We start from the raw sequence: 144,179 nt of genomic DNA on the forward strand, positions 1-144,179 counted from the left end.
TTATAACAAAATGTACTAAATTTCATGCTCTATCGAATGCCGTAATTTCAAATAAGAAAATTACGATCGAATTTACTCGATATTGAATGCGGTAATTCGGCCCTTGTTTGAATGAAATATTTGCTGTTTTTTAAACTCATAACAATAGTTTTGTTTAAAATTAATTAAATTAGCTTATTTAAAATAAATAAATAATTTTATTTTAGTTACAAGCAACTCTTTTAAAAAAAATCTATTGTATTCGTTTCAGAATTTTATAGAATTGCTTGGATTGCTTTAAAAGCACAGTTAAACGAAATAAATGCTGGAAAGTAAGTTCGAATTTTCGACTTAACAAAATTAATTAAAATTTACGAAAAATCTTAGTAAACTTTATAAAATCAAAATAAAATCTAATTTTTTTTTTTGAAAATAAAAAAATTCGAAATTTCAAACTTCACTGAAATTTAAAAAAAAAACACAAAAATATTGCAACAAAAATGTTGACGTTGGCAAAGAAAAAATACTTGAGAAAATTAAAAAATCTCAAAATCAATATTTCAAAATTAAATTTCAAAATTTTGTCCAAAATTTACAGTAAATTTTTATTAACAAAAATATTTGGTTTTTGCCAAACTTCTAAAGAAATGGCTTTTATGTATATTACTAGAGGGATTGAAAGTGGATTGAAATTTTCGCTGAAAATTATGATTTTTTTACTAAAATTCCAAGTTTTCCATATAAAGATAAAAAGTCACTTTGAAGTATTAAAATTTTAATGCCTTTTACCCCAAGTCTAATATCATAAAAACATTTTGCTACTAAAATGCCATAGATTTTGAATTTTACAAAAATTTACATAAAATAAACAAATTTCGCTGTAACAACCGAATTTGAATGATTTTGTATTCAACTCCGCTAATATACATAATAGTTGAAGTGCAATTTAAGTAAATTGTTTTATTTATTGAAATATGTATTTTATTTTTCAAAATAATGAAATCTTTTGTTTCTTTTAAAGAAATTTTAATAAAATGTTGGCGTTCTAAACACTTTTATTAAATCGTATTAAAATTGTTTAATAGCACAAAAATTTAAATCAATTTTAATATAGAATTGGAAATATATAAAGAAGGTTTTAAAAACACAAATTTCATTTCAATTCATTAATATTTTGGAGGTACAAAAGTTTTTATAATGAAAAAATTTGCTCACAGAAACAGTTTCTTATCAAAATTGTTGTTAATCAAATTATACAAACTTAAATATCAAATTTGCCAGAATTGAATGAAATATTTTTAGACAGACTCATAAAAATGTGTTAGTTGTAGAAGTAATTAATAGTTATCAAGCGAGTTTTTGTTGCAAGAACCAAAAATAGTTATGTGTATTCGAATCTTTTATTTGGCAACAAACGAAAATAACACCCAGAGAAAAATCAACTTAAAATCAATAAAAAATCATATTGAATAAATAAAAAAAATGATCGAAAGTCTAGTAATGTTGAAATTTTTTATTTAAATACGAAACAATATTAATTTAAAGTTGAAAATTATTGATTTAACGCATTTGAGATTTTTTCAGTTAAATTGAAGTTTTTCTTTTCTAGACATCACAAAGATAACATTTAAAGATCTGTTTGGTCTTTAATCAACAGAGTTATTTTAGTTTCAACGATATTTAATATGGAATTTAAATAAAATTTAAACAAAATTCACACAAAATCAAGAATGTTTTCCAAAACGCACAAGTCGTTAATAATATTTTTTAGCTTTAAACTAATTAACCCATTAACTCAAACATTAAGGTACTTTTTACCCAAAAATGGTCCAATTTCAATTTCAATCCCATCTACTTTCTGCTTCTTTAATAAGAAAAAAGAAAATTAGAAACATGTTCCATGTTATTCTAATACTTAAGTTATTTAGTTCACAATATAAATCAACTAATTCCTAAACTAAAAACTAGAAGTTTCAAAAAAGTTTTCCCCTCCCAAATAAAGTGTAATGCTTTTTTAAAGCTTAAAAGTAACGCACTATCATCGTCTTTCTTCATATTTATTATGCTCAGTGTAAACAATAATTAATTTTAATTTTACGTGTTTGTTCAGACACTCAAAAAACCAACAGAGCCAATCAAAAAGCGTAAGACCGGTAGCCCATATGGCCATAACCACTTTAATACGTACATAAGATCCCATACAATACACAACGCAACGCAACACACTTCCCCATCTCATACCACAAAACGAGTACAACATTTCGTGCAATACAGAGAGAGAAAAAAGTATTGAAAGAATGAAACACGGCATCGAAAAGAAAGAAAATAATGTACAGTAGCCAAGCATGGATGAATGAATGAATGACTAAATGAATGGTTGGTTGGTTGGTTTGTACGGTACGAGTGTATATGAGGAGAGTGTTGAGGCGCCAACTTGTATGAACTAAATGAAAACATGGCTACTGTTGACGCAAGAGCATAAACTATGTACTACATGCAAGTGCAAGTACTATTTAGTAAGAAAAGAATCACCACTCACTCACTGTTCTTTATGGGGGCTTTCATTTCCTTTTAAAAAAAGATCTATGTAAAGCTTTTCCAAATATTCGTAACATATTTTTGAATGCTGTGAATTAGTTAAATTTTTTATAAATAACCTCCAAAAGGTTCTAGGAACCATTGAAAATGAAAATTCAATATTCATGTTCTTTCGTTTAATGATCTTAATTTATTACAACTTTTCTATTTGAATTTATGGTGAAATAGCCATTTTTTAGAAACGATATTGATATCAATCGAAATCACAGTATTTTTTAAGATCTTACATTACTTAGTAATAGAGTTAGCTGCTGTTTATTTTCTCTTTAGAAAAAAAATGAACTTTACTTTGTTAGTAAAACAGCAGCAAGAAAGAAAGAAAAAAACCCAGAAGTAGGAGGTGCTTAACTCCAGTAGCCGAAGTTAAACTAAAACACGAACACCAGCAGGATTGTGTTGAAACTTTGACCAGTAGTATTCAAGTTACCAAGGAATTCCCCAAGATTAAACTTTTTTTTTGTAAGAAATTCTCAAGATTCTTTATACCTACTTATATAAACTTTATAAAAAATGAACTTACCTTATTTTTTTTATAAGATGTGTTTAAATAATTAAAATGTTTTAAACATTTAATTGCAGCTCTGCTTAGGAATTGTTGTAATGATTTTATGAAAACTCGCGTTTAATTGTTAAATTTTGTTTGGTTTCTTTATATTTATTATAAAGCAATTGTATTTCTTTTTATAATTTTAAAAATTATTTATAATTTTTTTTCTTCAAGTTCTTTTTTTTTAATTTAATATTTAATTTATTATTATTATTTTTTTTGGGGAATTTTACTTTTGTAATAATAACTACGCGTGTTACTACTTGTTGGTGCGTGATTGCTAACAAACTAAATAAGCCAAGCTTCTTTTGGTAGTAAGCAAGTCAAGTCGCGTCGAGTCAAGTTAAGACAAGCAAAGACAAGTAATAATACTGCTGCTGCTTGCTGTTGGTGCTGGTGTTGCTGTAGTAGTTTTTTTTTTTCATATATAGGTATATTTTTTTGTGGTTTAGTTTTTGATTTGTTTGCTGGTTGGTTGGTTTTGTTGGTGGAGACGTTAATATTATTAATAAAATATATTCCACTTCCGAACGCTTCCGTGCGCGACAGTCAACTGCAAAGTTACGATCGAAATTTCAGCTTAACGGCTGCCTGTGTTGAGCTCGCGAGTGGCTTCTGCTTGTGCTGTTGTTATATGGTTGGAGGTAGAGTAGCAGAGTGTTATGTTTAGGTTCAGTTAGCGATCGTACGAAACTCGTCGGTCGTTTAAACGAACAAAGATCACAGTGAAAAGAAAACGGTCTGTCTTCTGGCTGTTCGAATGTATGGATGGATGAATGAATGAATAAATGGATGGGTTGGTTGGTTTTGTATGTTTGTATTATTATTATTATATTTGTTAAATGTTTCTCTGTTTTGCCGTGCTACACGTTCACACAACGACTTACTTGTGTCTTGTCTTTTTTGTCTTGATCACCGATCACTACTTTAACTTTTTCTGTTTCTTGCTTCTCCTGCTTCTTCTTCCACCAGCACTTAGGTTTGAGTTTCAATTTTGGTGTCTTATTGCCTTGTGTAAGTGGTGGTGCTATTGTTGTATCTGTGAGATTGTGTGCCTCACAGTCCGTCCGTCCGTAATGTTTGAGTCTTCTGCACTGCTCTTTTCAACTACTGCTCTAATCTTTGGTTGGTTGGTTGGCTGGTTGAATTGGATGGATGGATAGATGGCTGGATGTTTTGTTGTTTAGGGCGCTATTCTTTGTTTTAAACTGGGAATGTGGGTTTTGTTGTTGTTTTTTTTTTATTTGCTGAAGAGTAGTTATGAGCGTGTGTGTGGCGTTAAAACGTGGTTGTTGTTATACTCAAAATAAAAATGAAGACAAAATATGTATCATCATCATCACCACCACCACCACCTTTGCCGGTTCAATATTCACCTCACTGTTGTTTAATACACACTCACTCTTTTACACTTTCATTCATACATTCTCATACTCATTCACCTTTCCTTGGCAAACACCCAAGGTAGGAAGAATTTACGGCTCTAACAATTACCATCATGTTTCCATCTCTTTCTTGCTTATGCCACAAAAAGCCTTTAACGATCTTTTTTGAGTTTTGAGCTCAGCCTTCATTCATTAAAACCCAAAAAAAAAGAGTGTACATTTTCATTAAAAGAGAGTTTAAACGGAATAAAGTGACTCATACGCAGAGCATAAAGGGCTACCATTCAAAAATTTATTGAGTGTTTAAGCCTTCAATTCCCCTGTATTCCTCTGTATTTCTATATAAAAAAGAGTTTGTCTCTTTAACTTTTGAGGTTTAAGGTAAAAAAAAACATCAAAATTTTAAAGCAAAAAGGGGGCGTCTACCTACGCCACATTTTCGCTCAGAGGAGTATTGGTAATTATGTCCAAATAAAAGGCTACTGGTGGAAGAAGTATGTGGTAGTAGCTGCAGAAGAAGAGCCACAAGTCGTATATGTGTAACCCAACTCAACATGTACATATTAATTAGTCTCTTTGGGGTTTTTTGTTTCCTCTTCCTTTTCTTCTCTTCTTTTTAAACTATAGACGAGTAGCAATTGTTGTTGTCTTTTGTTAAAACAACTCCAACTTCATTTTGTTTGTGTGAGCCCCCCAAAAAAATTGTGTACAGAAAAAGAAAAAACAACTTAGAACAGTTGCCTACAACTTGTTTGAACAGCTTTTTTGCCTTCTCTTTCCTGGCTACTGATTTTAAGTTGCTCGATAAGCTCAGCTACTGTGTGTGCTGCAAAGGAGATCAATACCACGACGAAAAACTAAACACCACCACTACTAACAACATTTTTATAATACTCACATACAAAAAATGGTCCTATTAATTCACAAAATAATATCAAACTCACATGTACACATATTTTATTCGGTTTTACAAACACATTCACACTCATCGTTTAAAAGCTTTTCTTGGTGTAGTAGACTCTAAGGCGTTTCTTATGCCAATCAACCAATGGCGGTTAAACAAACCAGTATTCAATTCAACAGATTTCCGTTAATTGATAGAACTCCAATTTTATTTAAAAAAAACACACAAAATCTTATTTTACATATTCAAGATGTTGTCTGTGATATTGAGAAGAATACCTATAAAAATAAATACCTATTACTCGAAACATCTAAATATTTCTTTATTTTGCTATGTACCTATGTCTTATGTTGTGATAAAAATATTTATTTTATTTAATAATGAATGATTTTATTATTTTCATTCATAAGAAATGTTAAGAAAAACGTTTGGAATTTTTCAAGGATTTATTATATAAATAAATCACATTTGTTAAGTTATTAAAAAATGGGCTTAATGAAGTGTGAAAACAGAATAAATTTTTTTTTGTTGTTTTGTGTTTAGTTTTTATGTTTTGACTATCTTCAGAAGAATGTCTTGAAGGGTCTTCCACGGTGACAAAAATGTGCCAAATTATAAATATTTTCATGCCACCAAGTTTGGCTGCAATCGGAAATAGTTTTCTGCCCCCGGTTTCAGTTGAATTTTTCAAAAATTTTATTAAAATTGACAATAGAGCATCATAAGCAAGTTTATTCTAGGTAACTGTATTTTATTTGTAAAAATAGAAATCAAAAAGGTATTTAAAGACCACAATACTGAGTATTAACACTTTTCAAATTTAAAATATTATTGAAGTCATTCGGTATTTCAAGAAATATTTTATTTCTTTGTTGATTGATATTTTTCAGCAAACTTTATTTTTATATGTTGTATATAGGGTTTTTATCCCGAGAATTATCGGTACAAATTTCCCGGTACAAATTTTTCCATTTTTTCACTACCCCATTCCCGGGATTTTTAGTCGGGAATCCCGGGAATTAAAAACTGACGAAAATACATAGAAAACAAGTTAGAACTCTATTTTTTCACCAAAAACAGTGAAAGGTTTTTTACAGTTTTTTGCTTATATTTCTGCAATAATAGACCGTTTATTATTATTATTTATTTGGGGTTTTTCGTATGAAAATTTAAAAAGTGAATTCATTATTTATAGAATTTATTTCTTATTGAATCATTCTAATTTCTTTAAATTTCTTCTTCAAATTCATAACAAAATAGCTTCAAAAATTTATTAAATGATAAAATTTTTCTTTAATTCAAATCCAGTACTTAAGGGTAACAAATTTACCCTTTCTAAAAATTCAATCGCGATCCGGAGGCAGTAAAGCTTAAAATAATTCAATAAAATTTTAGATACATAGAGTAAGTTCGGGTAATGTGGTATACCTATTTTTTATTTGACTATAATTTTTAGAATCTTAATTCGATTGGAACAGTTTCCAGCTGGTGTTTTACTACAAGTGTTAGGTTTACATCCATGAAAGTAAAAAATCTTTTAAGTTCAAGTTTCAGAGAAATTTGGGAAAAAGAGAAAACACCCATAAACAAGCAGTTGAAAAAATTGGCGGGTAATGTGGTACACCATGTTCTTTTAATATTGTATACCAAACCGCATAACCGATACATAGTATTTTAATTTGTAAATGAGTTGCGTTGTATTTAAATCATCTTTAATGGATGCGGTTAAAGTTGGCGGCTGACCAAGCTTACCAGAAGCTCCTCAATACATTCTTCGCTTCGTAGGAGACATTGAATGACTGATGCGAAACAAATTTTCATTTGTTGTTTCTAATAGCTCAGATAGCGTTTTTAAAATCTTCCGCTGCCCATTTTCATACTTCACATTTCTTTGGCATATTATTTGCTTGAAATTCTTCAGCTATACCACATTAGCCGACCACGTGGTTTATTATAAATTAAACATATACACTAAATATACTATATTGTTACATATGTTCTTCAATAGCAAAATATTCCCATTTGACTTTAAAATTAAATTAATAATGTTTAAAACACGTGATTGTAGAAAAAAATTAATTTTTAACAGACCACAAAAAAAGTCTATCATAAGATAATGCTGATTTTTTACAACTGACTATTAACATGACCTGCAAAAATGAAGTACACTCACCCAATGTGAATTTTCTGAGATCATAAAACTCTTAAGCTTGGTACCGCTACTCCTATGCTCTTAGTTTTAGAGAAAAGCAGCTATACCACATTACCCGCCTGTACCACATTACCCGAACTTACTCTATTAGCTACACCATTTTTATCGCTGAGCATTTAAAAAATTAATGCTGAACATGAATTTTACATTTTTAATCATTTACAAAATAGCGAAAGCCGATTCTGAATTGAATTTCAGAACATATTTTACCTTTTTGGAAAATATAATGTCCATATCATAGAAATAAATGGTTAAAGTTTCTACTTTTAAAGTGTCATCATCATGGTTGTGGATACCAAAACTGCAAACATTATTTATCTAAAGCTCTATCCAATTTTGCTGCGGAAAATAATAAAGTTGTTGAACATTATTCTTTTCTATAAACCTTCTACTAAAAACTATTTCTGGATCTAAGTTCAGAAACTTTGAATGGATTGCTTACTTTCAGCCAGATCCCTATATAGCGTCTGAGCAGCTTCAGTATCACATTAATGATTTGGAAAAATGGCTTCACAAATGGAAAATAAAAGTTAATGCAGTTGCCCTTCAATACAGATTAACAATTCAAATCAAATCTATTCAAATACACTGGCTCCTTGGTCCTCGGTTAGCCCTAGACTTGGACTACAAGGTAGTCATGTATAAGGCGATTATAAAACTTTTATCATCGAAAAGATTTAAAGAAGACTGAAATTTTTGTTTTCCACATAAATACCTATAACTTTGGTGATGAGATTTACAAAATTAGGGCCTAATTCTCGAAAATCTCAAAAATTAAATCACAGGCACGGAAAAACTATGTATACTTTTTTCACATTTTTATTTCCTATTAAATTCTAATAAATCCCAATGTGATGATCAAAAAATTTTGAAATTAGTGTAACAAAATTTTTAAACATTTTGAAAATGGAGTTTTGATACTGTCCTTAAACTTTTTTTGTCATAACTGCGGAAGGAAATTCAGTGCAACTTTTGTTTTTTAGTTTATTTTTAGTGAAAGCTAATTTCTTGCTTTTATTGTTAAGAAATTAATTTTTTTATGTACCTATGTGAAAATTAAAGCAAAAAATCTAATTTCTAAAACTAATATTTCGTTGTGTTACAAACAAACTAACATACTAAATATACCACCCATCTTGTTGGTAGTGGCTACAATAAGAAAATAAAGCTTTTCCTACTTGACATCTTTCATTTTACATTTTTATTTATTGTTTGTTTTGGATTTAAAGGGGAGCACAAATTCAGTTGTATGTGTGTGTGTGTAAACTGTGTGCCAGCCAATGGAAACGCGTAAAACCGGTAGCCGGTTAGTGTATGTGCAAAGTGCATTTAATTTTGTTTGTTTTATTTTTGTACTACAACAAAACAACAACAACAACATGGCTACTGTTCACGCACACAAGACGATATAAAGCAGGGCTGGAAAATTCAGTAGTATTTTACTTTTTTTTAGTAGTTTTTAGATTGAACCATATTGAAGTAGGTTTTTTGAATTAAAAAAAAATTAAAAACTGCTCAATAAGCCAGGATCGAATCCAGATCAGCCATTTGGGGGAAATAAATTAAAATTAATTTTACATTTTTCTTTTTCTGTATTAAATCTTTTTGGTAATTTCATTTTTTCACTCCCTGGATCCGCACTAAGCTATCAATATTTTTCTTTATTTCATTCTGAATTTCTTCTAATATTTCTATATTTTAATCAGATTCTTTGTTTCAAAACGAGGTTTATTGATACATATATCCGAAGTATGTTCGGTAAATTTTTAAGATGCGGAAAAAAATAGACAAATCGTCCAAATATTTTTTTGCTTGTACAGAATTCAACACGTATTTAATCATTATCTTTTGGCTAGAATTAAGTTCAATTTCAAAATATATATTTTCCACGTCTGGCCTAAATACACATTACGCACACTCAGCAAACATAAAGTTAATCATTTCAATTATGAAGATTTTATAAAATCTTACCTTAAATATTAAAAAATTAAGAAAAAAACGGTATTTTTTATGAACAATCTCTTCTCATAACATTGTCAAACCTTAAATGTTTTTAAAAGGATTTGATTTCATATCGTTGTCAATTGGAGACCATACCGAAGTGTTTGCAGGGCTATGCATGTATTTTAAATACAAAATTTAGGAGCAGAACATCATTTATTTCAAAAAGCAGTTAAGCAACAAATGATTTGGAGTAAATCGAAGAAAACTTCCTAGCAACCTAAAATTACTTTCACAAAATTGATATTTTCTCCTATGAGTTATCCATTTGTGTGACTGTTTGATAAACATAAAACTTTGCAGAAAAAGTAAATTTACTTCTTTCTACACTGAACACGGATTTCTCGGCTTTGCTTCGCCATGATAGGGGGCAGTATTTAATTTGTTTGCATTAAACGATGCATTTACCTTTACAAAACAGATATCGCTCAATAACTCAATTTTATATTTTTTTGTTACTTGACCGGTTTTTGAAATAAACGATTCAATTATTCTTATTGAAAAAACCGAAAAGTTTTCATATAAAAAGAAGAAAAATGTAGAACAAATTTTGAGGAGTAACCCCCACATGGTTGACCGCGCCTGGCCTAGTTTTACATAGGCAGAAACCAGTCAAGCGCTGTCATTTTACTTCTTTCTGCACTAAACAAGGATTTCTCGGCTTTGCTTCACCATAATATAGGGGCAGCATTTAATTTTTTATGCCTTAAACAATGCATTTATTTAATAACTCAATTTTAGATTTTTTGTTACTTGACTGGTTTTTGAAATAAACGATTTAAATGTACTTGCCAATTAAGAATTTTGAATCCTGGGCTTTTTATTCAACTGGCAATCTGCAGAGCAGTTTTTAATGCGCCATTGGTTAATAAACAGGACTGAAAATATTATATAAATACGTTAGAGACTACAATCTAATTCATAATGAATTTTGTAAATTTATAATTTTTCATATTTTGTAACAAAAAAAACACGGATTTTGAAATGCATATATGAGCATATGTCTTTATTTAAAATTGCATATATTCTTGTTTTTAATGCATATTTCATTTTAAATCCATATTTTTACAGCTCATTGTTCATTTTATTAGGCAAGTGAATAGTTTTGTTGTCTTTATTACTGCCTGAAAGTCTCAGCGCTGCTTATAAACATAACTGAATCCATTAAAGTTAATTTGTTAAAACTGATTCTAACAGAAACAAATAAATGTCCAAATTTTTAACGCTTGTCTTTATTAATACTCATTTTTGAAATATATAGAGATGTACAAAATATTTCTTAGTGAATTTATTAAAATTTTTTATTCGAAAATAAAATGTTTTACAATTTATAAATCCTACACATTTTCTAAATTAAATTGTAATTCCCCCTATCCCCCCATAAGCCGTATAAACATTTTAATCGATTATTGATTTATATTATTTATTTAAAGACAAAAAAAGTAAAAAATTTAAAATAAAATAAAACTACATCTAATAAATATCAAACAAATCAATTTCACAGTTATAATCCTCCTACTTGTATCTACTGCTACACAAAATTCAACAACCACACACTGAGTGAGTGACTGACTGGGTTCAGTTTAATTCGCCTTTAACGATTTAAAGACTTTAAAAAATTTGAATATCCATTAAGACGCTAAATAACTAATAAATATTTCAAATTTTATAGCAGCCAGAAAAACAAAAAATAATAATAAATTAATGCAAATCCCATTAAAAGTAGCCATAAAAACAAAACTTCCCAATTAGTCATTTCATTAAATATGCATTTGTTAAGAAACACCAAAAAATAAACTCCAAATTCAAATGACCAACAAAATTTATTTAAAAAAAACACAAATTACGATGTAGTGTGATCACAACGACGACTACTAATTTAAACTAAAAAATAAAAAAACGCCAAAAAGTTAAAAACTAAAATTAAATTTACGAGTTGGATTTAAAGAAGACGTTTTTCATTTTCATAAATATCTACATACCAACAACAAATATACACAAAAATTATGAATGCTGCCATTAAAATTAATTAAAAATATGAGCTTGATCACACATTGTATTTTAATCGCAGCTACATTTGTTGTTACTGATCTTTCTGTTTCGTTTTATTTAATTATAAACAATGATTTAATTTCATCAATGATGTTGCTGTCTGTCGATGATGATAATGATGATGCTGGTGACCAAATTTGTAAGTGCGTGTGTGATTTGATCAGCAACAAATTTTGTTGATTTTGCTCTCTACAAAAACAAGTTTACGTTTTTAACAACAATAATAACAGAAAAAGTTATCTAAAACCATAAAAGCAACAACAGCAAACAAAACAAAATTGGTTCGTAAATTATGGCTTTCTGGAGCTGGTAACATAAATTATGGCCATTTATGCCTTCTGCTTTAAGTTTCTGTTTTGTCTGTCTGTCTGTCTGCCGGCCTGTCAAATTTATGTTTTATATTTGGATGAGCTGCTGCTTTTGATTCGATGTGGGGGGACAATGTTTTATTTTAGAAACTAAACAAATTTTTTTTTATTTAAATTTTAAATAACACATCTGAAATCATAATACTTAAATTATGATAAGATGTATAAAGAAACCTTTTAGACTATTCATAAACTACATACATAATTGCTGTCTGATTGATTTATAACCGAGTGGTAATCTATTCTGAATTGATCAGAAATGTGAATTATCACAGAAATTCAAAATTTTAATATTTTGAATTTTTCATACAAATAATCATTAATTGATCTGAAGTATGAGTGATCACAGATTGATTAAACGATCGATAAGTCAATATTTAGGAAATTGTGTCTTCTTTAAAAAGTTTATAAAATTTTTAAGAATTAAAAAATTCATAAAAATTTTTTGCCCAAATAAAGAATAAAAATTTTAGCTGGATATTTTTTTGAAATTTTCTTTTATTTTGAAACATTTGTACATTTGTACAATATACATAAATTTATTGAAATTTATGAACTTTTCAAGCCAATATCGGATACTCTGTTCCAAATAGAAGCGTATCCCAGAGAGAGCGTTCTGCATCGATCGGAACAAATAGTTTTCTGACGGAGCACGGTCTGGACTATAAGGTGGGTGAGGCAAAACTTCCGAACCACTTCATTCTTAATACTGTTTAACATTCAAGCATCGTTTCGGACTTCAATTCGTATGGTTTTGCGGCTTTTGTATGAATCCTGCTTTAGTAGCTCCCAATGATTTTTCAAGCTCTTGTGGAGTTTTACAACAATCTTCATGAAGTAAGGCCTCAAATTCTTGGTCTTCAAACTTTTTTGGCTGGCCTGGGCGATCTATGTCTTCCATGTAAAAATCAGCAATTCTGAACCGCATAAACCATATCTCGCACGTTGAAACCGATGGAACACATTCATCATAAGCTTTGGTGAGCAATCGGTGTGCTTTAGCGGTACTTTTTTTTGCTAATTATAGAAGTAAAACAAAACTTCCCGCATATGACGCTTTGTTGGTACAAAATTCGAAATTTTGTAAGCAAAAAAAAACTTTGTTTTTTACACTATAATGTTCAACAACTAATTGAGAATAAATGACAGATATGTACCCTTCAAAATGACATATAAGTTATTAAAAACAAATAATTACGCTGTCCTGTGTAGCCATTTTGACGCTTTTCGGGTATTTTATGACGCTTTTTTGGTCTCGTTACCCTTTTATTTTTTCCGAATACCCTTTTTTAAAAAAGGGTATTTTTTTACGCTTTTTCCATATTTTGTGGCGCTTTTGGTGCTTTTTGTTAAAACCATGTGATTTTGTAACAAATCAAACTTATAAAATATCTGAGGGCTAATTACCGCAGTTCGTTTTTTAATTTTTGGTATTCTCTTATTTGATATCGAATTATTTCGATTACGAGTGGGACAATTTGCGCCCTGAGTATTTCATTAAAATCGTTTTGATGATGATTATTAAAAAGATGTATTTGAAAATGAAATTGTTTTTCTATAAAAAGTTATCCTAATTTTGATTTTTAATGAATAATTATTTTATTTTAAGATTTTGTTTACTTTGTTTAATAATAAAATAAACAATTTAATTAAAAATTTAAACCTGCTTTTTATATTTAAAGTTTTTTGCTTTTTATCCTTTTTTTGAGTGCCAATTTTATTACCCTTTTTACCCGTTTTTAATGAGTTAATTCAAAGCGAAAAAATACATTTTCAAATTTTTTTTGTTAAAATTATACTTTTTTCTCTTTGCGCTTTTTACTCTTTTTTCGTAATTTTTTTACCATTTTTACCCGTTTTTAATCCATGATGAATGATTTAAAGGAATTGTTAAGAGAATATATTTAATTTGATTTTGAAAATTTATTTAAGAATTAATTCTTTCGAACATTTGTTAAATGGTATGTAATATCTGTAATTTAAATGAAATGATTATCTAATGAAAGAAATAATAATCTATGTTCCTTTTACGAATTAAAAAATACTTTGACATCAAAATTCTAAAAATTTTCAATCAACAATAATTTGTTGTTATCTTTGGTGGCCCCCACTAAAATTTCCCGGCAAAAATGTTCGTAGAATACTGTATCGTAAGAGTTTTTACGAATATTGGACTGATTATTTTGGAATAAAAACCTTTTAAAAAAACCAATGAGAAAAAATATAAAATTGGTGTGTTTACTTTGTCTTTGATGAACAAGTGAAGTTTATTTATTTCAAAATGAAAACAATTTTTTTTGGGTGTATAACAGTTTAAATAAAATTACCCAAGCCTTATAAAAGGTCAAGGGTGCAAAAAACTACTATTTTTTAGAAAAACTATATAATTAGAGGGTTATAAATTCATTTTTTTTTTCTTAATTATATTGTTATTAAAATTCAATTAAATTCATTTATGTTGCTTCTATTTAATGGCCAAACAAATACTTTAATTCTTAAATGTCCTTTTTGAATTTCTCGAAAAAAAGGGTCAAATTGACAACTAAAGAGAGGAGTTAGAGAGTTAAGATATTCAACAAAAATTATCCCCATAAAATTTCACAATATAAATCTGACAATAAGAATTCTCTAAGACATTAACTTACACCATTTTGTTCAGTTAGTATAATGCTTCTTTCGATCAAAAAAAAAAAAAACTTTGACCCATTGGAAAAAAAACTCAGACCAGCTGGACTATAAGTTTATTCTACAAAAATGATCTACTCAATACGACCTTTTAGAATTATAGGGTCGCTATTCTGTTTCAATCAAAAAGTCTCAAGTTGTTGGATAGTGTTATTAGATATGTTTTGGTTTTAAATACATTTTATTAAATTATTCGAATAATATATGTTACTCATTATTCGTTTGAATAATCGAGGAAATATATAAAATTAATCGATCACTAGAATGATAAACAAAATGGTTAACTTTTATTCGATCAAAATTAAACTCGAATAATATACAAGAAGAATAAGAATCTTTCCAAATTCAAAACTTAAAGTCAAAATTTTGAACTATACTTATCCAAAATAACTGTTTTATTCCACTTTTTTTAATAACCCCACTGTGCAACATAAAATAATGGCGTAATGAAAAAATGATTACCAAAAATTTAGTTTTTTTTGCATCTATGCCAAAATTATGAGTGTTGCTGAACAAATTTCTTCTTGGCTTTTATTAGCGTAATAAATATATGTATGTGGAAAGAAAAGGCTTCAGATAATTATGTAATAGTCGAAAGTTAAAGTAAATTTTTCCAAGCACCTAACAGTCAGTATAAATATAATTGGGTGACTTTTTGAATGACCCAAGTCTGTGATAAAAAAGTATGAATGTAATTTTGTAATATGTATGAGGCATAGATAAATACACATAGATCGGAAACTCTACTGACAAAAACCTAACTCAGTTGTCAAAAACATAAGTGCTGCAAATGTATTAGAAACAAAAACAACACTCGTATGTGTGATTATTTAGGGTAATTTTTTTTTGTTTGAGTTTTTATCTAGTTTCCACTCTATGAATATTTCTCTATGGTATAAGACGTTCACACTTCCATGTGTATGTTTGTTTTGACATTTTGCGGGGGTGTCTAAAATACTACTGAAACCCTTCCTCTTCCTACTTTTTCACCCGCATAAAACTAAAACAAGTTGAATGGGTTTCGAAATGAGTTTCCGAATGCTGTTTTAGAGTCGTATAAGTTTCAAATTGAACAAAAAAACAAATTTTTCTTTTATTTCTGTTCTTTTTTTTTGTGTGTGTAAATTTATTATAATTTGTTGTTGTAGATTTTTGAATTTTATAGCAATTAATGAAATTTAATACTTTTATGTACAATAAAAACAAGTTAAGAAAAACCAAATCCAACGGATTTTTCGTTGTTGAGACGAATGAATATTGTGTGGTTGGTGGTGGTGTTTGGTTTGAACAAAACCAAGCTTGTAGCTTTTTTTGTCTGGTCTGGTCTGATAAAATATTGTTGTTCATTCATTGAATAAAAATGTTTATTACATTTATTTGCATTTAAATCGTTGAGTTCCGCACAATAGTAGGGGGTCTTAATGCCAAAGTGATGATGATCACGATGATCATCATCATGCTTCTACTGCGGCTAATATTAAATAATAAAGTCAAGAGTGAAAAAAATAAAAAAATCAAAAATATATTAACAAAAAATAAATTTAAATAAAAGATGTGGCTGCTGTTGATTATAATGATATCTGTCTGTCCGTCCGTTCGTCCGTCTGTCTGTCGGTAGTGGTTGTGTTGTTGATTCCATTTCTGATGAAGATGATGTGGCTGCTGTATGTTTGTGTACTCGGTATCTGTGTCTATATAATCTTACGATTATTAGTATTGATATTATATGAATTACGTCTAAAAACCCAGTGTTTTGTGTTGTGAGTTATTAAAAAAAAAAAAAAACTTTTTTTTTTTTTGTTTTGTTATTTTTAGTTTAATAAATTAAACCATAAATTATGCAAAAGCCATTATATGATATTTTTTCGGTAGATATACATATTTTAAATGACAAAACATTGAAGTGGTAGAATCTTGAGCAAACAAAAGCCAGCACACAATGACTCTATGTAAAGGTATTCAAATGTAGATTTTTTTTCTTTCATTCTGTAGTTTTTTTTTGTTTTGAACTGATGAGATACTGAGATTTTAAAACAATAAAGCAGAATATTAAAAAAATAAACGACAATAACAGCAACAACAACGACAACAATCAACTTGCAAGCTAAATCTAGTTAAAAGATTCATTCATTCAACTAGCCAAAGGGGCTTTCAGAAAATCTTAAAACATTCTTTAATCACTGTTACTAATTTGGCGATTTTTCTTGTTACAAAATTAACGATTTTAGAAAATGGTATTATTATTACAGAGGCTACATGCAGCCGCGATCTAAATGATCTTCACTTCACTAGGCCCAGACTTCTGCACGACCCTAATATAGGGCAATCATGAGGTTACGAATTTCGCTTATTTATTTTCACTTAGTTATTGAACATTTTTTGCTTTACTTCATTAATTTACAAAAGGTGCCGATTGCTCATCAAAGCAAGAGATGGTTTGTTCGCCAAGGTCAGCCAAACAAGTTTGAAGACCAAGAATTGCTGACATTACTCCATGAATATTGTTGTCAAACTCAACAAGAGCTTGCAAAATCATTGGGAGCTACTCAAGCAACAATTTCAAAATGTTTGCGAGCAGCAGGATTCATCCAAAGGCAAGGAAATTGGGTACAATACGCATTGAAGCCGAGAGACCTTGAAAGATGATTTTGTAATTCCGAAGTGATGCTTGAACGCTATAAAAGAAAATAATTTTTGCCGCGAATCATTACTTGCCATGAAAAATGGATTCATTACGATAACCCGTAGTGTAAGAGATCGTACGTGAAGCCCGACCAACCAGCCGACACCAAAGCTAAATATCCATGGCACTAAGGTAATGATCTGTATTTGGTGGGAGCAAAAGGGTCCTATCTATTATGAGCTGCTGAAATCTGGCCAGATCATCACAGAGAACCTGTACCGAATGCAACTGATTCGTTTGAAGCGAGCATTGCCCGAAAAATGCCAGACATGAAACCGTAATAATCCATCATGACAACGCTCGATCACATGTTGCAATACCTGTTAACAAGTATTTAGAGTGAAGTGGATTGGAAGTTTTGCCTCACCCGCTTTATAGTCCAGGCAGTGCCTCGTCCGTCTACTATTTTTTTTGATCGAATCAGAACTTTCTCTCTGGGATACACTTCGCTTTGCCTCAAAATATGAGCAGTTCTTTTGGCTCGGAATTCATATGTTGCCAGAAAAAATTGGAAAAGGTCTTAGCTAATAATGGCCAATACTTTGAATAAATTTATATTGTACAAATGTTTCAAAATATTCGGTTTTGGGCTTGATATTATAGACACAAGAATTATTTCATAATATAACAAGTAAGAGTGTTATGGACTGATACTCACCGAAAAGTTGATCGAAAGTTTTAGGTTCATATAAAAGTTGTTTATGTCCAATTTAGGGTTCATACGCGGGAAAAATTTATCGGGAATTCCCGTGAATATTTTTTGGTTAATTTTTGTCGGGAATTTTCGGGAATTTCTTCATAAATTTTCTTCTAAAAGTTACTATATTCAGATACGTTTCGATGGCCAAATTTGTTGCTAATTGAATTATTCTATTATATCCATAGATTTTTTCGGTTCTAACAACAGATAGTCAGTTAGCAAAGAAATATTACTATTGAAATAACCGAATTTTTTAACTCAACTCAAGCCACAGCAGAAAAATTTAGTTATTAAGAATGAATCAAATTTAAAGTTTATGCTCTTAAACGAATTATTATCATTACATCTTTTAGGGATATTCAATGATCATTATTCATATTTAGATAAAATAATAACAATAATAGTGGTTCAAATTTGTTTATATACAATCAGATTTGAAAAATTTCTCTAACTACGCATGTTTTGTAAATTTAACATGGTCGATATTCTTAAGTTTTTTAATTAAACAATGAATTTATTGATTTCATACTGATTAAAACTACGACTGTGACAATACCGATGAAATGCCACTATTAATTCAGAAACCCTTATAAAGGCCAACCAAATACAGTTATTTTATACTTGTTTTAAAACCCTGGTAAAATTATAAGTCAATTTATTCGAAAAAAATTTCTGGTTTTTGGTTTAATTTAGTGTTAAAAAATTCCCGGGAATACCCGGGAATGAAACGATTTTTTAATTTCCTCCCGGGAAAGAAAAAAGTCCGGGAAATTAGGAACCCTAGTTCAATTTCATCACGATATTAAGTATTATAAGACAATTATGAATGTTCAAGTCATTTTGTGAGGGGGGGGACCTTGCCCGATTTTCGTCATATTTTACAGTAATTTTTAGAGTACTTAGAACTAATTTGTGCAACATTTTATCAGGATTACCGCATCATATCAGTTGATCTGTCATATTTATAGTATTCCGTGGGGATTTTTGTATGGTGGCTAGGTGTAATCATGGACCCATATTACCCGTTTTCAATACCAAACAAACCTTATCAATGGAGAGTACTTTCATTTGGGCCCCATCGTGTTTTCAACAGACAGACAGACAGACGAACATAGCTAGACACAAAACTAGTCAAGTGATAGTTTTAATACTTTATATTTGAGGGACCTTTTTGTAGTACATGATTTTTGAGCAAAATTATTCAAAATTTGTTGTAAATAAAACGATTTAAGCTACGTTTCCGCATATACCGTAATCGGCACCGAAAACGAAATTCCATACATTTGCTCCGAAAAAATCTTCTGAAACGAACTTTTTTTCGGTGCAAATGTATGGAATTTCGTTTTCGGTGCCGATTACGGTATATGCGGAAACGTAGCTTTACTAATATAGCTGATATTTAAAAACGATTTGTTATTTTTCTTAAACCATGAATAGTAGACAACACTTGTTTTGATAACCACAAAAAGATGCTTTGAACACCCGCTGTGCTAATACGCGGGCGCTCTTATTAAATAATTTTTAAAATAAATTTTCTAAAAATTGGAAATATATAATAAATAAATACATACAAACATGCATACATATGTACATATGAATAACAATACATAAAAGCCTTCATAGAGGTTTTTTTAATACAAACATGTCTACATATGTTTAAGCAAGCCTTTATCTTTCTTTTGTCTTCCCAAACCACCTAAGTAGAGAATGTATATTAATACTTTTCAAATAGTTTCTTCATAAAACTAATTCATAATAATATTTTGGCTGTTGATTTCTTTTTTTCTTCCTCTTCCTCTTTAGATTTCTTTACTAAACTTTAAATCTTTCCATGAAGCCTCAGTTCAGTTATTTTTTCGCTTGACATCTGCTTTTTGTTTAAGTGTACATTTGGTTGGGACTAGCATATTTCCCATATTAAACAGGCAGCAGAAGTTTCTGGGATTTCTACTACAAAAAGAAAACAAAAATAAAAAATAAGATATAAGAAACTATTCATCCAATCATATGTCTTGTCTACCCGCCTGGTTGACGATGACTGTAAACTAAAGCTAAACAATTTATATTGTTATTCGTGAAGGGGCCTGGAGGCAAAACAAAAAATGTTTATTCACTTGCTAGTATTCATTCACCCAACAGGGTGTATGTGGTATGTTCACTAAACAGAAGATGAAAATGAAAAACACAACAGAACAGACAACAAAAAAAAAGAACTGTAGAATTGTACAAATTAACCAACCAACCAGCTACTACTGTACTACATTCTAAATAATAATGCAAGGTGACCAGGTTTTTAATAAAACAGAAATACTTCATCCTATTTACTTTACTGCTTCCAGTTAATAAGCTTGCGTCCATATTAAAACCTTATGAAACCCCTGATATCCTCATACTTTGGTTAATATTACAGTTGGACCTTTTCTGTATCTTGTTCTGGATTATATCGAAAAGTTATTTTCCTAAATGTCGCAGCTGATTAACTACTATGGATTGAAATCGACTTTCATCCTGCTGACATTTAGCCTAAAGTATGAGAAAGTAAAATATTACTGTTAAATCTATATAAAGTTACGATCCCTCTCAATTTGGCTTTCTTATTTGAAAAGGAGGAGAACATATTGAAAATAGTGAGATCTTACATAATAAGAGAGAAAGTTAAACATAATAGAAGCATAGGTCATGTTAGCTATGACCTTTTCCCATCTTTCTGGCAACATATGGATTCCGAGCCAAAAGAACTGATCATCTTTTGAGACCAAGAACGAATCGAACCAAGTTCGGAAACTGTGTTCCAAAGTGAAGCGTATCACAGCCTTCTGCATCGATCGAAATGGTTCAAGGTCTGGACTATAAGCTGGGTGAGGCAAACTTCCCAACCACTTCATTCTAAATACTTTTTAACAGGTATTGCAACATGTGGCCGAGCGTTATTCTGGGCGTTTTTTGGCCAATGCTCGCTTTAAACGATTCAGTTGCATTCGGTACAGGTTCCAAGTGATGGTCTGGCCAGATTTCAACAGCTCATAATAAATATCGTCAGCGATCCATTTTTATTGCAACTAATGATTCGATGCAAAATTATTGTATTTTATAGCATTCAAACATAACAACGGACATTCAAATAGTATTTCAAGGTCTTTCGGCTTCAATTCGTATGATATATAATTTCCCTGCTTTTGTATGAATCCTGCTGCTCGCAATCGTTTTGAAATTGCTGCTTGAGTAGCTTCCAATGCTTTTGAAAGCTCTTTTTTGAGTTTTACAACAATATTCATGAAGTAATGCCTCCAATTCTTGGTCTTCAAACTTTTTTGACTGGCTGGAAATTGTGTTATTCCGACTGGACCAGTACACTTAGGATATGACCTCTACTCAGTCAGTACATTGTCTTGGAATTAGGAAAATATGATATGGGAGAGAAGATTGTATTTGTATTCATTCCTTTTGAGCTTTCCTACAATGAAAGTTTGAGAACATTTACAGGAAGTTTATTCCTCATACAGACAGGACAACACGGGTAAATAACGAATGTCAATCGACCACAAGCGAGTGCTTGTAGATAAGCGCAAGTTTGTAAAATTCTGAGGGTATCGGGAACAAGTTCTGTAATATCAGCAGAAGACAGTCCATTCTAGTAGCGATAGAACAATGAAACACAGACGATGCTACGATAAGCAAACATTGAAGCAACTGCCAATACATGGAAGTTGTATTCCATTTTTGATATAGGTTGTGTAAACAGTAAGATCAGATGGAGTGAAGCATTTCCTTCAAGTATTAGACCAGCGGACATCATGTCATATCTTATTACTCTATATTTACACCAACCATTTGTGTGCCAAAATACTTCATTGAGTTTTGCTTATATTGAATCAATCCCATTCAGAGATTATCACAAGATCCTGATTAATTTTTTTTCCACATTGCCACAATCTTCGACTAGCTTGGCTTATGACTGAATGAATACACCCTGTAACAATATTAATATTTTTTTTTAAACACGCGTGAACAATTCAATAAATAAAATGGACTTAAAAATTGTGTTTTATGTGTTCAAATATTGATGTCATCTGCAAAGGAATAGATTTGTTTCAAAGTTAGACGTAGAAGGTCATTTAGAAAAATAAGGAATAGAGTGGGAGAAAGAACGGAGCCTTGCGTTGCCCCTGAATTATTCTTGTACTCAATTGATAAGATCCCATCTGCTACAACTCCTATAGTGCGATCTCTGAGAAAGCTCTATATATATTGAGAGAAGTTATTAACGACACCAAAAGCCATTGGTTTCAAAAAAAAAATGCACCATGTCAAATCCAATCCAGCATCTTGAAAATATCTAGATCCACCACTTTACTTTCTTCAAAATAGTGAATGAAACTAACCATCTTTCTGATAGGTTCCTTAAGAAAGCCATACTGGTGGTCGCTAAGGAAATTGTTGGTCTATAAATATGGAACGACACTATCTTTTCGATAGAAAGGATAGCAAGTCTCACGTAGAGCATGCTCAACTAAAACCAAAATATTTAACATGATAGTTGTACAAATTGCGGACCAAATTGCCGTTGGTCGATTAGCTAATGGACGATCTAGCTTCAAGGAGCACCGATTGAATTCCAGTACTGACATACCTCATGGCCCAGGAGACTTATTTATGTTGAGATCTGCTATCTGGTCACTTTGATCGAAAAATTACAATAAAAAGAATTCCAACTCCACCATGGCAATACCAATGCAAACAACGACAGCAAAAAGTACATACATATTTACATACTACATATATAAAAAAAGATCTCTTACGACACCGCCTCCCCACTTGCTATTATTACTCGTAATATTGAACGTGGAGTTCTTACGAGTACACACGAACAAAAAGCAACAACCATGCTTAACAGCAATAGTGTTGTTATTGTTTTTGTTTGAAACCTCTTTCGAGTTTTCCAATGTTCTCTCATACCACACCACATCATTCCATTCCAAACCAACCTCTTCTCCACTGTAGTAGGTACTACTACGATCTTATTATTCGTTTATGCCCAACTAACAACTGGTAAAGACTTTCAAACACACAGTATATGGATAAATGTATAGTAGATTCTTCGTACACCACACCACACTGCACTGCTCGACTCGACTCTAACCTGACACACCGTGGGAAATGAACAGTAGTTGTAAAGTGAATGAAGGAATGGAGATGGAGCACAACACTACAATTTAGTTTCTTTTTCTGTTTCTTTGTTAATTTTCGTTGTTGTTATTTTTTGTTATTGTTGTTGTTGTATGTTTGTTTGAGAAAAGTGATGATGTAGTTTAGTATGGGACGTATTTATGTACGTAAAGGGCAATAGTATGGGTAAATATAGCCTGAAACTATATTATCAGCAATATTACACTCAAAAAAAAATCGAAATACTAATAATTTGTAATGTTCATATAAATAAAAAAATATATTTTTAATCGAATCCAATAAGTAATGCTGACAGAAAAGTCAACCAAGCCGAAAAATTAAAAGTTTACAAAAATGTACATTTGACTTGCATTATTATAGATTAGCATACAGTATACATTGATATGCCATCAGTAAAATCGAGTTCGGTATCAAACTAATGTTAAAATAATTCTTTTTATGCTTAATCACTCATATTTCAAACCAAAAATCAGTATTTTGTATCTAAAATATCTAAAATCGCAATATGAAATATGAGTGATTACAGATCGAGCTGTAATAAAATCGCTAATAACTTGGCAAATAAGCGTTTAATCGAGAAAAGAAGCTCCATTTCTGATCACTCATATTTCAGACCAAAAACATGATTTTTTATATAAAAACTCAAAATATCTAAAATCGTTAATAACTTGGCAAATAAGCGTTTAATCGGGAAAAGGGGCTCCATCTGTGATCACTCATATTTCAGACCAAAAACATGATTTTTTATATAAAAACTCAAAATATTTAAAATCGCAAATATCTTGGCAAATAAGCGTTTAATCGGTAAAACAAGCTCCATCTGTGATCACTCATATTTCAGACCAAAAACATGATTTTTTGTATAAAAACTCAAAATATCTAAAATCGTTGATAACTTGGCAAATAAGCGTTTAATCGAGAAAACAAGCTCCATCTGTGATCACTCACATTTCATCTGTGATCACTCATATTTCAGACCAAAAACATGATTTTTTGTATAAAAACTCAAAATATCTAAAATCGTTAATAACTTGGCAAATAAGCGAAAACTAGCTCCATCTGTGATCACTCATATTTCGGACCAAAAACATGATTTTTTATATAAAAACTCAAAATATCTAAAATCGTTGATAACTTGGCAAATAAGCGTTTAATCGAGAAAACAAGCTCCATCTGTGATCACTCATATTTCAGACCAAAAACATGATTTTTTGTATAAAAACTCAAAATATCTAAAATCGTTAATAACTTGGCAAATAAGCGTTTAATCGAGAAAACAAGCTCCATCTGTGATCACTCATATTTCAGACCAAAAACATGATTTTTTATATAAAAACTCAAAATATCTAAAATCGTGATAACTTGGCAAATAAGCGTTTAATCGAGAAAAGAAGCTCCATCTGTGATCACTCCTATTTCAGACCAAAAACATGATTTTTTATATAAAAACTCAAAATATCTAAAATCGTTGATAACTTGGCAAATAAGCGTTTAATCGAGAAAACAAGCTCCATCTATGATCACTCATATTTCGGACCAAAAACATGATTTTTTTATATAAAAAAATCGTTAATAACTTGCCAAATAAGCGTTTAATCGAGAAAAGAAGCTCCATCTGTGATCACTCATATTTCAGACCAAAAACATGATTTTTTATATAAAAACTCAAAAATCTAAAATCGTTAATAACTTGGCAAATAAGCGTTTAATCGAGAAAACAAGCTCCATCTGTGATCACTCCTATTTCAGACCAAAAACATGATTTTTTATATAAAAACTCAAAATATCTAAAATCGTTGATAACTTGGCAAATAAGCGTTTAATCGAGAAAAGAAGCTCCATCTGTGATCACTCATATTTCGGACCAAAAACATGATTTTTTATATAAAAACTCAAAATATCTAAAATCGTTGATAACTTGGCAAATAAGCGTTTAATCGAGAGAAGTAGCTCCATCTGTGATCACTTATATTTCAGACCAAAAACATGATTTTTTATATAAAAACTCAAAAATCTAAAATCGTTAATAACTTGGCAAATAAGCGTTTAATCGAGAAAACAAGCTCCATCTGTGATTACTCATATTTCGGACCAAAAACATGATTTTTTTATATAAAAAAATCGTTAATAACTTGCCAAATAAGCGTTTAATCGAGAAAAGAAGCTCCATCTGTGATCACTCATATTTCAGACCAAAAACATGATTTTTTATATAAAAACTCAAAAATCTAAAATCGTTAATAACTTGGCAAATAAGCGTTTAATCGAGAAAACAAGCTCCATCTGTGATCACTCCTATTTCAGACCAAAAACATGATTTTTTATATAAAAACTCAAAATATTTAAAATCGTTGATAACTTGGCAAATAAGCGTTTAATCGAGAAAAGAAGCTCCATCTGTGATCACTCATATTTCAGACCAAAAACATGATTTTTTATATAAAAACTCAAAAATCTAAAATCGTTAATAACTTGGCAAATAAGCGTTTAATCGAGAAAACAAGCTCCATCTGTGATCACTCATATTTCAGACCAAAAACATGATTTTTTATATAAAAACTCAAAATATCTAAAATCGTTAATAACTTGGCAAATAAGCGTTTAATCGAGAAAACAAGCTCCATCTGTGATCACTCATATTTCAGACCAAAAACATGATTTTTTATATAAAAACTCAAAATATCTAAAATCGTTGATAACTTGGCAAATAAGCGTTTAATCGATTAAAGAAGCTCCATCTGTGATCACTCATATTTCAGACCAAAAACATGATTTTTATATATAAAAACTCAAAATATCTAAAATCGTTGATAACTTGGCAAATAAGCGTTTAATCAGGAAAACAAGCTCCATCTGTGATCACTCATATTTCAGACCAAAAACATGATTTTTTATATAAAAACTCAAAATATCTAAAATCGTTGATAACTTGGCAAATAAGCGTTTAATCGGGAAAACAAGCTCCATCAGTGATCACTCATATTTCAGACCAAAAACATGATTTTTTATATAAAAACTCAAAATATCTAAAATCGTTGATAACTTGGCAAATAAGCGTTTAATCGAGAGAAGTAGCTCCATCTGTGATCACTTATATTTCAGACCAAAAACATGATTTTTTATATAAAAACTCAAAAATCTAAAATCGTTAATAACTTGGCAAATAAGCGTTTAATCGAGAAAACAAGCTCCATCTGTGATCACTCATATTTCGGACCAAAAACATGATTTTTTATATAAAAACTCAAAATATCTAAAATCGTTGATAATCTGTGATCACTCATATTTCAGACCAAAAACATGATTTTTTATATAAAAACTCAAAATATCTAAAATCGTTAATAACTTGGCAAATAAGCGTTTAATCGAGAAAACAAGCTCCATCTGTGATTACTCATATTTCGGACCAAAAACATGATTTTTTTATATAAAAAAATCGTTAATAACTTGCCAAATAAGCGTTTAATCGATTAAAGAAGCTCCATCTGTGATCACTCATATTTCAGACCAAAAACATGATTTTTATATATAAAAACTCAAAATATCTAAAATCGTTGATAACTTGGCAAATAAGCGTTTAATCAGGAAAACAAGCTCCATCTGTGATCACTCATATTTCAGACCAAAAACATGATTTTTTATATAAAAACTCAAAATATCTAAAATCGTTGATAACTTGGCAAATAAGCGTTTAATCGATTAAAGAAGCTCCATCTGTGATCACTCATATTTCAGACCATAAACATGATTTTTTATATAAAAACTCAAAATATCTAAAATCGTTGATAACTTGGCAAATAAGCGTTTAATCGGGAAAACAAGCTCCATCTGTGATCACTCATATTTCAGACCAAAAACATGATTTTTTATATAAAAACTCAAAATATCTAAAATCGTTGATAACTTGGCAAATAAGCGTTTAATCGGGAAAACAAGCTCCATCTGTGATCACTCATATTTCAGACCAAAAACATGATTTTTTATATAAAAACTCAAAATATCTAAAATCGTTGATAACTTGGCAAATAAGCGTTTAATCGAGAAAAGAAGCTCCATCTGTGATCACTCATATTTCAGACCAAAAACATGATTTTTTATATAAAAACTCAAAAATCTAAAATCGTTAATAACTTTGCAAATGAGCGTTTATTCATGAAATGGAGCTCGATCTATGATCACTCATATTTCAGACCAAAATTCGATTTTTTATAAAAAAACTCAAAATATCTAAAATCGTTAATAACTTGGCAAATAAGCGTTTAATCGGGAAAAGGGGCTCCATCTGTGATCACTCATATTTCAGACCAAAAACATGATTTTTTATATAAAAACTCAAAATATCTAAAATCGTTAATAACTTGGCAAATAAGCGTTTAATCGAGAAAACAAGCTCCATCTGTGATCACTCACATTTCAGACCAAAAACATGATTTTTTTTATATAAAAACTCAAAATATCTAAAATCGTTGATAACTTGGCAAATAAGCGTTTAATCGAGAAAACAAGCTTCATCTGTGATCACTCATATTTCAGACCAAAAACATGATTTTTTATATAAAAACTCAAAATATCTAAAATCGTTGATAACTTGGCAAATAAGCGTTTAATCGGGAAAACAAGCTCCATCTGTGATCACTCATATTTCAGACCAAAAACATGATTTTTTATATAAAAACTCAAAATATCTAAAATCGTTGATAACTTGGCAAATAAGCGTTTAATCGAGAAAACAAGCTCCATCTGTGATCACTCATATTTCAGACCAAAAACATGATTTTTTATATAAAAACTCAAAATATCTAAAATCGTTGATAACTTGGCAAATAAGCGTTTAATCGAGAAAACAAGCTCCATCTGTGATCACTCGTATTTCAGAACAAAAACATGATTTTTTATATAAAAACTCAAAAATCTAAAATCGTTTATAACTTGGCAAATAAGCGTTTAATCGAGAAAAGGAGCTCCATCTGTGATCACTCGTATTTCAGACCAAAAACATGATTTTTTATATAAAAACTCAAAATATCTAAAATCGTTGATAACTTGGCAAATAAGCGTTTAATCGAGAAAACAAGCTCCATCTGTGATCACTCATATTTCAGACCAAAAACATGATTTTTTATATAAAAACTCAAAATATCTAAAATCGTTGATAACTTGGCAAATAAGCGTTTAATCGAGAAAACAAGCTCCATCTGTGATCACTCGTATTTCAGACCAAAAACATGATTTTTTATATAAAAACTCAAAAATCTAAAATCGTTTATAACTTGGCAAATAAGCGTTTAATCGAGAAAAGGAGCTCCATCTGTGATCACTCGTATTTCAGACCAAAAACATAATTTTTTATATAAAAACTCAAAATATCTAAAATCGTTAATAACTTGGCAAATAAGCGTTTAATCGAGAAAACAAGCTCCATCTGTGATCACTCGTATTTCAGACCAAAAACATGATTTTTTATATAAAAACTCAAAAATCTAAAATCGTTAATAACTTGGCAAATAAGCTTTTAATCGAGAGAAGTAGCTCCATCTGTGATCACTCATATTTCAGACCAAAAACATGATTTTTTATATAAAAACTCAAAATATCTAAAATCGTTAATAACTTGGCAAATAAGCGTTTAATCGAGAAAACAAGCTCCATCTGTGATCACTCGTATTTCAGACCAAAAACATGATTTTTTATATAAAAACTCAAAAATCTAAAATCGTTAATAACTTGGCAAATAAGCGTTTAATCGAGAAAACAAGCTCCATCTGTGATCACTCGTATTTCAGAACAAAAACATGATTTTTTATATAAAAACTCAAAATATCTAAAATCGTTGATAACTTGGCAAATAAGCGTTTAATCGAGAAAACAAGCTCCATCTGTGATCACTCATATTTCAGACCAAAAAGATAATTTTTTATATAAAAACTCAAAATATCTAAAATCGTTAATAACTTGGCAAATAAGCGTTTAATCGAGAAAACAAGCTCCATCTGTGATCACTCGTATTTCAGACCAAAAACATGATTTTTTATATAAAAACTCAAAAATCTAAAATCGTTAATAACTTGGCAAATAAGCGTTTAATAGAGAAAAGAAGCTCCATCTGTGATCACTCATATTTCAGACCAAAAACATGATTTTTTATATAAAAACTCAAAATATCTAAAATCGTTAATAACTTGGCAAATAAGCGTTTAATCGAGAAAACAAGCTCCATCTGTGATCACTCATATTTCAGACCAAAAACATGATTTTTTATATAAAAACTCAAAATATCTAAAATCGTTAATAACTTGGCAAATAAGCGTTTAATCGAGAAAAGGAGCTTCATCTGTGATCACTCATATTTCAGACCAAAAACATTTAAAATCGCAAATATCTTGGCAAATAAGCGTTTAATCGAGAAAAGGAGCTTCATTTGTGATCACTAATTTTTCAGACCAAAAATATCAAAATGTTTAAAATCGCAAATATCTTGGCAAATAAGCGTTTAATCGAGAAAAGTAGCTCCATCTGTGATCACCAGGGAAACCAAAATATGCAAATGCATGTTTTTTCTGGTGAGTCTAATGAACACATGGATAAGATATTTACACGTTTCAGAATTATTTAAGAATTTTGGCATCGATTTGTTAGTGCATATTTTTGCATATTTTACCCTTAAATACACATTTTTGCATATATTTGTTTTAAGAGCATATTTATGTCATATTTTGTGTTTTTAGAGCATATTTTACTGTTTAATAGCATATTTTGAGTTTATCAAAAACAAATTTTTTTTGTCTTACTTATTTTTCGCTGTTGTGTACAGGTTTTTACTTCCTTTGTTTAAAATTCAAAATTGAAAAATAGATGGCTTTTCACCAAAAAAAAAAAAAATAAAAAACAGAAATTTTTTTATCCAAAAAATGAAAAAAACTGAAAAAAAATTTTTGTTCACCTAAAAATATTTAAATTTTTATTTTGAAGTATATAAGATTCGGCACAGCCGAATATAGCTCTAATACCTGTTTTAATATAAAATAAGCACTATTTTAATAATAGCTCCATCTAAATATCAAATTTTAGTTCTAATTCAAACTTAACCGTTCTAAGTGTTAAAGAAATATTGTCTTTTAAATTTGCTACTGTAACATCAGTTGATGTCGAAAGAACATTTTCTATGTTTAAAAATGTTTTCAGATCCAATAGACAACGATTTTTATTTGAAAATTTAAGTAAATTTTTTTTGATTCAAAATTATGTAAAAGTTTGTTTTTTTAAGAGCATATTTTTTAAATTTTAAGAGCATAATTTAAAGTTTTTACTGCATATTTAAAGCGCCTAAAACGCTTTTTTTAGAGCATATTTCCGGTTTCCCTGGTGATCACTCATATTTCGGACCAAAAAAATGATTTTTTATATATAAACAAAAAATGTTTTAAATTGCTAATAACGAAAAGGAGCTCGATCCTTCTTCTGCCCTATTACCCGGATATAGTTCCAAGTGACTGAATCTCGGTGGAAAGAGATATGTTTTGATGACCTAAACAGTTCTTATTTTTTTGAAGGGATAAAAGATTGGAGAAACGTTCGACAAAGACATCTCCATTTTTAAAATCACCTGCTCATCATTTATAAAACCCAAACAATTGTACAAAGTTTCGATATGATTTTCTTATCAATTCAGTTTTGGCCACAAAACTGTGATCGTTGAGACCATAGTGTTAATGTATGTAAACAAAAAAATGCACGAATATTTTCCTTACACTCTATTAATCTATTTAAAAACAAATAAAATTTTCATAATTTCGTATTATTGTATGAAAACTCACAAACAAATAATAAAAAACAGCATCCAAATACATAAATTAAAGGATAAGAGACAATTGATTAGGAAATGAGATAGATGAAAGAAGGATAACTATATAAACAAATCCATAACAAACACAATGTGAGAATGAATATTTTTCAAAAAAAAAAAATAAAATAAAACAACAACTCAACCACACGGCAATAAAGTACCTGTTACCACACATTGTTCAATAGTTTAACCCAATTGTGGCCTTTTAGAAAAAAACAAACAGATAACATTCAATAGTTTCTTGGTATAGATAAATAAATTGTTGGTATAGACAGACTAACAAAACACTTTTAAAGTTTGAAAGGAAAAAAACGTGGAAAAATCGAATAATTATAAAATTAGTGCCCTAAAAAACAAATTTAAATTTGAAATAATGAAATGTATGATCGAATCAATGAGAAAATTAGTTAAATAAAAATCATCAATGTATTTGAATGGGCAGTTGAAATTTATGAATGGTATTGATCTTGACTTCAAAAATGAGTTAAATATACAGCATTTCCCGGAAACACAATAACCGTTTAAGACATCTGGTCCATTTAGTGTTAATGACAATTAAGTGGACAAACAAATCATATAGTTTGCATTGAGAAAGTAAAGATAAGAAACAATTAGAAAAACCATTATCACCGCCACATAATAAACAAATAAAGAAATAAATCCGCTGGGTCGTTCCACACGATCAAATCAAATTTCCACACCAGCACAAAGTGTATTTATGCACATGTCCTGGGACAAAACAAAAAAAAAACCAATTGAAGAAGATCCCTGCTTGACATGTGTAAAGAATTTTACAAAAAATATATACAAACAAGTGCCATTAGTATTTAATGAAACGAGTATGTAAATATTTCTGTTTGTCTATTTTTACCGTCTATGATTCAATGAAAATATTTACATCGTACGTGAGCATGATTTTGATTGCATTTGCAGTATTTTCCAATGTTGTGTTGTTTCCTAAGTGCAGCATCGATAAGGATTTCACAATCTTGTGGCAAATCCTTGTTATTTGCTGTGGCTTCCTTGTTATCTATATTGAGAAGATTTGTTTTGTTATTTGTCAAAATCTAAAATTTGTTTGGTAATTTATTTGCTTTTTAAGGTTATTAAACAATCGCGTACGCATGCGTACAACCACAACTATCACCGGCATAAAAATTTCCAACCAACCAAATAAACAATTATCAATAAATAACACTAGCATTTTCGTTGAGATCTTCTAATTTGTTTGTAATAAATACACGCACTTAATTTGATTGCACATAAACACACTTTCCAAATTTTATTTTCGTCATGTAAACAATAAATGAATATTTTCTGACTGACTAGCTGTCTGTCTATCTGTCCTCAGTCTGTCCATTTTATTTTTGTGTGTGTTTTTTTGTAAGGGTTCTAAAACTCTTAAATGATGATGGTTTGGATGGTGCTAATGCTGGAAGAAGTGTTTAAAAATTATATTTAAATAGTTTATATTTACACTGTGGCACAGATAACAAAGAGGTGCTAATTACCTATTGGCTTAGTAACAAATTACAATAATAATTAATAATTAAATAAATTGTGAATGTAGGAAACTACATATGTATGTATATGTTCTCTAGACTGCTCAATAGATTTTTGTTGATCATAAATTCCATTTTTAATTAGAATGATCGTGTAGATCGTAAGTTATTAACCTTAAAGTGCATAGGAAACAATTCAGTTTTCTCGAATCCTTTTGTTTTTATACCACCTACTATTGAAAAAATTTCAAATTCAAATTTATTCGATTTTTAAATAATTTTTTTTTTTAGAATTTTAAAAGATTTTAAAATTTTAGATGTTTTTTTAAAGCTTTTTTACCGTTTTGAAATTAAACCTAGTTTGCGTCACTGATATAATCGTTATAGTTAGTTTTTTACAAAATCAAATTCTTAATATGGATCCAGATACGGAAAGAGCATTAAAAATTCATCGAGGACTGACTGATCTATTTTCCGGATATCAAGAGAGGCATAAGAAAATTTTACAAGAAAAGAAATAATTCAGGTCCAAAAAAATCTTTGATCTAAGGGACGAGATCACGATTCACAAGCTAAATTCTAGAGATGAATAAGATATTTTACCAAATGATGACAATATGATTATATCATCTAGTGAAGAAAGTGACGTTGAACCAATTCCAAAACGATGCAGACAGAATTTCCTTAAAAAATGTTTTAGCTTATTTTTTGGATAATTTTCAGTTTTTTCTGAAACCCTACCCAAGTAAAATTAAAAAAATATGAATGATTTCTGATACAAACTAACTACGTACAATGGTACGAACATAACACATGCAAAATATAACTAACTAATTTGGTATGGGAGATACCACTCCACTGTTCTGATCCCACCCATTCTTAAATCTTTTGTGTAAAAAAATAACTCATATCAAGCTTTACTTTAACTTTCCCTTACTTTTCCTACTACGCCGATCGATGATACGATGATTCGTACAGGGATCAGGAATAAATTCGTTTTTAGCTAACCTCCGTAGAATGGTAATAAATTGATTGATATAGAGTTTAAATATTTTTAGAATTATAGTTCTCGAGATATTCAAAATTAATTATTTACATTGTGCCACGACAATTCCCCCCCAATCTCTGTAAAATGGTAAGAGAGCTATGCGGACAAAGTTTGAATAACCTTGCAATTATTACTTTGTATGGAAGGTGACTCACCTCCTTTTCCGACCCCTCCCATTTTGGTTTCCCAGATATTTGATTTTTTAATTAAATTTTGAATTTATGCGGTTTTTCACAATTTTGGAACGAGTCATTAGTTTTTATATGAATATATATTATTATGCGATTTTTTTTGGAACGCATCTATCGCATAAAACGAGACCTGAGTGTATATATATTCTGTACCCTCATAAGATTCTAAGACGATCTAGCTATGTCCGTCCGTGTGGCTGTCTGTTGAAAACTCTGAAATTTTCTACTAATACAGGGTGGCTGGTGAAAGCCGCTACCAAAAGAAAACTTGATAACATTTTCTATCTAATTAATCTGGATTTTTTATACCCTTCACCATGAGTGCAAAGGGTATATCATCACCTAAAGAGGCCTAAAGGGCCTATCATCACTCTTTAAAATTTTACAGGAGAGGCAAAAAACTTAATATAATGAAAAGTATTGTGGTTACAAGTATGAATTTATGAATGAATATTAAAGAAAGCTTTAATAAAGTCGTTATTTTTAAAATTATAAAGCGAAAACTTTGTGAAGACGTGTACCTTGATGCGCTGTACCGATATCCATTAAAAACTCAATTTTGAATGTCACGCCCTTTTGCATTTCAGGTGAATACATATTAGAGTTTCCAAAAAAACCGGCAAATTTGAAAAACCGGTTTCCGGTTTAACCGAAAAGTGTGTTTTTGAAAAAACGGTTAAACGGTTTATATTTATTATATATTTGTTGACGCTAATAGGAAATGTGTTAAGAATTGTGTCTTCGGAAATTTATCATATTTGACTTCTTAAGGCTCTATCTTTATGCAATTATTTTATATCTTTTACGAAATAAAAAATGGTATCAAAGTGTTTCATAAATATATTTGGATGAGCTTTAGAAAATATATTTCATTAAAACAGGTTAACCGTCTTACAAAAACCGGTTTGTCAAAAAATCGAAAAGTTAAAAAAACCGAAACCGGTGGAGTTTACAAAGATGAAAAAACCAGTTGACCGGTTTTCGGTTTTTTATACTCTAATACATATACATATATGTAAGTTTGTCATTCTGTTTGTAATTTCTACATTTTTCATTTACGACCACACAAAGTATATATTTTCTGGATCGTTATAGATAGCGGAGTCGATATAGCCACGTCCTTCTGTCCGTCTGTATGTTGAAATCAACTTTCTGTAGCCCCCAAATAACATACAGTAGCCCAATAAAGTCTACATACACGAATTCTAATTAAATTTCTTTCATTGAAAGCTGTATTTGTTAAAAAAAATGTTAAAAAATAAATTCATACTAAAAAAAATTAAAATAACGTCACTTAAGTCGGGTTTAGCAACATTTCCTATAGAGTCCAAAATTTGACAGTTATTAGAATTATTGATTCTGATCAAAATACATGATTATCTGGATTACAAAGTCATTAATACATACAATATGGATATCTAACTATAGATATTTGAAAGACTTTTGCAACGACGTATATAGTACGTCGGACGTCGGATTTTTTGGTTTTGTAGACTGATTTAATAAAAAATGGTGCAATTTTTACGCAGAAAATTTCCTAACAGGCTCATTTCATAAAACAAACTCTGGCCCCCAGGTCGCCTGACCTAACTACACCGGACTTTTTCTTGTTGGGTTATTGTAAACAGGAAGTGTTACAAATCGCAACAGACAAATAAAATAACCGATGAATAAAACAATCAATTCGAGCGACAATAGCTGCAATTCCATCCTCAACTTTGCTGACAGTAATGTTCAAATTTTTGATAAGATGACACACCTGCACCAACGAACAGGGCATACATTTAAATTCAATTATCTTTAAGACCAATTAAACATTTTTAATACAATTCTTTGATAAAATTTTGCACAAATTAGTTCTAAGTACTCTGAAATTATATTCACCTTTATCGTGGTTGGCGTATTTGTTTTACGCCTACGACAGTTTCGTACTAGATTAAAGAAAGGTTACATTTTGTCTTTAATCTAGTACGAAACTGTCGTAGGCGTAAAACACATACGCCAACCACGATAAAGGTGAATATAATTTCAGAGTACTTAGAACTAATTTGTGCAAAATTTTGATTGGTGATTGTAAAGTATGGCGAAAATCGGGCAACATTTGTTCTTAGTCATTGAACATTCATAATTGTCTTATAATAATTAATATCGTGATGAAATTGAACATAAACAAGTTTTATGTGATCCTAAATCTTTCTACCAATGGAGCAGTCCATAATTGACCCTACCAACATATAACCCCTATATGTATTAGAAAAATATTTTATTGTAACATATTGATGGCACAGCCGAATATAAAATGGATTAGAATATAGTGTTTAAGCTTAATATTTTCCTGAGTACGGTTCGCGGCCCCCTAAAATATTTATTTCGACCCCCAATTGAGAACCATTGCCTAGTATAATAAAAATTCATCCGATCGGCTGACAACTACTCAGGCATGGATCCATGGGGGAAGGGACCGGACAAATGTCAGCAAAATAAATTCGGCAGGTTGTATTGAAGTATTGAAATACCATGTTGTTATAAAACTGTAAGTTGTTCAATACTATAAGACAACCAGCAGAATTTGTCAAAGTTCAATAATCAACAGCAGGGACCTTTCTTTACCCACTGGCTTTGTATTAAACCTTTACTAAACATAGTTAAGTGGTGTTAAATACAATCTTGATATAACAATTATGTACAAAATATGCCCTTCGTAATCTCGGTCAACCAATCATCAGTAACTATTTATTTACATCTCTGTCCCTGTGAGTATAATAATACGTGTGTGGTATTGGATGCATCTGCCTCTACTTTGTTTATACTACTCGTAATTTATCGTTTCCATTTTTTTTAATGGCCCAATATTGTCGTCATTTTTGTCTCTCTATTAAATGGCAGACAAATAAAAATAATAAAAAAAAAATAATTTTATATTTGTTTACATTCATCAAGTAACAACTCCATTAGTAAATGATTGTGCCGACAACACAACAACACATTTCATTCATTGTATGTTGTGGCTGTTTCCCCTGTTTTGTTGTTGCTACATTTGGTCACTTTTTTTCGAATTCTATTGGAGCGATAACATTATATGTATAATTTGTGGTCTTGACGTTGTGTGGTTTTTGTTTCTGTTCTTGATTGGAGGATCAACAAAGAAATTTAATTGTTTTGATATTTTTTTAATACTTGGAAATTGATAAAAAAAAAGTACCACAGATCGCGCTTTATGATGCGTGGGAAAATGTGAAATTGAAATTTAAACATTTAATAAAAGGACACATATTTAACACTAACGTAAACACTTAATACATCCGAAATACTATCTACACATCACTTTTATAGGCAGCAATACAAAAATAATTTTCTTGTTAACTTATAAAAAAATTACATACAATGGAAACATTTCCAAATAATTAACTAATAGGTCAAAATCCAAAAAAAATTGAATTTGAAAATATTCTTTGGTCGATTTATCGATAATTTTCAATCTATTTTGATGATATTTTTTAGAAAAAAGTTGGCAAAAGTATCTTCCGAAAAGAAAAAAAATTCTTTGGCGAACTATATACGAGTAGTGCGTTTTTTTTACGAATTAGAGGTTTTTTTCGCTGGGCTACAGCAACTAGCTTCCAGGTGTAATTTTTGAGAATTTCTTAAAAACTCTTGTTTTGCTTTTACATGTAATTTCGAAACTGCTGATTTATTAATTGAATATTTTTCACAGATGCCAATGCTAGAAAGTTTAACTTTACTAAATTTTAATTGAAAACCTAGTAAATTTGAATTTATTTTTTCCATTTGGTAAAAGATCATGTTTTTGAAAACATAAATTAAGGTATACAGTTTTCCAAAAAAGTTTTCATTGTATTGTCTGCTATAAGGATACCCCACAAGTGGGTTCGTGGATATGTTAATTTATAAAAAATAAAGCAATTAATTTTCGTTTTAAATAAACTTTTCCATATTCATGCCTATCTTTATACCACTTTCATAAAATTCTTTATAAAATTGAATTTTCTGTTTTATATGAACTTTTCCATTTCAATGCCCGGACCAGTTCTTTTTAAAATATCACGATCAATGCCATTTATTAATAAAGCCACCTCTAAATTCAAATGAGCCACATCATCTTTAATTTTAGACACCGCCTTTTTAATCTGCAACACAAAACCTGCAACAAAAAATTAAATTTCAAAAAATTTTAAATTTTCAGATATTCCTATTAATTTTCTTACTGCTATCGGACATCATTTGACCTCTCCTTTCCATTTCAGCCTTTTTACTTTCATTTTCAGCAATAACCGACTTTAGTTGATCCATAGAACGTTCGGTTTCCTCCAGCACCTGAGTATGGGCATATTGTACATTTGACAATTCAATGGATACATCTTTGTATTGCATAATTAGATTGTGTAATTCATTGTTCAAATGTTTTTCACGACTCTCGATCTTGTCCAAACTGAAAGTGAATTCGCTGTGCAGTTTTTTTAACTCAATTTGTGTGTCTTCTGTAAACTATTTAGAAGGAAATCGTTATGAATTAAATAGCTTTGTTAAGATTGAATACACAAACCTCAGTTATATTATCTTTCAGGCTATTCATTTGATTTAAATGGGCCCGCCAATCTCTTACATCACTTCTTACATAAACCTTTAGTTGAGGCATCACTTCTTCAAATTCCAAACGCCATGTTTGTTGATCCGTCAGCTTGTCAGTCACTTGTAAACTGTTTCCACCCACACTAGTATTTTCATGTTCTGGCAAGTGATGCTGCCTTTTTAGACCCCACTGCCTTAAGGAATTTTGATTTAAATCCATTTCACTATTGTCATCACTCAGAGCATCGTTCTGTTCATCTTCTATTTTTTCGAGTATAATTTCGGCATTATCTTCCAGATAATCATTGGCAATTTCATCTTCTTGGGCTATATGCAGTTTCTGACATGATAATCTCATGATCTTTAAGGCCTGCGTAGCCAATGTGTCCAGTACAAAGATACAATTTTGACCAGCACCACGTATAAGTTTATTTGAGGTAAAATCTATAGTAACATCCTGATGTGGAGAAAAATTAGTTTCATTATTCACAAATAAATATATACAATTTTAGATGTTTCTTTTAGTGTACTGTGGTTGACAATACAATGGAAACTTTTTCAAATACTCAATTAACCCTATCATGTTTAAAAAGTTTAATAGTTTCCATTGTTTTGCCAATGTATTTTTGTTAAACTTAAATGCATTTTTCTATAGCTTTTTTAAATTTACTAATTTTTTTTGAAAACTGAAATTACAATAAAAAGTGTCCATTGTTTTGTCGCTCACTGTAAGTATACTATCCAATTATAGAGTCCTTTAACTAGCCTCTTACCATTTGTTCTAGAATTGCAATAATTTTCGAAATAACATCATTTGGATCATCGTATTCCTGTGGACGTTCCATGTTTTTACCCAACTTTTGACAAAGCCACCAGCAAGTCAACGTAAACATGTAAAATTGTTCACCTGGATTTGTAGATTTCACAAAGTAGAAACGTGACAATGGTTTCATTTTCAAATCACTCAATAATGTTTTCTCATAATTTAAAAGTTTTAACTTTTCGATTAAGTCATCTGATTGAAAATTGACCACTGGCAAAACATTAGCTAAAGAATTATTTTGCAAGTCTTCCATTGTTTTATTTTATTTATTTTTTCTTATCAGCAAATTTTATTGGTGACACTTTAACATATTTAGTAATTTCTTTGCATTTTTTTTAATTTACAATTGCTATGGTAACAACGCATGTGCAATTAAAAATGTTTAATTTAACGGCTTCTTTGTTTAATAACATATGGCTACACTATTTAATATACAATATATAAGAAATTGTTTAAAATATAATAATTACGACAAATAACAGCATATTCTTTTATTCCCTATATCATTTTTTACTTAATTAAAATATGTATTTAGATAATTTTAAATATAACGTTTATTTATATAGCTTTTGTAGTGTGGCATCATTATAATACAATAACTTTGTTCTTTTAAAATACAACACTGCTTTTTCGTAATGATACTATTTACTACAACTCTGCCTATGACAACTCTGTGTTGATAAGTAACCGTTTGTAGTAACTACTCGATAACGAGCTTTTTATTATTATATCAATGCGCGAACAAATTTAAAAAGAATTGTAATAGGAAAATTTTGTAAAATGGTTGACTATCCCGATATTATAAATTTTTCCCGAGACGAACTACTCGAGGAGTATTGCAAATTATTTGATAGATTTCAAGAATTACGTGAATCAAATGAGGTAGACACACAAAAAATTCATGAGTTAAGGCGTTCACTAGAAACAGCCACAGCCGCCCAGGCTTACCTCTCGCAGGAACTCGAGCAGTACACCAATTCTGATAGCAATGACTTGGAAAATGATTTGCACAAAACTCAAGCAGATTTGGTTGAAATGAAAAAGAAATATGGTAAACTGGAAGTGTCTTTCACTGCTCTGCAGCAGGACTACAATACGTTGTTGGAAGAGAACACCAAAATTGCACAAAATCTGGAAGAGTCTCTTAAGCGCAGAGAACAACAGCCCAAGGAAGTTGATACACAAATATCCGATGAGTATTTACAACGTATACAAATGCTGGAAAATGAAAATATGGACTTGTTGCAAAAAATTGAGGATTTTGAGGAACGTTCAGTGCGTTACACTCTAACCATAGCAGAGTGTGAGGTATAATATTTATTTGTTTTATATTTTTTCTGTTTTTAATAAATTATTTTATATGTAAGAAAAATATGGAGATATTACGTGATCAGATTATGTGTTTGGAAGAAAATCTACAATCCAAGCGTATTGATTTGGAGGAAAAATTACAAATTCTTGAAAGTACCCAGGAACAACTGGCCGAAGCTAATTCAAAAATAGCAATGCTTTCTGCTGCTCCGGAAAATAATGGTAAGTGTTTGAAGAATTTAATGAATTAGTGTCTCAAACTTATTTTTTAGGGTAAAGGAACAGGGACTTTTAAGCATTTTCCTTAACAGCTAATTAATGAAATAACCTAAAATGCTTAATCACGCAATAAGTTTTTTTTTAAGTATTTAGTAAACATAGTCATGATTTGCGAAAATTAAAAACTAAAATTATAAACGCTTTTAATGCTTGATTATCTGTGATAAATATTCAATTAATAAATCTGCAGTCTTAAAAATTAAAAAGCAAATTCATGAGACAGTTATAAACAAGTTGTGATAAATCGTAATAGTTTTTTGTTATTGTTAGTAAAAACTTTGTGTATTGGTTTCAAAAATAGTTCTTATTATAATTTTATATTTATTCCATTTGAAGGTATTTTTTTTAATTCAAAAATCCTGCTTTTAAATCTTTTAGATCGCAAAGGAAATTCACTATTCGCTGAAGTAGATGATCAACGTCAGGCAATGAGGAATCTGCTAACAGCACAAAAGAAAAGTTATGTCCAAATGAAAAAAATCTACAACGATAGTGAACATGAAATTCGGCGCTTAAAACGTGAAAATATTTCCATGCATACAGAGCTGGAGACGTGTAGTTCTATATTTTGTAATGCAGATAAAATATATCAAGGTACTGTAACAACAAAACCAACCAATTTTAATAAATTACTTGTATATACAGATTTACAAAAATAATAAATACTTTCATTTAACAGAAAAACTCAACGAACGAGTCCGCCATTTGCTGAACCAAAATGAGGAGCTCGAACGTAAACTGCAATGGACTCAAGACCGGCTCAAGGAAGTAGCCAACGATAAAGGCGTATTATTTCTTGATTCCATGCTTAGTTTCTGCAAGTATGAGCTAAAAAAACGCGTTGCAACATGTGTAGAGTATATAGGAAACTTTATCCAAAAGTCGAGCTTTATTACCCTACCATTCGTGCGCTTTTTACTTTAAACTATAATTATTTTCCTATTACAAGCATGTTTTATATCCCCCCCTAAAAATAGTCAGAATTACATTTAAAAATGTATTTCCTTTAACTTTTTATATAAAGTTCCTTTTATCATGATCTAACTTTTCATAAAAACCTAAACAAAACCTATTTAAGAATCACATATCATCAAATATGTATAAATGCATGTAGTATAGTTGTAATTAGTAAAAATTATGTACTTTAAAGCTGTTTTACTGTCACGATAACAAATTGTGTGTATCTTTGTGTGTAGAAAAGAAACGGATGATCTCAAGAGTCAGTTGCATAGTGTACGCATACAAAAGGCCAGTTTGGAGGAACAGCTACGAAATGCTTTGCAAGATATGGCCAGGTAAATTCAAACACAATTTGTAACGTCTAATACCAATTTTTTATTCCATTTTCTATCTTTAGATGGCGCTTCGAGTCCCTAAAGTCACGGTGTATTCTTATGGATCGTGAACATCTTTTAATTGAAAATAAAATAAGCTTTAAACCCATACAAGCTATTGAATACAACATTACAGAGAAAGAGCAAGAAGCGGCTAAGCCGCGTATAGTCAGCAATCGTAGAAGTAGTACATTTGAAAAAATTGTTGAGCGTAGATCAATGACACCTTCAAAAGTGCCAATAAAACAAGAATTTTCAAGTCCGCTACAACACTCCATTAAAGACAATTCAATAACAAAAACTCCCACAATTAAAACTGAAGACAAGCTAAACAATAACAATAATATTGAAACAATTACTAGCATTGCAACTGAAAATGAAGTGAAAACATCTGTGGAAGACTCACTGTGTAAAGAAATAAAACAAATTTCAGTTAAAGAGGAAACCCTTACAATTGTTAGCAAAATTGAGGAAAATAAATGTTTGAAAACATCAATGAAACCAAATCATAATAATAATAATAATGATAATGAGGATAAAGAAAACAACAATACCATTAACAGTTTAGCTGACAGCCCATTATTAAATAATTTTTCTAAATTAACAGCTAAACCTCCCTCGCCTATGCGTCCCTCACAAAGATCATTGAACAAACCCACAACAAAATCAACTGCCCCACCAGCACGTTCCATTTTAAGCAAACAGAATGATTTGCTTTTTAAGGATTCTGGGAAAAATGTAAAATTTTCCTCGAATGCAGATATTGTACACAATTTAAGTCCTGACACACCATCACCCTCTAATCCTACTGCAATAAATTTGAAAAATGATGCCAAATCTACCACTAGTAAAGTAAACAGCAAAAGTACTACTGTCAAGCAATCTCGTACTAAGTCTAACATTGTTGTGCGTCGTGTTGTCGTAAGTTCTAAGCATGATTAATTGTATATTTTTATTATCTTAACAATTTGTATGTTTTTTTTAATTATATGTATTAGAAATTTATGTCGACGTTTTTTTAATGATTTGTTTAACTTTTTTTTATTATTACATCAACTTAAACTAAATTAATTTTTTTATCAAATATAATAAATTCAATAACATAAAAAGAGGAAATTTCTTATTCAATAGTACTGAAATATCCTGACAAATATTTTTCACTAATGGTGTATTTTTTAAAAAAGTAGTTTTTCTTTTAAAATCATTTTAAACCTAATTTCTAAACAATTATATTTGATATTCCATAGAAATTCCGATTTTGTTCATTAAAAATCAAAATCCGTTTTATTTAAATATGGTTTATTGTGATTTCTTCTGAGCAATGTTCACTCCCAATCTTATTCATGCAATTATAATAAATCTTTTGAAAATGTTTGTAGTAAATGAAAATTAAATGTTTGTAATAAGATGGCCGGGTGCTGATCTTAATATTTTAGTTTTCATAGTTTTATCGGAAGTTGTGTAATAACTACATATTAATGGAATTTTATTTGAAATATTTAATTTACAATTAAAATAAAACAATCTAAAATATAAAAATAAACTACATTTTTACGTGATAAAGAAGTAGAAATATAATTTCAATATAGTGGTTTGTATATTGGAACGATTTTACACAATCGTTATCAAACTGAAATTTAACTATGATTTGATCTGTTTCTTAAAAGTGATTTGGGACAAATTCGTCTAATTTATTTTGGAAAAATGCATATCAAATAGTTAACATTAAGATGAGCAAACTTTGTTGCATGATTCAAGGCGCATTTTAATTACACACAGGTCTCGTTTTATGCGATAGATACGTTCCAAAAAAAATCGCATAAATTGAATTCGCATAAAACGATACTCTAGCTTCATATAAAAACCAATGATTCGTTCCAAAATTTTGAAAAACCGCATAAATTCAAAATTTAATTAAAAAATCAAAACAAATTCGCATAAAAAAAATCAACAAAAATATATTTATTTAATTTACTTAAACATAAAAACAAAATGCGTTAAAAAAATAAACAAAAATATTTATAATTACAGAAAATTTGAAAATGATCCAAAAAAATGAGTAACACATTTTTTAAGGAAATTCTGTAAATATGCATGATTAATCTGAATCACTGAATAATTGTCTGCATCGGTTTGGAATTGGTTCAACGTCACTTTCATCACTAGATGATATAATCATATTGTCGTCATATGGTAAAATATAATTTTCATCACTAGAATTAATCTAGTGAATAGGGGACGAAATCGAAGAATTTTTAGGAGCTTCAATTGCTTCTTTTCTTGCTATATAATTTGTCATTAAACTTTGCGATTTTGAATTTTTAAGTTGCTTATTCAACTCTTGATATCCGGAAAACAGATCAGTCAGTCCTCGGTGAATCTTTAATTCTCTTTCCGTATCTGAATCTATATTAAGAATTTGATTTTGTAAAAAACAAACTATAACCATTATATCAGAGATGCAAAATTGGTTTAATTTTAAAATGGTAAAAAGGTAAGGCCCTTAAGGGCTCGGTTATGTAAATGAAGAATTAATAAAAAAAGCTTTAAAAACCATCTAAAATTTCAAAATCTTTAAAATTCTAAAAAAAAATTAATTTAAAAATCGCATAAATTTGAATCCGCAAAAAAAATTAACCAGCCCAATTATGAATAAAAATTCCGCGGGAGTTTTTTCCCTTTTCTCATTTTTCCTATTCAATTTCAATGAGAAAAAACTCCCGGGGAACAAACTCCCGCGGAATTTTTTATTCATAATTGGGCTGAACATCTTTAAAGTTTCTGTATACATACATACAGTGGTGGCCAGGAATTTAAGACAAAAATTGTTTGCTAAATTCCATGTAATTGTCAATTATTTTTACAAATATTTCCACAAATATGTATGCATGAGGACTGTTTTAACACACAAGTGTGTTTTATTCGACTGTGCCAATTCATACATATTCACCATGAACACATAAAATTTTTCTACAACTTGACCAAAAAAATTTTTTTTTAAATAAACACATTTTCTCACATTTATATCATTATATTTTTATTATTATAAAATATTCGGACCAAATTTCGTATTTTTAGTTCCATTAGTTTCGGTCATATCATGTTAATAACAGCGGATGTTCGCTGAGGTGGGTCAACGTATTTCCACATATCTTTGTCCATATATTTTTTACCGATTTTTCCAAACATTTTTCAGAAACTAGAAACATTAATAATAAATTTCATACCCTTAGAGATCCTTTTATTTTGGCTCTATCGCACTTAAAATTCAGTTGATGAAAAAAATTCAAGTATTTGTCTTAAATTGGTGGCCACTACTGTATGTAGTTCAAATTAAGATAAGAAAAACTGTTGCATGCTTCTTGGCGCATTTTAATTACAGTGGCTACTACAGTGCACTCGCGGTAACGTGAACACCGCCTAACATGAACAAGCTATTGTTTACATTGACTACTCTGTAACGTGAATAAACACAGAAAGCTCCATAACGTGAACATTTTAAACCAAGTTCATGTTACTGAAATTGTTCACGTTAGCGATTGTCGAATTTCATTGAAAAAATATAAAATTTTCACGCTTGAACGTGAAATTCTTTTATTATTATTTTCATTATTAAAATATAAAACAAAAATTATTGATTAAAATGCATTAAAAAACAAAAGGATATTACGAGAAAATATACATAGAAAAAAATTACATAACAAATAAAATTACTGCCATACAAAAAAAAAATTAATTTGGAGGATACAAACACATGTTTTAAATAAGGGGATTCCCAAAACTTTAGAAATGGAATTTAATGTATGTATTTCAGTGTTTCAGTCAGATTAGAAAACAAATTGTTCACGTTATAGAGCTTTCTGAGTTTGTTCACGTTACATAGTAGTCAATGTAAACAAAAGCTTGTTCACGTTACCGCGAGTTTAGCTTAGTTTTTTTTTTGTATGACAACGATGAGTAATTTTATTCGAATGAATATTTTCTTGTGTTTTATATTTTAATAATGAAAATAATAATAAAATAATTTCTGTCCAATTATGAATAAAAATCCCCCGCGGAATTTTTTATTCATAATTGGGCTGATTATAAAATTTTATATTTTTTCCATGAAATTCGACAATCGCTAACGTGAATAATTACACTAAATTGAACTTCCTTTTAGTTCACGTTACTGCGTGCGCACTGTATATACAAAATGAACAAAAATGCAAAAAAAAAAAAATTCTTGAAAAATGCAATAAAAAATATTATTATTACGATAAGTAAATTCTGGAAAAATAAAGCAAAAAATTGGCATTTTAGATTCTGGTTAGTTCGAATTCAGCGGGTGTCAAAACAATTTGAGGAAAATCCAAGCAGAAAAAAATTTAATTTTGGAAAAATAAACAAACATTTGCATTTTTAAAGATTCTGTTTAGTTTATATTAATGGACAAACATATGTTGCATGCATTTAGGCGTATCAAAATTTATATCATCTTATATATAAAAAGAAATGTACATTTTGATGTCACCACTAACTGCGAAAACGGGTCGACCGATTTCAACCAAAATTTCAGGGTACGTTGGGGATGGTCTGTAGATGGTTTATGTGAAGTTTTCACGAAATCAGCATAGTAGTTCCGGAGATATGGCATTCTTCTGTACGAGTGTTAGTAACTGAACTCCTCCGTAACGGCTGAGCCGATTTCGATGAATTTTTTTGTGTGTGTTTGAGTTTGTCCCTGGATGGTTTAGATTCACAATTGACCTATATAGGTACAACGGGCGTGGCACCTCCCATACAAAATAAAAATTTATTATTGCATATCTGGAGTACTATTATAGTGGCAGTCTTCAAACTTTGTATGAGCTATGGCAGAACAACGTTTGCCGGGACAGCTAGTTCTTTATAAAAGTTTGATAGTAATGAAATTTACCTATGATTTTCGAATTCAAGGGAAATCAAAACATAGTAATAGGGGATTTGAAAAAAAACCGTTAGTTTTTTTAATAGAAAAATAAAAAAACCAAAATTCTGGAAAAATGTAAACAAATATTCTGTTTAGTTCAAATTAATGGACAAATCTGTTGGGTGTCAAAACAGATATATAGAGGATGTAAGCCAAATTAACTTAATTTTCAATTAAAACAAATTTAAATTTTTTATTTATAATCAAATACATATTAAATCCTTCCGAAAATTAAAAAAATATATTATTTATTTATGTTTTCATGCAAATAAACAAATTGTATCGAAGTAGGTATCGAACAGCACTAATTATTTAATTTTTTGGACATATATTTATCGGAGGAATCTTTACGAAAATGTGGAGTTATGTATTGTGGTTTTAACCCTCTAACCGGCAAGGCTGCCTTTAGGCGGATATGTTAAATGTATGTAATGCTGCTTTATTTGGTTATTTTTCCCGTTATAACGGTAAATATGTGTAAAGAGACAAACAATTTACTTATTGTGATAAACAAGAACGTGCACTTGTCTTTTGTTTGTTTTCATTCTAACATATTTCTTTTTTTTTTCAAACAAAAACCTGGTATATTATTTAACCTCGAAATAAAATTGGCCAGTTAGAGGGTTAATAATTGCCGTTACAAATCAAGACACTTGATAAAAATTAAATTTCTTACAATTTTTTAGTTTAAATACTATTATGTATTTTTATAACAAATTTAAAATGTTGATACTTCTTTATAGTTTCAATATATTCATTATAATGACTGACACATTACAATATTAACAAGTAATTTTTAACTTATTTTTAAATTTTCTTACCTGATATTAGAACACAGTGGCCAACCAAAACAAATTAAAAACATTAAACAGATAGATGCTGTGAGGAAAATTAATGAAAATACACAGCTAAATAATACTGATTGACTTACTTACTTGTGTGTACTAAATGTGTATGCTATCTATGCTGGGCTCTCAGAATATTTGAATGATATCACAAACTAAGAATATACAATTAATTTGCATAACAGAATTTGTGTGAATGAATGATAACCAAACACAAATACACACACCTCAAATTGATTTGGAAGAAAAATCAGAGAAAATTGGTAAACGCAAAAATAAACATTAATTTTGGAATCATCAACACCCCAAAAAAAAAAAAACAAATGAAAACACAACGAAACAAACTGAGAAAAACCAAACCTAATACAACACCATCAACAAGGTGAATCATGTGCGATTTTGTATTGGAACAGTTTATTATTGAGAATACAAATTTTCAGTATTCAAAACGATCGCCGAGAGTTTAGTTGAAATCGAAATGCGAAATTTTTAATTACGTTTGTTCAAAAAGCGGAAAAATTTAAACAAAAAAAAACAAAAAAAAAATTTAAACAATAACAAAATATGCCTTATAAATATTTAATACTTAAAATAATACTGGTGTTATGGTTATTTTATGTGGATAAAATATATTGCAACGAATCTTGTTGGAACAATGAGAATGAGTGCAATATTAAAACAGAATTATTTAAGAATTTGGAATTTTCAAATGGCATATCGATGCAAATTGATTGTCGTTCGAATTTGGAAGCAATCGGCAGTCAAGATCATCTAAAAAAAGCTGAAAATGATTTTCAAACATCAACAAAATATTTATTGTTGCCTCGTTTCATGGGCGTACAAGCTGTAATGCTGGATGGTTGCCAAACGCCTTTGAATGCGCACACTTACGGTTTGGAATTTTTGCCAGTCTGTAACAATATTACAAAAGCTTCCATTAGGCATTTTCATATGGACATTCTTATGCCTTTACATTGTAATGAGGAAGACATCCAGCCAATGCAATTAGAATATTTAAATATACAATTCAATGAAATAGCTGCCATAGATGCAGACTCATTTAAACGTAACTATCCCCAGTTGAGGGATGTTCTAATCGAAAAGAATTCATTGAAAATAATACATAAAGATGCATTTAAAACAATTAGATCATTAGAAAATTTATATATTGCCAATGAACCCGTGCTGATGTTGAAATTTCCTGATTTATTTGAATACACTAGTGTCGCCAGCATACATTTGGAGGCGCTAAAGCAGATGACGTCAGACATTTTCAATCATTTACCTGAGACTTTGCAAAATCTCTATGTAGCCAATACACCACTCGATAAAAATGCGGTGCTGCTGAGAAATTCTCTTGTTCTCAAAAATCTCACAATAACAAATTGTGCTCTACAAAGATTTACGCTACACGATATTCATTCAACCGTAAAACGCATTGATTTAAGTGGCAATGTCATGATAACTTTTACAGCATATGAGAATAATTTAAAAGAATTAGATTTAAGTAACAACCAATTGGAATGGCTGCCATTTGAATGGACAACAAATCTTACAAATTTGGAAATTCTCATACTCAAAGGAAATCAAATACAAACTTTGTCATTAGATAATCTATTGAAAACAATGCCAAATACTCATACATTTGATCTAAGCCAAAATCGCCTACAATCATTACAGGGTTATGATAATGGCATACAAGATGTAACTTTATCTCAAGTACGTTTAAGGTGTGATCAAAATCCCTGGGATTGTTTGTGGTTGCATGCGTTTGCCCATTATCATCCGGAGAAATTTCGCATATTACAATACGAAAAATTTATTTCAAAAATAAATGTAAATGGTCTTGAATGCATACCGGCAGAAAAAACACCCACTTCCGCTGTACCACAAAAAGCAACTATCAACGCTTCTCTAACAGATGCCCTAGTAACATACCCGGATCAATTTATGAATGTTTCAACGTATACTCTAGTTTATGGCAGTCCCTGGGAATTCAAAAGGAATCAAAGAGCCGAGGCTTTAATCATTGTCTTTATGTTGCCCTTGGGCATTGCACTTCTTTTTCTGCTGCTTTACATGTGGATTTATTGCCAGAAAATGTTTCATTTATCCTACTACCAGGGTATATCTTGCATGCGACGTCCAGCGAATCAGCCAAGTCAACGTTTTGATGTCGTTAGACAATTACCCCCACATCCAATTCAAACTGAGCCCCGAAGACCCTTGACACGAATAACTGACGATCATGATGAGGGTTACGAAGTTCCAATTAACGGTATTATATCCGAATGTAACTGCACGATGCAACACACTGATGAGATGGCCAAATGTCAAAAACCTCTACATATAACTTATGAACAATTGCCGACCGAAGAACCACCCAGTCAGATTTATGAGGAAATAATACAAGTTGAATCGTCACCTGGAAATGTTGCTGCCGGCAATGCCAGAAATACCTATGATCATCTTACATTTAAATAGAGTGCATTAAATTATAATTGTTTGTTATACCAACCATATTATATGTATATTAAAACTAAAAATTATATAAAGTATTTGTAGTATGTATTAAAGTGTTATGTATGTAGTTTGAATGTAAACAAATATTATCTGTTTGTGCGCTTGAGTAATAATTTTAAAGGTAAAATGTAAACCAACAAACTCTTATTGAGCAATGTATTATTATATAATAAGGTAGATAACCTTAAAATGTCTCAATAAATATGTAAAATCATAATAAAACATCTTCAAGTAGTATTTGATGCTAAGTAAACATATTTTTTAGAGTCCAACCGAATATACGGTTTCGGATAAGGCAAAAAATCAGCCTAATACTACACCATTTCCAATTGTATTTTAGAAGCTTCTAATTTCAGAAATTTCCAATTGAATTTTAGCAATTTCCAATTATATTTCAGAACACCATTTCCAATTGTATTTCACAAATTTCCAATTATATTTCAGAATTTTCTAATTGAATTTCAGAAATTTTTGAAATACAATTAGAAACTTTTTAATTATAAAAAGTTCTGAAATATATGTAAATGTAAACTGAAATATATTGGAATATTCTGAAAAACATTTAGAAAATTTTGAAATATAATTGGAAATTTCTGAAATTCAATTGTAATTTTCTGAAATTTTTTTTTTATTATTATATTCAAAACTTTTTTAAATGAGAAACAAGTTTTGAATATAATAAATAAAATCCAAGAAACTATATTTTATGGTAAAGACTTTTTTTTTTGCTTTATACTGAACTCAACAAACCATAAATAAATTCGAATATGTTATAGTGTATTCACACGATTGCTACAGACCCCTAAACCTGAGTCGGGTGAAATAAATCTACAGAAACCTTTGATACAAAAGAACTCAAATTGGATACGGACAATTTGCTAGATATACATCCCAATTATGAATAAAAATTCCCCGGGAGTTTTTTCCCTTTTCTCATTTTTCCCATTCAAATTCAATGGGGAAAAAACTCCCGGATATTTTTTATTCATAATTGGGCTGATATTGAATACTATACTTGAAGATCGAGAGACTATTGTGATTCGTACTTAACGAATGATTTGATTTGGATATATTTTCCTCAACTTCACTGGAAGTCAAGGAAAATGACCTATATGCCCTGATTTCCTGGGGGTAATTTTTTTTGGACCCATCTGTAATAGTGGAGTGATTTAAACAAGTTCGCGTTTGTGTGAAAATAAGGCCGAGTATTAAATTTTATTCAAAGTTATACAAATATGAAATTTTTATTAGCAGTTAAAGAGGATCAAGTACATACATAATCAACAATTACATTTTACAAAAATATATTCTACCTTTAATGATATTGCACAACTTATTTTTCCTTCAAATATTTTTACAAATATGTATATCAATCATGTAGATTATAAGCCCAATTATGAATAAAAATTCTCCGGGAGTTTTTTCCCTTTTCTCATTTTTCCTATTCAAATTCGATGGGAAAAAACTTCCGGGGAATTTTTTATTCATAATTGGGCTGTAAAAATACTTTTGCTTAATGCAAAATAAACGTAACTACAACTTCAAAATCTTTAGAATAACACATTTAAATTGTCTATTACAAAGAAAATTATTGCTTGCGACCCTTAAGGAAACATTCACTAGTTTCTCTAAAACTAGACATCAGAAAATTGCAAAAACCTGCAAGAAATTGAATCAAACAGTTTCTCCCATACCACGATTACGTATGATGGCTTGACGACTATTGTTATTGCCACACATTGTATAAATGTGTTTTCTTAGAACTCGTATATGCTTTTGGGAAACCTCAAAATTGTGCACCAAACTATTGAGTTGGCTTTGCAATTCCGCTATAAGACTATCTCGTTCTTTAATCAAACTTGTGGTCGAATTCTGATTGCGATTAAGTTTCATTTCAAGTTCGAAAATTCTCTTTTGCAGTTCTCTTCGCTGTTTTTCATTTTGCTCGCGTTGACGGTTCATTGTACGTTTGTTAGCATTTTGCATATTACCAATTTGTTCACCCATGCTTTTCAGTTGTTCGTTTAATTTTCGTTTTTCTTGCTTAAGGTCTGCATTATAGTTTTTGAATATTTTTAAATCCCGTTCGGCCACCTTTAAGCGTGAAATTGTTGTCATTTTACGACGGCTCATTTCCTCTAATTTTATTTTCAATTGATTTGCTTCGGCTTGTATGGCTTCTAAGCGTTTGTTGAGAATGCAATTTTCCTTGGCGACACGTTCTCTTTTAAGCTGTTCCTCCCTCATCATATCAGATAGTAGATCCACATCTCTTAGTTTCGTGTCGATTCTATGTCGCAACTGATCAATAATAACTGAAGCATCTGTTTCCAGCTGTTGGTTGTTACAGTTTAATTTCTCAATTTCCAATTGCTGCTCTTGCATGAGTTGCTGGGCTTTGACAAAACGCTTACGATAGTCGCTTAAGGTATTTTGTTGGTCTTCTATAATTGAAGAGAAACGTTCGCTGTCGTTTTGTAGCTTAGCAATAGTGTTTTTAAGCTTAAAAACATCAGCACCTGGCTGTGATTTCGATTGGTCATCGATTACAGTTTTAAGGGCCAAATACACATTTTGCAGACTATTATCGTTAGTGTGAACTGGATTTACATTCTCTTTGTTATCTGATTGCTGATGAACTCTGCGTTCTATAGTTTCCCCTTTGTGATAATTATCGCTTGGTAAGTTCTTCAATTTATATTTAATTTCTTTGAGGGGTTGTTCATTTGATAACATGTGAATAAAGCTATTGCTGTGGTGAAATATTTCGGTATATTTTCGTTGAAGTGAATATTCGGTACCGGTAAAACTGCTATCTGAATAGGTATCGAAATCACCACAAGGCAAGTTGCGGTTGTTAAGCAGGCTATTATGTTTCAGTTTCATTTCATTCAATTCCGAATTTATTTTCATGTACTTTTCTTGCAAATCTTTTGTACTATTCGTATATTCTCTTAGCTCATTCCTGTACTTTGACAATTCCTCCTTTAATTTCGCACTCATTTCATGTCTTTTGGTCCTTTGATTAGTTTTAAAATTATTATCAGCACTTTCCAAAAGATGGTGGGGAGTTTCCTCATCTAATTTTTCAAAATTATCATCGGAATATGTGTATTGTTTAAACTTTTGGAAGCTATTGGTAGGAGAAGGTGGCATTTCACTTGGTAGTGAGTTTTCCTTGTTCTCATCACAATATGTACGAAATTTTTGTGTTTTACCCAATGTTGGTGTTGGTGGCTTATTTACACTCTGTTTGCAGGTAAACTTAAAATTTTGACTTTTATGCGCCATATAATGTTGTAATAATTTGCTCATCAATTTTATGTTTATACAAATAAAGACTTTTGAAGATTTGTAGAATCTTTTTTCCAAAAATAACGACAAATAATTTTTTCAACACAAAAAAACACTTAATAAAATGAAAAATTATAAATTTTTATAGTCAAATAAAAAAGTCGAATATATTTTTAAGGCTCGCAAATAATGATTTGAAATATCACACTGCAGTACGGTTTTCGAAGTTTTGAAACAATGTTTAAATCTTCTGGCATTCAACTTTAGTTGTTTAATTCGGCATTCCTTTATATTTAAAAACTGGTTATTTTAAATGAGACCCACTAGTCGTCCATGATTGCTCTGGGTTCATCCATAAATAATGTTTAGATTCAGAACGAAACTTAGATCAAAACAGTCCTCGTTTCTATTATGATATCTTATACATCTTTTAAAATTAGTTTTCATAATGTTACCGCTAATGTACCCTTCCTGTTTGCGCGAATACTGGGACTATAGATGAAGATCAGGGGTCAATGTGCCTGCGGAATAGAGTCACAAGGGAGAAACTAGTTTGGGCAGTAAACACTTTTGACTCAGATAAATTGTCGGTTCCGGACGGCTATGCATTCCGGAGTTGCCTAAGTAGCGTGGAGAGCGGGTGAAGTGAGATAAAGTTGATTTTAATAACTAAACCCGGTAAGGCCTGAGCGACTGTTGGATATTTTTCTTAGGAGCTTTGAAAATTATCTCATTATCAACGCTCAGCCTGTGTAACATAATGATAAATCTGTGGAGAGTACACTACATCAGGTGGGTGGTATTGAGCATGGGATTTTGGACATAGAGCCTTTATAATATCAAGATATACGCAATCAGGACAAGGTATCAAGATTATCAACTCAACCCTAGGGGATTAGGATCGCTAGGATGAGTACTGTCTCTCCAGCTGTGATTACTGGCGGTTAACTTTTATTCTTAGAATTTAAAGTTGAAGATAGTTATATATGCTGATGATGTTGTGATTCCAATTAAGGCAAAGTTTCCCTCCACAATCAGTGAAATCATGCAGGCTGGGCAAAGGTTAATTAGCTGTATGTGATTAGCTGTAGATATCATAGAGGTTTGGGTGGTTACTGCGTAACTCAATCCGAAAACGGAAATGTTGGAAATGGTGTGGTAAATACATTGTAATTCGAAACTATTTCCTCTCTAATCGAATTACACAATAGTATAATGGTAAATTGCAAAAGAGCTTTAGGTTGGGCACCGTATCATGTAGGATAATGATGTCGGGAAGTAAAACTATTTGACACTATTATAGGTTGATCTTCGAATTCTGGTACAGTAGGACGGTTTGCATGGTATCCAAGGCTGGATACAAAAGCAACCAGATTACTAATTGGGTTGAATAGGAGAAGCCTCAGAACTTTAGTAGGGATGATAACCGATCACTGCTCAATTGGAACCTTCAACAGAGCTTATTATGTGCAACTGTCTTAAATTACAAAGTCTTATGTGTCGATTATGGATGGCAACCGAACTTTAGATGCGTTGTCAGTTGCCTAAATGGTATTACAGATGGCAACTGACAGCATCATTTTCTGTTGCCAAATGCCAACCAGAAATTTGTGGTTGCCCTCTGGTAACGCAACTGAAGTTCGGTTGCCATCCATAATCGACACATTAGAAAATAATGGCTAGGTATAAGATTCCAACATGATCTATAGAACATAGTTAGATATAATCTGTCCAATCTACACGCAGAGAAAAAATATAATTGGGCATGGTTACTGTAACCATTTATATAGTGTTACAAGTTTTTTAACTATATTATAGTCACAGTAACCATTTACATGATTGTGGTAACCATAATATGGTTAACTTACGATTCACATGATTGTCTCAACCATATATATGGTTACAGTAAACATATATGTATATGTTTGTGGCAACCATATTTATGATGAATAATTTTATCATAATATGTTGTTCTCAGATTATGATAAGCCTTAAGCCGAGAGCACCATAATATGATAAGTCCTTCATCATATAAATGGTTGTCACAAACATACATATATATGTTTACTGTAACCATATATATGGTTGAGACAATCATGTGAATCGTAAATTAACCATATTATGGTTACCACAATCATGTAAATGGTTACTGTGACTATAATATAGTTAAAAAACTTGTAACAATATTGAAATGGTTACAGTAACCATGCCCAACTATATTTTTTCTCTGCGTGTACTAGACTTTATCAGGGGAATATGTTGGCTATTTCGATGAGAGAATTCCTATATATACCTATTTTTATTTTCTTTCCTTCAGATTAGAATTTCGTTTCGTCCTTAAACCTTACTTTTTCCTTTCTTTCCATGTTTCTAATTCTATTCTTAAATGGATCCTATGGGTTTCCGAGTGGTCTCTTCTAAACTAAACTACATATCGTTATTTAACCCTCCGTTACTCGCAACTGATCTAGTTGATACATGCAAAATTTTTTTTTTTTAATTTTTTTTAAACACCCTTAGTTTTAAGCTATTTTTTGATAAAAAATATATTTATACCAAGGCGTATTAACAAGGTGAGTGCATAAAATCAGCTGTTTCTTAATTCGCTGTGGTTTTATGTACACTATATGTCAAACATTGTTTATGTTTACATTTGTTATTGTAAATAACATAGTAATATTTTAATTCGCCTTGATTTTGACATTTACCGTACATTTTAACAAAAACAAATTGCCTGTTGTTTTTGCATTGTTGTATTTGTTGCCGGGACGCACTCACCTTGTTAATACGCCTTGATTTATACTACAATTTTATTTCTATTATTGTTTTAAATACTTTTAATTTAATATTATTTTTATGTTTTCGAAATAAAAAGTGAAGAAATTATTTTCAAACGCGCCTTTATTTTATTGATATCAATTTGATACATTGAGACATAGACAACAACTAGATAGGTAACTGAGAGCCAAAACCCTAAGTCTGTTGTCAGAAACCTAATTCATGAGAATGTATTGCATGTATTTTGTTTTTGTATCACCCGTATGTGTGAAAAAAGAGTAATATTTTATTCTCTCCTTCCGTTCTATGCGTTTATTCTATGCATTGCGACTAGTCTCGATTGAAAATGATTGCGACTAACGATGGGTTAAATAGAGCCAGTTCAGAAATGCATAACTGCTATGCATTGTTGGAAATGGAAGCTATTGATTTAAAACCTGAAGTCATAGACAAGAATTAGATAGGTAACTGAGAGCAAAAAAACTGTTGTCAAAAACCTAATTCATGAGAATGCATACATTATGTGAAAAGAGTAATTTTTTCCTCTCTCCTTCCGTTCTATGCTTTTATTCTATGCCTAAAGTAGTTTTTAAAAAAATTAATAAATATGAGTTATCTTGGCTAAACTTTTCAATTATATTGACAAAAGACATCAAAAATACAAAAAAATTATAATTTTTTTAAAAAAAAAAATAATTCAAAGAAAAAATATTTTATTCTCAAAATTTTAAGTGACCATTACGAGTTTTCTTACTTTTAAATTAGTGAAAAAAATTAAATAAAAATGGCTAGTGAAACGGATCCTGTTTCAAATATATCGGAAAGAGAGGAAGCCGGAACTGAATTTACAGGAAATGAAGAATATGGAGGGGAATTTGAAGTTGAACAGACAGAGTATGATGGAGAAGATTATACTCCACTAAGTGCGAATGAGGATCCAGAGAAACAACATCAATACAAGGAATATAGACGTCTCGAAAGAGATATCAAATATCAAAATGAGACTTTAGAAAATCTTAAAACTCAAATACAAAAAATGTCAACTAAACCCTGCCTAACGCGCAGTGAACAAAACGATTTGAAAAATTTGAAGGACAATTGGGAGCAGGAGTTACAAAAGCTAGGATGCCTCATCGATAAAGCAATACGTTTGCAAAATTTTGGCTCCAAAAGGCATTACAGAGAGTTTCCACTTATTACCACATTCGATGAGGATAACTTGAATCTTACACTGCGCACCTGTGAAACATTGCAAACTCAAGCAGCGAAAAGTCAGCCTAAGGCAGGAAACCTCAGAGCATCTGGTGGTGAGTCAAGTGAATTGGATAGACCGTTTTCTTGTAAAGATAGTGCAATGAGTGTGTCAGAAGAACGAAAATTGATGAAAGAGATTTTTGCCGCTCTTAAAGAGTGCAATAATCTTAAGGAATGTCGTTCACAAAAACAAAATCGGTCTCCACGCCAATGTAAAGAAAACGGTTCATTGGAAAAATTAAAAAATCAAATAAATTGTATGCAACAAACCATATCCAAACTAAAGGATGAACTAAATAAACGTGACACTAAAGAAAATGGTTCATTTTGTGATAATCATCAGAAATCAAGAAGCACACAGCCGGCAACTCCTGCCTTAGATCATTTAATGTGTCTTGGTAAAAAGAATGCAAAAGCTGAGAATTTTCAACAATTAAAGGAAAACTATTTATATCTGTTGACAGAATTCAGTAAAAAGGATGAACAACTTAAGGAGCTAATGAAAAAGTGAATATATTTTGTTTTATAGCGTTATCTCTTCTAAAGTGTTGAATTTTCTTAACTAGAAATAACTACTTACGAAACTATATATGACAACTCAGTGATTTAAAACGGTAACGGTATTTTGGATTATTTTAGTAACAGTGATTGCGTTGCTTTTTGTATTGAGCAGTAACGGTTATTGCTATTACTGTATCGTTGGACTAAATTCGTACATTCACATTATTATTAACCCTTTCAGACATTTTGTCCAATATATTGGACATTTGGGTTTTTCCTTTTAAAGTATAGATAAAGTATAAAGATAGATTTTTACAGTTAATAGCGTTACCTGGCAGGCATGTGTGACATTTACCTGTAATTTGACTTCATATTCTTAATTAGCAGCCTCAAATTTGCTTACACTGTAATTTTCAGTTTTCTATCTCAACTAATTATATTTAATGTCAGAAAGGGTTAACAATGAAATATAATTTGAAAAATTTAAAATCATAAGAAAAACTGCAGCACATATTTTAGGCATTGAACTAATAAAATTCTCCATAACATGTCCGCCTCCAAGCTTAACTATTTCGGAAACTCTTCTTATTCCATCAGAAACCACAAAATTAAATTTAGATTCATCGGAAAATAAAACATTATTCCATTGCGCAATAGTCCAGCACAAGTGTTCTCCAGCAAATTTAAAGCGAGCTCTGCGATTTTTCTGCGATATAAATGGTTTTTCGCAGCTCTATCTATAGCTTTTGAGGCTTCTTTTAAATCTAGACGGAATCTAGTACTCTAAAAGCTGAAGTGCATGGATCTTTTTTTTAATACTCTCACAATCCGTTTATCTTCCTCAGTTGCTGAGCATTTCGGTCGACCGAATCGGTAAATAATTTTCAAATTTTTTGTTTTTATAATCGAGAAAATCGGTCAACAAATGGCTGAGATATAAGGAAAAAACCAGATATCGGGATTACTAAGTCATTAATATAGAAAATATGGATATCTAAAGATAGATATTTCAGAGTCCTTTGCAACGACCTAAAATGGGTCAAAATCGGTAAAAATATTTTTCAACCCCAATTTTTTTTTTTTTCACCAAAAGAAATTTTGTTCACTAATAAATTTAAAAAAATAGTATTTAAAAAATTAAAAAAAATTGTTTTAAACAATTTAAAAATAATTTTTTTCACTAATAAATTGAAAAAAAAATTTTCAAAAAAATGTTTTTAATATTTGTTTAATTAAAGATACCACAAATTCTAAAATTCCAGATTAAGAAATTCATGCGCAAAATGTTGTAATAAAAGTGCCGATGGTGCTGCTACAGGCGACGCCGATGAATCCGAATTGATACTTTTACGCAATCGAATTAATGAAATGAATGAAGAACAAGTCGAATTCAAATGTCTCATGCGGGAACAATCATTGCAATTGGACGATTATCGTAATAAATATCTAACGGCTCAACAGAAAGTAGAAGAACAAGGTGCCCTACTAGAAAAGCTCAATATGAACAATAAACGCATTGAAAAACAAATAAACCTAGAAGTTAAAGAAATTCGTGCCAAGTTTCAAGAAAAACTTGCTGAACTATTGCATTTTCCCAGGCTTTTGGAAAATGAACAGCTTAAGTTGGCCGAAAACTGTAAAGAAAAGGAAGAGCTGGAAACTAAGCTGGTTATAGTGTGCAAAGAACTAAAAAATCTTAAATCAAAAACACAAAATGACAACGCTGAGGACTGTAAGCCACAACTTCAAAGATGTCAGCAGGAATTGTCTCAGGTGAAGAAAAATATAGAGGAAATTCAACGACAAAGGGATATGTTCTGCGAACAGTTGAGAACAACCATGGATGATTTAAACACTTTACGTGGCGAATCGACCAAGATTATAGCCAGAACAAAAGAGCGTTCCGATCTTATTAAGCAACAACAACAAGATCAAATCGATCGTTTAGAAAAGCAATTGGCTCAATGTCGTGCTACGGCCAGCTTGTCAGTTAGCGATCGCGAGTCGGTTATACGGGAAATGCAAGGACAATTAAATACTTTGTCGTACAGTTTCGATGGGGCTCAAAAACAAATCAAAACACTAAGGAATCATATAGCATATATGTCTAATGAAAATAGTTTTCCGGCCAAATGTTAAAAATATAAAAAAAACTCTGAAAAGTAAAAAGATGAATAAAAAATGTTTGTTTGGTTTTCGGTGTTTTTTAAATTTTCTATTATTCAAATTAATGTTAATTTAAACTTGTTAATAAATACATAATTGAATATTAAATTATAATATTAAACCAATTACGTGTCGCTTTGAGAACTGAGACATATGTATGAAAGTAAGGATGGGTTTAAATTCATTTAAAGCGATTTTACGGCTAAACGTTTCATTTTTGGTGTCTTCTTCTTAGCCTGACGTTTTTGTTCCTTTGCCTCCCAACGACGCTGCTTTTCGGGATCGTCTTCAGCCAAAATACGTTCTTTTTCTTGTTTGCGTTTCTCTTCGCGGCGCTGAGCTGCTGCTTCGGCACGAGCAGCATGAGTACTTTTCAAAAATTCTTCCTCGACACGATTTCTATTCTTCTCAGCTTTTTGAATACCCTTAAAATTGAAAAGTGTACAGTTCAGTTTATGGAGTTCATTTATTTTATGTTCGTTAGATGAGGCATGTAATATGTATGAAGTGAATATTTTAAAGAAAACTATGAAGCTTAACTTATTCTTCTCAGAATTGTGCTATTAAAAATTTAACAAAAATCTATGATTTTCTTTTTACTGAGAATTTCTTCGCAGATTATAAATCAGAAAAATTATTTCTACCCCAAAATAAAAAAACATTAAAAAAAAAATTGTCACATAATCTCCAAAAAATTAGATAAGATAATTTGAATTAGAACAATACTTTTAAAGACATCTATGGGTTGACTTTATCTAACTACTTTAGTTTTATACGAATCAGTTCAGAGAAAAATAATGATGAGCGTTAATTTTAATGAATCAATACTTTAAATCTTACCTCTTTGGATATACGTTGAACTTTAAGGCGCTCCATTAAATAGAAAATCAAAATTAGCAATGGTTTCACACTTTCCATGTCTCCATCCTTGGGTAAATTAAAGCCAGCCATAAGGACTGGTTTAGTTTCAGGTTGCTTTAAAATATTCGTTTCGTCTTGTTGTATGGGACCGCTAAATTGGTCCGAAATATGAATATAATCAATAAATTGTTGATATTTGCTGAGAGCCGTTATAACACGGTTCTCAAGTATGGCAGAGGTGGCTTCTGGGATTTCAGAGAGTACACTGAAACCAGTTGGCACGTTATAACGTGTCTCTGGTTTACTGACTAGAGTACAATATTTGCTCTAAAATATAAAAATATGAAAAAGACGTTATGGTAAAATATTTATTATTTCTTACTTACCAAATCGGCATATTCCTTAAACGCCTTTGTTATAGTCTTTCTAGTACCAACACAAAATACAAATGGATCCATTACACCACGAGTTAAATCAACTTTAATGTGTAATTGATCTTGTTGTGGGCGCATCAATCCAGCTACTAATGATACCAAATCTTGGCGTTTAATCATTTTTAACTCGACTAACATGCCTTCGCAGCAGGTACGTCCAGAGCACCAAAGTGTGTATAAGCTTTCACTTTCTTTCATCAAGCCCGGATTCTCATTTTCTTGTTTTCCATCATCTCCCACCAACACGAAATTGTCATCGAGCAAACCCTTGTGGGTGCTATACCACAAATGGGCCAATTTGGCATTTTTAGCTTTGCCGGCGAAAAAGTTTGTGAAATACACCATAAGACCAGCCAACATCAACATTTCCATCCAATAAGAATCCCAATGAGTTCTAAAAATAACGTATGGTTTTATAAACAAATTTAATAATGTACAAAATAAACTTAAACAAAATTACCTGAAATGCATAGGTATCTTGGCAACAGTGAGTTTTGGTTCAGGTGCTCTTTTATCTATCACCTCTTCCTTAGCATCACCACCATCGAAACCCTCGAATTCTTCGTCATCTTTGAAAAATTCATCTTCATCCTCAACGATGCCATCCTCTTCATCATCTTGCACATTAACCGTGTTTACGGGTTCCTTTTCCTTTGTAACTGGCAGCTCATTTGAGTCTGCGACTCCTTCGCCCTTAACATCTACTGGAGCCTCTATAAATTCATCATCAGAGTCGAAATCTTCAAATTCCGCAAAGTCATTGTCTTCAAATGCTGACACAGGCGTTAAATCAAAGGTGATAAAAGCACAGCAAACAAGTGCGATCAATAAAGCTTTGATTAGCTTCATTTTTATTCAATAAATTAAAATAATTTTCTTTTAATGTTTAACTTATCATAACCTCAAACTAAAAATATAGGTCAATTGGTTATTAACAAATAGTCATTAAAATTTGTTACCGTTTTATGGTGGTAACTTGACTTAATCTTATCACTAATTATTTAATTTATCTAAATTTTTTCCAAACTAATCCACCGAAAGAGCACGTCACACTATTTTAATTAAATAAAAAAAATGTAAATGTGAAACCGATTACTTTTTTATTATTTGACAGAATATTTTTGCTGTCAAAAGAAATTTCACTGTGAAAATACACTAAGAAAAATTGTATAGCAATATACAACAGATATAAGATAAAATATTTGATGTTAGTGTTGCCATTAGACAAATAATTATCACAAAAGAGAATAACTGCATTTTAATTAAATAATAAAAAAAATGTAAATGTGAAACCGATTGCTTTTTTATTATTTGACAGAATATTTTTGCTGTCAAAAGAAATTTCACTGTGAAAATACACTAAGATAATTACCAAAATAATCCAAATTCGCGTTACATTTTACCGTTTTAAATCGGTAGCCGGCCAACTTTTTTTATACTTTATTCTTTTGTTGGAATACTGTCAAAATAGGCGGAAAACTGTAAAAGCCGAGAAAAGGCAAGGTTATACATATTTAAAAAAAAAGAAATGTTATTTATACAATTTCTTAAAAACTAGTTGCTCCTATGAAAAGGAAACTTTATTAATTTTCTTCTCTCGACAAAATGTCCAAATTTTTTTTGTTGGGAGAAAAAATAATCTCTGCTCCATAAAATTGATTTAAATCTATCACTTCACACAAACACATGCGATTCTTATGCGTATGATAACCAGAACTACTGCAGTAATCTTCATATACTTATAGCAATTTTACATTGGTCGCTTGACTGCCGACTTTCAAAATATATTACGCTGCCGTGAAAGTGCAGTTTGATGAAACAAAAAAATCTACTACTATTAAAATCCACCGAGTGTTGCTTTCTACAAACGTACAAGTTTTTACAACTGCGATTGATTGTTTAGAAAAGGACACAAAAAGAAAACAAAACAGAGAAAAAAAGCTGAAAATTTTTATCATTCACATTAAATGAAAAATTATTGAAAAAGTTTAATTACAATTTATGCTAAATTAATTTAAAACGTTAACAGTGTCCAACAACAAGTAAAATGAATTCTAGTCGTTCTACGTCTACATCATCGTCTGGTAGTTCAACAAGCAGCGGAAGTTCAAGCTGCACAGATAGTGGATCGTCTTCTACAGATTCAGAAAGTACAACTTCAAGCGATGCTAAACCTTTAAATTCGTCCCGAGGAAATGATAACAACAAAAATAAGCCACAAGTAACAACTAGAAGAAAAAGCTCTGAAAGTAAGACAAACCAACAAAAGACGGCTGCTGATACTGAAAAGAGCACAAAAATTAACACAGCCGCCAATAGCACAGCGGTACAAAAGCAACCTACAAAAAATATTGCTTACTCCAGCGACGATGATACACCGCCTACGAAAAAGCCACTTAAAAGGCTATCGACGGCATCTACGGCACAGCCAAGTCAAAGGAGACGATCATCAGGGGGATTTGCTTTGACAGCGTCCAAGTTACAAAAGGCGCAGTCTGAGACAGCGGCTTCAGGCATAGAGGTAACAAGTGAAACTAAATCTGCAAAGACAAATGAGAATGAGAAAGAAAAAGAAAAACAAACGGTTTTGCCATTAGGTACAGATCCAGAAGTTGTTGCAAAATCGAATGCGACAACCCCCATAAAAAAGACAAAACAAGAAACACAAACCAAGGCAATAGCCAAGAACACAAATTCAATCACCGATGTCTCCGATCAGCCAAGTGCTAAAGTAAAACAAATTCAAAATAAGCGAAACAGTGGACCCTCTCAACCCATAAGAGCTGTGGCTGCTGCATCAATTGCAAGAAAAAAATGTTCAGATGAATCTGAATACGATAGTATTTCCGGCTCTGAAGATGAATCTTCAAGTAGTAGTAGCGAAACTGATAGTAGCGAAAATAGTTCATATAATTCCAAGGGCGAAAAAGGTGGTGGCGAAGTGGGTGGTGTGGGTGGTAAACGACGTCCGAAGAACAGACATTCTGAATCAGGTGCTAAAAAAAGGAATGAATTTTCGTTTTCGGAAGGAGGACAGAGTCCACCGAAGAATAATATCAGAAATCGAAAACTTACTCGATCCCTAAGTACAAGACGAAATAGTAAGCCACTAGTTAAAACTTCAGCTGGGGCAAGCCAACAAGAACTTGGTTCTGACTCTGACTCAGAAGCTATTAATGGCACGGTGGGAGATATGAAACGATCACTCTGCAAGAGCCCTGCCAAAAAATCCTACATTGGTCTTGGCCCCGCGACATTAACCAAATGCAGTGTAAAAAAGGAAATAAGTAACAATGGTTTTCCAAGCCTGTCACGAGCGCCCACACCACCTCAATTGGAAAAGAGATGTCCTGTTGATGGTTGTGATTCCTCTGGTCATCTGAGCGGAAATTTGGATCGTCATTTTCTTCCTGAAGCTTGTCCTATATATCACAACATGTCTGTTTCTGAATGCAAAGACAGAGCTAATGAACGCAAGTTGCGGGCCGAGACCAACTGCAAACCTTCAACAACCTCAAATCACTTGGATCATAAGTCAGGACCGCAATCATCTTCGAAATACCTACAAACAGTTGAACAAAAGGAATTTTATAGTAAAATGAAAGAGTCAAGAGCTCGCTTCAAACCCATTGCAGAAGTTGTAAATTGCGACAAAGTTAAATTGGAAAAGGACTGTAACGATGAAGATCGTGAGCCCAGTTTAATTGGTTTGGTACCCGACTATGATTTGCAATTGTTTCGAGATGCCCAGGCTTTAGCTAGTGAACAAATTGAGGACGAAGTTAAAGATTTGCCTATTGGCAAAGGCATAAAGTAAGATTTTTCGTTAGAATTGTAGAATTGTTTATTAATGTAAATTTTAATATATTTTTAGATACATCACAATGGGAAAATATAAAATGAAAGTATGGTATCAGTCTCCCTATCCTGAAGACGTTTCCAGGCTTCCCCAAATGTATATTTGTGAGTTTTGTTTACGTTATCAAAAATCCGAAACTGGCATTAAGCGTCACGCTCAGAAATGCGTTTGGCGACATCCTCCTGGTGATGAAATTTATCGCAAAGGCAAATTACAAGTGTGGCAAGTAGATGGTAAACGCCATAAGCAGTATTGCCAGCACTTGTGCTTGTTGGCGAAATTTTTTTTGGATCACAAAACTTTATACTATGATGTGGAACCATTTCTCTTTTATATCATGACCTTGGCTGATGTTGATGGTTGTCATACTGTGGGCTATTTTAGTAAGGTAGGTATTGATAAAAATTAATATGTGATACAAAATTCCATTGATGATTCCGAGTTAAAAATTTGTAACGGATTGATATTTAAAATTCTATTTGTTTTCACTATGGGTATAAATTAAAGCTTAAACAGATCATTAAAAATTATTAAGAACAATTGTGTAATTTGTTCGCGGTTGTTTAAAAAGTTCATCCGGAAATGTTTGGAATTCATTTATCGAAAAGATTCGAAACCGTATTTAAAATCAATAGCAAAATATTCTAAAATGTTATCGGATATTTTTAAAACTAATGTACAATGCCGAATCTATTTAAAGAAAACCATGAAATCATTTTATTTCTTTATAATCGTGGTTTTTTAATGTAAAACCATGTTAGAGAAATTGTTTTTTTTTTTTTTTACAGAAAAACACATTTTTTAAGAAATATTGAGGGTATTCATTTCAAAAAATGGGAAATTATAATTTGATTTGTTTTCACTTTTAACAAACAAAAACAAAAAATCAAAAAAAAAAGTTGTATTTTTTTGTGGAATTTTGTTCAAGTTTTTGTTGTGTAGAAGTGTAAAAAATCAGAGTGTAATTTTTCAATAACATCCGCAGTTTCGAAAACATGTTTATTCCTTTTGTAAAACAACATTACAAATACCTTCTCTGATATAATTTGAACATTGGTTTTTAACAATTTAGCTTAAAGAGCGTTGAAAATAAATATTAAATTATTTGTTTCAATTTAAATTGTGGAATTAAGAATATGTAATTTTTTTTTTATTGTGAATTTTTCTAAAATGTTTGATTTTTTTTTGTAAAAGTGTCGAGTTTTTAATTTTTTAGATTTTTTGAAAATGTATGATTTTTTTTTTTAAATTGTAGATTTTTTGTGATATTGGAAATTTTACATTCAATGATTTATTACCTTTGCAAAAAATAAATAAATTATCAAAATCTCAGCTTGATTATTTCTTTGTATTATTCGTTTATGTTTGTTCTCTAAATCACTCTCTCAGAGCTTGTTTCTTACTTGTCAGTTAAACGTAGGTTAACACGCTGTTATATTAAACCTGAAACAAGTTTAGCCGGGATTTAACAATGATTGTGTTACTCGCTAATGGATTAATTGCTTTAGCATTGCCTACTTTTCTGTCAATTCACATGTGCATTCCTCTAAATTTTCCATATAAATATGGCAATATTTTAAATTTTATAAGAAAAAGTAAACGCGTACATAACTTTTTTGTAAATTTTAACTTTGTAAAAGAAAAAGTGACATTAAAGTATATAAAATATGTATATGGGGGATTTCATGTCAAGTGAACCAACTTTTGAAATCGATGTCTTCCGATCGGGATGAAATTTGCACCAAGGTTAGCTCTATTGGATAGTAACTCAGACACAATTTTTCAACAACATCGGTCGAGAACTCTCTGAGTTATAGGGGGTAAAATTTTGACAATTTGGTCAAACAGGGGTTTTTTCTTATCCATGTAACTTATTACCTATTGTTCTTAGCAAAATGTGTTCCAAATAGTATAGATAGCTATTTCTTCGATCTTTCGAAAAAAAATATTTAAAAAAAAAAATAAAAAATTTTTAATATTTTTTTTCCGAAATCAAAAACTTTTTTGACTTTTTTTTAAAATACGCTATTTTTTTTTATTTTTTTTTTTTTCTTAAAATAAAGTTTAGATATTTTCCTTGAACACCTACTTGGTCGCTTAGTGGGATGCGAGTGGGATATCTATCAAAATAAATATTTTGTAACTCAAAACATAAAATTTTTGACTTTTTTTGCAAAATCAAAAACTTTGTTGACTTTTTTTTTTCAAAATGGACCCTTTTTTAATATTTTTTTTTAGGTCAAACAAAAGCTTAGATATTATCCTTGAAGACCCTTTTGGTCGCTTAGTGGGATGCGAGTGGGATATCTATCAAAATAAATATTTTTTAACTCAAGACTTACAATTTTTGACTTTTTTTTTTGCAAATACGATTTTTTTTCCAAATGGGCCCTTTTTTTAAAATTTTTTTTGTAGTCAAAAGAAAGCTTAGGTCCATTCCTTTAAGATATTTTTAGTCCCTTAGTGGGATGCGAGTAGGATATCTATCAAAATAAATATTTTGTAACGCAAGACATACAATTTTTTAATTTTTTTTTGCAAAATCAAAATTTTTTTCCAATATGGGACTTTTTTTTAAAAATTTTTTTTGCTCAAAAGAAAGCTTAGGTCTTTTCCTTTAAGATATTTTTAGTCCCTTAGTGGGATGCGAGTGGGATATCTATCAAAATAAATGTTTTAACACAAAAATTGTATGTCTTGAGTTACAAAACATTTATTTTGATATATATCCCACTCGCATCCCACTAAGCGATCAAAACCATCTTAAAGGAATAGGCCTAAGCTTTCTTTATAGCAAAAAAAAAATTACAAAAAGGGCCCATTTTAAAAAAAAGTCAAAAAAGTTTTTGATTTTGCCAAAAAATCAAAAATTGTATATCTTGAGTTACAAAATATTTATTTTGATAGATATCCCACTCGTATCCCACTAAGGGACTTAAAATATCTTAAAGGAATGGACCTAAGCTTTCTTTTGACTAAAAAAAAATTTTTAAAAAAGGGCCCATTTTGAAAAAAAATTCGAATTTGCAAAAAAAAAGTCAATAATTGAATGTCTTGAGTTACAACATTTTTATTTTAATAGATATCCTACTCACATCTTCCTAAGTGACAAAATAGGTCTTAAAGGAAAAGACCTAAGCTTTCTTTTGAGCAAAAAAAAATTTTAAAAAAAAGTCCCATATTGGAAAAAAATTTCGATTTTGCAAAAAAAAATTAAAAAATTGTATGTCTTGCGTTACAAAATATTTATTTTGATAGATATCCCACTCGCATCCCACTAAGGGACTAAAAATATCTTAAAGGAATGGACCTAGGCTTTCTTTTGAGCAAAAAAAAAAAATTAAAAAAGGGCCCATATTGGAAAAAAATTTTGATTTTGCAAAAAAAAATTAAAAAATTGTATGTCTTGCGTTACAAAATATTTATTTTGATAGATATCCTACTCGCATCCCACTAAGGGACTAAAAATATCTTAAAGGAATGGACCTAAGCTTTCTTTTGACTACAAAAAAAATTTTAAAAAAAGGGCCCATTTGGAAAAAAAATCGTATTTGCAAAAAAAAAAGTCAAAAATTGTAAGTCTTGAGTTAAAAAATATTTATTTTGATAGATATCCCACTCGCATCCCACTAAGCGACCAAAAGGGTCTTCAAGGATAATATCTAAGCTTTTGTTTGACCTAAAAAAAAATATTAAAAAAGGGTCCATTTTGAAAAAAAAAAGTCAACAAAGTTTTTGATTTTGCAAAAAAAGTCAAAAATTTTATGTTTTGAGTTACAAAATATTTATTTTGATAGATATCCCACTCGCATCCCACTAAGCGACCAAGTAGGTGTTCAAGGAAAATATCTAAACTTTATTTTAAGAAAAAAAAAAAAAATAAAAAAAAATAGCGTATTTTAAAAAAAAGTCAAAAAAGTTTTTGATTTCGGAAAAAAAATATTAAAAATTTTTTATTTTTTTTTTTAAATATTTTTTTTCGAAAGATCGAAGAAATAGCTATCTATACTATTTGGAACACATTTTGCTAAGAACAATAGGTAATAAGTTACATGGATAAGAAAAAACCCCTGTTTGACCAAATTGTCAAAATTTTACCCCCTATAACTCAGAGAGTTCTCGACCGATGTTGTTGAAAAATTGTGTCTGAGTTACTATCCAATAGAGCTAACCTTGGTGCAAATTTCATCCCGATCGGAAGACATCGATTTCAAAAGTTGGTTCACTTGACATGAAATCCCCCATATATTAAAAATTATATTGATGTTAATAAAGCAAATCAAAACAAAGAGCTGCATTGTTTATTTAATTTTCAGTTGTATGAGCATTTTATACTTAGGTTTAACTTACCAATGATTCTCAGTTATACCTTTATTATATACTAAATAAACAATAAGTGAGAAACTCAATTTTTAGTTTAATCTAGGTTTAAACGAAGAATGTAGAATCAGCTTTATCCCAGAAACTAGCTCTCAGTGATGTAACACAAAAAACGATTTTACCATTGAAATGGAGTTGTTGTTGTTAACGGCATTTAAAAAATTATTGTGTAAATTGCAATCAATTGGGGGAGTGCAAGCACTTCAGCAATATAATTTGCATATGAAACAAGTCAGAGAGCGATATTCGGCTGTGCCGAATCTTATATACAATTCACCAAATTATACTTCAAAATAAAATTTTTTTCGAATTGTTTTTTTTTGAAATTATTTAATTTAAAAAAATGTTTTTTTTGTTTTTTCAATTTTTTTAAATATTTAGTTTCGTGTTCGGTTTTAACTGAAACCGAAACCGCAGTTTTTCAAGGCCTAAAACCGAAACCGACAATTATTCTTCGGTTTTTTAGTTATAATCTATTTTTACTTATTTCTAATTTTAGAAATAAAAAACAAACTTTTTCATCCAATGATTCATCAAATTTCTCTAAAAACAGATCGGTAAAAATATCTTATGATTTCTTTATATTTTTTAAATTGTATTACTATAATTGCTTCAGATGATGTAGCAGGCTACCTTTCGCAGGCTAGGCAATGAAACCTGTTAATAAAGAATGACACAAACTCATTTAAAAATTTGATCATACGAATATTTGCTCACTATTAAACTTCAAATGACTGTTTATTTATTTAATTTAAAAAAAATAATGCAAACATTTTGTAACAAAGACTTAGTTGTTTGAAATATCTGATAAAAGTATGGAGTACTTGCTGACTCGGTGCGCTTCGCGAACCCAATTGGAAGAAAGAAATAGTACTATTAAGTGAATTAATACTAATTCAGGTAAAAAATGTCTCTAGTTTCATGTTTATTGATTCATTGTAATGTAAATTCTAGCTCATTCGAAACGTATTATTAGAATAAAAAAAGTACCATAAAGACCCACATTTTGTATTCCTAATCAGCATAATGATTCTGGGTCCATTATTATAGAAAATGCTAAAGAAAGGTACCACTAAAATCTCCTTTTGTGAATTCTAACTCATTCAGAATCAAGTGGCAGTGAACTATATGAGGTTCACAAGTGAGTTTGATTGGCATTTTTGTCATTTACTTTTAACCTGCAACGCCATATAGTAATAAAATGTGTAAACATTGTAGAAGAAGGTCCACAGAATCTAATATACCCACTTCGGAATTAAAACTATGTGTTTTCACCTAGAAATTCATTAAATTTTTTTAAAATTTAACAAAATGTCAATAAAAATAAATTAATAAAATAAATTATAAAACAGTGATGTTTATTTTATCACAGAATATTCGTCATTCGAATACTTTTAATAATAATTGAAATAAAATATATAAAAAAGTTTGTACATTTTAGCATAATATAAATTTAATAAAATAAGATATACATTTTGTATGTAAAAAGTAGTTGTTATCTTCAAAAATGTATTATTACTAAAAACAATTAATGAAAAAAAGAAAATTAACGAATATTTTATCCTAATTGAAAGCAACACTAACAACAAAAAAGGGGAAATAAATGAGAAGCATTGCCAGATTGGACAAAAATCAGTACATTAGTTATTGTGCCTTTATCAAACTTTTATGAATACAATACTTTTATAAATGGTTTTTAAAGCTAAAGTGTTCGTTAACAAAATTGTGTTTTAAATCTACAATAAGGTTTTTTTATGCATATAGCCGTTAATACTTAACAAATTATCTTAAAACCGAAACCGATCGGTTTTTCAATTTTTTAAAACCGAAACTGCGGTTTTGAAATTCTTTGGTTTTTTGAAAACTCTAGAAAATTATATTGTGGAAATTACAAACGGAATGACAAACTTATATATACCCTTCTCACGAAAGTGAAAGGTACAAAAATAATTTGGGAATTTAGCGTAAAAACAATTGTTTATATTTTTGTTAAGTTTCATCAAAATATACAACATTTCGCTATCTTTCCAAGAGAAATTCCAAATTTGAAACATTTGAACTTTGACCTTCACGATTTAAGGTTTAATGTTTCCCAATTTTAGTAAAACTTTCAGAGCATATATAGAATTACCTGGACTATAATATTCTGAATAGGTTTTACTTAAAATTCATAACAGTAAGGAAATAAATCTCATTCGCCAAATAATTGGTTTTCCTAGAAAATTTCAGAATTTAAATCGCAGGTACGGAAAAACTATAACAGATATTTTCATATTTTTATTTTCTATTATATTCTCAATAAATCCCAATGAGATGATCAAAAAATTCTGAAATTTGTTTAACAGAATTTTTAAAAATTTGAAAATGGAGGTTTGAAACTGCCGTAAAAAAATTTATTTTTTTGGTCATACCTGCGAATAGATTAACGGTATCCTACGAAGACAAAAACTCTTATACAAGTAAATATGGATATATTTTAAGTAATAATGAGCTATTATTTTAATATTTATCAAAACATATTAATTTTGTTCCTACATTTCTTGTTCTGGTTGCCTGAAACACATTAATGGCCTGGCGAATTTTTAATAACTTTAACAGTTTTTGACCAATTTCTGTTTTTTATATCTCATTAGAACGACAATTACGTACACATTTCTATTATTTTAAATTAAATTGCAAAAGTAATTGTTTAATGGCAAAATTTTCCCCTTGTAAATGCATCTCAAAACTTCAGAGGGCTTGCGGCACGTCTTAACCCCAATCGATTTACCTAAAATGTTTGCAGGATGATTTTTTTTTACTAATTTTCACCAAACTAGGGGGCCAAAATCCAACTTTCGTTTATTAAGGGCCACCCTAATATACATACATATCGACCAAAATATGCTAGTTTGCCAATCTGTAGGGATTTCATAAGTTATTGCTAACAGGTAATCCGGTATGTTTCGCTACAAAGATCATGAACAGACACAATAAACATTGTTTTTATTGAATACCCTACGAAATATTAAAATTGAAATACTGCAGTAGCCCGATTCAAATGATAGTAGAAAAATTGACTTTTCTAACGCATTTATAACTTTACGATTTGTTCTCATTCAAACATCTAATGTTCTCACGTACTCATTTACTAATAGAATAGGATTTTTTTTTATATTTTAGATTTTATGTTCTTGACCATACCCAAAATATTCGATTAACATACAAAGTAAGAGTTAAGTAGTATAGTCTGAAGTGTAGACTGAGTACTTTTGTTTTGTCTGCGTGTTTTATTAATATTTTTCTTGCTGCTGCTCCTGTTGTTGAGTTTTTTTTTGTTGTTGTTAAACTGTCTGCTTTCTATATAAATACATATATACATATTTAAGTGTGTATGTATGTATGAATACATAAAAAAGAATATACATACATATATATCCATGTATGTATATGTAGTATATAGCTTACACTTCCCAAAAATACAACAAAATCTTTTGTTTCAAGTACTTTAACCTAACTGCCAACAGCTGCATACTACAATATATATAAACTTGCTGTAGGACTTGCGGATACAGCAAACTGGATATATATTTTTTTTCGTGTTGCCAAAAAATAATAAAAAAAAGGTACAATATAATGAAAAAAGAAGAAAAGTATGCAGACGAAAAAATAAGGTAGGGCAGGGCAATGTAGTGTAATGTAATGCGGCCCTCAAAGGGACGATGCCGTCAAAAACAATGAAAGAATAAACGATATAGAACAGACTGGGTTTGTGTTACAAATTGCGCATGTCGTGCCGTTGACTCTTACAAATTCTACTTCCTCTATCCCAAATGCAATAAGCTGTTTTAAACTGTCTAGGATTTTTCACTTTTTTTATTATTATTTTTTTTTTAAAATAGTGTTACCTTAAATAAGTAACACGAAATTTTTAACTTATCCTTTGTGTATGTTGTTACAAATAGGCTTGAATATACGGCAATTACATACAATTATATGATTCTTATACTTTTATATTTATACATATGTTGTTTGTAATTTCATATATTGAAAGCATAGCCCGTACATACTACACATATTTATCAATTGTTTCCTTTTAGTTTTTTACGATTTTTTTTAAATATATTTGTTCACTAATAAGTTAACAATTTTTGGCAGACACATAAAAGTTGGAAAGCGATGGCAGTAGATTTTATGTCTCTTGCAAAAGTTGTAGTAGTAGTTTGACGATAGATGATTGTGCGTAGTCGTCGTTTGCTCTTTGCAACTGCAGCGTAATGAGGTCATGAACCTGGTTATGATATTTTGGGGTATGCAAACAATAATGACTATATAAGTACACTTTTCAAAGATCTACACATTTTTTGTTAAAAAAATTTTGGTTACACGTGATTTATTTGATCTAAAGTTGGCACTTTTTAAGGGAAAATCTCAGCACAATTTGTTAATTATTTTTTCTATAGATTTTCTTTTATTTTTAAGATCTACAATTAAATTAAATACCAACTTAGACGTGCTGAAAATTTAAAAATTCATTTTGGGTTAATATTTTAATTAAATCGTGGTGTTCCAAGTTGTATCGTAGTCGTCGATAATTGTTGGGTGTAGTTAAAAATCTCTAGAAAACATCAAACGTCAATAAAAACAACTTCATCATCATCGGTCCTATTGAAATATTTGAATTAAAACAATCCAGTACTCCGAGATAAACCAATCAATCACATGGATAAAAACACTAAGAGCTAGTTTCATACTTGTCAGTTAAACATAGCTTAACACGCTGTTATATTAAAACAGAAACATATTTTGCCGGAATTTCTAGTTTCTCACTAGTGGATTAATTTTGTTAGCATTGCCATACTTTTCAGTCAAATCACATGTGCATTCCTCAAAATTTTTCATATAAATATGGCAATACTTTAAATTTTATAAGAAGAATTAAAAGTAAATTTTAACTTTGTAAAAGTTATAAAATGTAAATGTATAAAATGTATATTAAAAATTATATTGATGTTAATAAAGCAAATCAAAACAAAGAGATGCTGTACTGAATTGTTTATTTTATTTTTCATATTTTTGTGCTTTGGTATTTTATACTTAGGTTTAACTCACCAATGATGCTAAGTTAAACCTAGATTACATATATAGCATAAAAACAATTGGTCAATTCACAAGGTCTCTTATCTGTCATATTGTCATAATGCCCTAATATATCACGACTCCGCAGCTCGGCTTAACCGACTCTTAGGCATTCGACGCAGGTCTCTGCTGGTTGGTTACGATAACACAATAAACATAGCATACAGAGTAGTATTATTTTAGGACAACAATAAAAACCATTGTGAAATATTAGTACATTATGACAATATGACATGATAATACACCTTGTGAATTGACCAAATAAGTAAGAAACACAATTTTAGTTTAATTTAGGTTTAAACGAAGAATGATGATGTTGACATATACTAGCTCTAAATCCTCCAACGTCCATCTCCGGGACGTACAAAATTTAGCAGCTTGACTTTATATCTCGCCAGTCAGGTGCCATGATGACTAATAAATGCGGGATTTACAATAGATGGCGTATCTTTCGAACGCGGTTTTTTGTTTTCAATAACTTATATGTCATTTTGAAGGGTACACATACGTCATTTATTCTCACATAGTTATTGATCATTCGAAAATGTCGAATTTTGTGCCAACAAAGCGTCATATGCTTTACTTCTTTAACCTATTAGTCACCAAAGCTTATGGTAAATGTGTTCCATTGGTTTCAACGTGGGTGAGATGTTTGTTCGGTTCAGAAGTGGTTATCGCCCAGGCCAGCCAAAAAAGTTTGAAGACTTGGAGGCATTACTCCATGAAGATTGTTGTCAAACTTAACAAGAGCTTGCAAAATCGTTGCGAGCTAAACGTTTGCAAGCAGCAGGGTTCATCCAAAAGCAGGGAAATTGGGTAGCATACGAATTGAAGCTGAGAGACCTTGAAAGACGATTTTGTATGTCTGTAATGCTTTTGTATGTCTGTAATGCTGCTATAAAAGAAAATCCTTTTTGCACCGAATCATTACTTACTATGAAAAATGGTTCCATTATGATAACCCGAGGCGTAATATATCGTAGCCGAAACGACACCAAAGACAAATATCCCTGGCGCTTAGGTAATGCTTGTATTTGGTGGGAGCAAAAGGGTTCCAGCAAAAGTGCGACCAGACATGAAACTAATATTCCATCATGACAACACTAGGACACATGTTGCAATACCTATATATAGTCCAGCGCGCTCTCTCTGAGATACGCTTCACTTTGGAACAGAGTATATGATATTAGCTTGATTCGAATCCGTATGTTGCCAGAAGGATTGGAAAAGGTCACAGTTAAGAAAGACCAATACTTTGAACCAATTTATATTGTACAGATGTTTCAAAATAAAAGCTAAAATTTTGAAATAAAGAAAATCCCGCATTTTTTAAGTCATACAGCCAAAACTTAAGTGTCTCTAAGTAATCTATAGTGTAGTCACCGTAAAAGATATTTTGTACTGCACTTTAGAAAGTAGTTATTTTAACCACCAGAAGTAGAGTTATTGGAGGAAGATTTGTTTACAAGCAATTGGTTATTGGACTGTCTATGAGATATGTATTTAATTGACTTTTTGAGGTCAATTAGCACCCGTACATGTTAAAATAACTAGTTATGTAGCTGATCAAGTAACCAGTAAGGTAGCTAGTAAGGTAATTGACTCTATGTAACCGGTATGTGAATCCAATGCGTTGACTACTTTGAACCAGGTATTAGACAGTCTATTAGTAATCTAAGTAGGGTCAATTGACTCCCGCTTTGCATGCGCACATGTTAAAATAACTAGTCAAGTAACAGTTGTCACCATAAATGTTAGGAAAATCGCAAGTGACAGTCGATTGCACTGAGGGAAAAACGAAACCAAAATATAAATGAAAGCGTAATTGTGTTTAATAGCGAATTTGTGTTGATGCAGATGAAGATACAGGCAGTGAGAAGATCACCAAATCCAGTGACGACATACAACTCCAAAAATTCCTGGAAACATATTTGGTCAATTCACAAGGTCTCATGTCATATTGTCATAATGTCCTAATATTTCACAATGGTTTTTATTGTTTTTCAAGTAAAAAGTGTCCTAAAATAATAGTACTCTGTATGCTATGTTTATTGTGTTATCGTAACCAACCAGTAGAGACCTTCGCCGAATGCCTAAGTATCGGTTAAGCCGAGCTGCCGAGTCGAGATATATTAAGACATTATGACAATATGACTAATACGAGACCTTGTGAATTGACCAATTTTATATTTAAGTATTTATTTTTTTGTATTTAAAAATAAATATAAAAAATAAAGAAATTATTAATTATTTTAATTACCAAATCGTACACGAACGGTGTCAAATCGACAACAGATGGTGTCAATTCAGCAACGGAATGGTGTAATTTTTTCGTTGTCAAATTGACACCGTTCGGTTGATACACTATTGACACCGAATGGTGTCAAATCGTAGACGGATGTGTTAATTTTTTCTTAGAACAAATTGGAATTCGTATAAATTAAAGATTTTATTATTGTTGTTAGTAAAATTATTAAAATTGAACGACATTTCATCTGACAACCTATATAGTCTCAGTCTGATCAATGTATGTACCGATTTTCTTTCTTTAGTAAACAATTGGACATTAGAATTCATAATGTTAATTTAATAACACTGGATACAAAGTCGTATCACTGCTATAATATTCACTAACCCATTCTTATATTTGGTCACTATTTTTCCCCAACATGAAACAATATTTAAGCAGAACATGAAACTCATACTTAAAATTTGTATGCGTTCACTTCAAAAGTAACATCTAAAGGTTACTTTTTTTTTCCTAATTACCAAAAATGTTGTGGAATTTTTGTTGAAGACTTAAAGGACAAAAAGTGCTGCCCTCTGTATTTAACAGCAGCAGGGAGTTTTCAAACCATAATGTAAAGCAAAGTGTAAAGCCCTGCTTTTAAACCCCAAAAATATAAAACATCACCTTTGTTATAATATCAGGGAGAGATGCATGCAGTTTTGTATGGGTAGTACCGATTTTCCAACATGTATGTGCATACAAATGTACTTTATTTATATTGTATATATGTATGTACTTTATTTATATTGTATATATTTTTACTATTGCTCTTTGTGTGAAATTTCCTTTATATATTTACACATGATATGTACATATGAACAGATAGATAGATATTCATTCCTACATACATACATACATCCATGTCTAGCAATAACAATAAATGTATAAGTAGAGTATGAACTGAACTATTTTATATAATATACCACTACTACGTTTATTATATAGTTCTGCGTCTACTATTACTATTATATTATTTGTTACTATTGTTGTTCTTTAGAATGCAGATACCGCTCATTGTAAATTTTCCCCTCTTCAAACAATTTAACTATTTTTATTTTTTTCTCTATTATTGCCTTCCATGTCCTCCCGCCTGCCGCCTCATCCATACTCCTTCTCCTACTACGGTGTTTTTTCAACGGATAAAACTATACAAAGATGCTGGCTGTTGTCCTTTAAAGTTTGTGTCTGAGTGTGTCTGTCCCTTTATGTGTCTGCATCCTTGTTTACTATGTACAACTTATGTATATTATTCTGCGCACAATTACAAAAGTTTCTCTGCGTCTATACTATGTTAGGTACACCCAGACATTATTGCCAACGAGATAGATATTAATCTATGGTCATTGAACTCCCAAAAAATACATCATACGTAGTTATATAGTGTGATTGCATCCCAACTCATCAAAGGCATTTTATTTCTTCTTTTTTTTTCGTTTGTTTCTAAATTTAGCAATTGAAAAAAAAAATTGTCTAGAAAAAATTATTTTTTTTTGCAATTTTTCGTAGTAAACTAAAATTTTTGGAAAAAATTATAGAAATAAAATTTTGCGATATTTATATAACTGCAATTTACATATATTACTATATTTTTGTTATAAATTTAGAAAATTCCGGGGACCAAAAACTTTATATATAGTAAATTTTTGAGCTCACAACATAATTTTCTTTTATGAAAAAATTAAATTTTTCTCAACTTTTAAAGCAATTGTACATTATAATTCATTCTAAATGCTTTCCAAATTTCGAATAATTTCTTCGGTACTGAAAAATATCATCCAAAACCGTTTTAAAAATGAGCTGAAATTTAAATATTTCACTTCAATTTAGATTTAATTTACATATAAATATACCCATTCCCATTTCTAAAATTACTAGTTCTTAAACGATTGTAACCAGAACCACTTCAGATTCATTGATAACATTAATAGAACTAGTGATATCGCTACTCTTTCCAGAACCTGTTCTGCAGAACAATATTGAGATTCTTAAAAAATTCTATACAGTTTTATAGAAACTGGTTACATCCGCATTCTAAAGAATTGTTATGGAACCATTAATACATTTATACAAGTTCCAAGTACGACAATTTAGAACAAAAAACAATGATGGAAGAACTAGATCTAGTTATTTATCGCTTCTATAGAAATAGCACCGAAGGTAAAAATTTCAAGTAAGAATAATTGATAAGAGAGCTGGTGCCAGAACCATTCCACGGAAGGGGTATTTTCAACGCCAGAAGTTGTATGAAAAACGGATGTGTATTTTGGATTGAAGTATTTTTTCCAACTAATTTCCTTTTTTTTACTTTTTGGTACTTAAATAAATTAAATCACACCGACTCATAGATAGAAAACATTTGACATTAATGACAACTGAACTGGCATTTTTTTGCTTAGCAATAATTGCTCATGCAATCTTTGCGCAATGGATTACTATATTTGCGGTCTATACATCGCAAATTGTATGGAATAAATATTGTTTTTTGGAGACCTAGGATTACGAAAACCATTTAAAATATCTTCCACAATGAATTAACAATCACCCCTATCGTGAAAAACATGTGAAAATTGCTATCGTGATATTCCCCTGAACTTTTCATTCACAATAGTTGATTTTGTTCGTAACAGCAGTTTATTGTTTACAAAATTGCATCTAAAAATTTCCCATGTTGTGGAATTTTTTCACGTGAACAAAGTTCATGAACGAAAAATGGGAAAAGGGAACACATTTCATGTGAAATATTCACCCCTATCGGCAATAACATGTGAAATGATGAACTTTACATTCACAATATTTGATTTTGTTCGTAACAGCTGTTTATTGTTTACAAAATTCCATCTAAAAATTTCACAACAAGTGGAATTTTTTTCACGTGAACAAAGTTGATGAACGAAAAAAGGAAAAGGGAAAATATTTCATGTGAAATGTTGATTCGCGATAAGGGTGATTAATTTGCGATAGGGGTGAATAAATGTGTTTCACCAATGAAAAAACGTAGTCGATTCATCAAATGAAGAATCGAATTTTTTAATAATCGCATAAATACATGACCTCCTGATGTAAAAATCATGCAATAAAGTAAAATTTATTTTACATTTTTTCTTTTTTTATATAAAAACTTTACGGTTTTTTGGGGGGATTTCCTTTCCTCCTGGATCCGCACCTGCATTAGAGTGGAATTGATTATTGTATTATTACTTTAAAGTTTTACCCGCATATTTATAAATATTTTTTAAATTTATCAAAAGTTTAGAACACTAATTGTGTGCATTAATTTTATTTTATAAAAATTTGATAAATTTAAAAATTATTTATGTAATATATGTTCTTTTTTAATTTAACGCAATTTATTTCTACAATTTCAGGAAAAAAATTCGTTTTATAACGTGTCTTGTATTCTAACGCTGCCCCCATATCAAAGAAAAGGCTACGGAAGATTGTTGATTGATTTTAGTAAGTATAGTTGATTAATATAAACTAACCCGTTTACTAAACATTAAAAGTTTAAAAAAATAGTTTATTTTTAATTTATCACCCAAATATGTAAACAAAATTTAACTTTCTTTTTAATTTTTTTTTTAAAAATATTTTTTAAATTTATTGTTGAAAAAAAAAATCGGGTTAAAAAATTTTGGGTCCCAATTTTAATCCATTGTAGATTATACTTATATACATCTATGGACATATAAATGGCACATTTTACCACAAGTTCTTTCTTATGCTACTATATCGTAAATACTATTAACAAACAACAAATTTTAGGTTTTTTGCAAAATTTTATTACTTATCTTTAAAATTAATGTAAACAAAAATTTAAATTCATTAATTTAAAACAATTAAGAGAGCTATATTTGGCTGTGCCGAATCTTATATACCCTTCACCAAATTATACTTCAAAATAAAAAAATTAAATATTTTTAGGTGAACAAAACTATTTTTTTCAGTTTTTTAATTTTTTGGAAAAAAAAATTGTTTGAATTGTTTTTTTTAAATTTTTTAAATTTACAATTTTTTTTTAAATTTAAAAAAAAAAATTTTTGGTGAAAAAAAATTTCGGGTTAAAAATATTTTTTCTGATTTTGACCCATTGTAGGTCCAACTTACTATGGTCTTATATACGTCGTTGCAAAGGTCTTTGAAATATCTATAATTAGATATCCATATTGTATATATTAATGACTTAGTAATCCAGATATAGGTCAAAAATCGAGGTTGTCCTGGTTTTTTCCTCATATCTCAGCCATTTGTGGACCGATTTTGCTGATTTTAAATAGCAAACTTCTCGAAAGCATGTCTGAGAGAATTATTGAAGATTTGGATACAGAAGATATCAGGGGTCTTTAGAAAATTGATTTCAACAGACAGACGGACGTGGCTTAATCGACACCGCTATCTATAAAGATCCAGGATATATATAGTTTATAGGGTCGGAAATGAAAAATGTAGAAATTACAAACGGAATTTGTAATAAAAATGTGAAGGGTATAAAAAATCTTTATTAAGAAAAAAAAAAAAAACACCACTGAAATCAGCTGGACACATAAATGGCACAATTTTTAAAAAAGAGAAAAAAATCATTTTAATATTGCATTTGTTGGTTTTTTGGTATGTACAAATATTTTACTATTAATATTAGTGCTGTAGCCTTTGTTTTGGATAACAGCTTCGCACCTGCGACCCATATTTTTCACTAGTTTTTGGCATTTTGTTTTGGGTATGGCATACCAATTTTTCTGTGCTGCCGACCACAGTTTTTAGCTGTATCAACCTTGACTTCGTTCCATAGGTCATCTATAGGATTTAAGTCAGGGCTCTGGACTGACCAATCAAAAACTTCGATCTTCTCTGCACAAAACCACATCTTTTACTACTTTAGACGAGTGTTTGGGGTCAATATCTTGCATTAATTGGCATGGAATCGAAGGCATATGGCTCCATAGGGTTTATTATAATATCTAAGTACTGAAACTTATCCACTTTGCCATTGATTTTTATAAAGGGACCTGCGCCATGCCAAGAAATCCCAAACCAAAAATATGTCAAAACGATTAGTCTTCGCCAGAACCCATACAAAATCCCATTAGTTTTTGGAAAAACGTGTTATGGAGTGATGGATAGGACCAGATGGCAGAACCTTTGTTCTTCGTCCTTAAGCCTAGTACTCTGTTAATTTTTGCGAAAAATTATGGTTTTTTCATGCGAAAAATTTTATATGCAACAAATGATCAGCTGTTAATTTTAATTTCGTGCGAAAGATGTGCTGGTTATGTTGTTTCGTGTGGAAAAATAAGGTTGCCAAATGTATTTCACATTTTTCCACAATAAGAACAGAGTACTGCATCTGCGAAATTATTTCGCATATATTTCATTCCAAATATTTTATATTTAGTTTAACAGCATTTCGCACGAAATTTTCAACAGAGTACTAAGCTTTTAGGACAAGTGTACAATCCTCGGTTCATTCAGAAGATGGTAAATCGTGGTATTGGTAGCATTAGAGTAAGTTGGGGTAATAAGGTATAGGCGGGTAATGTGGTAAAGCTACTTTTCTTTAAAACTAAGAGCATAGGAGCAACGGTACCAAGCTTAAGAGTTTTATGATCTCAGAAAATTAACATTGGGTGAGTGTATTTCATTCTTGCAGATCATGGAAATAGTCAGTTGTAAAAAATCAGCGAGATCTTGTAGACTTTTTTTGTGATCTGTTAAAAATAATTTTTTTTTTCTAAAATCACGTGTTTTTAACTTCATTAATTTAATTTTAAAGTCAAATGGGAATATTTTGCTATTGAATAAGACATGCAACAATATAGCATATTTAGTGTATATGTTTAATTTTATAATAATTTCAATAAACCACTTGGTCGGCTAATGTGGTATAGCTAAAGAATTTCAAACAAATAATATACCAAAGAAAGGTGAAGTAAGAAAATGGGCAGCGGAAGATTTGAAGAAAGCTATCTGAGCTATTAGAAACAACGAGATGGACATTATTTTCGCATCATTCATTAAATGTCTCCTACGAAGCGAATAATGTATTGAGGATCTTCTGGTAAGCTTAGGCAGCCTATCAGAAATTATCAAATGTAAATTTTCTACTATATAATCAGTAGAGTCCAACTGAAATCGGGTTTTTCAGGCTGAAACCGATTCGAACCTATTATCAACAAACCGCAACTTTGCAAATGTACTTAATTTACGAAAAAATAAATTTAAGAGCAACCTCTTTACATTGTGAACTCCGTTAATATTGTTTTTTCATCTTGAACTGAAAATTTTTTTCGAAGGAAAAGTTTTTACAGGATCTTATTAGGGTATTCAATCGATTAACTGTTAATCGGTTAACCGATTAATTTTGGACGGTTATCTATTCGAATAATTTAAAATTGCCGATTTTCAAATAACAAATAAACCGATTAATTTGTGTCGATTAATCGAAATTCCTTTTTTTTGCACTTTAACATATTTTTTTGTATTTACCCTTCACCTTCGTGAGAAGGGTATATATAAGATTGTTATTCCGTTTGTAATTTCCACAATATAATTTTCCGACCCTATAAAGTATATATATTCTGGATCCTTATAGATAGCGGAGTCGATTAAGCCATGTCCGTCTGTCTGTCCGTCTGTTTGTTGAAATCAATTTTCTGAAGACCCTAGATATGTATCTTCGGGATTCAAATCTTCAATAATTCTGTCAGACATGCTTTCGAGAAGTTTCCTATTTAAAATCAGCAAAATCGGTCCACAAATGGCTGAAATATGTCGAAAAAACCAGGACAACCTCGATTTTTGACCTATATCTGGATTACTAAGTCGTTAATATAGACAATATCGATATCTAATGACAGATATTTCCAAGTCCTATTAAAATTTGGAAAAATATTTAAAATTTGTATTTTGGAGTATAATTTGGTGAAGGGTATATAAGATTAGGCACAGCCAAATATAGCTCTCTTACTTGTTTTTCTTTTTATTTATGAAATACTTAAACAAGTACACAAAATTCAAAATTATTCTGTTAATCGAATAATTTAAAATTAACCGATTAAATCTATACCCCGATTATTTATTTGCTCGATTAACCGATTAAACCAGCAACCCGATTAATTGAATATCCTAATGCTTAGACATTTTTTATGGCCACATAATTATGAAAGGAACATCCAAGAAATCTGTGGCATTAATATATGTAGATAAATTAATAATAAACAAGCAAGAATATTATATTCGGCTGTGCCGAATCTTGTATACCCACCATCAATATGTCACAATAAAATGTTTTTCTGATATAGGGGTTATATTTGAGTTAGGTTCAAGTATGGACCGATCCTCACAAAAGTTTATAGAAGGATTTGGGTTCATATAAAACATGTTAATGTCCAATTTCGTCAGGATATTAATTATGAATGTTCCAGTCATTTTCACCATACTTTACAGTATAATTTGACAGTACTTAGAACTAATTTGTGCAAAATTTTTTCATATTTTCCGATAATCAACTGCTCAAACATAATATTTATGACAGCTCAAAGATTATTCCGGTGAGACTTTTGTATGGGGGCTAGATGAAATCATGGACAGATATTGCATATTTTCAATACCTGACAAACCTTATTTGTATTTGTGGAAAATTTCTTCCAGCTAACTCCTTGGTTTCGGCTCTATCGTGTTTTCAACAGACAGAAAGACGAATGGACATAGCTAGATTGTCTTAGAATCGTATGAGGACCCAGAATATTTATACTTTTGTGGGTCTGCGACAAATATTATGATGTGTTACAAACGGAATGACAAAATCAATATACCATCTTTTTTGATGGGGGTGTACGAGGGTGGATTGATAAGTCTGCGACTTTAATTTTTCCGCTCCTAACTGAAAGGGCAACACAGCTCTTGTCAACAATTGACTCCTGTCAAAATTTAAACAAGATGCGTCATTTAGTTTGTGTTTGATAGACATTGATAGTAGACTACCTCGTGACCTGAGGAGATATTGGAAAAATGTGAATTTAAAGATATGACTTAAACGATGAAATCATCTCACAAAAAATAACTATTTTGATGACCTCGATAAATTTTATTTTTTGGAAGGGATACAAAAAATTGGAGAAACGTTGGGCAAACTGCATAGAGCTCAAAGGAATATTTTGAAAAATGCTATAATTTTTTATCCAAAAAGGCACGAACTTTTTAACACACCCTCGTATTTATCTATAAAGTAAACGTTGGTGAAGATATTTCTGAGATTTTCAACAAATTTTAACGAATTAATTTTTCACCATTTTTACATGTGTTTCATGTAGATTAACATTCCTCTACCGGAATCCTGAGGAATCCAGACAGACTATTATTAAAATAAATTATAAAATTATTTTGTATTTCAGCTAAATGATTTAATTCCAGCTTCTGTATTATTTTTTAACTAGTTTCGTGAGTCCATTCAGCAAAAACAAAAGTGTATATGTGTTTGCTAGTGTATATAAAGAGTATACGAGGGTCAAAGCGAAAGTTTTTATAAACATGAATTACTAGCTTAATATTTAACAAAATGGTTTCGATTTGGAATGTACCACTATTTTATTATATTAAATTTCAAAATAATTTCACTATATTTTCAATTTAAATCAAGAAACATAAGTGATTTTAAATGTACAATCTACTTAAATGTCAAGTAGATTGTATTATTTAAATACTTGTTATGTTCTTGGAATAACTTTTGTATGGACTCTCGTACACTGAAATTTACCTTTCCTATTAAACTCTGCAAAACAATACCAGACAATTTAAAAAGAGTTAGGCAGTCAGGCAGCCAATAAAATCCTAAACAAAAAGAAAATAAAAACGAACAATAGAAAGCAACTAGACGAAACAACTACAAGGCGTAAATACATACCTACATATTTGTTCAAGCAATGTTAGAACTCTAAACAAACATAAGAAGAAAATGCAGACGTCAGGGAAGTTTTCAAATGACATTGACCTTAGATGACATTGCTTTTTCGTTTAGCTGCTGCTAACAAGTACAAAAATTAATACCCGTAATAACATGCATTAATTAGTTGCAACTTCTTGAAATGTTATGAAACACAAATCATTTAACATATACATAAGTTGTTAATAATAAATTTAAATTTCAATAAAATTGGTTAAACTTCTAAGGAATAATAATAAAAATAAACCAGTGATCGGTATACATAGCCACCACAGGGACCGAACAGTTCAAATGTTCATAAAAATGATCAATATAGAAACCAAAATTCCAATAAATAGCTGATTAGATTATAATAGAGAAAGAAAGTGCATAACATTTTATTTTAATCCAAGCTCCATGTTATCTTTATGTCGATCACTGATCTAAACAATGTGATTAAATCAGATATGTCCATAGCTAAAACCGTATTTGTGTTGGTGAGCGAAAGAGAGCTCCACTCAAAGAAAAGTTTAGTGAACTAAATAAAAGATTCCAATATTTTTAAGGCTTTATTTGTTAATAATAATCAAGTCAACAATCTTAATCAAATTATCGGCGATATATTATTATAGCTCATTAATGGAGAATTCGATATTAATAATTTTCGACAAATTTGTAAATTTTTAAAATATTTTTTTTTTGCTTATTTTATTACTTTGTTTTATTTCAAATCTGAAAAAATTGTGCACAGAAGTAAATTGAGGTGAAAAAATAGACAAAACTTCAATGAGTTTTTAAAGTTCGAAATATATTAAACAATCCAAATATTTCTTTTAGTGATCATGAAAAAAAATTAAAAAAAAATCAAAAATAGTAATACACCCGCTTAGCATGTTCATTCGTCGCTGTCTTAGTGACTACTAAATCAAAGAGAATAAGAATATGTGTGTGGTTAGCTTGCGAAAGCATTGTGAAAGCATCTCTGGTTTAAAATCACCTAAAAACCCTGTCCGCTATGAAAGACATTGACGGAAAAAGCTTACCAAAATTGGTTTGTTGCATATAGTACCTTTCTTTTTATGAGTCGTACGTGTTCCGGAGATATTAAATTATAAAAATTATGTCTTATCTATTTGGGTTTAAGCAAATTCTTGTGCACCATTAACCAAATGCGATTATCTCTCGTTTCTTACTGCATTTTGTAAACTATCCATGTTTGGTATTAACTATATAAACCGCAAAAAAGTATTCCTTTCCCTTAGATTTAAAATAATTTAAATTTGTTCGCTGTATTGCATACCAATCATGTACTTATTCATTTAAGCAGGTGTGTAAGCACGTTGTTTTCTTTTTCTTTCTTTTCGTTACTGGTTAGTGACTCCCTGTGAAAACTTCTTTAACCATTATAAAGCGTGATGGAAAAAAAAACTTGACAAAATGTGGTGGTCGGTGGCCGTTTGTTGTAAGTAAGTGTTGCTAACCGGCCAAACAATCAACGAAACATGTACAATATTCTTATAAATCCACAAATACATGCATGTCGTATATGTATGTATGTAGGTGCATTGGACAATGTGCAATGGCCAAAACCCATTCATACGTCTATAATTGCGAGCACCTACCCAACTACAACTAGTCATCCATCAATTATCTTAGCACTAGTTACTAGGAAAAATGAAAGGAAAAGAGAGAAAAGTACCAACCACACTCTCGTCAGATTCTGTTCAAAATGAAGTTTATTATTCTACAATTAAAAATATGCTTGCTTTGTTTTTAAGTTCTATTGTCTTTGTTGTCTGTATAATTCGCGTTCAACACTAGTGAAGATAGTCAAAGTGTTTAAATTGTTTATTAAATATATTATAAGAAAACACAATCAATGTGTTTACAAAAGATTATCTTAATGAAATGATCACTAGTGATACATATATCACAAATCATAAACACGCTCATGATCATGCTGATATTATGCTTCAAAGATTAAGAGAATAATGCTTGTGTATCTATATTGAAGGAATATTGAATTTAGATTTCTTTCTTTCTAAAAAATTTAAGCAAAAAGGAATTTTTGTTAAGGACACTCCTATTGTTTGGAACGCAACTGTTTATGTACGTGCATAATGCATATGGTCTTGGAGAGGAAACATTATGCATGTAAATAAAATTGGCCGCTTTAACAGAGATTTAAAATTATGCCATCGTTTGCTATGAATATTTAACCCATATGGTAATTTCCTGTATTTATTTATTACTCAATTAAGGAGTGAGATCGAAAAGATCTTAACATACCTAAATGTTAATAAAAAAAGAAACCACTAAACCTATAGTTTTGATTTTTTTATTTGATTGAAATTATTATTACAATTTGTCAATTTCAATCCGCTTGCAAAATAACGAACTTGCGGAAGTTTGGTTGGATGAACAAAAGAAAGAGGAGAAGAATGCTGCTGTTTACAATTATGTTGTTGCTAAAGTTGAATCCGGCAATATTTTGAATGAGGAATAGGCTTAAGTGAAGGAAAAAAATTTTTTTTTTGTTGATGTTTTGGAAATAAAAATAAATTCGCTATTTTGAATTTGGAAAATTTTACCTCAGATTCTAAATCAGTAATCGTGAATACCCCCGTATACCGATTTTCATGTAAATCAGAAGTCATTTTAAAATTTACGCCACCATATTGGATCCGCCATTTTGAATTTGAAAAATTTTACCTCAGATTCAAAATCAGCAATCTTGAATACTCCTGTATACCAATTATCATGTAAATCAAAAGACATTTTAAAATTTACGCCACCATATTGGATCCGCCATTTTAAATTTGAAAAATTTTACCTCAGATTCGAAATCAGGTATACTCCCGTATACCGAGTTTCATGCAAATCAGTAGACATTTTAAAATGTCTTCCATTTTGAATTTGAAAAATTTTACCTCAGATTCGAAATCAGAAACCTTTAAAACCACCGTATACCGATTTTCATCTTGTTCAGTGTTTCCTAATAGTTTTGGCCACAAAAATGGGTATAATTACCTATAGTGCACTGGCCTTAGCTCCAGGCAGTTTGGGGAATTTGCCTCTCTTGGTACAAATATCACATTATTGTTCTTGTACCACTGAAGACCTTGCTTACCATAGTGACAGGATGCCAAATCAGATTTTTTGGAAAAATGTATTGCTTTTTCGTCCTAAACTTTTCTACAACATTTCCTCGAGCATAAGCAACATAAAAATATTGACCCGGAAGCTTCAATAATTCTGTCAGACATGCTTTCGAGAAGTTTGCTATTTAAAATCAGCAAAATCGGTCCACAAATGGCTGAGATATGAGGAAAAAACCAGGACAACCTCGATTTTTGACATATTTGTTTACCTATATCTGGATTACTATGTCATTAATATAGACAATATGGATATCTAATGATAGATATTTCAAAGACCTTTGCAATGACGTATACCATAGTAAATTGGACCTACAATGGGTCAAAATCGGAAAAAAATATTTTTTAACACGAATTGTTTTTTTCCACCAAAAGTTTTTTATTCGCTAAATATTAAAAAAAAACAAAAAAAAAATTTTAAATTTAAAAAAAAAATTAAAAAACAATTCGAAAAGATTTCTTTCTATTTATTTAAACATCATGTGAATCATTCCTTATACGTGAACCAGGTTTTCTATCAACGGACAGGTTCTCAGTTTGACGGCAGGCCTTTGATTGTTTAGCTAACTTTTAGTAGGACCAAATATAATTTGTTAAACTTTGGTCAGATACTTGAAATCTGATAGGCTGATATCCTTTGACCCCCTCTTTAGAACATCAAAACGAAGGTATATTCCAATTTCCAGCTCACTATCTCATATTCCGAGGTTATGTAATTTGTTTTCGACCAATATTTTTATCATAAACTTTTTACCGGTTCAACCTATTTAAATTTTTAGATACATAAGCAAGCTATAGTTCTTCTAATTGTCCTAGGTCGCCTCGTTTAGATTCTATCCGGGTTTTAATTGTTTTGTTCTAAATTTTTAACAGATTTTGTCTATTTTGAATTCCAAACATGTCTGATCAACGGACAATATTTAGAGAAAATTTCATTATGAATCAAGATTTACTTTCTGATCTAAAAAACGATTGCTTAATGATATTTATTGGCGATATGGAATTGATTATTTTAAATGTATGAATTCAAAGACTGTCTGTATTTGTATGTGTTGTCGTGTGTGATTGTTTATTAAATGTTAATTTTCATTTTGGCCAAAATAAATTAAACTCGCACTTTTTTGTCATTGTTACAGGGAGAATGTGTTCGAATGTGTTTATGTATATGTAAGTATGAGAATGTTTGTACGTCTGTCTGTCTGTCTGTATGTGAATGTGTATTTTGTATTGTTTGTTTGGTTTTGTTTTGCCAATTTACACATGTATATGTATGTGTTACAGGCAACAAAGGTCAGGATAGGTCACAGCAAAAAGGCGTCGTCCACATTTATTAGTGTCTATACAATAAACGAATCATTTTAATCGGTTAAAATATTAAATAGACTTTGTCAACAAAAATATATGTAATTCAAATTAATCACATTCAATTATAAGATGGTTCCAAACAGGCTAATGGTGACACTGGGGCTGGTATCTATGGTGCCAATTTTCAAAGGGGTATCCCAATGGGTACATTTCCATCAATATTTCAGGCGGAGATTTACGTCATCCTTATATGGCCCAATGAGTGCTTAAGAAGGAGACTAAGGAATAATAGGATATTTGTTATGTCTGATAGTCTGGCTGCTCTTAGAGCATTATCATCATGTGAAGTGAGGTCTGGTGTTGTTATGGACTACTGGACTAACCTACCAGGACTAAGACAGTCCAAACGATTCATCACCCTATCCAGATGTAGATCCCAGTCGTTTCGCTCAGAAAGGGTGACCTGAGGATACTTACTGGGTTATTCATTGGACACTGTGGTTTAAAGTATCACCAATGTATGTTAGGTAACGTTGAGAATGAACAATGCAGGTTTTGTGGACTTCATGACGAAACCACTGAACATGTTCTATGCGACTGCCCAATGCTGACATTATGCAGAACTAAATGGCTCGGAAGGGCCTTATATACATTTATACATCCCAAGTAATCTAGCGTGAAGTCAATTGTCATTTAAGTGGATAATTCGTACAAACTTTTTTCATACAAATTGTGTTGATATAATTCTCATAAAGTTTATTATCTTTTGGCTTAAGTATACAGACAAACCATGTAACCTAGCGTGAAGTCAATTGTCGCCATAGTGTCTCTAAGTAACCTAGAGTGTAGTCGCTTTAAACGTTTATTTTGTGCTGCACTTTAAAAAGTAGTTAATTTACCCACCAGTAGTAATCTATTGGAGAGTTGTCGGAGGAAGGTTTGTTTATAAGAAATCGGTTATTGAACCGTCTATGAGATGTCTTTTTAACTGACTATTTGAGGTCAGTTAGCACTCGTACATGTTAAAATAATAATTTTTGTAGCTGATCAAGTAACCAGTTAGGTAGCTAGTAAGGGAATTGACTCTATGTAACCGGTAGGTGAATCCAATGCGCTGACTACTTTGAACAGCCTCATTGTAATCTAAAAGGGTCAATTGCTTAGGACATGCACTTTTAAAATAACTAGCCACGTGGCTAGTTATGTATCTAGTTGTCACCCTAAATGATAGGTAAGTCACTAGTTCGGGACAGTCTCTTAGAACTGCTCAGTTTTGGTGGACGTACTATGCAAGACGAATTGGGTGTAAATCTTCCAAATTGTTGTTGTGTGTAAACTTTTCGACATATCGTCACATAGCAGATCTTTCCCAATTATGAAAAAAAAATTTCCCGGGAGTTCTTTCCCTTTTCTCATTTTTCCTATTCAAATTCTATGTTAAAAAAACGAAAAGGAAAAAACCTCCCGTTGAATTTTTTTCAAAATTGGGCTGATAGTGAAATGGAGCACTCGAATACTTTTAGTCTGAATATTTGATATACGTGTCTCTGAATAGACATCGACACGAGTTTAGTCCGAAGAAATGTCGAAAAACTCAAAGTCAACGACTTTGAGTTTTTCGACATAGACGTCCATTAGATTGAATATACATATGTATAAGATCACAAAACTAAACTGCAGTTCTCTGTGTGGATCTTTCCAGACGATCGATAACAAAACTTGTTCACGAATGGACGTATGCTTCTGTCACCAATGTCACCATGTCACCAATGTTTAATGAGAGGAACGTGGAAGGGTTTTCTGAAATGCTAGTGAATCATGGATCTATTCATATTCACGAAACATTTAAAAACATTTTTTTTTTACTTTCTTTTCTAACAAATATCAAACATGTTGCTACAGTATCATTTGGGAACCGTATAAGGGCAATTTGGAATGTTACAACACCATTTTTACACAAGAGTTAAAAGAAAAGAGAAGAACTAACCAATCTCATATATATATCCACTTTGTGCTCTTTTTTTCTTTTAACAAGAGTCCAATATCTCTCCACTGGCCTTAGCTCCAGGCAGTTTGGGGAATTTGCCTCTCTTGGTACAAATATCACATTATTGTTCTTGTACCACTGAAGACCTTGCTTACCATAGTGACAGGATGCCAAAACAGGCCAAAAATAAGTGGACACATTAAGAAGTCTTATGAATGGAAGCATCCTATTTTGTAAACCGAATTTTTTGGAAAAATTGTTTGCATTTTCGTCCTAAAAATTTTACTTTAATTTCCAGTCTTTGTCCTCTAAGAGTTCCTGTCTGGAACTTTTTGAGCCTTGTATGTTTTTAAACCTACGTAATAAACTGTATGAGAATTTTTACACAAGAGTTAGAGAGAAAAGAGAAGAACTAACCAATCTCATATAAATATCCACTCTTTGCGGGAGTGAGACGATTTGATGAATGATTAAGCATTCAGACTAAATCTGGTGTGAATGGTGCCCAATAACATCGAAATAAATTGCGATGTAAACGTTTGCAGATGCCTGAAGATGTGTTTTAAACTCACGTTAAATGGGCATTAGAGATAAGTAAATCGATTGAATTCATAAACGAGTTTCAAATCGAACGATCTTGTACATTGAAACAGGTTATTCGAAAGTAAAACAAGTAAATCATTTGGGTTCGATTTACAGAACGCCAAGCTATGTAAATTAGTTTAAAGCATGAAAACGATATTCGGTTTCGGTTTACAGAAATGCGTGTTAAGATGCTATCAAATTTTAAAAAAAGTTGCTAGCACAACCCAACATTGATATTAAAAATCCTATAGTATTTAAATAATTCTAAATTTACACCTTATGCAAACAGGAATAAAATAGTCAATTTAAAGTACCAAATACTTAAAAACCGATTACTTTAATGAAATAAACTTTGTTGGTTTCTTAATGTCAACACTTAAACATGGATCGATAAAGTCGTCTCGACGCTTTTTCCCATTCTTATGCATTGTATAGGAATCAGAATGGCAAAAAAAAACAAACACATTTACACACACTCTCACATTTATATACATTTATGTATTTGTATATACATATCTATGTATATATATGTTTCTATGTATACATACATATGTACATAATCGTACATATATATATGGATATGTATGAATAATGTACAAACAAAATTGCAACCAGAAAAATGATGGTGACGTTGACGTTGTTACTCTACGTTTTGTGGGGGGGTGTTTACCTTTGCTATTTGTATAGTAACGCACAAGAACTTTTACGTCGCTTCAGTCACCGTCATTCTCATTGAAAGGGGTGATTGCGAAGCAAGCGACGGATAAATTCCATTCAACCCCAAAGCATGTAACAGTAATTCATTGATGTAAAGTGAGTATTGTGGGGGCTCCGTAGATATTTAGACGCCAACAAATTTAAAGCAATAAACAAATAAAATCATAAGCTTTAAACAATATATACATTTTAGGGATGCCGAAAGGGGGTCTACATTTTATATTATGTGCTGTAGAAGGGATTTTAAAAAGGAAATAATCGGGGATCTTTTATATCTCTAAAATGCCCAAATAAGTGACTTATATTTGAGCAGATTCGATTCTTTTGCGAATACAAAGCTTTTCGCCACCCATAAAATTGAAGAAGAGAAGATGATATGTAGTGTAAAATCTTTCAAACTCATTAAACCTGCAGAGTCAGATGATATTTTCTTACGTTATTATAGCAGGCAATACCAATAATGATAATGTTACGTTTTAACCTTTTTAAAACGCTGGTCTATTTCCTTTAAATAAACCGGATACTTTTGATTGCAAATAAAAGCCGTTTAGTAGTTTAAAAATTGTAACAATTCTTTATTTATTTAAAATGTACAACAACCACAGAATTAAATAGTCACTCAATGTTTTTTATACACGTTTATAAATTCGCAGAAATACAGGTACACTTTTCACTTGAAAAACACAGCACTCAGTTGATGTTTGTTCGAAAAGCGTATCTGATAAACTCACTAACGACTGCAACCTCTGCCACTATTTATACCACTGCCATCTGCACTCTAGATTTCTCTTTAACTGTCTAAAGGTTTCTAATACATACGCCATCTGTGGTGTACTTTCAACAATGTTCTTTAACTGAATATTCGAATTCGAATATACGGTCGCATCAAACAGCGTTGCCAACTTACGATCAATGGTCAACTGAAAGCTTTTATTTCAATGTTAATAATGCCCACAGATATGTTACAGTTTGCTATTACAGCACTGTTATTTGAAAGCATTAGGCTACTTTTAAATCAGCCGTTAAAATCGTTATATTTGAATTCAAGTACAATTTCGTAACAATAATATTAAAGGACAGAGTAGAATGCAGAGACATTCCTAAATAATGGGAAGAAATGACACTACAGGCACAATTAATATATTCTCTTTCCTGTGGTCTTACGTATCAGAAGTATTCTCCCCCTGGAAAATTTCTGAGAAGGAAAAGGTAAGGTGTACACAACGATCGGTACTATTGAGAAAAATGCTTAACTATAGTTTGGGAAGTGGAATTGCAAGAACCACACCACAGACGGCATAATTATGACACTCCTCTGAAATTTGATTGTAAATAAAATGCTTTTTAAATCTTGCAATAGAGTCATCAAGAAATTGCGAATGACGTCGTGCTTCTTATTATTCGGAAAATTCTCCTCGCGATAAATGAACTCATGGAAACGGAGCTTAATGAAACACAAACTCGGGCCAGGGCGAAACAAGGCAAATAGTAAATTTGTACTCTTATTGAGAATACAGGTAGTTCAAATAAAAATTAAATAAACTAAACTTAATTTATTTTGGCTTTATTAGAAATAACAAATATTCCTATTATTTATGGAATACGATTTCAGGATTCTGACTCTATCTGGCGAATGGCTCGTTTCTGGATTTTTCTCATAGTATCGGCTTTCAATGGCACCCCACAAGAAAAATTCTAAAGAGGTAAAATCGCAGCACCGAGGCAGCCAATTGACATCGCTAAGATGGCTGATAGCCGAAACTAGTGCGCAAAAGATCGATTGTTTGATGTACTGTGTGACATGGTGGTTGGTTTCTTGCTGAAATCAAAGACTATCCAAGTTCATATCTTCCACTTCAGTCCATAAAAAGTCCGTAATCATGGCTCGGTTGCGACCGTTGTTGATCGAAATTGTACGCACCGTTAGCAATCTTCTTATTTATATAGTAAATTGGCCTATTTTTGTCGCTTATATTCAATATATGGGGGATTTCATGTCAAGTGAACCAATTTTTAAAATCGATGTCTTACGATCGGTATGAAATTTGCACCATGGTTAGACCTATTGGATAGTAACTCAGACACAATTTTTCAACAAGATCGGTCAAGAACTCTCTGAGTTATAATTTGACATTTTGTCCAAACATGTGTTTTTTCTCATCCATGTAACTTATAACCAATTGTTCTTAGCAAAATGTGTCCCAAATAGTTTAGATAGCTATTTCTTCATTCTTTCGAAAAAAAAAATATTTAAAAAAACACAAAAAATTTTAATATTTTTTTTTCTGAAATCAAAAACTTTTTCGACTTTTTTTTCAAAATGGGCCCTTTTTTATATTCCGGTATTCAGACCACCACACTTCGAATGTATCATTCTGAAATTTTCTAAGAAGCCAGTTATTTTTTTGGCGAAATGTTGAAGATTTCGATTTAAAGTAATAGTAATATAAGGATGGCGGAGGATGCATCTCTCCATTCAAATCGAGATACAGAGACAGGCCTATCTTGCTATTACGGGTGCGATAAGTTCTAGTTATGGCTCTTCTTGATGTCTACATTAAATACATTTTTGCAAGGTCAGACCTGCGACTCAGGGATTCCGGAGATACGTGGGCGGATTGGACTTCGAGTATCAGAAAATGTACCACCAAATAAATTTCGACAAACCTTATGTGATTAACGTACCGCCAAGGGCAAGGGTTATTAAAAATTAAAAATATCAAGCTTCACCGATGAATAACTAGAAGATTGATATTAGAATTGTTTCGCGAATATTATCCGATGACCGTGAACTTTCAATATCTCTCAGATGTTCTGTATTCCAGCTGGAGATTTGCGGCATTTACGACCCTCAATTCTTATGTGGTAACGGTTCGGAAATATTATTATTAGTCAGAGAATACTCTCAATATTTTTAAGATTACCTAGTACTCTATATTCCAGGCGGATATTTAATCTATAAATATATGTATCTGTGAGTCATATCAAACAACTTGTTTATTGGGATTCCTCCAACTTTTGCAGGTATTTGATATCCAATTTTTAGTACTGGCATCCCTAATCCATACGTATGCAACTGTTTATGTGTTGTGCAAACGAAAGCAGAGAGAACAACCCTCCGAAACAAAAAATTAAAAAAAAGAAATCATTGTACCCACGTCGCCAATGTTGCAACGTTTTGAAGGAGTCCATGTGTTTGTTGTTTCTATGAACATGTGCATGTATTTGTGTAGCGACGAGCAAAGGGTGTTTTTTTAAGCCCTATAGAACTTGATATTGTTAAAACTAACAAAAAAAAAGTAAATTTTTTTCGAAAGATCAGTACCTGTCATTAACATTTGAAAATGATTTCGGACATATGGCCAAAAGCGCATTCTGGACATCCAATTAAGGGCCACTATTTCAAGCATTTCTGGGCGTATGTTATGAATAATAACACAAAATGTTGGTCTCCATGGCGTCAATTGTTGCTGGTTTATCAGCATAAATCAGTGACTTCACGTGGACAAATCGTACGATTGTGGAGGCCAATTGGCAGGATTCATTTCTCGAAATCAAGTTATCGCCAAATTTTGATTTCATAGCGCCATCCTGTTGAAACCACATCACGACAGGATCAATGTCATATATTTTCCAACAAAAAAAATCATTGATCATTGTTTACGCCAAAACAACACTTAGCGATTTCCTCATTGCAATTCCCATTTTCCCCAATATATATTAATTCAGAATGCTGTGTGTTGCAGTATACTTCCGCTTGTCATTAAGTACTAAATCAATAGTAAAGAGTCGTAAATACTTCTTTTTGGGGGAGATACAAATCAAACTATGAACTGTTCACTTCGCTATGCTAATCCTATTGTTCCTTATGGCAAGAATCCATTGTCCAAATAATTTAATAAATAATTAAAGAAAATGCCTAATCCTTTGGTTTTATTCGTTCCTTTTCTTTTCATATTGTTTCTTAAATTATTCTGAGTAGTTCAGAGAGTTTGAACAACCTTCCAATTTATCCAGCCCTTTCCCCCTTCACACACCCAGCTTTTCAGCTTAACAATCATGGTGCGGTAACGACCTCCATTGACCGTAACGAGAGAAATAAGGTCCGTTGATGCCACCAGCGGGTAAACGGTAAATTTATCTGGAAGTAATGGAGTCTGTTGTGGATTGGTATCATTATTAGCAAACCCGTTAAGCCAAAAATTATCCTCATCGCTGAACACAACAGTCATCATCAGTTGCGCGAATCGATGACTGATTTTCAAAGAAAATTTGGATAATCTGGTTGTTCATGATGATTTGCTGGGTGTATACTGATCATAAATGTCAAAAAGTGAGCGCATTATGACAGTTAAACCATTCTTAAGTTATATCGGGTTAAAAAAACAGCCTTTACAAGTATGTAGATGAAATGAATGAATGGCAGTAGTAGTAGAAGTAGGGCTGGCTGGCTGGCTGTGGCCAGCCATACTACCATTAGTGTTGTTTATTGTAAAAAAAAAAATAATAACAAAAAAAAAGAAAATTAAAGTATAACACTCTGCTGTGTAACTCTCAAATATTTTGCACACGGAAAGAAGTAGCGTGCAAGAACATTGGGTTGAATGGACGACTAAAGTTAAACTGAGTTTTTTTTTATTGCTGCTGATGTTGTTGTTGCTGCTGCTGTTGTTGTTGTTTTTATTATTGTTGTCATTATGATTGTTGTTGTCGTAGTCTTAGTCACATTGAGTCAGAATGAGTAATCATCATTATTATCATGCGAGTACATAAGGAGATAGATAGTCAAAGAGTCGTGGTAACAGAGAAGAGGTCATTTGCTGTTTGCTTCTCATACTTTAGGATTTAACAATGAGCAAAGGATGGCGGCTTCGCTACTGTCTAGACTAGTGAACATTTTTTTTTTATACCAACGGATAACAATGCACATTTTTTATTTTATTTATTCTATTCTATTTCGTTTTTTTGTTTTTTTTGGAGTACGTGATTGTTTGATTTAATCAGAGTATAAAAAAATTGTTAAATTTTAAATTAATTTAATATTCATCTTTTATTTTAAAACAAAAGGAGAGAGAGATAGAGAGCGGTTGGCTTTTTTTTGTAAGTAAAGAAAGCAATGCAAATTTGGAAAAATTAAAATACTTGTACATTTTTTTCAAGGTTACATATTTAATTTGGAAAATGTAATTAAGAAACTTTATCAGTTTCAAAACTTTGTTAGTTAGCTGTAGGATATACGCATAGATGAATACATAATATATCTTTACATATATTAGATTTACTAACTTTGTGTTTAGATATAAGAATGCCGTTGTAGATTGCTAAAGTTTGACATTTTAATGATCCATATGTTTAGAACATTTCTGTTTGCATTTTTATTTTCGTGACGTTCAAAAAATTTAATTAAATCTTCAATGTTTATCAGTTACAATTGTTTCAAGTTCAAGGCCATTGTAACACAAGTAATATGATCTATCAGAATTTAAAGCACAAGATCACAAATGGGATCGTTTAAACTTAATTTGTAATGAAATCATTTGACATTGAGAGAAACTATTCTCTTCGGAAAAACAAGGAGAATATCTTATTAGATCAGGGATGCTTTTGTATGTAAACAAAGCAAAACTAAAAAAAAACATATGTTATTATTTTACATCATACTGAGCATGACCTTGTGTCACATTTTCTGTTATAGCAATGAAATTTTTATAAGATCATTTTATTATTTTTTAAAATAATCTGAAATTTCAATAAATTTTTTAAAAATTTGAAATCTTTTATTTTTTATTAAAGTGTGTATATAAAGCACTCATTTAACTCAAAAAATTTAAGAACATTGGATTGTCCAGCCAGCTATTCAGATGAAAAAATAATGAATATTGGGTGGATGACTTAAAACTGCGAGATTTTTTAAAATTTTTAGCTTTTATTTTGAAACATTTGTACAATATGAATTTATTTAAAGTATTGGCCATTGTTAGCTATGACCTTTACCCATCTTTCTGGCAACATATGGATTCCAAGCCAAATGAACTGCTCATCTATTGAGGTCAAGAACGAATCAAGCGAATGTCGGATACTCTGTTCCAAAGTGAAGCGTATCACAGAGAGAGAGCGTTCTGCATCGATCGAAAGAAATAGTAGAGGCAAAACTTCCCAAATACTTCAATCTAAATAGTTTTTAACAGGTATTGCAACATGTGGCCGAACGTTGTCATGATGGAATATTATGGTTTTATGTCTGGCAGAATATTCTGGTCATTTTTGGGCCAATGATCGCTTCAAACGAATCAGTTGCATTCGGTGCAGGTTTCCTGTGATAGTCTGCCCAGATTTCATCAGCTCATAATAGATAGGACCCTTTTGTTCCCATCAAATACAGAAAATTACCTTAGGTTATTTGGCTTAGGTGTCGATTCGGCTGGTCGTCCGGGTTTCACATATGATCTCTTACTCTTCGGGTTCATTACGAGTCCATGGATGCATTACGAATCCATTTTTCATCGTAAGTAATGATTTGGTGCAAAAATAATTTTCTTTTATAGCGTTCAAGTATCATTTCGGGAATGCAAAATCGTCGTTCAAGGTCTTTTGACTTCAATTCATAGGTACCCAATTTCCCTGCTTTTGGATGAATCCTGCTGATCGCAAACATTTTGAAATTGCTGCTTGAGTAGCTACCAATGATTTTGCCAACTCTTATTGAGTTTTATAAGAATCTTCCTGGAGTAATGCCTCCAATTCTAGGTGTTCAAACTTTTTTGGCTGGCCTGGGCGATCTTTGTCTTCCGTGTCAAAATCACCACTTCTGAACCGCACAAACCATCTCTCTCACGTTGAAACCGATGGAACAAACTCACCATAAGCTTTGGTGAGCAATCAGTGTGCTTCAGCGGTACTTTTTTCAAATTAAAGAAGTAAAATAAAACTTCCCGCAAATGACGATTCGTTGATACAAAATTCGACATTTTCGAAGCAAAAAAAAACTGTTGTTTACACAAGAATGTTCAATAACTAAGTGAGAAGAAATGACAGATTAAAAACAAAAACCGCGTTCAAAAGATACGCCATATATTGTAAATACCGAATTTTTAAGTCATACTCGAAATAGTTTCGCTCGGACTCTATAAAATTTTTATTTCTTGCGATTGTATTGATCTTTCAATACGAGCAAAGTTATTCGGCACTCGAAGTTCTGTCTGTCTTTTGAAATAAATTTTCTGAAGCCCCCAAACAAGTTTTGATTGATACTTCAATATATCAGGTATATATTTTAAATCGGTTGATATTTTAAATCGGGAAAATCGGCCCACAAATCGCTGAGATGTAAGCAATACACACACTTAATAATTTACAAGAATACACTGGTAACAGTTGATGTTAACTCTAACAGCGCCTATCATAGTCAGCTGACTGACTACAACTTGCTGTTAATATTTATATACACTGTGTCATCTTTTAGAAGTTTCGTGAATTATCGAACGGACAAAACTAGAATGTTCTATATCTAGAATTTCAGCAGCCTTAATGTTAAGTAGAAGTATCCACTTATGACAATATATACAATGGTGGATGATGAAACCAGACGTTAAAACCGTTAAATTCAAATTGACAGTACAATTTCTAATGAAAGGCAGCTTTATACTATGTATAATATACGTAGGCACTTCGCAATTCTAGTTCTATGGGTCATTCCAAGAAACTTTGTCGAAGAAACCATACCTAAAAATGAATTTCGAGCCCATACATTTTTCAAATTAGGTAGTTTTCCAAAATATTTGAGAATTGAGGCAAAGGAAAATTTTTTTTCTGAGTTTCGTAAATTTTTTAGTTTTGATCGCAAATATTTATCATGGGATATGATAAATATTTGTCATGTATAGACAGGGGGAAAATACTATACACTTTTCTAAAGTGATTTATAAAAATATAGGAGAACAATTCCTGCCTAATAAGAAAATAATTAGTGACAAAAAATTAGAAAATGAAATATAAATTTAAAGACCTAAATATTTACCGCCATAATCATAAACAATATTTAACTTTTTTTTAGGTTACCTGTTGACCAGGGTGGAACGGAAAATAGGTTCTCCAGAAAAACCTTTATCTGATTTGGGTTTAATATCATATCGTTCTTACTGGAAAGATGTATTATTAGAGTATCTTTGTAATCGTACCGGAAATACTTTAAGTATAAAAGATGTTTCACAGGTAAGTGTTTCATATTAATTCAAATATAAAACTAAAAGCTCATAAAACTCTTAATATAATTTAATTTAGGAAATGGCTATTTATTCGTATGACATAGTTAGTACCCTACAAGCATTGGGTATGATGAAATACTGGAAAGGCAAACATATAGTACTTAAAAAACAGGTAATACTTTAATAACTCATGCTTAAGTAAAACAAGCTTAATAAAGTTTTTATTTTTAATATTTGTGTGTATGTTACAGGATGTTTTGGATGATTATGAGGAGCGTATCAAAAGGCGTGGAACATTTCCTAAAATAGACGAAGCTTGCTTGCGTTGGAATCCTTTTGTGCCGCAACAAAATAATAACTCTCCCTGAAAAAGGGTCATACCCAATTATGATTAAGCTAAAATGCCCGTCATTAAATAAGAAACATCTCTTTTTTTTCCTTCCTTCCTTTCTTTCTGTAATTTAAATAAAACAAAATCTTTTTCTTTTTACAAAGATTGTGGAACAAAGAAAATCTCAACTTTAATGTTATTAAAATCAAAAGAAAAAACAAATTCTTTGTTTTCCCATAAATCTGTACGAGTCTGAGTCATTGAGTTAAAAATTTTACAACAGTCACTTTTTATTTTGGCAATTATTAGTCACACATGCGCATCTACAGGTTTTTTTTTACTTCACACTGCAAAAGGAGTTTTGTTGTTGTCTTTTTATTTCGAATACTATTCATACATGTATAACTAACTAACTAACTTCATACTCTTATTATTTTTTTTTATTTCATTTTATTTTTGTGTTTTCTCAACGATTCAGCTGCTGCACATTAAGTATATAATTATTAATTATTTATATGTGTAAATATGTTTAATGTATTAGTTTTAAATACTTTAAATAACAAAAAAAAGAAAGAAATATTTGTAAATGCAATTAATGTATTGTTAAGAAGAGAAATACAATATTAGTTGATACTCCCATAAGCAATAAATAAAATTCTTTATTTACCCTACTTAATGAATTACTTTACTTTATAGTTTTGTGTGTATGAATCCATTTCTGGTATATTTTTGGCATATACTAGTTGTCAAACGATACATAGTATTTAATATACCTAACAAAATTTTGCTACCATTCATCAGGCCAGCCAGGCACGTCATTTTCTTATACTTGCTTTTACTGCCGCCGCCGCCTGCAAAACTTACATACTCCTAAAATTTATTAAGTATACAGTGGCATGGATAAGTATTTGACGTGTTTTAGAATTACTTATATGTTTCATAATTTTAGCCCATAATTGATGTTGGTTAATTTAGCAAATAAATATATTCGATGTACAGTGATTAATAGAATACAATTTTAATTAGTATTTAAGAACAAATAGGTCTCAAACTGATAATAGGTACTGTAAATATCGTGGGCCTAATAAGCTGTCCGGATAGACTAGACGATAGTGTGCTGGGCTATCCGAGAGTTGCGGGTTCGATTCCCTCCAGAGACTCTGGGTGTATCTATGAACAAGCTAAAAGCTTCACAGTTTGTATTTGTTTAAACAAAAACTCGATTCGAAAAGGAAAATGTTTGTATTAAATAACTATCATTAAATATACATATTCTCTATATTAATGACTTACAGTGGTGGCCGGGAAATTAAGACAAAAATTGTTTGCTAAATTCCATGTAATTGTCAATTATTTTTTCAAATATTTCCACAAATATGTATGCATGAGGACTGTTTTAACACACAAGAGTGTTTTATTCGACTGTGTCAATTCATACATATTCACCATGAACACATAAAATTTTTCTACAACTTGACCAACTTAAATAAACATATTTTCTCACATTTATATCACTATAATTTTATTATTATAAAATATTTGGACCAAATTTCGTATTTTTAGTTCCATTAGTTTCGGTCATATCATGTTATTAACAGCGGATGTTCGCTGAGGTGGGTCAACGTATTTCCACATATCTTTGTTAATATATGTTTTACCAATTTTTCCAAACATTTTTCAGAAACTAGAAACATTAATAATAAATTTCATACCCTTAGAGGTCCTTTTATTTTGGCTGTATCGCACTTAAAATTCAGTTGATGAAAAAAATTCAAGTATTTGTCTTAAATTGGTGGCCACCACTGTATATAGATCAAAAATCGAGGTTGTCCTGGTTTTTTCCTCAGCCAGTTGTTTGAAGACTTTCTCGATTTTAAATAGCAACCGAACTGGGACTATAGCGGATTTATTGATGTATGAATCATGTAGGTAAATTATATATATCGACTACGCTATATATAAAGATCCAGAATATATATTCTTTATGTGGTCGTAGTTGTTGATTTGGCAGCCCTTGGCCGAGTGAATTCGGACCGGTAGAACAGTCTGTCGTGGGAATGTTAATTGTTGTATCATCATTGGTTTGATAATGTTAACCCGTGCGGTATCGGTTTTGAAGTAGAGTTGTGAAAGTATTGAGTATTTGGGTACTCAGTACATACTCAATACTGTCTACTCCCGATTCTTAATACCAAAAATTAACTACTCGATATTTTCAGAGTTGTATTTTTCAGTACAATAACGGAAAAACTTGAATATTTTTCGGTGAAAAAGTTTGTGAAATAAGAATTTTTAAATGGTAAATTCAGCTTCAACAATTATTGAGCCGTATCGAGTACCCATAAAAATGTATTGAGTATTTAAAACATTGGTCTCCAGCAGTACGCCCGCGGGCACCGTCTATGTGTGAGTTTCTTAATTATGTGAAACCGAAATTAAAAAACGAACATAAGTTATTTTGCAGGTGTTGCCAGTAAAGTATATTTTTATAAGAAATTTGGTTCAGTGTACACACATCGTAACACTAGAATACGAAGCAAATCTATTGTTGTGAGAGTTTGGTTAACAATGATTTATAACTACCGACATTTTATGAATCTACTCGGAAAATTATATTTTCAGCTTTTGCTAAAAATGAATGTAGTTGTAATGGAATCGTAAATTGTATATTAATTTATTTCTAAAACTATATAAATGTCAAAAATCGGTTGAAGGCACAAAACCCTTTACGTTGTTCACGGGATAGGGTCGAAATAATTGTAAACCACTCAAGTCAAATATTTTAACCAAACTCAACAAATGATTTTGAACTTTAAAACGAAAATTTCTTTCGGAATGAAACCACTTTCAGTTTTCGAAGTAGAATTGATTTTTCTTTGTATTTATTTGTTTTTCTAAATCGATCGGAATAAAAACTACGGAATTGAAACCATTCCGAACAAAATGTGTGACAGGCCTGTATATTATTAATTGTGATCTTTTAACTAGGAGTTTTCCCGACAAATTTGAAAACTTCTCAGATAATAATGATACCAAAGCCTGGCCAAGATCTGACCCATTAGCTTACATTCTTATCCGTCGAAGTTATTATTCCAACAAAAAATCGTACCTATTTGAAATGGGAAAAATTCATCAATTGTTTAACTGGAGAGATAAGAAAATTTTTTGAATAAAAAAAATATTGTTCGGCAATATTTTTAATTCCCCAAGCATTCGAAAAAGTATGACATAATGTCCTGGTATATAAATCAGACCCTTTATTTACAGTTAAGTGCAACGATTACGTGTCAAGAGAATATAAGATTAGAGCGTTCCACAAGCAAGTGTTCTTGGACCTACCCTCTATTTAATATACACCTGCGACTTGCCTACGTGCGATATATTAACTATTTCTACATTTGCTGATGATACCGACATCCTTAGCTCGCATGAAAACCCACACATGGCATCTAAACAACTACCTGATATGTGTGGAGAAATTATTGAAAACCAAGTGATATAGAAACCAAGAGACTTAGCATGTTAAAACCCTCTAGCCTTCACTTGAAATGACCTGTCGTATTCAGATAACCAACAAGGTCACATAATCTGGTTAATGATACCTCAGATGGATTTATTCAGAAATCCATGCATTTTCTTAACACTGTACGCATACTTATCTTTGCAACTGTATATATGTTGTATATAAACGTTTATTCTGCCGACAATCGCGAAATTGTATTGGAGTCATCACTTTGTTAAGGCTGTTATATACTCGCTCTCTCCGTTTAGTCACTCTCTCTCAAACCTATTTGCCATAAATCCCAAAATGCATACACGTACTACGTATAAATATCTGTCTGTCTGTCTGTATATCTAATACTTGAACGATGATGACACACGAATGCATAATAAAGTATTGGAGCAATATATAAAATCAGTCATTCTACTACCTACTAGACAGTGAAAACTACTAACTTCAAACTCCTGCTTTCAACTTTTTGTCAATCACAAGTTTTTCCTATTGTTCATGTGGTTGTTGTTATTGTTGCCAAAACCATATGCAAGAAGCTTTATCTCTTTACTGCGCCATTTCTATATATCATTGCCGACAGTTGAATTATGTACATATGTACATCTCTACATACATGCACACATTCATAGTTGGAGAGACAGAGAGAGAGGGTTAAAACACAAAATAAAATTTGGAGAGTTACCATATATAATTATAAAACAGATTCTTTGCAAGGAAATTTCAATTCAAATACACTTTTAAGCGAAGATTTTATGAAAACATAAGAAGTTCTAAACTTGGACTATGGAAAATTTCTGATTAGGTTTAATTTAGGGAAGATTTAAAACGTGGTTTTAGAGAAAATGTTTATCTTAAATTTTCTGTGGAGACTCCCTACATAAGATTTATTCCCTTCTGGTTGATAACGATTACGCTTAGACCTCTCACTCTTCGCCTGGAATCGAAATCCTTACGCCTACCGATATATCAGCTTTCGCATCATGGTTCACTTCGTTTGAGGCATTCTTAAATTAATAGTTTAGAATGTTGTAACTGTTCTGATTAGGTTGTTTTTTGGCAGATTGAAAATGTGTTTTTAGAGACGATTTTTATCTTTAATTTTTAGTGGACACCCTACATAAGATTTATTCGCTTCTGTTTGAGAACGATTACGCTTAGACCTCTCACTCTTCGCCGCTTTGGATAATTTGGAATCGAAATCTGTACGCAAAAGGATATATGAGGTTTACGGTGCCCCGACAGAATAGACGATAGTCTATTTGCGGGTTGCGGGTTCTATTTCCGACAGAGACTGGGTGTATCTGCAGACAAGCAATAAGCTTCGCAGTTTGAGTTTGTTAAACAAAATAATTGTTTTCAGTCTCACTCCGTTTCTTGGATTTACAGTTCAAAATGTTCTAACTGTTCCACTGTTGTCGAAAGCTCCTTTCCGAGGAAAATCTTGTTGCTGATATTGCGGTCACTGAGTTGACAATGGTTAGCCGAGTGAGGCTCTGACAGTTCCGGACCAACGCTTCAATTGTAGTAGGAACGTGTTCATAATGTAGTTGACCACTGTTGGCGAAAGTTTCTCTGCAGTAAAAACTTTTTGGTTATTGAATTGCCAATCGTTAGCCGTGTTCGATTTTGGTCGTTCCGGAGAGAAGACCCAATTGTCATGGAACGTATTGACCTTAATGTATCTGTATTTCAAAATGACTCTTAAAAACTTCTTGTTGTGGAACGTACTGACCTTAATGTATCTGTATTTCAAAATGACACTTAAAAACTTCTTGTTACAGTTTTCTTTATATGGATCGATTTATATAAAGAAAACTGCTAACGATTGGCAATTCTGGATCTATACATGGATTGGATAAAATAGATTACAAATGCTTTGTATTCTGGCATCAAATTTATGAAGTTGATGACTAAACTCCTCATGTTCTTAACACCGCTACCATCATCAAACCTTATAAATTTCGAAGAGGGATCCATTTCAAATCAATTTGTTAACTGGAACCTAGTATCCTCCCGTTGTCACAGTTATCTAACAAATCCTCCAGACTGATGGGTAAGAAGGTCGTCTTCAGATAAAAGAGACATCGATGTAGAGTAGTCTGCTCATATTCTGGCATCAGATTAATGTTTTCGATGACTTTACCTCTTCATGTTCTCAGCACAGCTACGATACAATGAAGGAAGCTACGGATTAAGAAAGAGGGATCCATATTCCATTTCAAATCAAACTCCATATTCCATTTCAAATCAAAGCCTCCTGACTCCTGTGTAGCTCTTGATGACTTTACCTCTTCATGTTCTTAGAACAGCTACCGATCTCCATACCTTACAAATTTGGGAAAATGAACAACGGAGGAAGCTACGGATTGGGGAAGACAGACCAAACAGAAACTCTTCACGACCAAAGAGAATCGTCGGACGTGCTCGTCTCTAACCTTTTATATCCTTGCAACTACAAAATTTCCAGCGATTTAAATTTGAACCCACAAAGTTACATTCCCAATTAGTCATGGTTTTTTAGAGGAAAAAGAATGTGTTTTATAGCGACTTTCCACGTCTTAGTTTGGTGAATACATTGTTCCCATCACGAAAATGATAGCGAAGCAACACTGAATTGCAACAAAATTTAATCATCTAGTAGTAACGGGGGGAACTTGCCAACTGAGTTTAGGGAAAATGTTTGAAAAACTTGGAAACATGAATGTCTGCATTTTCGGCAAAAACACACAAATAAAAAGAAAATGAGAGAGAATTGGTTAAAGCAGCCAGCCAGACATTCGTATGTTTGCATGAATGTTTATATGTATGTAGAGTAACATAAATATATTTGCAAGCGTTTGTATGTTGAGTGCATGTCTGTTAATTCGAACGGAATGGAAAGAGGGTTGAAAGGACAAGCGATTGAAAAAATCATACGGTAAGCTTTTGTCGTAGTTGTAGGTCTGGGTTTTTTTTTTTTTTTACTGGTGTGGTGCATAAATTTAGTCACTGTTCAACTACACCAGTCAAGAAATGAAGAATTTGTTTGTTTCAACGAAATATGTGTAGCCTCAATAATGGTCGAATAATACAACATTCTTTCCTTTGGATGGTAATTTATGCGATTAACGAATTTTTCAAAAATACAAATTATACATAATTCGGAAATCGGTTAATGAATATGGTGGTAACAAGGAGCATGTGAACAACATATAACCTTCTGAACTAAGTAGATAGACGGATGGATGGATGGTTGGTTAGATGGTTGGATGGATGGATGGATACCTTGCACTTTACTACATCTACTATATAGACATTCATAGATACTCAAGAGTATGCAATGTGTTGTAGTACGTACGTACATATGAAAGATTGTTCCTAACAAAGAAATAATAAACTCACACATTCGGTTATAGTCTCGTCGCGACTACGGGTGAGTACAGCAAACAACCACAACAACAACAACAGCAGCAGCAACAAGAACACCACCAACAACAACACCAACCAAAATCCCACCAACAAATGTTTGTATGATTTGGCTGTTTTTGTTTTTTTGGTGTATGCGAGAAGTAGTACATGTTCGCCTTTGTATTTCACTATAGGCAATGTCTGGTCTGGTCTCCATCTTCTCGTACAGACACAGCAACAGCAACAACAACACCAACAATGAGCCAACAAACACAGAAGCAACAACAACATCTCAAACAAACAGCAGCAGCAGTGCAGAACAAAAACAACAGCAACAACAGCACCGCCACCAGAACATAGAGACACACATGGAATAAACCGAATTGAACGAACAAATTTTTATATACGAATCAAACCAGCAAGAAAGCAGTCAGTCGACCAGCCAGAAGCTAACGAGCCACCAGGCAGGCAGCCAGCAAGGCAGTCAGCAATCAGCAGCAAAAGCAAAATGTGTTTTGCAAACTTTTGGCTTTTGATTGAACGACGACATTGAATACCACTCATTTGATCGCCAACAGCCGGTCCGAACGGTTTGCTCAAGAAAAACTCTTTCCGTGCTTTACACAAATAAATTCAAAAGAAAAAATAAATCTAATATTTGCTTATTAATCTTCAAATTTGTTTGTATGAAGAAGTGTGTTTTTGCTGTTTGTGATTAAATATTTGTGTGGCTTGTTTAAACAAATAAAATAAAAAATTAACAAGAAAACCCAAAAGATTATTGAGAACAAAAATTTATAACTTATAAGTGAAATTGCTAAAACGAAAGAAAGAATAAAAAAGAACATTTGTTAATAAACTAAAAACGGACAAAAGAAAGAACTGAAATGAAAAAAAGAGAAACAAAAGAAAGAAAAAAGAAACACATGTATGAATAACTACTACAACTGACTGTTCGTTCGTTCGTCATCATTGTATTGGAGCAGCTTGAGAGTGTAATTGTGTGTCTGTTTGTGTGTGTGTGTTGGAACTTTTTTTTAAAGTTGTATTGTATGTGGACGGATGATGGAGGTGACGCATGGTGAGGCAAACATTTGCTAAAAAATAAAAAAAAAATTGTAATACAAAAACGTACGTTTTGAGTTGTTGTTAGTTTAGTTAACCAAAACGCAATAATAAATTGTGAAATTCAAACCCGGCATTTATTTTTTAACCGAATCAAAAGCGAAAACGTAAAAGAATTGACAAAAAAAAACCCAAAGAAACTAATAAAAATAATTAATATGTAAATTAATTGCAAATGTATAAGAATGAGAATACATTTAAAGTCTTTATGTAAATATTTGACATGATGATGACATTGCTATTCTATTCTTGCCTCCTTCTCCAGACAATTGCCATGGAATTTTCCCGATAATCGAAAATATTGAGAAAATTATTTTAAAAAAACAAGTTATTTTTAGCTTATTTTTATGCTCTCATCATTTTATGGATGATATTAATGCTAAACTTTAACAAAAGTTCTCTAAAACGTTTCCATTCTATCTATTATATTCAATACAATTTTATTTTTGCAAAATTTTAAAAACTGAAAATAATTTATTTAAAATGACGCAAATATGCGTTATGTTTGTACATATTTCGGGGAAATGAAAATCATGCGTTAAACTCATGGCAAAATTAAACATTTTTATATACAAAGTATGTACAAAAATACATGTGTAGAAAACAAAAATTTTGGCATACAAAATGCATTTTATTTTTTCTTTTTTTTTTTTGGGAGAAGGAGGTAGTAGACAAGACGAAGATCCAAAGTAGTATATAAAACTTGAAAGTCTTGTTGAATAATTGTGAGTTTAGATCATACTCGCAGAAACACACGTCATCTTCAAATCACGTATACCACCACACAGGCAGGGTTGGCAAATGATATTTGCAAAATTGTACCAACTTTTTTTTAAAAAAATTGTACCTTTTTTATATAAATATTGAAAAAATAACCAGATCAAATAGGGAAAATGTATTTGTATTTAAAACGTGATTAACATATTCGGTTTCAAATAGAAACATTTTAAAGACATCGTCGTTATTACGAGTATTTGTACTCTTTGAAATCAATTTGAGACCTTTCATATTGAACACTATCACCAAATTCTTAATATTTTTGCGTTTAATAATTTTAGTGATTTTGACCTATAATTCCTATGAGTCATTGGTGCAACATTACAATTTGCAATCTCCAATTGTACAATTTTATTAACTTTGCCATCCCTGCTGAACGTACCAGCACCATAGACACATTTGAAGTTTATATTGGACTCAGTATCAAGGAAAAACTCAAGAAAAGAAACCACACAAAAATGCCGGCTACACATACTCTTACAAACAGATAGAGGAGCCGCAGAAACACACACGCAAAAACTGCATGTTGACAAAGAGAGTGAGAGAGAGTTGGGGAGTGGGGAAAACATATTGCTGCTGAAGTCATTAGGGATGCCATGTAATAAACAATTGTGTTTTTTTTTTGTTGTTGTTTCTGTTACAACAAAGCAATGTGCAGTTTTCTGCAAAAATTAAGGTTTTTTTTGGGTCTATTACATTCTTTTGTGTTGCGCTTCTATGCTCGTATTCTCCAATTTGTGGGGTGTGCAAATTCCCCCACTATGATAGCAGTCGGTAAAACATATGTATTCACTCGTGGTCGTCATCGTGTTTTCTCACGAAACTGAAAACCGAACAGAGGAAAGAATAAAATGAAACAAAACGACCGGCATTTTCGTATTTTTTTTTACTTTTATCATCATATTGAAACGAAAAAAAAGTTCATGCGGTTGTGCTTGAATTCTCGCGAATACCGCAGCACCAGTCAAGAGACAGCTAATCATATGGCTGAATGTCTGGGTTGGTTGACAATGTGAGCGTGTTTAAATTTTTATTTTTTTTTTAAATTTTTTTTTTGTTTGTTACTTTATGTGTATTTGTTTAAGATCAGTAAACGCTTAAGGTTTTTGCCGGTAAGTTTGTTGTTCATACACTCTCTCATACCCATACGTATACATCACTTGCAAAGAATTAAAAAAAAAATAAGAAAATTGTGCAAAAAAAATTAATAATAAAATCAAAGAAATTAAACGAAGAAACGAAACTATTAAACTACTTTGAATATTTTACAAGTATAAGAAGAAACATAAAAAAAAAAATAAAATACTCATTTAAAACTATACCAGTTAAGTGAGGTTATATTTGTCCCGAGTGCCCCACCCAGTCAAGCTACGAAGAATCATCGCATTGCTTTTCTACATGTACATACAAACATACCTACATCCAAACATTCAACCATCCATCCATTCATACATATAGTCATATTTAAATACTTTTTTATTCATATACCAAAAAAATAAAAAAAAAGTTAAAAATTTTAAGAAAAAGGAATATAAAAAAGCAACCAGCACTTTAAATTTTTACATTCATTATTTGTTTAACTCTCTGACTTTAAAAAAAAATCTCATGGTTAAAGATCATTCTGTTTCTGTTCATATTTAAATACTTTTTTTAAACAAAAAAGTTCTGCACAAAGTTTAAATTTAAAAAAAAAATATAAAAAGATACCAGCACTTAAAAATCGTACATTCATTATTTGTTTAAGTTCGTTTTTTTTGATCTCTCTGACTTTCAAAAAAAATAAGAATAATAATAAAATCACATCGTTAAAGATCGTTAGTTTTATGTTCGTATTTAAATACTTTTTATATACCAAGAAGAAAAGAACTTCACATGAGATTTCATTAAATAATTTTGTTAAAAATTAAAAAAGAAACATAAAAAAGATACCAGCTCTTTAAAATTTTACAATCATTAGCTTTTTTTGTTGGCAAAATTAATAGAAAAAACTCTCGCTCTCTCTGACTTCACATGAGAAATCATCTAAAATAATTTGTTAAACATTGAAAAATAGAAATATAATAAAGCTAACAGCTCTTTAAAATTTTACATTCATTAATTTTTTGCAAAAATTATTAGAACAAAAACTCTCAATATCTTAAAACTGATCTTTCTCTTTCTGATTAAAAAAAATCAGTTCTTTAAAAGTTTTCTTATGAATTGATTTCATATTTACAGAAAAAATGGAAAAATAATTCCATAAAATTATCAAATAAATATTTGAGTTGAGCCAATTTCTAAGCTGATCATAACAAGTGGTTGGTGGTTGTTTGTTAAACGATCAGCTAACATTTATTTTGTTACTTTCTAAACCAAATATCTATGTATTCACTTTGTTAGTCTAAATGTAGAGTGTTCAAAAAAACCGACTTTTTAAGAGATCCGGATTTCGGCTTATTCGAAATATTACCGTTTTCGAGCAGGAAAAACCGGGTTTCATTATATCCACAATTTTTTAGAATTAGAATGCAAACAATTTAAAGGGGAGGACAAATAAAAAAATACATTAAAAAAACATATAAATAAGGAGCCGCAGAACAAAAGGTACTTTTTTGAATTTTTTTACAAATTGATTTTTTGGTATTTTTATAATATTTGGGTTGAAAACTTATAGAAAAAATCAATTTCCCATCATTTTTAAATTTTCAAAAAAGTACCTTTTGTTCTGCATCTCCTCAAATCAGAATTAAACTATTCGGTCATCGAGCATTAGATCTTACGCTAGATAAGGAGAATGTGTCAAACAAAATTTCCATAAAATATTATGAAAATGCAGACTTTTTTGGAGGCGACGAAGCTACAAAGTATTCGTAATAAATTGGCAAATACTTCATAAGTCTTGAAACTTAAAAGGTTTTATTTTCGATTATTTAAATTTTACAACATATTTTAATCAGCGTAATAGTTTTTATACACGAAAACAGACAAAAAGTTAAAATAATTTGTTATTTTTTGAACAAAATTAAAAAAAAAAAATATTTAAAAATATTAAATATTCGAGTATTCGGTTTTTCAAACATAACAAAACACCCGATTAACCGGTTTCCGGTTTCGGTGACTAACTTTTAGTTTTATACCAAAGCAACTAGTGAGTAAATGAACGAACGAACGAACGAACATAATACGTTCATTCGCTAGCAAAGACATTTCAAAGATATCTATCTATCTAACAAACAGGCTGTGCAAAAAACAAAAAAAAAAACACAAATGTTTGCCATTTTTTCTATGTAGTGGGGCACGTGTATCGTATATTTTTATATGTGTTTGTGAGTAAATGCGAATCTTTATCTGTAAAAAAAGAAGAAAAATAAAAAAACAAAAAAAAATATTTGAGGCCGTCTGCGCTCATTAAAAAAAAAATATATAATAAAGAAAAAAACATGACTGCCAGCACATTCTGCTGCTTGGTAACAGCAGCTAAAAACACACACCTCGCTTTTTAAAGCCAAACAAAAAACAAAAAAATCTTACAGCATTCGCACGACAAGAGTGCAGCAGCAGTAAGGAGGAATATAGCAACCAATACATTTAACGAACATATGGTTTTGGGAGCACCAAAGAGAAAACAGACACAGATAGACACGATCAAATATGATCACTACTGTGATGCCTTTTTTTGTTTTGTTTTTTTTTGTAGGCAGCCAGCCTTACACCAGCTACGAATATATCTTGAAGCAATTCAAATTTAGAAAAAACCAGGGTCATTTCTGGGTCTTGCATACCAACCAAATACACTACACTGCAACACACCACAGACACACAAAAATACATATTAACAACAAAAAAAAAAAAAACATTTACATTTGTATCTAAAAGTTGTGGTATATACAGGTACATAAATATGTTGTATGGTTAAACTCGCTCGCAAAAAAGGTGTTGCTTAGCCTTTTTTCAAGTTTGCAAGTTTGCAAATTTTTAAGTTTGCAAAATGACGTCATATCCTATTTTGTTTGCCATGAATTCGTTAAATTACTCACTCACTCACTTACTCAACCAATGTACAACAAAATAACTTTATGTGTAATTTAAAGTTTAGATTTTGTCAGTGTATTCGCACAATTTTATATATGTACAGATGTTTTAGCTTGCATGTATTGTCAACCATATGTATGAAACATCCAGTAGATATACATACACACTTTAAACTTCATGTGAAGAACGAAGGAAAGGAAGATAAAAAGAAATCGAAAAAAAAGAGAAGCAAACTTTTTCTCCCATAAAACAAAACCCTCAAGATCACATGAAAATTAAAAAATAAAAAAACACACAAGAGAAGGAGCTTTAAAATACAAAGTATCTGCAATGCAAGTCAGCACCGGTTGGCAACCCTAAATTAACCTGAAGCCTTTCATTTATTTACTCAATCGCACTTAAACTACCACCAACACCACCACTAACTATTACTACTACTTCGTCACATAGATACTAACTATTCTCGTTTGGATGTTTAAGAGAGTGGTGAGTAAGCAGGCAGGCATGCAGGCAGCAAGCAATCAAACGGCTTAGCTAGAAACAAATTTAGTCATTCGGTTTTGGCAAAAACCACAGACGACTGACATGGATGGCTCTGCACTTTTTTTGTGCACAAATAAATTACAGATCATTAACCTTAAAATACATTTTTTTTACAACATGCTACGGACACAAGGTCATACGATACAAGGCAGTTGAAAGAGTGCATAATAATGCTCTCCCTCTCTCATAATAATTATTTTGCTTTCGGTTAAACAACGACGAACAAACATAAATTTCGGTTAAACAACAAAAACTGCATTCATGACGATTGTCATGAACAATGTAATAAAAGAATTGTGAAAAATCCTCACATTGCAATACATACATCCATAGATACCAAATATGTATCTTACAAATACACATGTATCTAGGCATGATTTAATCCACCAACAATCACATCAAACAACCATTATTAAACATTATTGTAATATTGTTTCAAATTTATTAAATATATTATATTTTTAAATGTATTTATTTATTTATATGTATGTATTTTAACATTATATATATGTCTAGCACTCTGCGCGCTAATCAGAGACCGGGACTGAATATTTAATAAACTGCAGTCAGGTACCTGAAGTAGCGCGCGAAGTTTTAGGCACTGACATCATAGTAATCATCATCAACAACATCATTAATCATCTGTTTTCATCATCATCATAACAAATAACATCAATTAAAACTTCTAACTTCTAATACAAATAAATAGTAAATAATCATCAGTAATAAAGATCAGTGAAAAATCAGTGCTACAAAAAAAAAACTACATCAAATAACTACAAAAAAATAAATACATATGTATAAAAAATAAAGTTAAAAAAAGATGTCCCATGTCTATTGTACTTCATCAGGTGCTCTGGTGCCTTGAAAACCCGGCACATGTTGAAGTACATTCAATATGAGACGAGTGTCAACATTTAACATTTTTTTTAATATCAATATTTTATAATAATTTTTCTATTTTTTTTATTTTAATAACAAATTTTAACAGCATTTCAGGAATTTGCCAATGGACTTGTATTTAATAAATTTAAACAGTGTTAATTTAAATATAAACTTTATAAATAAAAAAAAATATATAGATTAAAAATAAGAAATATTTGAATTTTATTTGGAAAGATGGATGGTATGGATTATTTTTTATGCTTGCATAGATGCATAAATATATGGGTCATTTTGGCCAAACAGGAGTTTTTGTCACCCATGTAACTTATTACCAGGGAAACCGGAAATATGCTCTAAAAAAAGCGTTTTAGGCGCTTTAAATATGCAGTAAAAACTTTAAAATATCCTCTTAAAATTTAAAAAATATGCTCTTAAAAAAACAAACTTTTACATAATTTTTAACCAAAAAAAATTTACTTAAATTTTCAAATAAAAATCGTTGTCTATTGGATCTGAAAACATTTTTAAATATAGAAAATATTCTTTCGACATCAACTGATGTTACGGAGCAAATTTAAAAGACAATATTTCTTTAACACTTAGAACGGTTAAGTTTGAATTAGAACTAAAATTTGATATTTAGATGGAGCTATTATTAAAATAGTGCTTATTTTATATTAAAACAAGTAAGAGAGCTATATTCGGCTGTGCCGAATCTTATATACCCTTCACCTAATTATACTTCAAAATAAAAAAATTTAAATATTTTTAGGTGAACAAAAATTTTTTTTCAGTTTTTTCATTTTTTGGATAAAAAATTTTTTCAAATTGTTATTTTAAATTTTAAAAAAAATTTATGTTTTTTAAATTTTTTTTTGGTGAAAAGCCATCTTTTTTCAATTTTGAATTTTAAACAAAGGAAGTAAAAACCTGTAACACAACAGCGAAAAATAAGTAAGACAAAATTTGTTTTTGATAAACTCAAAATATGACATAAATATGCTGTTAAAACAAATATATGCAAAAATATGTATTTAAGGGTAAAATATGCAAAAATATGCACTAACAAATCGATGCTAAAATTCTTAAATAGTTCTGAAACGTGTAAATATCTTATCCATGTGCTCATTAGACTCACCAGAAAAAACATGCATTTGCATATTTTGGTTTCCCTGCTTATTACCTATTGTTCTTAAAAAATATGTCCCAAAGTTTAGTTTAGAAAGCAATTTCATCAAACTTTCGAAAAAAAAAATTTTAAATTTCTTTCCGAAACCAAAGCCTTTTTTGACTATTTTTTTCAAAACGGGCACTTTTTATTACAAGTTTGTCATTCCGTTAGTAATTTCCACAATATAATTTTGCGACCCTATCCTTATAGATATCGGGGTCGATTAAGCCATGTCCGTCTGTCTGTCTGTTGAAATCAAGTTTCCGAAGCCCCCAAATAACTTACATACACGATTCATACATGAATATCTCCGGCTCGGTTGCTATTTAAAATCGAGAAAATCGGTCCACAAATGGCTGAGATGTAAGGAAAAAACCAGGACAACCTCGATGGATTACCTATTTTTGACCTATATATGGATTACTAAGTCATTAATATAGACAATATGGAAATCTAATGATAGATATTTCAAAGACTTTTGCAACGACGTATATTAGACAATAGTAAGTTGGACCTACAAAATCGGAAAAAAATGTTTAACACAAATTTTTTTTTTCATCAAAAGTTTTTTTTCGCTAAATTTAAAAAAAAAATTAAAAAACAAAAAAAAAATTTAAATTTCAAAAAGCTATTGGAAAAATTTTATATATGTATGGGCAATTCCATTATGTCGCACGGGACATTCGTTTTAAGTGAAAAATAAGTCAAAATAGAAAATAGAATTTTTAGTTTGACCAAAGGCTTAATTTATAGCTCCTAATTAGCCCTATAATTGGTGCTAAGTTTGATTTTGGGCAAGTTTTAATTTTTAAGATAATTGCAAAAACTCGAAGATTCGCACGAGACAAATACAGAAGTCAATTTGGCGGCCAACCATTCGAACGCCAATTTTCAGCGAAACCAGAGGCAATATTTCAATGTGACTAATTATAGAATATTGTGCATTGATGTCTGTTAAAAATGGTTTTGATTTTACGCAAAAATTTTTTATATTTTTTTTTTTTTAATTTATTTTAATCACAGTCACACGGGACATTTTTTTCCATCATGATATTAATGTACATAGTTTCTGTTGATTTTTTACGAAATAATGCGTAAACAAGCTTAGTATAAATGTTTTTAAATTAATAGTATTCAATGTATTTATTTCAATATAATATCAACAAACTAAAATCGTAAGAAAAATATTTAGTACGAATAAGCCCATGTCTATACTTGACAAATATTTGTCATAACAATAAATGAGGTTTGTTTTCAAAACAAAGTTGTCTGAGCAAAAACACTAACAATTTTGTCCTAACGAAACAATAACACTAAAAAATTATAATTTTTTATCTTGACAACCATTTTGACGTTTATCATTCAAAAAAATTATCAAGTATAGACATAGGGAAAAGTATTGTATATCAGTAAATACAACAAAAAAAAAATAAATTTAAATGAAAGTAGTTTCAGGAATATCAAACGGATATTTTTTCCAGAATACGCAGTTCTATCCGCTTTTCCTTCTTGCCCATTGCAACAAAAGTAGTCCAACTGGGCTATACCTGGAATGCCTTTCACTTCTCTCCATTTTTTGTCTTAATTATATAACAAAGAATGCTTTTCAATCTGGTAGACGGCAGAAGATATAATTTTACCATATTTATGTGATGTTGTGCATATTTACATGATTTATTTCATTTATGTAAGAAAAAATAATTTTTAAATTTCACACTTACGATGTCGCACGGGACCAAATTTATATGAGTATCAAAATCATAAATGTTCTTATTATACCCTTCACCTTCGTGAGAAGGGTATATATAAGTTTGTCATTCCGTTTGTAATTTCTACATTTTTCATTTCCGACCCTATAAAGTATATATATTCTGGATCCTTATAGATAGCGGAGTCGATTAAGCCATGTCCGTCTGTCTGTCTGTCTGTCTGTCTGTCTGTCTGTCTGTCTGTCTGTCTGTCTGTCTGTCTGTCTGTCTGTCTGTCTGTCTGTCTGTCTGTCTGTCTGTCTGTCTGTCTGTCTGTCTGTCCGTCTGTCTGTCTGTTGAAATCAGTTTTCTGAAGACCCCAGATATCTTCGGGATCCAAATCTTCAATAATTCTGTCGGACATGCTTTCGAGAATTTTGCTATTTAAAATCACCAAAATCGGTCCACAAATGGCTGAGATATGAGGACAAACCCAAGACAACCTCGATTTTTGACCTATTTTTTTACCTATATCTGGATTACTAAGACATTAATATAGACAATATGGATATCTAATGATAGATATTTCAAAGACATTTGCAACGACGTATATAAGACCATAGTAAGTTGGACCTACAATGGGTCAAAATCGGGAAAAAAAATTTTGAACCCGAATTTTTTTTTTTTAAAAAAAAATTTAAAAAACAAAAAAAAATTTTTTAAAATTTAAAAAAAAAAATTTTTTTTTAAATTTAAAAAAAAAAATTTTTTTTTAAATTTAAAAAAAAAATTTTTTTAAAATTTAAAAAAAAAAAAATTTAAAATAAGAATCGAAAAATTTTTTTTTCCAAAAAATTCAAAAAACAACTGGAAAAAAAATTAAATTTTGTTTACCTAAAAATATTTAAAATTTTGAAGTATAATTTGGTGAAGGGTATATAAGATTCGGCACAGCCGAATATAGCACTCTTACTTGTTTTTCAGTAAAGTTTATTTTAATTGTATTAAAAATCTCTGTTGGACTCAATATTTGATAAAATTTCTGCAAGTACTTTCGACGCACTGATACCAAATGTTGTTTTTCAAAAAATATTTTTTAACCCGAATTTTTTTTCGCTAAATATTAAACAAATGAAAAAACAAAAAAAAATTTAAAATTTGAAAAAACAATTGGAAAAATTTTATTTTCCAAAAAATTAAAAAAGCAACTTTGGAAAAAATTTTGTTTACCAAAAAATATTTAAAATTTTTATTTTGAAGTATAATTTGGTGAAGGGTATATATGATTCGGCACAGCCGAATATAGCTCTCTTACTTGTTTCTCAAAAGAAAGCTTATATATTTTCCTAGAAGACATATTTGGTGGCTCATTGGGATGCGAGTTGGATATCTATCAAAATAAATATTTTGTAACTCAAAACATGCAATTTTTGTCTTTTTTTGCAAAATCAAAAACTTCGTTGACATTTTTTCAAAATGGACCCATTTTTTTATTTTATTTTTTGCTCAAATAAAACTTATTTTGCTTGAAGACCTTTGTGGTCGCTTAGTCGGATACGAGTGGGATGTCTATCAAAATAAATATTTTGTAACTCAAGACATACAATTTTTGAAAAAAGAGTCAAAAAAGTTATTGATTTCGGAAAAAAATTTTCAAATTTTTTTTACTTTTTTTTTTTTAAAATATTGCAGAAATAGCTATCAAAACTATTTGGGACACATTTTGCTAAGAACAATAGTTAATAACCTACATGGATGAGAAAAAGCACCTGATTGGATAAAATGTCAAATTTTGACCCTCTCTAACTCAAGAGATTTCTCGTCAGATGTTGTTGAAAAATTGTGTCTGAATTACTATACAATAGATCTAACCTGGTTCACTTGACATGAAATTCTCCATATAAGTAATTTTAATAAAGGACACTTCAGGCGATACTATTGTACTTTACGTATCACTTGACGAAGAAAACAATAAATTTAACATTATTTAAAAAAATGTATATTATACGAATAATTTGATTTTAAACAAACAATTTGAAATATCTTATTCGAATTATTTGTTTTATTCGAACAAAAGAAAAATAGAATAATTAAGATCACCTCATACATAATTGTTTAGCATTGACCACGTCATCGTATGAGTGATATGCAATTATTACAACAAGTATACTCAAGTGTATGGAGGCGGAATGCACAAACGAATATATAGCACACTGAATACAATAACGACGTAACTCAAAATTTTCCATAAATTAACTATCTCTAACTATGTACTCCAAAAATTTCTTTCTCATCACTATCTTTTTTGACTGGAAAAATACCGTTCGTCATGTCTGTTTATTGCATTGCTTCAGCATGATTAACAGTTTTTTGTATCTCCTGAAAATTTGAGAATTTTGAGTTGTAACGTTATTGTATTTAGTGTGCAATATGATATTATTGCATAGTTGCTGTGTAAAATAGAATTTTCATCAAAAAATTTTTGACAAAAATATGGATGATCAAAATTTCAGTTTTTTTTTTTATTGAAAGCTGTTGCATTCACATAGGGAACATCAATATTTCACATGAAATATGTTGCCCTTTCCGATTTTTGTTCATAAACTTTGATCACGTGAAAAAATTCCCCATGTTGTGAAATTTTTAGATGGAATTTTGTAAACAACAAACATCTGTTACGAACAAAATCAACTATTGTGAATGAAAAATTCAGGGGAATTTCATGATAGCAAATTTTCCCTTCGAGGGAAATGGATATTTCATGGGAACATAAATTTCACATGTGTTTCACGATGGGGGTGATTATTTCACATGAAATATGTACCCTTTTCACATTTTTTGTTCATCAACATTGTTCACGAGAAAAAATCTCCATTTGTGAACTTCTTAGATGGAATTTTGTAAACAATAAACAGCTGTTACGATCAAAATCAACTATTGTGGATGAAAAGTTCATGTAAAACTAATAATAGAGGTAAAATTAATTGAAAATTAACATATTAAAATGGGAAATCACCTATAAATTATAATCAAACAATAATTTTTTTACATTTTAGTTTCATCAACAGAGAAAAAATACTTTGTATGTAGCTATTCAAACCGAAATTGTACCGATGTAAACCGAAATCATAACGATTCAAATGGAAGACATTACGACTCAAATCGCAATTTTTACGACGCAAACGAAACGACTCAAATCGGGGTCTTTGTGTATACTGTACTCTATAACAATATCTGACAAGTCTAATGTTGTAAACAAATGTAAATTAAAATGTTATATAATAATTTAGATTTTAAATTAATAAAAAATTTTTATTTATTTATTTCAATAAAGTAATTTCGAATATAAAGGTGAGTATTTTTAAGGCATCCATCATTTAGTCATTAATGAATATTATACTTGAAAGTTATCACCATAAACAAACATGTAGAACTTTAGGGTAGAAGCGGGACCATGCGCCACTTTTTTTTGATGCGCTCTCTTTTAAAAACGATAAAAGATATTCATAAATTCTTTCTTGTTTCAAATAGTCATGAATGTAGGCTTTAGTTTCAGTTATTTCAATATTGCCTATTTATACAATGACCAAAAACGTCGATACCGCCCCGGTGTTGGCGAATAGTATCAAATCAGTATTACAAGGGAATTTAATAATACCAAGGTTGGCTACCTTTCAAGGTTGGGTTGAGAACCGATAAGCTACCGTTACGCCTAAAATACATTTTCATTATATTTTACCATTAACGCTACAATACATTTATCATCTTAGTTTGTAATTCTGTAAACGTTATAGAAATAACAGAATATATCATTACCGCTATCGTTACCGAAATAATTCAAATTAGCGTTACCTTTTGATCGTTTCGAATCGTTAGCCAACCTTGCTATCTTTACCGCTAAATATGCATTAAGCTCAAACGCTACACCTGCCGCTAAAATACCACACACATTTTTTGTATGCATTCTACACCTTTCGATTCAATAGTTTTTAACAAAAAATCGTATATCAGAAACGCATTCTACGGAAAATTCTAAGAAATGTTCCCCAACTTTCCTCAAGAAACCATAGGTTTAAAATCAAATCCCATCTTGCGCATTTCGTCTTTTATCCAATGATATTTTAGTATATATTTTATTATTTTAATAGTTTATGGGATAAAAGACGAAATGCGCAAGATGGGATTTGATTTTAAACCTATGGTCTCTTGAGGAAACTTTCTTAGAATTTTCCGTAGATTTCGTTTCTGATATACGATTTTCGACCCAGCCTAATGTACATACTGGTAAAGGTATTTATAGACGGCAATACTGAGTATTAATATTTCTCAAAAACTCAAGTATCATCATCATCATCGTCTAAACAAAATTTGTATTAGATTTTCAAAAAATACGAATGATTTTTTTGATTTACGGTCGGTATTGAAAATTTGTTTAAAACAATTCAAAAACTTTTTATTTTCATATGTATCGGGTATGTATTTATAAAAAAATAGTGTTTATTTTAAATAGCTTCTTAGGAATACTATTGCATCTATGGTTTCATTTGCCATTCTGGAACGAATTTTTTTTCCGACATATGCTGCTGCCTTTGTCTTACCAATTGGCAAACCCGTTTGCAAATACTTATAAAAAAACTGCAAGTATTTTACACTTGTTCCTTCAGAAATAAAATTATTTCTTTTGCAAGTTGCAAATCTACATTATAATTTGGTTTCGTTATTGTTATTTGGGTTTTTACATTTATTAATAATATTTTTTAGTCTTTTAGCAATCGAAATATTTTCATTTTGTTCGAGCTCCTCATCTAAGATAAAATCAATTTCGTTTGAAGAGGATTTAAATTTAGTTTTGTTTGATAACTTAAAAGGTGTAGAATTGATTTTCTATAGCCCCACTCAAGGAAAAGCTTAACATCACTTTGAGATATTCGGGCATGTAGAATGTCAAAATGCATAAAAAAGGCACACAAAAATTACAATTTCCCCTATTTATTTATGAAAAACGGGATTTGGGAAATCCCGAAAACCCCGGAATTTAAATTTAAAAAACCCCGGGCTTCGGAGATTGAATTTGGAATTGACCAAATATGTTTAAACAATGATATTTTTGCTGCCACATGCCCCTAGCAAAAATACTAATATGAAGGAAACAGGATTGTAAACAAGTATCAATTAGTTGTTTCTTAATATCTGTAGCTTTTAAAAAATCAAATCATAAATAAATATTAAACGATATCGTGTTATTAAAAATAGCAGTCGCTTTTTGAAATCAAAAACGGCTCTGCCTTGGGTGCAATTATTACAATGGACCCAAGGCAGCGAAAGCCAAGAGACAAATTTGATAAAATATCAAGGGGTAACCGAACCCGCAATACCCAGATTAGCTCACTATATACACAGATGATTTTCAATTATATGAATTATGTCTGCATGCATTGGGGTTCTTCGTATCTATAAGGATCCATAATAAAGGAACAAATCTAGTTTATGAGCGCGAAGAAAAAAAATTGAAATTGGTAGGATTGGATAAATAAATTTTGTTACCGGTTCATATTTTCCGAGTTATGGGCTTCTCAAGTTGAAACTGACATTTTATTATAGGTAGTTTGATATTAGTAATCGGATTGAAACATTTTTTATATCATTTGATAGGTTTTTGAAGTTCCTTTAAAATGAGACATTAAGCATCCCAATTTATTATCGACGTTTTTTTAATTGTATTTTAAAATATAAATAAATAATATTGGCTATTAATGTAAACTAAGTTGTAGCCAAGATTCACAGCTTTAATTTAATATATTATATAATCGCATAACTTTTTAAATCTTGGTTTTATGGTTAAAAAAGTAGTCGCATAAAATAGTTTTCTTGGCTTTACTTTTAATAGTAAATTGAACAACGGCTTCGTAAAATAATTTTCATGATTGCCGGCACAAGCGGAAGGTTTTTAAACTCTGTGGTACGTCGAACAAAGGCTTCGCATAACATAGTTTTTTTGACTGAAGGCCTACGGCAGGGAGCACAAAATATATAAATCGAAGTATGATACATTAAGTGACCATAAACTAGAGTTTAGCCCTCATTTTAAAATGACGATAAATGATATTCGGAAAAATAATGTCGGAAATCTCGGTATATATTCCCAACAAACATCACTAAACCTATATTAAATGATTCTATCGAGAAGTTGATTGAATGCATATGGATGAATAGCCAGCATCGCACATAAAATTTGTATAAATAGCCAGCCAACTGCTGAAAATTTTAGTTTCTTAGGGAAATGTGATATGCATTTCATCACTATTATCAGTGTGATTAAAAAATAAGAAAAATCTGTGTCGATACTAGAAAAATACTTGTAAATATTTCCTTCCCTTTAATAATTTCGACGTTTTTTCAGATTATAGGAGCAGCGACATCATTGAACTTGTGTATCTTTTGAAAAATACTGAAAAATGTATAAATATATAGTAAAACTTACAGGATATTACTCCTAAACGAACCTGGTTAACTTTTTAAAATAAAATTAAAGCACAAACAAAATTAAACTTAAATCACGGAATAACTAAACTTCAAAAAACATTCACTACTAAGTAATAACACAATTAAAAGAAAAAAATAATAACGGCCGTTTTCTGATTATAAAAGTAGTATACTGAAACTTTATTTTGTAAGCTAATTTTTTTAAACAAAATCATTATAAAATCAATGATTTAAATCAAGAAATTATATCAGTTTTGCATTTGTTCATAATTTATTATTTTCATTTTTGTTAATACAATAAATAAGTACACAATACCGGTCTCTTTGGTACCTTTGTTTGCAACACTGTATTTAGTTAGCTAACAGTACTAGGTGAATGATGTAGTAAGAAGCAGCATATTGACTTTGCAAATTTGATATGTCAAATGATTTTGACAATTTGGAAAATTCTCTAGTTCGATTCGAGATACGATTTGACCTACTGAAGGTGTAAAAAGGTCGGTGGAAATCGGTTAACAATTAGCAGTACTATTCGAACGAAACTTTAAATTGTTTTAATCAAAAGTGACGACAAAATACTCCAATAAAACAAATCAACTGTAGTATATCGGAATTGACAAACTACAACAAGTCTGTCGAAAAATGTTGAGAACAATCGCCAGCCGTAATGAATGGATTTTCCGTAGAACAGTGACCAGTGCAACGCGTTCAGCTGCCCGTGTTCTTAGTTCACAAGCAGCCAGGAATTTATCTTTGATCAGGTGGGCATCCCAAATCATAACAAACCGTGATAATTGTTGTAACACAACCAATCAACACAGAAAAGTGAATGCAAGTGCAAATTTTATGCAGTTTTTTAAGGTTATAAAATGTTGTGTAACCCAATGTCAGTTGTTCGTTATGGCAAAAAATATTGAAAAAACTCTTTGGTTTGTTACATTAATGAGTATGGAAAAGTAAAATACGACGTAACAACAAGCGACAATGTTATGAATAGAATTGCAAAATAAATACACCAATGGAATATTATATTTTCCGAATTGAGTAGATTGTTCTAGGAAGGGGGGTGGTGGATATTTGAAAGAAATGTTGGGGAAACTGTAATTACAAAATTAACTAACATTCATCAGTCGAATGATGCCACCACTATCAGCTAATGACGCCACTGATAAGACACTACAATAAGATTTATAATATAGAAAAGGAAAGACCAACAAAAAGCCTTTGCTAAAATGTTTTGTTTGTTTTTGTTTACACGCATGTTAAAATTTTGTTTATTGCGATAGTTTATGCGATTGTGTGTGTACTATTGTACAAACTGTGTATTTATAATTAAATTGTTATCTTTTCGACAGAATTGACCAATTATCAGAATATAGTATTTCTCGGTAGGTGGTTGCGTTTCATTTAAGTGTTTTTGTTTTCTTTGAATTTAAAAATTAGTTAAAAGGTTTGGTTTTTCATTTAATACCTATTATGTTTGATGAAGATTAAATTTATATAAATACGTTTCAAAGGCAATTTACTCTTGAAATAAATAGTTTTCCTACATAAATACCTATTGATTCATGCACTCAAGCTAGTAAACAAATTTAATATTTGCTAACATTTGTTAAAGATCAGATTTTCCTTTATTAATTCGTAAAAAAATGTTGTGGTTATTGGTTTAGGTTAAATTTAACTATAATATGGAATTTGTTGTACTAAAGTACTTTGCATTGTTTAATTCATGCACATATTTCATTTAAAGATCTTCTGGAAAAATTTTGTCCAATCAAACAAAACCTTTGGGAGTATGGAACACAAATTTTGTGCGTGCTTACGCCGATTATCCCGATCATATCAAAGTTGCTTTGCCAGCTTTATCACCAACTATGGACCAGGGTACCATTGTTAGTTGGGAAAAGAAGGAAGGTGACAAATTGAATGAAGGTAAGTAACTCTGAAAAATCAATATAAAGAAAATTGTTTGAACTGTTATTAAAATATAAATTTTCAGGTGATTTATTGGCTGAAATTGAAACCGACAAGGCCACCATGGGTTTCGAAACACCTGAGGAGGGTTATTTGGCAAAAATCATGATCGCTGCCGGTACTAAAGATGTACCAATTGGTAAATTGGTGTGTATCATCGTTCAGGATGAAGCTGATGTTGCTGCCTTTAAGGATTTCAAAGACACTGCTGGTCCAGCGGCACCCGCAGCAGCCCCAGCACCTGCCCCAGCTGCTGCCGCTCCCCCACCACCACCACCAGTTGTTGCTGTTGCTCCACCACCACCAGTAGCTGCACCTCCCGCTCCTGAAGGCGGTAAGGGTTTAACCGCTGTGGAACAACGTGGTCCACGGGTTTATGCTAGCCCCATGGCAAAAAAATTGGCTGAAGCCCAGCAATTACGTTTAGAAGGTTTATTCAATTAAAATTCCCTTTTGTGTTTTTAACCTTTATTTGCTTTGCACTAATCACACCTACCTTTGCATGCAGGACGTGGCAGTGGTGTTCATGGTTCCATTAAATCCTCCGATCTTGCAGGCAAAGCCGCAGCTGCACCAGCCGCTGCAACAGTTACCGCTCCCCAAGGAGGCTACATTGACATCCCTGTCAGCAATGTTAGAGGTGTTATTGCCAAGCGCTTACTGGAGTCGAAACAACAAATACCTCATTACTACGTAACTGTAGAGTGCCAAGTGGATAATGTAAGTATTACATTGAATTACATTACGCCTTAAAATATATAAATTATATAAAATGTTATTAACTTACAGCTCATGAAACTCCGTGCTAAAGTTAATAAAAAACATGAGAAACAAGGAGTTAAAGTATCTGTCAACGATTTCATTATCAAAGCCACTGCCGTCGCTTGTCGTAAAGTACCCGAATCAAACTCTTATTGGATGGGCAATGTAATCAGACAGTAAGTAGTTCATTAGTTGTTTTAATAATATTGAATGTTTTCGCTTTGGAAATTGTGTAAACATTTATGTTGATACTTTTTAATTAATTTGTATCACGTTTCTTGGCTACATTCTTTTAAAATATTTGCATGGGCTTTATTTAGCAAAACAAATATTGAAAATTATTAAATTATTATTCCTCTTTAATTACATATTAAATTATCTGTTTATTTCAGGTTCGACAATGTTGATGTCTCCGTTGCTGTTTCAACTGATAAGGGTTTAATCACCCCCATCGTTTTTAGCGCTGATCGTAAAGGCGTTGTTGAAATTTCCCAAAATGTTAAGGAATTAGCTGGTAAAGCACGTGAAAACAAACTGCAACCTCATGAATTCCAAGGAGGCACCGTCAGTGTTTCAAATTTGGGCATGTTCGGTAAGTAAACAAATAAATTCACAATTAGTAATCATAATAATCTATTAAAAAAATAATAACTCATAGCGCTATCGAAAATCATAAGTAAATTAATTTTAATCCAGAAAAGTTTCAAAATAAATTAATAAAAAACAGTTTAGAAAAACTTTTCATTTTCAGTGCAGTTTGAAAATGATTTTGATAAACATGCTTTAGATACTTCACCTAGGCGTTAAATCGCGAAAAAAATATTAAAAAATTTAATCGAAATGGAATCTCATATTTTCTATATATAAACATAAACAATAATCAAATCTGTGATCACTTATATTAGTGAACAAAGTTAAATTTTATGTGAAAAATTAAGAAAATATGATCAAATAATAGAAAATAATAAGTTGTAGTCAATATTTTAGGTAAACAATTTCATATTCCCCTTTCAATTGAGTGTCCAAATCAAAATTTTAATTATTTGTTAATTCTCAAAAAACTATTTCGATGATACATATTTGTATGGAGAAATATTCAGACCCATGGATCTGTATCAAAGACTAAACAATTATCAAAACTAATCACAGTTTCTCCCTTAATCCCAATAAAGCTGGCCACCTCCATCAAAAATATTTAAATTAATTCCTTACTCCCAGTAACACGAAGTCTGGTTATGTTTTAACTAATAGTTATACTGACAGTTTTCATACAGAAATAATTTTAACCACCAGTATAACTATTAGTTAAGGCTTAACCAGACTTCGTGTTAATGGGGGTTAGAAGTGAATTCAACAACTCTTCAAAATACCCTTCACCATGAGTGGCAAGGGTATATAAGTTTGTCATTCCGTTTTGTAATTTCTACATTTTTTTTATTTGCGACCTCATAAAGTATATATATTCTGGATCGTTGTAGATAGTGGAGTCGATATACCCATGTTCGTATGACCGTGAGTTCGTCTGTATGTTGAAATCAACTTTCCGTAGCCCCCAAATAACTTACATATTCATACATTAATATATCCGCTATAGACCCGGTTCGGTTGCTATTTAAAATCTAAAAAATCAGCCCACAATTGGCTGAGATATAAGGAAAAAACCAGGACAATCTAGATTATTGATATATATCTCTCCTTAATATAGACAATATGGATATCTAATGATAGATATTTCAAAGTCCATTGCAACGATGTATATAAGGATATAGTAAATTGGACCTACAATGGGTCAAAATCGGGAAAAATATTTTTGAACCCGAATTTTTTTTTTCATCAAAAAATTCTAGGTATTTAAAAAAAAAAAATTTTATAAATTAAAAAAAAATTTGGAAAAAACTTTTTAAAAAAAAATTTGGTGAAGGGTATATAAGATTCGGCACAGCCGAATATAGCTCTCTTACTTGCTTTATTTTTTGTATAAATTTTTGAGGTGCTCTTACTTTGTTTGCACTTATGGCACATTGTCTTGATATAACTCAAATGACCAGTTTTTCCTTCAGTTATCATTGAGTATATACAATGTTTAATTATACAACGGTACTAGGGTTCCTACGCGGGAAAAATTTTTCAAGAATTCCCGGCAATATCTTTTTGGAAATTTTGAAATGTTAGTGTGGAATTTTCGGCAATTTTTTTGTTGTTCTTAAAGGAATAATTAAGGTGCCTAGCACTACAACTTTTAAAGATATTCATATTTAGAGAAAAAAATAACAATAATAGTGATTAAAATTTCTTTTAATTTGAAAAATTTCTCTTTCAAAACTAGCTATGCTTGCTACAGATTTAACATAGTCTTAGGTTTTTTTTAAATTAAACAATAGAATTTATTGATTTTATACCTATTAAAACTACGAGAGTGACAGTACCGATGCCATTATTAAATTAGAATCCTTTCAAAAGGTTGGACCAACATTGTACAACCAAATATAGTTATTAAATATTTCTTTTAAAACGCTGATAAGCATTCTTACTAGAATACAAGTTGAAAGCAAGTGTAATTCATGCCTTGAATCATAGTCAAGCAATTGAATTACAGTAGTATTACACTTTATTTCGATAGCATTCTCCTGTAAAAAGAAAACATAACCAGATTGGAAAGTGGTCGATATTATAAATTTACCCCTAAGTTTTTGCGTTCTCAACACATTTTTTGTTAATTGTTTAACATTTACAAATTCATAGACTGAAAGAAGAATATCTTACCTTTAAAAAAAAAAAAAAATATTTCGAATAGATCGGGCGGCTAAAAGTTAGTAAAACTTTGATTTAAAAAAAAATCACACACAAAATTTCACGTGCTAAAATTATGACATCACCCACAAAACATCTGATAGAACAAAACTAACAGTCAATGCATTTCGACCTTCGAGGGAAATGTTAAAAAATCTTTAAGTCACCGTTAAATTAAAAAAAATTAGAATTACTTTTTGAGATAATTGGTGTTTTGTAATGCATGCCTTGAGGCACTCTTGCGGGTTAGAGAGTTAAGATCTAAAAGTTCAAGAAATAGGCTTTTATATGTTTCTGAAAAAACATAAAAGAATTAACTATAGATCGCTCAATTTAAAAAAATTGTACAATAGAGTTCCCATCTATTAGTCTTTTGCAGATTGGACTCTTTTATTTATGTTTTAAAATTGTTATTGTTCTTCTGAGAAAACTATATAAATATCAATTCTAATATGATCATGTGACTTAGATTTTAAAATCATCAAAATATTGATATTTCGGTGATTTTAACATCAGCAACCCCACCAAAACCGATTTTTTTGGTTTTTTACCTAAAAACTGAAATGTAATTTTTTATTTCTCTTTTAATATATAAGATTCGGCATTAAAAGCCTTTCAATTGGCTTAGAAAATTATTTGTTTGTAAAGTCATCCTAATAAAATGTTTATTTTATTTAAGGTTTTTATAAGGGTATGAAAAATAAAAAAAAAATTTGATTGATATTCCCTTCTCCACTATATATTTCTTAATGATTAAACACTTTTAAATTAAGTTCAATTGTGTATTTAATTATTTTAATTTCTATAAACTCTATTGTATACTTTTAGGAGTTACACAATTTTGTGCTGTCATCAATCCACCACAGTCTTGCATTTTAGCTGTAGGCACAACCGAAAAGAAACTGATTGCGGATCCTGACAGCCTTAAAGGGTAAATAACCACTAATAACCACATGAAAAAAAACCATTTGTAAAATACTTTTTATTTTTATAATTTTCCAGTTTCAAGGAAGTCAATGTAATGAAGGTCACCCTATCAGCCGATCACAGAACTGTTGATGGTGCCGTAGCTGCCAAATGGTTGCAACACTTCCAAGAATTTATTGAAGATCCTGCTTCTATGATTCTCTAAGAGGAGTAGTTTTACGTTCTCTCCATTACATTTGAAATTTTCATGTCACCTTAAAATCCTGCCATAAGTTTTCAACGTATATGGTTGGCATTCAACGAACGGAGTGGAAATAAAATCATACCTATCTATATAAATCACATTTCTAGTAAATTGTGCGTTATTCAAAACATTAGAAAATTAATTGGATTTATTTAAAATGGATTTTTGTTTGTTATTTTTTTTTAAAAAAAAAAAGATTGTATTTATTAATTTTGTTTTAAAATGGGAAAAAACAAACACAAAATGATAATTATTAACGCAAAGATATTAATTTAAACAGGAGATTGGTGGAACATTTAATTTATAATTTCCAATCTATAATTAAATTAAAAATATACATTATTTTAAGCTTTACTCCCAGAAAAAGAAAACAAAAAACAAACTAACACATTTTATTAATTAAGACTCATTTGGGGTCCTAGAAAAACGCATCATCAAACATTGTAAAAACAAAAATCATATATAATTTGTTGTTGCTAATCGTATTGCATTCAAAATGAAATATGTACGAATAAACATATAGAAAACTCACTGTAATATAAATATTTATAAACTCTTTTTTTTATTTATTTTTGTTTTTATTCTTATAATCAAAATCAATCTTTATTATACTTGTCTAAGGAATGCTTTAAATTTAGTCTTAGAAATTTACTGAGTGGAATTTACCACTTGGCGGGGCCAAATTCAGACCATTCATTGACAAAGTCTGTATGTTTCTCTACAGCTGGTAGCCAATCTTTACCGTCATAGTCAATTTTTGGCAGATTACCCTTATAGTTTTCAGGCAAAAATTCGGGATCCAAGAATTTGTGCAATGATTTCATGTCACTGCCATGGAAGTGCATCTGTAAAAAACAAACAGGTATATTTAAAACTATGTTACACACATTAAACTCTTTCTTCAACTTACTCTCTTGTTCAATTTCTCACGAACGAATGGCTTGAAGAGAGACCAAACCATTTTGAAGATGAAGGGCTGTTTCACGAAATGTACCTCCTTCATACGCAGTGGCATAGCGTCTTGTATAAAGGTCAACAAACGTTTCGAGAAGCTGGGCGTCAAGGCTTTAACTTGTCTCATGGAAAGACCATCAAAGTCCATTATGCAAACGACACCACGTATTTGTGTCTCCTCCTCCAACTGAGCGGCAATATGTACCATATACAACATACGGAAAACATCATCAGAAGGCACTTCATTTGGATTCCACAATTCACCACAGTTAACAATCAAAACACGACGTCCAAGTTGATCACAATTTTTCAAGACATTTATGACACCAAAATTAACAAATTTCTCTTTAACTTGTTCGATTACCAAACCATGCAAAAGGGCGGCATTTTCCTTACGGAATGCGGCGGTGGTTTTCATCTATAATTATAGGAAAAGATAAACTTATAGTTTAGTATTGCTATAAAACATACACACATGAAAGGTGGTAGCCGATAGATATGCTTTATTCTTTATCTGACCTAATGAGGACTGTAAAATCATGTATGTATCTTGAACTGACCATTTGCTGTTCGATAAGGTAAGTACCATTTAAACTTGTTACTCGTTATCGCCATTATTTTGTGAGCAATATAAACATGGTAATTTAAATTATTATTGTAAATGTTTCTTAAACTGTTTAATATTAGTGTTATTAATTTAATTCAAGTGCAAACTTATCAGTAATTGTTTTATTGCCTTTATTTTGGAATTCAGAATATACCAACTATAATTAAGGAATTACTCAATTATTTTCATACATTCAGAATGTTTTCAATTACCTAACATGCAATATTTAAATTATTTAACATTGCTCACTATATTTTAAAGGTGATCAAAAAAAAAGACACAGCTAAAAAAAATTTGTAATTCGTTTCGAGAAGAAAATCTTGCGAATATAATTCGAATCGAATTACACCTCTGACAATTCCGAAATTTTCCAACTTAACAAAACCCGTATCAATTTTCAAAAACCACTGCAAAATTTTGATAATTTTATCATAATTATCAAAAATTTTTCTGAAATTTCGAGACAAAGTTCGAATTTTCGAACTTACCAAAATTGCTCAAATTTGAACAAAAAGCACAGCAAACTTAAATTATTAAAACTATCAAGCTAAATTTTCCAAATAAATACAATTTTACTTTAAGTTCGAATTTTCGAAATTAATCAAAACTTAATAACTTCACTTAAGTACGAATTTTCGAATACCAAAAATCTGCAAAATGAAACACATATTAGAACTTAGAAAAAAATAAATATTTTAATCAAAATTTTAAATTAAAGAAATGCTTGGAAAACTTAATGAAACCAAAAATTTTATGTTTAAGTTAAATTTGAAAATGTTTATGAATTAAATACTTCGGAATTAAGTTTGAATTTTCGAAATTCACAAAAAATACAGAAAATTTACTAAAACTTCAAAACTTATTAATTTCATAATAAATTTTTAAATTTGCTTCAAATTTGGAAAATTCGAAATTAACTTCGAATTTTCGAAATTAACTAAAAATGTGCAAATTTAAAAGAAATGCTTTGAAAACTTAATTAAACCAAAAAGTAATAATTTTTAATAGTTCGAATTTTCGAAATTAAAAAAATCGATGAAGTTTTATTTAACAAACAACTAGAGGAAGTCATTATTACTTCAAAAATTTTTAATTTCTGTCAACATTTCGAAATTTTCTACAAATTATGAAAATTCGAACTTAAGTTCGAAATTTTAAATTTTTTCAGGAATTATTTTTTTAAAATTTTCGAAATTGATGAAATTAAATTTAACCAAAATGCTTAGAAACATAATTAAACCAAGAAAATAATGATTTTCAGTAAAATTTTATCATTTTCTAGGAATAAAAAAATTGGAAATTAAGTTCGAATTTTCTAAATTAATAAAAAACGTTCAAATATGAACAAAAAGCACAGAAATGTTTTTAAAACTTATTAACTTCAGACACAAACAGGAATATAATTATTTCTTGTAAAATTCTAGCATTTCCAAGGGATTAAAATATTTAAAATTAAGTTCGAATTTTCGAAATTAACAAAAAATGCTAAATCAGATTCAGATTCAAATTTTGCAGATTCTAAAATCTGCAAAAGGAAATTTCGAAGTTAAATTGAATTTTCGAAATTAAAAAATTTCCAAGGTATTAAAATATTTTCGAAATTAAGTTCGAATTTTCGAAATTATCACAACATTCTGAATTTATTCTAAAAAAAAATTAGAAAAACAAAAATTTCGAAATTTGCCGCAAATTTGGAAATTTGGAAATTAAGTTTGAATTTTCGATATTAACAAATATTATAAAAATCTTAAGAAAACCAAAAAAAAAAATCGTGATTGAAGTAAAATTCTAAAATTTTTCTGAAAAAAAATTCAATATTAAAAGGCTGTTGCCTTATTTGAATAAATACAGAGCAAACTAAGTAGAACTTAAAATATTTGTTTGTTAAAGAAAACAAACACACTGTGCGTTGTGCTTGTCTGCAGATACAGTCACAGTCTCTGGCGGGAATCGAACCTGCAACCCCCATTGATAATCCAGCACACTATCGTCTAGTCTCGGGGCACCCATTAATGAATTGCGAAAAACTAATCAATCAATTGTTACAATATTTCATTCCGATCGAAAGTTTCTTTAGAAAAATAAAAACCGAAAACATAAAATCACTTCATTATTTAAGTGGAATTTATATTTGTATTTTTTATTTTCCTAAATGTTTTCCTTAATCAATTTCTTTACCTAAAATACAGTTTTGTATATACTTATGTACAAAATGAGAAATTGTAGAAGGTAGAAGGTAGAATCACTAGGGAGAGTTTTCAATATTTAGCCCTATAACGTCAAAACTTGATTTTGATTTTTTTCATATTTTTTATATTTTCTTTTGTTTGACGTTACAAGAATTGTATAATTGAGAATTTATTTTCTACTGGGTGTACCTTATGTTGTTGTATCATGGTATGTAACATAATTATTGAGACTATTTCGAATTTCCAAATTTAAGAAGATTCTTAAAGAAAAACGAACGGAATCGAAACCATTTCGAAATATGTGACAGGCCTATATGTATTTAATAAGCTAAAAATTCGATTTGTATCCCAATGATTTCTTCAAATTCCCATAAATTATAATTAAAATGACTGGAAATCAGCTTTCCGCGTCTGAAGAGACAACATATCAATTTAATGTACTCATTTTCGAGATACCAATGTCAGAGTTCAATAATATTGCACTTCCTTCTTCGTTAAAATCACAATCTTGAAATATTCATATTTAATTGGACGGTGATAATTTCCTTTTGATTGCATAAATATTATTTATTAAGGTTTTTGACTTTTTGCATTTCGAAATATGTATGAAGTCATATTTATGTATTAAAAATTAAATTCGCTTGATATGACTGTCTGTAATTTATTAATACGAGTATCAGCAGTTGGTTGGTAACTACACCGGCCCAATTTTAAAGCTTATCACATTTTTTTAAACAAAAGTTCAAAAGCGCAGCTATAATTTATTTGTATGAAAATAGTACAAAATTCTATAAACATTAAGGTGCCACTACTTGAGAGTAATTAAGTTTTTAATGAAGAATTTAAAAAAATTAAATGATTTTCAAATAATATTCCCACAAGGAGATTTTCGACTGTAGAGGGAAATTTAAAAAAAAATATAAAAAAATAAAACTTCCCGTATTTTTTCCTTAAATGGTCAAAGGTCAATAGTATTGTAGTGCTAATAAAATCATAACCATACGTATTCAGTACTAATGACAATCTGCTGCTTTTGTCCTGCTGACATTTAATTAAAAGTATGAGTAAGTAGAGGTATGTCATTAGTTTGGTGCTGTTGAAATAGTCAGCAGGGTCGTGAAATTTCCAACTGGGACCCAAGCAAAATGGAAATTAATTTAAACACATTTAACTTATTCCTTTTGCTGACACTAAAGCTCATAGTAAATTACTGCATCCTCTTTTTTCAAAATGTTGGCTTAATTATTCCAATAGTACATTTAACAGATTTAGATAAAGTTAAATAAATTACCTTTTCAAAAGCACTCTGGGGATAGAAATGACAGGCTCTCAAGAATATAACCAAGAAATCGTCATCATCTCTGTAGTGAAGGTCAGAGCAGGAGTTTAATAATTCACGCAATTCTTTAATAGCAGCCTCTTTAACTTCTGGTGTTTCACGTAATTCATTTTTGGCAATTTCCATAGTTTCTGGTCTATAATAACCAATGCGTATATTAAACGCTTCTTCGCTATCTGAGTTCGACATGTTGACTAGATTGAAATAAAAACAAAAATACAAACAAATTAGAATTGAAATTTAAATGCAATTGAAATTTAAACTTTAAGTTTGTTTTAAGCACTCATTACTAACAATAAAATTGCAGCACTATTATTGTTGATTAAATAAGAAATTATATTTAAATTTATTTGTTTAACTTGTTAAACGTTATTAATTTTGTTGTTTTCTTTTTTTTTTAAACACACGATTAAATTATTGTTCATTTTTAAATTCACTTACAAGTTTGTTTTGTTTGTTTTTCTATCACAGGATTTAACTAATTTCGAATAATTTAACGGTTTTGAAAATTTATAACGGACGGATTTTGTATATTTTAATTTGCTGGCACAATTACTTGTTCACCACTCACGCTATTCCATACAACTGATATTTGTATGTGACAACTGGTCCCTTGTGAACCTAAAAAAAACGAAACTGAAACCGAAACTACTAAACCAAAACCTTCGATATTTTGATTGATATTGTTTCGTTGTTGTGTTGTCCAGCTTGTTGTTGACGTTGTCGTCGTCAGACCTAAAGATTGGACGAAGTCGACTTGTATGCTTCACGGATTCTTATCATTGCATTCGGAAATAATTTAATACATTCATACAAACACATTCATTTTTGTATTTTTCTATTATTCTAAGTTAGTGAAACGCCAAGTGAGAACAAGTGGGAGAAAAGCTTCCGTCCGCTCTATCATTAAGAATGATGTCAAAGTTTTCGCTTTCATATTTATTACTTAGTTATTTCTTGCAGCACGATCACCATTATTAAATTGTTAAATAATTATCAGCTAAAAAGAGCGATTAACACTTTAAACAATAATAATAATAATAAATGAGCACTATCGCAATGTGTAGTGTTTTATGAAGTAACCATAAAGTCCAAAGGCTAAACGTAGCAACAAGGGTCATCTAAAGGTGCAACGCGATAAAAGCAAAAAATGTCTTCATCATCTGCCATATTTGGACATGAAACACGAGTAATTTTTAATTTTTTTTGAAGTTTGCAAAAATTGCATTTCTAACAATTCTTACGTATATTTACTTTATGGGGGATTTCATGTCAAGTGAACCAACCAACTTTTAAAATCGATGTCTTCCGATCGCACCCCACTAAGGTCTTCGAGGAAAATATCTAAGCTTTCTTCAAAAAAGTTTTTGATTCGGAAAAAAATATAAAATTTTTTTTTTTAATTATTTTTTTTCGAAAGATTGAAGAAATAGCTACATATCTAGAATATTTGGGACACATTTTGCTAAGAACAATAGGTAAAAAGTTACATGGATGAGAAAAAACACATGTTTGGTCAAAATGTAAAATTTTGACCCCCTCTAACTCAGAGAGTTCTTCACCGAAGACATCGATTTTAAAAGTTGGTTCACTTGACATGAAATCACCCTTATAAGAAATTCAAAACATAATTTTTGTATATCAAATTGAGTTAATAGTTGTTTCATCCATTGATTCAATTGTTGTTGTAACAGATCTGCTGTCTTCGAAAGGTCTTTCCAAGGGATCATTTTACATACTTTGGCCGAGTGAGACTCGGATCGTTACGTAGTTTGCCGAGGTGTAGAGAAAGATTCCAAAAAAAAGTGGAAAGAAATATGTAATTTCTAAACATATAGTCCTATTTTAATAAAATTTCCCATGCCTATAGAAAATGTGTAGTTGAGTTCAGATTTGACAAAAGTACCCTACTTTGGGCGGAGCCTCAAAATTAAAAATGATTTAAAATATTTTTTCTCGATCCAATTTCAAATATATTTATGGGTGTATGTATTATATGAAGGGGTATCTTTTGAAATCAATTTTTGTCATTTTGAAGGGTACATATCTGTCATTTATTCTCACTTAGGTATTAAACATTTTAGTGTAAACAACAAAGTTATTTTTTTGCATTGAAAATGTCGAATTTCGTACCAAAAAAGCGTCATATGCGGGAAGTTTTGCTTTATTTCTTTAATTTGAAATAAAGTGTCGCTGGAGCACATCGATTACCAATGCTTATGTGTTTGATCGATTTCAACGTCCAAGAGATGGTTTGTGCGGTGCAGAAGTGGTGATTTTGACACAGGCCAGACAATAAATTTTAAAGACGAAGAATTGGAAGCATTACTCCTTGAAGATTGTTGTCAAACTCAAAATCATTGGGAACTACTCAATCTGCAATTTCAAAACGTTAGCAAGCAGCAGGATTCATCCAAATGCAGGGAAATTGGATATCATACGAATTGAAGCTGAGATACCTTGAAAACGAAAACGCTATAAAAGAAAATCATTTTTCCACCGAATCATTACATGCGATTAAAAATGGATCCATTACGATAACCCGAAGTCAAATATGTAGTTGATTCAAGCGTCGCTGAAATCTGACCAGACCATCACAGGGAACCTTTACCGATGCGATCATTGGCCGAAAAACGCCCACAATATGAGGCCAGACATGAAACCGCAATATTCCATCATGACAACGCTCGACCATATGTTGCAATACCTGTTAAAAACTATTTAGAAAGAAGTGGTTGGAAAGATCAGCATCACCCGCTTTATAGTCCTCGCTGTGCCCCATCCGACTAATATTTGATATTCTCATTTGAAAATTAAAATTTCACTTTATTTATCTACTTTAGTCTAGGTTTTTGCTAATAGCGGATACAAATCTTCAAATGTATGGCACATTTTCTCTTAACGCATAGCTTCTTTGTATGCCCCAATATATTTGTAAATATTTTGCAAAGGAAATTTTTTACCCTCACCTTGGTACTTTCAATAGAGCCAAAAATCAGATTTTTTTTAGATTTTTGAAAAGTTAAAATTTTAATTTCAATCAGTTTCAATAGGCTTTGAATATTGTCGAAATATCATCAAAATTTCGACCTGTACTGTTCGCACAAGTTAACAGCCAATCAGATGAACGTTAAATTGACTCAGAGAGTGATTCAGAGTCTATCGGAATTTTTAGACTAATATTTTTGTGCGTTACACACTTCAGCACAAAAGCAATATACACTTTTCACTATGATGGTATACGGTATAATAACAGCCCTTGACAGTCTCGACTGTAGATGTTCTTGCTAGATAGGACACTTTTTCTATAGACAGTTCCAACAAATTTCAAGCGTTCTAATATTCTTCTAATGTCTTGAAGTTGCTTCGATTATTATGTAGTCAGGATAGTATGGTAAACTATTGATCTTGATCATATGAAATCATTGCTCTTATTGTCTAGCCATAAATTACGCGTAGGTTTTAAATATTTACAATGAACTCTGCATTAGATGTAAAGAAAAAACGAAAAGAGTTGTGCGAAAAGAGTTTGAGACTCTCTAGAAAACGTTATTGAGTTTCGATGTATTAGTCATATAAATTGGATAATTTTCGAATCAAATTACGAAAATTTTGGAAAGTTGAACATCAACATTTAAACTTTATATCTAAGTCTCAATAAATCTAAAATCTTGCAGATCAAATGCTAAATTTGAAATCTACAAATACATTTTATAATTACTTTAAATTTCAATTAAAAAATATAGTAATATTCGAATTTCTGAATATCCAAATTGTATATAAAGGCTCTTTAAATTCGTGGCCACTCTCATTTTTACAAAACCATTACCAGCTTTTGAAAACTGTTATTCTCATTTTGCGTTGAAGAAATTGGAGTAATTAAAAGTTCAAAATTTTTTTGACAGCCCTTATCGGTTTTGTAATTTATTTTTTGTTTTAAGGTAATAACAAATTATTGTGATAAATTTTTTAATACAATTTCGTTAACTTATTTGTTTGCGCTATCGGTGCGAGTATAAATAAATAATATATCATTAAATTGATTACCCACCTCTACCAATTTCGATCAGTTGCTTTATGAGTGTTTTTTTTTTCTTTGTTGATTTTTGTTATTTTTGTAAACTTATTTAATCAAGAAATTCAAAATACTAAACGATCGCTACATGTAGAAAAAGAGTGTTTAGATTATTCGCAAAATATTTTTTCTGTAAAAACTATTGTTAATTTTTTTTTAATAAAAATTTAAAGTAGCCTTGTTTTAGATAGTGAAAGTATTTAAGTGTTTAGTTTTAGATAGTTATAGAGTGCTTTATTAAAAAAAAACATAACATCTGTTAAAATGTCTAGTAGGTATATTCTAAAACGATTGATTAAATTCAAAATGTTTAAATGAGTTTATTAAAAATTAGGCATATTTTGTGATGGAACGTTTTATGGATTTGAAAATAATTTAACATTTATTTTATTTATATTTGAGAATATATTTTCTGATGCTCTGGATTAATATAATCGGTTATGCTAAAAAAAAACGTACAAACTTGTCAAATGGGGCAAGGTTTGTGGAACTTCTGTGGAGTAAATAAAGGCTTTTAATATTGTTGAAAACACTATTACCTGAGGATTGATATTTTAGTAAAATTAAATAATTTTATAAAATTTTGGGACTTCATTTACCTTAAAAACTAAAAAAAAATTCAAAAAAAATCCACGAATAAAAATACAAAATTTGAATTAATGTAAAATTTTAACAATTAAAGATAACATAACAAAATTTGGAACCAATATAGACTAAAATGTCCTTAAATCAATGGCATTAGAATTTTTGAAATTTTTTATTTTCAAATACTGAAATTCCTAAAACGGGGAAAATGTGTTCCAAAAACTGAGTTTTTTTTAGAAAAGTGCCTACTGTGAAGTTATCTACTGTATGATAGTAAAAATACTTAGTAGGTATTTAAGAAACATATGGGGTTATACAAATATAGAGCTTCTTCGTGGATCGGTGCTTTGCCCTTTTAGAATTTTTTACTCAAACCGAATTTTTTTTTTAAAATTGGCCAAGTTTGGATAGGACTGGGGGGTAGTATGTCCGTTTAAGTGAGCCAAGTTTATCTTTACACGCTTTTGCATTAAGTTATCTTTCCGGATCATATAAAAGTTATATGTAGTCCCGAAGAAATTTTTTTTCTACAAAAGAAAAAATATATGGGCATTTTTGGGGAAAAACGTAAAAAATGCGGTCCTTTTTACAAGTTCCAACTTTGGATGCGTATAACTTTTTATAGGGAAGAGATAACTGTTAGCAAGTTGTTTTTATTTTATTTAGAATTTTATCGCCAAAATAGCTGATATTTTAAAAATAAATTTCGACCCTCCGTAGGCCCGCCATATCTAAAAAACCATAAAAGGATCGAGCAAAATTAAAAAAAAATAAATCAATAAACCTGAATATCTCTTCAACTAATAGAGATAACCTACACCTACACCTACACGTATTTGTAGATCTTCTCAAGGACTATTTATATTCAAAATTTCAGCTCATTCGGATCATAATTTGAGACCCGATGTGACCAACTTTTAGGGGCTACGTACTTGCCCCCATTATCACTAGGAAGCTGAACAAACGTAAATCAACTCGAAAACACCTCAGCTCAAACCATGTGAAATTTCGTAACAATATCTCCAATAGTTCCCAAGATACCGAAAGTTTTTAAACCACTGTGCGTTGTCTTCATAATATTCATAGTCACATTAGCGGAAATCAGTCTTCGATAAGTGCTGTATTTTCCAATACCACAACAACAAAATACAGCACTTATCCTAGATTTGCAACACTTTGTACTATTTTTTAAAATTCGTTTGTGTCTCTTCTTTAGTCAAAACTCTTTTGAAATTATGTGAAATTAAAAGAGCTGTCTCTTATTATTTATTGCAAAATTTTTAATTTTTTAAATATTTCGTCACTTTGTTACAGTTTTGCAAACAAAACTTGAACTTTGAACCTTGAACTTGAACCATTTTTTAAAATTTGTTGAGTCACTTACTCAAAACTGTTTTCAAATTATGATGAATTAAAGGAGACAAATCCATGAACTTCTTCGAAGGTTAATGATCTTGATCATGATGACTTCT

The 144,179-nt window shown here is 30.6% G+C and overlaps 9 protein-coding genes and 1 long non-coding RNA gene across 10 annotated transcripts; 6 read left to right on the forward strand and 4 right to left on the reverse strand.

Annotated features, from left to right (window-relative positions):
* Positions 1-37,894: 37,894 nt before the first annotated feature.
* IFT57 (intraflagellar transport 57) lies at positions 37,895-39,566 on the reverse strand. Its single transcript, XM_065501943.1, has 4 exons — positions 39,249-39,566; positions 38,450-38,932; positions 38,112-38,391; positions 37,895-38,047 (listed from the first exon to the last, which is right to left on the reverse strand). Exons 1-4 carry the CDS (start codon positions 39,549-39,551, stop codon positions 37,899-37,901), a joined length of 1,215 nt encoding a protein of 404 aa, XP_065358015.1. The 5' UTR covers positions 39,552-39,566; the 3' UTR covers positions 37,895-37,898.
* Positions 39,567-40,007: 441 nt separating this feature from the next.
* Positions 40,008-43,331, forward strand: Spindly (spindly). The gene is made up of 6 exons (XM_065499836.1): positions 40,008-40,606; positions 40,666-40,831; positions 41,267-41,482; positions 41,568-41,709; positions 42,085-42,183; positions 42,246-43,331. The coding sequence occupies exons 1-6, from the start codon at positions 40,079-40,081 to the stop codon at positions 43,162-43,164; spliced, it is 2,070 nt and encodes a 689-aa protein (XP_065355908.1). The 5' UTR covers positions 40,008-40,078; the 3' UTR covers positions 43,165-43,331.
* A 5,034-nt stretch (positions 43,332-48,365) lies between these two features.
* On the forward strand, positions 48,366-50,763 carry LOC135951414 (uncharacterized). Its single transcript, XM_065501063.1, has one exon. The coding sequence runs from the start codon at positions 48,583-48,585 to the stop codon at positions 50,500-50,502; it is 1,920 nt and encodes a 639-aa protein (XP_065357135.1). The 5' UTR covers positions 48,366-48,582; the 3' UTR covers positions 50,503-50,763.
* A 1,211-nt stretch (positions 50,764-51,974) lies between these two features.
* Positions 51,975-53,928, reverse strand: LOC135951852 (putative leucine-rich repeat-containing protein DDB_G0290503). Its single transcript, XM_065501585.1, has one exon. The coding sequence runs from the start codon at positions 53,854-53,856 to the stop codon at positions 52,216-52,218; it is 1,641 nt and encodes a 546-aa protein (XP_065357657.1). The 5' UTR covers positions 53,857-53,928; the 3' UTR covers positions 51,975-52,215.
* Positions 53,929-57,246: 3,318 nt separating this feature from the next.
* Positions 57,247-60,566, forward strand: LOC135950035 (outer dense fiber protein 2). The gene is made up of 2 exons (XM_065499524.1): positions 57,247-58,374; positions 59,631-60,566. The coding sequence occupies exons 1-2, from the start codon at positions 57,398-57,400 to the stop codon at positions 60,505-60,507; spliced, it is 1,854 nt and encodes a 617-aa protein (XP_065355596.1). The 5' UTR covers positions 57,247-57,397; the 3' UTR covers positions 60,508-60,566.
* LOC135950036 (PAT complex subunit CCDC47) lies at positions 60,553-62,899 on the reverse strand. The gene is made up of 4 exons (XM_065499525.1): positions 62,290-62,899; positions 61,782-62,223; positions 61,375-61,722; positions 60,553-60,959 (listed from the first exon to the last, which is right to left on the reverse strand). The coding sequence occupies exons 1-4, from the start codon at positions 62,676-62,678 to the stop codon at positions 60,720-60,722; spliced, it is 1,419 nt and encodes a 472-aa protein (XP_065355597.1). The 5' UTR covers positions 62,679-62,899; the 3' UTR covers positions 60,553-60,719.
* Positions 62,900-63,820: 921 nt separating this feature from the next.
* Positions 63,821-103,348, forward strand: chm (chameau). The gene is made up of 6 exons (XM_065499605.1): positions 63,821-65,642; positions 65,704-66,076; positions 80,842-80,929; positions 102,196-102,353; positions 102,423-102,518; positions 102,598-103,348. Exons 1-6 carry the CDS (start codon positions 63,877-63,879, stop codon positions 102,712-102,714), a joined length of 2,598 nt encoding a protein of 865 aa, XP_065355677.1. The 5' UTR covers positions 63,821-63,876; the 3' UTR covers positions 102,715-103,348.
* A 6,038-nt stretch (positions 103,349-109,386) lies between these two features.
* On the forward strand, positions 109,387-110,772 carry LOC135951658 (uncharacterized). Its single transcript, XR_010575988.1, has 2 exons — positions 109,387-109,603; positions 109,773-110,772. It is a non-coding gene; the product is annotated as an uncharacterized LOC135951658 (long non-coding RNA).
* Positions 110,773-126,697: 15,925 nt separating this feature from the next.
* Positions 126,698-133,501, forward strand: muc (dihydrolipoamide S-acetyltransferase muc). The gene is made up of 8 exons (XM_065502274.1): positions 126,698-127,022; positions 128,012-128,193; positions 128,261-128,665; positions 128,744-128,955; positions 129,025-129,173; positions 129,390-129,589; positions 132,616-132,718; positions 132,790-133,501. The coding sequence occupies exons 1-8, from the start codon at positions 126,904-126,906 to the stop codon at positions 132,917-132,919; spliced, it is 1,500 nt and encodes a 499-aa protein (XP_065358346.1). The 5' UTR covers positions 126,698-126,903; the 3' UTR covers positions 132,920-133,501.
* Positions 133,498-138,676, reverse strand: LOC135952375 (retinaldehyde-binding protein 1). The gene is made up of 4 exons (XM_065502275.1): positions 138,489-138,676; positions 138,000-138,241; positions 133,869-134,330; positions 133,498-133,803 (listed from the first exon to the last, which is right to left on the reverse strand). Exons 2-4 carry the CDS (start codon positions 138,234-138,236, stop codon positions 133,621-133,623), a joined length of 882 nt encoding a protein of 293 aa, XP_065358347.1. The 5' UTR covers positions 138,237-138,241; positions 138,489-138,676; the 3' UTR covers positions 133,498-133,620.
* Between the last annotated feature and the right edge of the window lie 5,503 nt (positions 138,677-144,179).

Source organism: Calliphora vicina, chromosome 2 (assembly GCF_958450345.1).
Source record: "Calliphora vicina chromosome 2, idCalVici1.1, whole genome shotgun sequence".
NCBI classification, from domain to species: domain Eukaryota; kingdom Metazoa; phylum Arthropoda; class Insecta; order Diptera; family Calliphoridae; genus Calliphora; species Calliphora vicina.

Bases quoted from the DNA above. Each gene is read 5' to 3' on its own strand.
- LOC135950035 (XM_065499524.1), top strand. From the start codon at position 57,398: ATGGCTAGTGAAACGGATCCTGTTTCAAATATATCGGAAAGAGAGGAA. The intron at 58,375-59,630 runs GTGAATATATTT...CTAAAATTCCAG, and splicing joins CTTAAGGAGCTAATGAAAAA to ATTAAGAAATTCATGCGCAA.
- LOC135952375 (XM_065502275.1), bottom strand. From the start codon at position 138,236: ATGTCGAACTCAGATAGCGAAGAAGCGTTTAATATACGCATTGGTTAT. The intron at 134,331-137,999 runs GTAATTTATTTA...CTATAATTATAG, and splicing joins CCCAGAGTGCTTTTGAAAAG to ATGAAAACCACCGCCGCATT. The intron at 133,804-133,868 runs GTAAGTTGAAGA...TGTTTTTTACAG, and splicing joins GTGAGAAATTGAACAAGAGA to ATGCACTTCCATGGCAGTGA.
- LOC135951414 (XM_065501063.1), top strand. From the start codon at position 48,583: ATGCCTTATAAATATTTAATACTTAAAATAATACTGGTGTTATGGTTA.
- muc (XM_065502274.1), top strand. From the start codon at position 126,904: ATGTTGAGAACAATCGCCAGCCGTAATGAATGGATTTTCCGTAGAACA. The intron at 129,174-129,389 runs GTAAGTAGTTCA...TGTTTATTTCAG, and splicing joins ATGGGCAATGTAATCAGACA to GTTCGACAATGTTGATGTCT. The intron at 132,719-132,789 runs GTAAATAACCAC...ATAATTTTCCAG, and splicing joins GATCCTGACAGCCTTAAAGG to TTTCAAGGAAGTCAATGTAA.
- IFT57 (XM_065501943.1), bottom strand. From the start codon at position 39,551: ATGGAAGACTTGCAAAATAATTCTTTAGCTAATGTTTTGCCAGTGGTC. The intron at 38,933-39,248 runs GTAAGAGGCTAG...TCTCCACATCAG, and splicing joins TTGCAATTCTAGAACAAATG to GATGTTACTATAGATTTTAC. The intron at 38,392-38,449 runs GTTTGTGTATTC...CCTTCTAAATAG, and splicing joins TGAAAGATAATATAACTGAG to TTTACAGAAGACACACAAAT.
- Spindly (XM_065499836.1), top strand. From the start codon at position 40,079: ATGGTTGACTATCCCGATATTATAAATTTTTCCCGAGACGAACTACTC. The intron at 40,832-41,266 runs GTAAGTGTTTGA...TAAATCTTTTAG, and splicing joins TGCTGCTCCGGAAAATAATG to ATCGCAAAGGAAATTCACTA. The intron at 42,184-42,245 runs GTAAATTCAAAC...TTCTATCTTTAG, and splicing joins GCTTTGCAAGATATGGCCAG to ATGGCGCTTCGAGTCCCTAA.
- chm (XM_065499605.1), top strand. From the start codon at position 63,877: ATGAATTCTAGTCGTTCTACGTCTACATCATCGTCTGGTAGTTCAACA. The intron at 102,354-102,422 runs GTAAGTGTTTCA...AATTTAATTTAG, and splicing joins GTATAAAAGATGTTTCACAG to GAAATGGCTATTTATTCGTA. The intron at 102,519-102,597 runs GTAATACTTTAA...TGTATGTTACAG, and splicing joins ATATAGTACTTAAAAAACAG to GATGTTTTGGATGATTATGA.
- LOC135951852 (XM_065501585.1), bottom strand. From the start codon at position 53,856: ATGAGCAAATTATTACAACATTATATGGCGCATAAAAGTCAAAATTTT.
- LOC135950036 (XM_065499525.1), bottom strand. From the start codon at position 62,678: ATGAAGCTAATCAAAGCTTTATTGATCGCACTTGTTTGCTGTGCTTTT. The intron at 61,723-61,781 runs GTAAGTAAGAAA...TTTATATTTTAG, and splicing joins TTAAGGAATATGCCGATTTG to AGCAAATATTGTACTCTAGT. The intron at 60,960-61,374 runs GTAAGATTTAAA...TTCAATTTTAAG, and splicing joins TTCAACGTATATCCAAAGAG to GGTATTCAAAAAGCTGAGAA.